The sequence below is a fragment of the Sarcophilus harrisii genome, chromosome 3 (genome assembly GCF_902635505.1).
Source record: "Sarcophilus harrisii chromosome 3, mSarHar1.11, whole genome shotgun sequence".
Lineage (NCBI taxonomy): Eukaryota > Metazoa > Chordata > Mammalia > Dasyuromorphia > Dasyuridae > Sarcophilus > Sarcophilus harrisii.
The window spans coordinates 488,059,628-488,203,127 of NC_045428.1; the positions used below are offsets into that span (position 1 = coordinate 488,059,628).

Genomic DNA, 143,500 nt, shown 5'->3' on the forward strand with positions numbered 1-143,500 from the left:
TTCAGAGAGGGCATTTACTCAAAAGGCATAGCAAAAAACAGAAGTAATAATAAAGCATTTTTTCTAATATGAGATACATACACCCCCACAAATACACCCAAAATCCAGGAAGATGGTGGAGCAGACATGAACTTACTTAAAATTCAGTGGTGGTGGAGGAAAAGTATACAAGTACACACATGTACATACAAGTACACACAAGTGTCACACATGACAAGGGCAATTCACTATTCCTCACTATCTTTTCTTTAGAGGGACATCACAAAGTTAACTTATAGGCCTGTTCTTCAATGGGGTTTTTTCCTACTGGGTGGGAAGCATTACTTCAGAGGGAAGAGTATCATGATCCTTTCAACTGGAATGCTTTAATGGTATTTTTTTCCCCCTATTTACATGTCAAGAAAATTTTTAGCATTCCAGATTTTTGAATCCCAAAATTTTCTTCCACCCTCCTTCTCTCTTCTAAAGATGGTAGACAATTTATTATCTATACATGTGCTATCATATAAAACCTATTTCCATATTGGTCAGAGTTGGGGTAGAAGAAACAGATCAAAAGGAAAAAAGATGAGAACGAATGAAGTCAATGGGAAAAAAAATGCTTTAATCTGCATTCAGAGTCCATCAGTTCTTTATCTGGATATGTACAGTATTTTCCTTAATGAGTCCTTTGTACTTGGATCATCGTGCTGCTGAGAAGAGCTGAAACATTCACAGGTTGATCATTATACAATGTTGCTGATACCGTGTATGTTTTCCTGGTTTTGCTCATTTTACTTTGCATCAGTTTGCACAAGTCTTTCCAGATGTTTCTGAAATCTGCCTGTTCATTTCTTATTGCCTAATAGCATTCTATTACATTCATATACCATAGCTTGTTCAGCTATTATTCAATTCAATATAATTCAATTCAATTATTCAGTTGAAGGGGATCCCTTCAACTTCCAATGTTTTGTTACCACAAAGGTGGCTTTTAATATTTTGGTACATGTAGGTCCTTTTCCCTTTCTTATGATGTCTTTGGAATACAGACCTAGTAGTGGTATTGCCTGGCCAAAGAATATGTCATTTTATTGCTCTTTAGGCATAGTTCCAAGTTACTCTCCAGAATGGTTGGAGCAGTTCACAACTTCATCAGCAATGCATTAATGTCCAGTTTTCCTACATCCTCTACAACATTGATCACTTTACTTTGTCCTAGTAGCCAATCTAATGTGTGAAGTGGCATCTGAGTTGTTTGTTTTAATTTGCATTTCTCTAATCAAAAGTGATTTAGTGCACTTCTTTATATGCCTATACACAGCTTTGACTTCATCTGAAAACTGCATGTTTATATCCTTTGATCATTATTTGAGGAATGACTTGTATTCCTATAAATTTACTCTGTTCTCTACATATTTGAGAAATGAGTTCTTTACCAGAGATACTTATTATAAAGATTTCCCAGAATTCTGCTTTTATCTCACTTGGTCATAAATTATTTCCCTCTGCATAGATCTAACAGGTAGTCTATTCCTTGTTCTAATTTGATGGTGTCACTGTTTATGTCTAAATTATGTACCTATTTTTATCTTATGGTATGAGATGCTGGTGATGAGCCTTTTTTCTAATGGCCAACTCTGTAATTCTCTAAGTTGAAGAACTTGAATTGTTTAAAGGTTATAGGAAAACTCCTTCACACCTTTTTTCTTTTTTTTTTTTTTTTGGTAGATGAAGAAAATGGAGAAGTTAACTGACTTGCTTCTTTTCATTCAGCTATTTGCCAAACTGAATGTTACTATATAATCCACAGCTATATAATTAAATAATATCTATAACTCTGGGGTATACAAGTATTAAAGTCTATCTTGATTGCCTCTCCATAACGATAATAATCTATGTTTTTCTAAAGTACAGCTCACCTGCCAGTGTTCAGGCTAACAAAACATCATTTACAGGATTGGTTTTATTCAACCAGACTTTGATTTACTAGAATTGCTGGGCAGGGAAGTCCTTTATCTTCTCAAACATTCCTCAGTGTGGCCTAATTCCTCACATCAAGTGCTAGCTTTTTTTTCACTTTTGGGGAACTCTTTTCTCTGTTCCCTGGATTACATTTCCTTATCTGTACTTAAAAAGAGTATCTCTGCTTCCTCTGCTGGGCCTCAAACTGACTCCACTTTCTGGGTGGGGTGCCTTTTTCAGGAAGAGTAAATCCATGGCTAGAGTAATCTTTGGGTCAAAAAGCCAATTTTAGGGAATTCTCTTTCTACTGGTACATATTACTCAATGCTCTGCTCATGGAGGAGGCAGGTTGAGTTGAAGAGAGCTGGAAAAAAAGATACATTCAGATTCTTCTCCCTTCCAGCTTTAAGAGAAAAGATACTACAATTCCAATCTTTTATCACTAGCGTAGAGAAGGAGGGGGAAGGGGAAAAACACTTCTTTCTAATCCTATGAGGCTTCTCACAAACTGCTGCTCCACAGACTTGATTACCTCTCACTCTGTAACTGCTAGGTGGCTTATATACAGGCCCAAAAGGCATGACTAATTCAATCTGTAATGCTTTTGTTGATTAAGAAAGACTTACACGAACTGATGCTGAGTGAAATGAGCAGGACCAGGAGATCATTATATACTTCAACAACAATACTATATGATGACCAGTTCTGATGGATCAGGCCCTCCTCAGCACCGAGATCAACCAAATCATTTCTAATGGAGCAGTAATGAACTGAACCAGCTACGCCCAGAGAAAGAACTCTGGGAGATGACTAAAAACCATTACATTGAATTCCCAATCCCTATAGTTATGCACACCTGCATTTTTGATTTCCTTCACAAGCTAATTGTACAATATTTCAGAGTCTGATTCTTTTTGTACAGCAAAATAACGTTTTGGTCATGTATACTTATTGTGTATCTAATTTATATTTTAATATATTTAACATCTACTGTTCATCCTGCCATCTAGGGGAGGGGGTGGGGGGGGCAAAAGGTGAAAAATTGGAACAAGAGGTTTGGCAATTGTTAATGCTGTAAAGTTACCCATGCATATAACCTGTAAATAAAAGGCTATTAAATTAAAAAGAAAAAGTTTTAATTGCATTTAAGTGGTAGGAAAACTTTTAATACTCCTTTATATCTGTAAAAGGATCATCACTATTGTTCCTTCAGGCTCCATATCCTATGACTCTCCTATGATAATTAGCAAGTCAAACCTAGCATGACACAGAATGGAAGCAATTATTCGGTGGTAGAAATCCTTTGGGTTACATAATAGTAACCTTAGGCAGGCAGGTGGAGTTACTGGTCTAAAGTAAGCGCTGACTATGCGTTGCGTAATTTTAGCAAGAGAATCCACATTCTCTCCCCACTGGCCCCAGGTCTCAGGCCAGGAACCTTGAAACTTTAATATTTGATAAGAGGCAGTTTGCCATTGTGGAAGATCACTGCCTTTTGACTTGAGTTCCGGATTTTACTATTCCACCAATAATTTTGGTGAAAAGTGCTTTTCTATCTCTGGCTCTGGGTCTGGTGAGTTACGCTAAGTTTACATGCCCAGGTGTAGTATAAACCCAAGTATGTTTAGTCCAGTCGGACTCCAGGGCCTTGTTTGGGATTTTTTTAGCGAGTACACTTCAGTGATTTGTAATTTCCTTTGAGTGGTTTGTGATCACTTTCGGAGAAAGCGATGCAAGCAGCGTGAAGCGACTTGCCCAGGATCCCACAGGTCTGGGATCTGAGACTGCGTCTGAAGTTAAGACTCTTCTTGAGCTGTCGGCGTGTAAGGCGCGGAATTAAATTCCCGGTTCTGCTCGCCACTCCCCGTGTAGCTCGGATAACCACATGCTCTGAGCCTCGGTTTTTGCATCGGTAAAACCCACAGGGCAATTTTAAGATTTCGTTCATTTCTAAATGTAAACCCTAAGTAAGGGTCAAGCGGGGCGCTCTGAAACTTTGCTAGGGATGCCCAGCACCACCCGCCCGCTCAGGGATTCCGTCCCGCAGGCTCCGCCGCAGAAAGGTGACCACGCGAATGCACTTCAGAGCCAGAATGTTTCCCCAGGGCGCCTGCGTAGGGGGAGTGGGCGAGAGTAAGCCAAGGGGCACCGGCCCCTTCCCCCTTCCTTCCCGGGTTCCGCTTCCCCCGCTCCTTCCGCTCCCCTTCCCCCTCCCCAATCCTTCCCCTCTCCCTCTTTTCTCCTCCCTCTCTCCTCTTTCCCGTCCCAGCTCCGGGGCCTCTTCATTGCTCGCTTCTTCCTCACGCGCCCCGCGCCCCGCCCCGCGCCCCGCCCCGCACTCGCCCTCTCTCCAACCCGAGCGAGAGGAACTGGGCGGGGCGAGTTGGAAGGGAATCCCGGCTGGGGCGGGACTTCCTCGCTCTTTTACGACGTTGTGCGACGGTACTTGGCGGCGCGGCTGACGGCTGTGCCGCACCGTGGTCGGGGAGGTCACTCAGGAGACGGCGGCAGCGGCTGCGGCGGCTCCCGGTCCCGGGTGCGGGCTGCTGTCGGTGGCACGATGTGGCGAGTGTGCGCGCGGCGGGCCCGGTGCGCGGCCCCGCGGACAGGCTTCATCAGTCCGGCCGCAGCCCCGAGGGAAGCCCCCAGCGGACCGGCCCCGGTCCCCGCCGCGATCCCGAGGCGTGCCCGTTCTTCCCACAGTGGGATTGGGGCGCTGCAGGGCTGGGGTCCTGGCTCCGGCTCGGCGGCCGCGCCGCGGGCTCGTTCGCTGCTGCTCCAGCTCCTGGGGACGCCGGGCCGACGGTGGTACAGTTTCCCTCCGCACCAGAAGGTGAGGCCGCCCCTCCCTGCGGTCCCAGTCCCCGGCCCCTGACCCGGGAGTTCGGGGCCTCCCAGCCGGGGCCGGCCGGCGGGAAGGGCTGACCCGGAGCGAGTTGCTCCCCTCCCCAGCCCATCCCCGTAGCTGCAGGCCGGGGGGGGGGAGGGGACTCAAGCGCCTCTGGGACTTCGCGTGAGTGACAGACTGGAAATGTCAACTGAAAGGTAGCATTCTTCTTGCCAGATCCACAGAGCCCAATGAGGCACTGACAGGGGCTAAAGGCCAGGAGCTGTAGCGTCTCACCGGGCTGCAGAATAGGGCCCCAGAGCCAGTGAGGGACCTATGCAGAGGTAAGGAGCCGTGCTACTCTTTTTTGAAAGCAGGTGTCTCTTTTCTTTCCAGGTTCCTTTGCCTTCTCTTTCCCCCACAATGCAGGCAGGCACCATTGCCCGCTGGGAGAAAAAAGAAGGTGAAAAGATCAATGAGGGTGACCTTATAGCAGAAGTAAGTAGTTTGGAGAGCTGCTAAACTTAAAACTGATTAAGGTGCTTCATAACTAACAATGCTAGTCTATCTTTAATTCTCTCTTTGGGTAGTAATCTGACGTATACTGCAATTCTGTAGGATGTTTTAGATACATTTCTCAATGCTGTAAATGACCAAGCTGAATTTTGTCTGAGAAACCTTTATTAGTTTCTGTGGTCTTTTTGCAAAGGTGGAAGCTTTATTTCCACTTTGCATTTTAGCTAGATTTAAGTTAATAAATGTCAGAGTGGCTGTAAGTATTTAAACACCCCATGTCTTCGGTTTAAAGGTTGAAACAGATAAAGCCACTGTTGGATTTGAGAGCTTAGAAGAGTGCTACCTGGCTAAGATAATTGTTCCAGAAGGTACCAGGGACGTCCCAATTGGAGCAATCATCTGTATCACAGTTGAAAAGTAAGTACGTGTTTGGTTGCATCTGTCTGAAAATTGCTGTCATGTAATATAGATATTGATGTGTTTGAATCTAGAATTGAGAGATGGTCTGAAGTTTCCTTTGCCTCCATGCCTTAAAACAAAAAGGTTTCTATGTGTGTTTTCCTTACCTTAGGGCAGAGGATGTGGATGCATTTAAAAACTATACACTGGATTCCACTGCAGCGGTCCCTCCCCCAACCTCCACAGCACCTCCCCCTGCTTCTGTGGCTTCACCTTCTGCCCAGGCTCCAGGGAGCTCATATCCTACTCATATGCAGGTAAAGCTTAACTATTGAACTTTCTCAAGAAACTGAAATATAGGGTATCTTTCTACATAGAGGAAACAATTGCCATTTAAGAATAAATACCAACCAAGAAAAGTTTAGGTCCCATGCCTGAAGGGTTCACTTTAAAGTTCAGATCCTCTTCTGTATACTCTTCATTGATTCTCTTAGTTCTTATTGCTCCTTCCCTTTGATTTACCTATTTGTGTGCATGTTCCTCAGTGAAATATAAGCAGCTTAAAGGCAAGGACTTTTTCTTTGTATTTCTGGTGTTTGCCACAGTCTCTTACACTTAGTGAGCATTTATTGTAGGAAAGAGTTTTATTACATCTGTGACCTTGGATAGCTCCTTTGACCTTTCTGAGTCTGGGTGTCTACCTGTATATCTAAGAGCTTAAAACTTCTTCATTCCATTACAACATTTAAGCCTATAATCAATATTTCTAGATACTTTTCTTTGTAAACCTATTATAATTTAAATACAGAGATGTTAGTCAAATTCCTTTTTTTTTTTTTTTTTTTTAGGATTATGATCCTAAATTTAAATGGGATGATTCCTATCATTTATTCTATATGGCTTTCTGCTACACAAAACAACAATATTGATAATTGATATTAAGTTAGAAAACTGACACCTAATAAAGGATTTTTTTATATGTGTAAGTAAGCATCTTATATATTTAGAAATAAAAGACATTAAATAGGGCCATCTTATAGTAGAGATATATTTTATAATTAAACCATAATTAGCAAGGTAAACATTGAGTTAGGACAGATTTGCTTGAAACAGATCTAGTATCTTATCTATTCTTGAAAGATTTATTCTTTTTGGAAATAAAAAATGAAAAATATCTAATAGTATCTCCCCTGAAATTTGGTTCATACCAGAATATCATTTATATGGCTTTATAATTTGCCACTTTGTGACACTTTGTAGAGGTTTCCAAAAGGAAACTGTTTCTTTTTTGGGGGAAGAATGGTTTTATAGTATCATACTCTTAAAATCGCTTTTCTATTCACAGTGAGATCATGTATTCATTTTTAAGTGTGTTTACCCTCATTGTGTTCCCTTGAATAAGGTTTAACTGAGCCCCTTCTTTTTGTTATTTTTTTCTTTATGTGCTATATTCAGACTATCTTAATCATCCATCCTAGATAATTCACAGATTTCAAAAAATTATTCCATTAATCTTAACTTAAGAATCAAATGATGACAAATTTTAGAAGGAAGATTGCTTTTGATCTGAGTCACCTAATTTGTTGTTGGGGTGATATATGAGTAAAAGCAAGCATCACGATGGTGATTGTAGAATTGTTGTGACTCTTTGAAAAACTTCTGGATAGCTTTTTAGAAAACTGCTACTAAGAGCTTGCTATAGAAAGTTTAAAAATTCTTGTTGAAAGTGCTTTGTGGCTCATTTCTTCGTTAGAGATCTTGGAAGGATAACCCTGAGTAATTGTGAAAAGATAAGACCAAAATTTTTTCATCTCTCAGCCAGAATACAGCAAAACCTCCTTTTCACAGACTAGATTGGAACTATGGGAATGTCATGAAAATAGAAATTGAGTTTATCAAAAGAAAATATTTTCATAGCCAAAACAGAAACATTATGTTTAAATTTTTGTGCTATTAATGCTGATTGTCCCAGGTTATGAGATAGCTTGAGGGAAATTTCAACAGATTTCTTAGTTGTCTGTTGCTTTGGTGAAAGACTGAAGGTTATTCATGAGCATCCAATTTGTTTGATAGGAAATTGAACTAATACACAACAAATTTTGCATGTAAAGTACAATCAAAATGTTAGGAAATTACTGAGATTAAGTTGCTTTATGATTTGGCCACTAGCAAGATTTAAAACTGGAATACTGTTGTGATTCTTATTCCAGAAAATTGGTGTTTCAGTTAATGTGGTATAAGAAACCCCAATATATAGATACTTGACAGAGTGTGTCTACCTGGTTCTTTATTTCTTGAGAGTTGCTAGTATACCCTTCTGGTGCAAAGCAATATCTTACTTGGGTACCTTTTTTGTCTGTTTTTTGTTTTGTAGGTCCTGCTACCTGCCCTCTCTCCCACCATGACTATGGGTACAGTTCAGAGGTGGGAGAAGAAGGTGGGTGAGAAATTGAGTGAAGGAGACTTGCTGGCTGAGATAGAAACTGACAAAGCCACAATAGGTGAGATTTTTTACCTTAGAAACTGACAGCAGCACATAGTTATATAGTAGAGTAGAAGAATGTTCTCCTACCCAGTTAAGGCTGGGTTAGTAGCATGACAATTTTCTAACTGGTAGTTTCTCTTGTGAGAACAGGTTTCATGATGAAAGTGATAAATAGTATTCTCATCCAGCAAAATGTCTGTTTAGAAACTGTATTTGGATTAGAATTTATTTCACAGTCCATGATTGTGACATCCTTTAGATATTTATGGGAAGAAGAGATAGATTCTAGATAGGAGGTATTCTCACAAACCAGAAGAGAAAAGGAAGTAAATCTCTTTTGGAGTTCATTTATAATTTGTTCATTTTCCTTTTTGGAGGCTGCATTTAATTTTTTTGTTCACTAGCCATTTTATGTTTTTTGTAAATATTCTCAAGTTGTCAATTTCATTGACATTGTTGGACAGAACAGTTTCTAATATTTCACTTGATGTGAATTTTCATTTCTCATATTATAACTTGCTTTTCTTTTTGATCAAATTACTAATATTTTAAAATAACTTTTTAATTTCATTTATTAATTGGAGTTTTGTTGGAATTTCTTATTTTTATTTATTTGTTTATTTAGTTTTGCTGGGGCAATTGGGGTTAAGTGACCCAGGGTCACATAGCTAGGAAGGTGTTAAGTGTCTGAGATCAGATTTGAACTCTGGTCCTCATGATTTCAGGGCTGGTGTTCTATCCACTGTGCCACCTAATTGAACCTTATTTTTATTTTTTGCTTTATTTTGTTACCTTTATTTGATTTTTCAAATTTTTATTTTGTTTTTTTGTTTTTTTTTTTTTTCCACTTAATTAGTTTTCTAGATTTTTATTTTTTTCTTTAGTTGCATGCCCAATTCATTTCTTTCTCTCTTTCTCTCTCTTTTGTTGATGAAAGTGCTTAGAGATTTAAGTTTTCCCCTAAGGACTGCTTTGGCTCCATCCCAAAAATTTTGGTATGTTGTCTCATTGTTATTATCTTTAAACTTATCCATTGTGTCTGTGATTTGTTCTTTGTACTGATTCTTTAGGATGACTTATGGAATAGGATTTTCATTACATTGTGGTCAGTAAGGGAATGTGTTTAGTATTTCTGCTTTTTTGCATTTATTTGTGAGTTTTTGTTAATTTTTTAATGCTGTAATATGTGGCCAATTTTTTTTTTTTTTTAATTATAGTAACTTTTTATTGACAGAATTCATGCCAGGGTAATTTTTTTTACAACATTATCCCTTGCACTCACTTCTGTTTCCGATTTTTCCCTCCCACCCTCCACCCCCTCCCCTAGATGGCAAGCAGTCCTATATATGTTGAATATGTCCTAGTATATCCTAGATACAATGTATGTGTGCAGATCCAAACAGTTTTCTTGTTGCACAGGGAGAATTGGATTCAGAAGGTAGAAGTAACCCGGGAAGAAAAACAAAAATGCAAACAGTTTACATTCATTTCCCAGTGTTTTTTTTTTCCTTTGGGTGTAGCTGCTTCTGTCCATCATTGATCAATTGAAACTGAATTAGGTCTCTTTGTCAAAGAAATCCACTTCCATCAGATTACATCTTCATACAGTATCGTTGTTGACGTATATAATGATCTCTTGGTTCTGCTCATTTCACTTAGCATCAGTTCATGTAATTCTCTCCAAGCTTCTCTGTATTCATCTTGCTGGTCATTTCTTACAGAACAATAATATTCCATAACATTCATATACCACAATTTACCCAACCATTCTCCAATTGATGGGCAGCCACTCAGTTTCCAGCGTCTAGCCACTACAAACAGGGCTGCCACAAACATTTTGGCACATACAGGTCCTTTTCCCTTCTTTAGTATCTCCTTGGGGTATAAGCCCAGTAGAAACACTGCTGGATCAAAGGGTATGCACAGTTTGATAACTTTTTGGGCATAATTCCAGATTGCTCTCCAGAATGGTTGGATTTGTTCACAGCTCCACCAACAATGTATCAGTGTCCCAGTTTTCCCACATCCCCTCCAACACTCATCATTATTTTTCCCTGTCATCTTAGCCAATCTGACAGGTGTGTAGTGGTATCTCAGAGTTGTCTTAATTTGCATTTCTCTGATTAATAATGATTTGGAACACTCTTTCATATGAGTGGTAATGATTTTAATTTCATCATCTGAAAATTGTCTGTTCATATCCTTTGACCATTTATCAATTGGAGAATGGCTTGGTTTCTTATAAATTAAAGTCAGCTCTCTATATATTTTGGAAATGAGGCCTTTATCAGAACCTTTAACTGTGAAGATGTTTTCCCAGTTTGTTGCTTCCCTTCTAATCTTGTTTACATTAGTTTTGTTTGTACAGAAGATTTTTAATTTGATGTAATCAAAATTTTCTATTTTGTGATCAATAATGATCTCTAGTTCGTCTTTAGTCACAAATTTCTTCCTCTTCCACAAGTCTGAGAGATAAACTATCCTATGTTCCTCCAATTTGTTTATAATCTCATTCTTTATGTCTAAATCATGGACCCATTTTGATCTTATCTTGGTATACAGTGTTAAGTGTGGGTCCATGTATGTGGCCAATTTTTTAAAGTGCCATGTTGTGCTGAGAAGTTAAGATTCCTGTTCTTAGTATTTGCCACAAAACTGTTGCCTCTAACTTTCACAAAATTCTATTCGGAACCTTAATTTCTTTCCTGGTTTTTGTTTTTTGTCTTGTTTTTGTTAAGAGTTATATAGGTGTAAATGGAATATATCGAGGTCCATCCCCTTGAACTATAGTTTTACTGTTACTTCCTATTTAATTTTCCTTTTGAGGATTTAGATGCTATGCCATTTGGTCCCTATATGGTACTTATTGATAGAATTACTTCTTTATCTATGGTGCCTTTAAGCATAATGTAGTTTCTTTGTTTTTATTTTTATCAATTATTTTTGCTGACATTTTATCTGAGATCTTGATTGTTATTCCTGTTTTTTGTCCTTTATTTGATACACGATTGTTATTTTAGCTCATTATTTTTACTATATGTATCTTTAAATGTGTTTCTTATGAACAACCATGTTGGGTTTGAACTTGGGTCCTCCTGACTTCAGGGCTGGTGCTCTATCCACTGTACCACCTAGCTTCTTGGATTTGCCTTCTAGTCCATTTTGCTTTCCACTTGTGTCTTATGGGTGATTTCATCCATAGGATTTATAGTTAATAATTGTTCATTGTGTATTTCTCTCTGTCATGTTGTCTTTTTTTTTTTTTTCCTCTGAATCCTGCACCCCCTCTCTTTTGCACTAGTAAGCTATATTTAATTCATTCTTCTGCTTCTTTGTCCCCTTTCTCTTACTCTGCTTAGTCCCTAGTCCTGGGTTCTTATCCTTTTTTCCTTTTAATCCCCTCTTCAAAATCTACCTTCTGAAATTAATTTGTTTATAACCAAAATCCTTCCCTTAGTTTGCTCTTTTAACTTTTCTCTTATTTCCCCTTCAAATTGATTCTTTGTATTTGCTTGTGTTTTCTACATTTTTTTCATTGACTAAGAACAAAATAAAGTTCTAGCACCAAAACCCACCTCTTCTCGTTTTCTACTTGGGTATTATGTGAGATTTTTCCAAACCCTTTTCTAGTGTATTTGAATTTCCCTTCATTTAAGATTCTTTAACTTTCTTTGGTGTTATTAGTTCTAAAAAATAAGTACTTGTCTTCTTATTAGAAAGCAAAAACTTTATTCTATAATTTGTAATAATTATACATTTTTTCATGAATTTTATTTTATTTTTGCTGAGGCAATTGGGGTTAAGTTGCTCAGGATCACACAGCTAGGAAGTGTTAAATGTCTGAGTCCAAATTTGAACTTGGATCTTCCTGATTTCAGGGCTGGTGCTCTATCCACTGTGCCACCTCGCTGCCCTCTTTTCATGACTCTTGATTCCTTAGATTGTATTTCAGTTTCTGTTTAGCTCTTTTCATCAGAGGTGCTTTTAAAAATCTTCTATTTCATTAAAGATTTATTTTTCTTTGTAGTATTATATTAAATTTTGCTGGCTGAGTTCTTGGTAGTAATGCTAAATCTTTTGGAAAATTGAACATCAAGTTCTGCTTCTTTATAATGGGTATTTGTAAAATCTTCTCTGATAATATGGTTCCTTGGCACTTGAACTTTTTTCTGGTTTCTCATAGTTTTTTTTTTTTTTTTTCTTTTTAACCTTGAAATTTAGGATGAAGCTTCTTGGGTATTTTATTTTGAATTTTTCTTTCATGGAATGTTTGGTGGATTCTTTTAATTTAACTGCGTTTTTTGGTTCTATTATATTTTTGAGCAGTAAGGCTCTTCTTTGGTCATGGCTTTCAAGTTTTCCAGTGATTCTTACATTTTTCTGGAATTGGGTGTGTGTCTGTCTGTCTGTCTGTCTTATCTGTGTCTATGCACACACACATGCACGTTTGTTTTTAAATTTCCTTATATTTTCCTCTTTTTCCCCTGATCTTTAGATCTTGTTTTAATATTACTTACTCATGGAGTCAACTTCTCTTTGGTCCATTATAGTTTTCAGGGAGTCTTTTTTTTTTTTTTAAATCCAACCTGCTGCTTTGTCAAGGGAGTCATTTACCATTGTTGTTCCTGGACAGAGTGTTTCAAGCTACAGATCTGTTTTGGTGACACTACCCTGGTGGTCTACCCTGGCCTGACCCTGGTTTTGCTCTCAGGGGGCCCCCAAATGACTTCTTATACAGTTCTGGGGTGGAAGAAGTCATTGATTCTCATTTCTATTTTGATTTATTGTTTATTATTCAGTGTGGTGTGAATGTCATAGGTTTGCTGGATATGTAGAACTTTACAGTCTGCCCCTGATTTAGGCAGGAAATGAAATACGTACTTTCTCAAATCTATAAAGATGGGTATTTGCATTTGATTCAAATCAGTTCTCACATAGAGAAATATAATTTGTCTATTTGCATTCATAGAGCACTATGAATTATCTAAATTGTCGATTTTGATTCTCTTGTGTTAACTGGTAGTCTTGTTTTATTTTTCCAAAGTGTAATGTCTAGACCTGTGCTAGTGCCATTGGGCTTACTCTTTGAAATTCAACAAAGGTTTATTAAGCATTAATGTTGCAATTTGGTATGTTTGTTCCTTGACACTTGTGCCATAGGACAATTTGTTACAGTTCTGAATGGAAGTTACTCCCAATCTATAGTTTTCTCTCAAGATAAAATTAAGCATTAGCCCTATCCCTTATCTTCACAAAACTATAAACTTAATTTTATTTACCCTATATGATTCACTGGATGTTTTTCTTTAGGATTAATCTGTCAGAAGTAACTGATAAAATATAAAGGGAATTATTTTCAGTTAAAATCTCTGTGCTTTGAATTTTCTAGAATAATGGAAACCTTTGTGTCACATTAATTTTTTTTTCCTTTTTATTAAAGGTTTTGAAGTACAAGAGGAAGGATACCTGGCAAAAATTCTTATCCCTGAAGGCACAAGAGATGTCCCTCTAGGAACTCCTCTTTGTATTATTGTAGAAAAGGAAGCAGATATTGCTGCATTTGCTGATTATAGACCAACCGAAGTAACTGATATAAAACCTCAAGCACCACCACCCACCCCAACCCCGGTAAGTATGACTCTAGAATTGAGGGAATGGGAGAGGGTAATATTCTTTGATACTTCCCAGGGTATGAATAGTTTGACCCTTATAGCTATGTTTCCTGCTCTTTCTTGGAACCTGCTGCTGAGACCAAAGCATACTGAAATGCCCCAAGTATTGGTGTGACATGTTGTCTTCCTGCTTTAGATATAGGAGCTCATGCTTTTGAAAGGTAAGGTTTCATTTCCCACTCTATTGGAATCATAGAATCAAAAGAATTAGAGGGGCTTTCGAGGCCAGCATTCTGATTTCCCAGGAAATAGATAAATCACCTCTCAGTAGTTTGAAAAGAAATATTCAGGTTCTTTTTGAAAACTTATAAGAATCAATTTTATTTTATGTTATGAAAGAGCACATTTTTAGACAGTTTTTTTATTTTTTCATATTGGGTTAAAATTTACTTTCTTGTAACTTTCACCTACTGGTTCTGATTCTTTAAAGTTACATGAAACAAGTCTCATCTAGTAAATAACTGAAAAGGTTATCCTAAGCTAAAGATTTAGTGTATCTTTAAGCTACCATGTCTATATTCTTATTTTACTCTGCTAGGTGTTGCTAAGGCATTATATAATTAAATCAATATAAGTTAGTACCAGCTGGGTTTTAGCCCAGTATCTTTTTGGAAAATATCAAACATGCAGATTCTCTTAACCTGGTTATAGAAAATACATCTTTTCTACATACATTTTGACTAGTATATTTACTACTTGAATTTTTTAAAAAAAACATTCAGGAAGTTTTAGGTGCTGCCTTTAAATCAAATTAGTAACTGTTCTTTGTACTTGTGTCTGGTGCTTATGAATTATAGCTGGGGATGACAAGAAAAATTTCTTTAAAAAACCCCAACACCCTTGCAAGTATTTGTAATATACTGGAATTCTTACCATTAGTATTATTTGATACAGTGTAGGTCACTACACTTAAAAATAAATAAATAAATGAATGAATGAATGAATAAATAAATAAATAGGTCATTTCAAAGCTTTCCAGGATCACAAAATTAAAGGTCATCAAGTTGTACTCCTTCCTTTTAGAGATAAAGTAATTGAAACCCAGAGAGGTTAACTGATTTAGCCTGCATCATGTAGCTGGTAATGGTAATTTGAATTCAGGTCTTACTGACTCCAGATCCAAGGCCCTACTCAAAATGTTATATTGCTTTTCTTGCTTGTAATATACCATTCCATGGCATAAACTCCTGTAAAAGCATTATGGTTGAGCTTTCTGTGCACTTTAGAATTATTCATGTACTTAAGTCTAAAAGCACTATTGTCTATCACCTGAGATGATTTTTAAAATAATCTCATGTGTCTTTACCAACAAAATTATATTTTAGACAATACTAGATCTTTCTTGTACATGAAAAAGTAGAAACTGACATACTTTGTGACTAGGCTTTGTGAAGATTAAGCAGATGTATAATCTCTCATAGAAATGTTAATCATCATAGAAAATGATGTGATTAAAACAGCCCCTGACTTAGAAGAAAATAACAGTTCTTGATCTTGGAAACTGACCTTACCAATGAGATACTAACTCTATTACTCCTTTTCTTTGTAAGATGGCTGCAGTTCCTCCAACTACCCCACCTGCAGCCACTGTACCTTCAGCCACCCGTCCAGCTGCTCCTCCTAGTACAAAAGGAAAAATATTTGTGAGTCCTCTTGCAAAGAAATTGGCAGCAGAGAGAGGAATTGATCTTGCACAAGTGAAAGGTAAATCTTTTTTTCTGAAAACTGGTTTTGTTAAATGTTTAATTTTATTTTGTTGCTTTTATAAACAAGTATATTCATTTCCCAGTATAACTCTTCCCTCACTTTTTTCTAAGGAACAACTTATAACAAAAAATAAAAAAGAGAAAAGGCAATTCAGCAAAACTAATCCATCACATCAGTCAAGAGCAACAGTATATGTAGGCTACATTCCACTTCAGTAGCCTTCTGTTCTTGTACTTTTTCCTCTCTCCTCATACGAAAAAGTCAAATTTTCATATTCTTCTAAGTAATCTTGATCATTAGTATTATATAGTATTCCTTTTTGAAGCTTTTTTGGTTTCCATTTACATTGTTGTATTCATCTTGCATTTTGTTTTCTTGTTTTTTTTATTTCAATTTATCTTAGCTCTTGTTTTCTTATATTCTTCATATTCATCATTTCTTATCCCATAATGATTTAGTTTTTATTTTTTTTATTTTTTGCTGAGGCAATTAGGGTTAAATGACTTGCCCAGGGACACATAGCTAGGAAGTGTTAAGTGTATGAGGCCATATTTGAACTCGGGTCCTCCTGACTTCAGGGATGGTGCTGTGTCCATTGTGCCACCTAGCTGCCCCCCAAAATGATAAACACATCGCAGTTTGTTCGGCTATTCTTCAATCAGTGAGCTGTAGTTTTTTTGTGTGGTTCATCTCCTTTAACCATTTGCCCAGTGGAGAAAGGTTTTGAAAGGAAATTTTAAAGGAATGTTTTATGATCATTTTTCTCCTTTAGGCTGACAGGATATGTGTCTGGTGCTGTGGGGAAGAGCAAACTCTTTTCTGCTTTTGCAGTAAATGACATGAGTGCTTACTATGTGCTAGGCACTGTGCTAAACACTTTAAAATTATCTCATTTGATCCTCACAACAACCCTGGGAAGTGGATATTATAGATGAAAAAAGTGAGGCAGATAGAAATTAAGTGATTTCATGTATAATCTATCTTGAATTGCTTACATTCTCATTGGGGTAGGGGAAGGAGGAAAGGAGAAAATCTGGAACTCAATTTTAAAAATCAATGTTAATTGTTTTTACATGTAACAGGAGAAAAATAGAATTCTAAAGAAAAAAAGGAAGTTAAGTGATTTGCTTGGGCTGAAACAGATAGTAAATGTCTGATGGCAGATTTGATCCTTTCTAATCCTTTCTGATTCTAGGACCAATACTCTGTCTACTGTATAATCTAGCTGCCGCTGTATGTTATGTTATGCCCATGTATGGGTTTCCTATACCCCAGACTCTTTATGCAAAATGCTGCATGTGGTTTACTTTCATATATTAAAAAATGGTAGTTGAACTCGTGCAATTCATGTTTCAGGACTTTGTCCATAGGGCAAGGAGAAATTTTTTTTTTTTTAAAGTTTACTTTTATTTTTTATTTTCTTTTTAACTTTTTTTTATTATTATTATTATAACATTTTATTGACAGTACCCATGCCAGGCTAATTTTTCACAATATTATCCCATGCACTCGCTTCTGTTCCGATTTTTCCCCTCTCCCTCCACCCCCTCCCCTAGATGGCAAACAGTCCTATATATTTTAAATATGTCGCAGTATATCCTAGATACAATATGTGTGCAGAACCAAACCGTTCTCTTGTTGCACAGGGAGAATTGGATTTAGAAGGTAGAAATAACCCAGGAAGAAAAACAAAAATGCAAACAGTTTACATTCATTTCCCAATGTTCTTTCTTTGGGTGTTGCTGCTTCTGTCCATGCTTGATCAGTTGAAACTGAGTTAGGTCTCTTTGTCAAAGAAATCCACTTCCATCAGAATACATCTTCATACAGTATCATTGTTAAAGTATATAATGATCTCCTGGTTCTGCTCATTTCACTTAGCATCAGTGCATGTCAAGTCTCTCCAAGGCTCTCTATATTCATCCTGCTGGTCATTTCTTACAGAACAATAATATTCCATAACATTCATATATCACAATTTACCCAACCATTCTCCAATTGATGGGTATCCATTCAGTTTCCAGTTTCCAGCCACTACAAACAGGGCTGCCACAAACATTTTGGCACATACAGGTTGCAAGGAGAAATTTTTATCAATGCTAGGTTCATTGGTGCAACAGTAATGACTACACTAGAAAACCAATCGCATTCTTTTTTTGTCTTCCAGGAACAGGTCCAGATGGCAGAATCACCAAGAAAGACATTGAGTCCTTTGTGCCTTCAAAGGCTGCTCCTGTGAGTTAAACTTGCTCCCTTTTGCTTCTTGTTCTCTGTGAGGATAATAGTTCTTTTGCAATAGTTTTTACTCTTATTTGGTTTGTATATTACATTCTGGACTGTTGTGTGAAATTGAAAGCAGAAATATTAAGATTTCCTCTGTTTCTGTTTAAATTTAATAGTGTACAGTTCCTATTTTACCCTTGATGTTCAAAGATGCATTACTGACAATATCAAAAATGTGTTTTGAGGTTTTTCAAGTATCAGCAATCCAGAATTTGCACCAGTACCTTTACATATTGTGTCTAATCCCAGTTGTTAAGAGAATAATTAGTCCTGGTTACTTGTTTAAATTTGGGACTTATAATAGCAAATTTAACTTCCTCATATTAGCGTTCTTGACCTTGACTTCACTAGGCCATTTTGGTGAGAGAATCATACTCATAAACCATCCAACAATACTGTACTTGTTAAGATTAATAATATTTTCTTTTAAAATTAATCATGCTGATCCTTATAAAACTAAATTTTTTCAGTCCAGTCCTTTAATCAATGTAGGGAATATCATAAGGATATCATTAAGGAAACTTCCTCTACATTTGCAGGTTAGCAACTATTCTGCCCTTGTGATTTTAGAGAATTGTCTGCTTCCTGTGAACTTTTACAACTTGTCTGTGATCATAGCCAGTCACAGGAATTTATTCTTTTTGACTCCCAGGCCCAGTTCACTATTCATTATATTATACTGCCTCACAAGTTGTGGAAAGAGATTGTATTTGCTCTTCTACTTAAGTAGAAAAGTCTTATTTTAAAGGGTGTTCATTTCCATGAAAATATTGGGGAGGTAATTATTCCAGTCTAAAAACTACCCAGTGGTATATTAGTGATTTATGGGAACTAATACTTAAATATGAATGCAAAATGCAGAAACAGATCATGCAAGTCCCTTCTGCCAATTAGAGATGTTTTGGAAATGACCATTCTTTTCTTTTTTTTTCTTTTTTTCTTTTTCTTTTTCTTTTTCTTTTTATTTAATAGCCTTTTATTTACAGGATATATACATGGGTAACTTTACAGCATTAACAATTGCCAAACCTCTTGTTCCAATTTTTTCACCTCTTACCCCCCCCCACCCCCTCCCCTAAATGGCAGGATGACCAGTAGATGTTAAATATATTAAAATATAACTTAGATACACAATAAGTATACATGACCAAAACATTATTTTGCTGTACAAAAAGAATCAGACTCTGAATTATTGTACAATTAGCTTGTGAAGGAAATCAAAAATGCAGGTATGCATAAATATAGGGATTGGGAATTCAATGTAATGGTTTTTAGTCATCTCCCAGAGTTCTTTTTCTGGGTATAGCTAGTTCAGTTCATTACTGCTCCATTAGAAATGATTTGGTTGATCTCGTTGCTGAGGATGGCCTGATCCATCAGAACTGAATGACCATTCTTTTCGAGAAATTTCAGTATGTCTAAATACCATCACTTGACAATATTGAGCTACCCATTAAGAGTCTTAGACTAAGTTATTCTAAGATCGATTCCTGGTTTTTAAAAGTTCGTTTATAATCTTTGTTCACAGGCTCCTCCTCCAACAGTTGCCATCCCCTCACCACCTCCAGCAGTGGCAGCAGTTCCTACTGGAGTTTTCACAGATATCCCAATTAGCAATATTCGTAGAGTAAGTATATGTGTTTCTAAAAATCTTGAAGCAGCTGTTGGGTTGACTGTTGTTAGTTGTAAACTGGTGACAAAGTGATTTCTTAATTGAGAGATGAGATGGCTGAGATGTTGAGGTACTTGGGATTAATTTGTTTTAATTAATGTGATAGGAAAAAATATTAAGATAAAATGCAAGATCCAAGTCCCTAATCTTGTCTACTTGTTTCATTGCTGATTGGTTTGACAGTTACTAATTGTAAGGATTTGGGGGTAGGATTGGGATAAGGGAATATGAAGGGAATGACAGGAGAGAGAAATGATGAAATCTTAAGAAATTAATTAAAAACCTTTTGTTTTAGGTTATTGCCCAGCGTTTAATGCAATCCAAACAAACAATACCTCATTATTATCTCTCTATTGATGTAAACATGGGTGAAGTTTTAGAAGTACGGAAAGAACTCAACATGGTAAGATGTTTGAAAATTCTTATCTGGGACTAATTTTTTCTTATGTTGTGTCTTCATTCTAGGTCTGTTGAATAGTAGCTATTACCACCAACTCCTGATTACTAATTAATTGTATCTTTTTTTTATTCTTCATTAAAATACTATGAGGAGGGGACCTGATTATGTATACTGGCACATTCATCTTAATAGTGTGGTACCCCAGTTTTGTATTTACTTCCCTAAAGTTTTTCCTAATGGGTGCTCAGCCTTGTGGAATAAATGTAAAACAGAATCTGTTTTTCAGGAGATTGCAATGGTAAAAAATAGGATAGAATATGTAACTGCAATGTAACAAGAATGCACAGATCCATTGTAGTTCAGTGCCAAATATTGTCCTTTAGTAGGAATTTGGGGAATCATTGGGAATAGTTGGAAAAGAAAGTGTGAGATTTAGCTTGATCCTTGAAGGATATTTAGAATTTGAGGGAACATTTCATTTTGGAAGAATGACTAAAGTAAAGGCCTTCCTGAAAAGAATCTTGATTTGGGGGAGAGGGAAATTGAACCTGGTCTCTTGTATTACCTCTGTCATTAATGTAGTTTTGGGTAGGTAATACCTCTTTGGGCCTTGAGGTTCCCCCTTCTCATTTATAAAATGAGACCATTGGACTAGATTTATTCTAAGTTTCATTGTGATTCTAACAATGAGATTTTATGGATATCAGAATGATCATAAATTGGCTAAGGAAGACTAGAATAGAATAGTAGGGAAAAACTAGTTGGGAGAAGCAAAGTGCATGTTCATAGAGTAATGTTGAAGAATAAGCTATTGCAGTAACACAAGAGATTTGAAGTAATAATAGTCTGAATGAAGTGGGCAATATTGGGAATGAAGAAAAAGAAATCTTTTGTGAAATTTGGTAGCTGGATATTTGAGGTAAAGAAAAGATGTTTAAAAATTGTACATTTATCTACTGAGTACTATTTATGTTCATTGTGTCCATTTTAGTATTTGTGCTGCTTTTCGGGGCTTTTCACTTTTCAAATTTCAATACTTTGTAGAAGTGGGTACTACTACTTAGTGGTTAGCAGCATGCTTTGAATTACTCAGTCTGATTTATGTAACATGAAAAATCCTACATCATGCTTATCAGTCAAATTGTTCCCTGTATTTTGTTTTAATCATACATCCAAGTGCTGCATAAAGTAGTACTTTATAACAATACACATTTATATAGTATTAATAGTTTACAAAGCATTTTTCTCACAACTGCCTATGAGGTAAGTGGTGTAAGTAAGCATTATTATTTCATCATATAGACAAGACAACTGAGGTTTAGAAAAACTAAATGTCTTGCTCAATTTGTCATGACTTATAAAAACTGGGAATTTGAAACCAGATCATTTAACTTCTTTTTTCTTTTTCACAATGCAGTTGCCTTTCCTTTATTTTTCCTCTAATCAAATGTTTATTGTTTTTGTGTAGCAGTTTTTTAAAGACTCTATAATGGAATTCATTCACCTCTAAATTTCATTTCACCACAAAAGCCAAGGAAATTGATTCAGAATTCTGAACTCATGTTTCCAAAGTTGTTTAAAAAAAAAAAAAAAGATGTAAAAAAAAATTTCTATGGGCCATCTATTAAGATTAAATTTTGCAACTTTTAAGATTGTACAGTTGAGGCTTTATGGAAAAAGGAAATGGTAATAGGTTGTCTTTTTCTCTTTAGACATTGGCAGGAAACAGTAAGATTTCTGTCAATGACTTCATCATTAAAGCTTCAGCTTTGGCCTGTTTGAAAGTACCTGAAGCTAATTCTTCTTGGATGGACACAGTTATAAGGCAGTAAGTATAATTTTATTGGGGTAAGCTATTAATTACCAAGTGCCTGATATGTCTATCATTGTGTAGTTGTTGTAGAGCCAAGGAAAAAACAGAAACAAATGTTGTTCTATGAAAAAAATTCTGGGGGTGAATTTATACATATGAAAGAATTCAAAACAAAGACTATATTTAGTTCAATGTTTAATTGTGTTATAAATTCTTGATGTTCAGAACAAGGAAAAAGTGATACATGCTTACATATAATGGATAAAGAGCTAGGTGTGGAGTCAGGAAGACAAGTTCAAATCTGGCCTTAGTTACTAGCTATACTGACCTATCAAATGGGAATAAATAATAGCACCTACCTCCAGCATTATTATGATCAAATAATGCTTGTAAAAAGTGCTTTCACATAGTGGTAGCTATATAAATGCTTGTTCCATTTCTTACCCTTCCCACACTTTGACATCAAAGTCAGAAAAATTTGATTTAAAACCATTTAATAAATTGGGCAAGCTATTTTGACCTGTTAGCTCATTTTTTAAGCAGTACCCATGTCGTACAAATGAGAGCATCATAATATAACCTCTGTTTTCTTTTCTTTACTTGCCCCACCTCTTACTAGGTGCCTGATAGGACAGAGGTCAAAAACCTTGTTTGACAAATAAGCACTGAATGATTACTGAAGATATTTCTCACGTTTGGTGCCACAGTCAAAAAGAAAAGACCAATATAGAATCTGTGGAATCTTTGTCTATCTTTACTTTTAACCAGTATACCAATATAGAATCTGTGGAATCTTTGTCTATCTTTACTTTTAACCAGTATGACTAAGCTGGAAAATCACAAGGTTAATGGTCATAGGAGATGTGGAAGACTGATTCAGATCCTGATATTTACTAGTTGTTTGACTTTGAGCATGTAACTTAACCACTTGGTGCCTTAGTTTCTTTGACTAAAACTGGGGATGATATTTACATTATCTATCTCACCAGGTTGTTTGCAGAAAATTTAAAATGCTAAATTAAAACTATGGACTCCTGAGAGGCTACAGCAGTTTATACATCAGCTCTATCTCCAACATAGTTTTCTGAACCAGGATTTGGGGCTAACTGGGAATTAGATATCAAGCTACAAATAACTCAGTTTTTTGTAGTAGGATGTTCCTTTGTAGGAAGTACTTTTAATCCAGCTTGATCTTTTCATCAATTTCATGCTCAATAATAGATAAGTCAATCATTATTAGTAGTGAAAAATAGCAACATTGTATATCACACACACACGTATTTGTATAATATTTAATTTTTCTAATTGTTTCCAGTAACAAAATCTTCAAAATAACTTTATTATTTTGTGTCATGAATCCCTTTGGCAGTCTGGTGAAGGTTGCTATTTTAAAATAACATTTTTAAGTATCTAAAACATAGGAATTACAAAGGAAACCACTTATTGATGTTTCCAAAACTTTAATTTCAAAAAAAAAAGTCAAAAAGTCCAAACTCCTTGGCCTGATCATTTGAGGTAGTTTGCTTTTCCAGATGAAAAGTCCCATACATGAACCCTTTGGCCAAATTGATTTTATTTTATATTTTGTGTTTCTTCAAATTTGTTTTGTCTCCTCTTTCAAACCTGAGAATCTTTATCCTTTGTAATAATTCTAGTTTGGACTGAAATTTTAGTTTGTGATAAGTTCTAGGTAGGTTAACACAAATTACACAGGGTGATAGAATTTGACGGTCAGAAGGGACTTCAGTGGCCATTTCATCTAGTCCATATATAAATGGGTTTCCCTCACTATGACATATTTAGCAATTCAGCCTCTGCCTCAAGGACTGGAATCCCACCATCTTTCAAGGACTATCCCAGTAAGTTTCAATCTCTCTCCTATGAATTCCTTCAGCATTTTAGTTATAAAACACTTCATATAAAAGGTGCTTGTGTCAGCTGTAATTAAGAATCCTTTTTTTAACTTTGTTCAAAAGAAATGCTTAATAACTTTGATCATTCAGGTAATATTAACTTCTTTTTTTTTTTCCAAACAGAAATCATGTTGTTGATGTTAGTGTTGCAGTCAGTACTCCTTCTGGACTCATCACACCCATTGTATTTAATGCACATATAAAAGGACTAGAATCCATTGCTAATGATGTAGTTTCTTTAGCAACCAAAGCACGAGAGGGTAAACTTCAGCCACATGAATTCCAGGTAAATAATTTATGTCGACTTTAAAAATAGTAAAACATTTTCTTGACTACCAATCCTGTCACTTGCTGTTAATGATAGACATACTGAAGAAAAAATGATATTCTGGATGTTGTAGGAAATTAAATAAACTTAACTCTTAAATTTGAGTCTGATTATGTTAAAATGGAGCATAAGGATTTTCTGATGTAACAAAAGATTAGGCTTTGTAAAAGTACTTGTTTATGCAATAATTTACATTTTGAGGGAATAAATCATTCTATTTTCTAATGTTAATTCTTTTTTTTCTCTTGTTAGGGTGGTACTTTTACCATCTCTAATTTAGGTATGTTTGGGATTAAGAATTTCTCTGCCATTATTAACCCACCTCAGGCATGTATTTTGGCAGTTGGTGCTTCAGAGAATAGGCTGGTTCCAGCAGATAATGAAAAAGGGTAAGTGTTATTTGGAGAAATGTAGTTGTAAAAGCATTAGACCATTTTTTAAGTTGCATTTTTATGGTCCAGATCTTGATATATTTATATATCCAAACAAGTAGAATTTGAAGGATGGAATTCATTTCTTTGGGGACAGAGTGTCTTTATCTTCTTCAGATGTAGCAAGTTGTTAAATTCCATATTGAAAAATCATATTCTTTCTTAGATGTTAAAGGACTATACTTGAGCTTTTTCTGATCTGTCTTTTCAAGCAGTGAATTCAGGGGAGGAAGGGTGCACAGTTAATAGCATTATTGCTTCTGGGGAAAGTTTTAACTTCTGGGTTACTTGTGGTTTGAAAATCCATTGACTGCTTTGAGAGTACTTAATTGTTTGTTTTTCTCGTAGATTTGATGTAGCCAGCATGATGTCTGTTACTCTCAGCTGTGATCATCGGGTAGTGGATGGAGCAGTTGGAGCTCAGTGGCTTGCTGAGTTCAAAAAATACCTTGAAAAGCCTATCACAATGTTGTTATAACTACCTTAAGCAATTTCTACTCTATCCCAGTCACATTGGTTATAAACAAAGATGGTTCCTTTTTAATTTTAAATTAGCCAATTATTTTTATTATCCATTTTGTATAGTTAAGTTATTTGTAATAGGCATTATTGAATTTCATGAACTTTAAATGCCAATTACAATTAGTCATTGTGCAAATTTTAAATAAAATTTAAATGCATTCAAATTCTGTGTGCTCCCAAGTCAAAAGGTACATGGCCTCCAACCCCTCAGTAGTTAGCATTTCCATTGGGAAATGCAGTAAAATAACATTTTTTTTGGGTAGTGGTGGGGAAGATGTTAAAATTCCAGTTTCTTTGGAATTTAAGTTTTATTTAGTTTTCTTTGCTACCCAATCCCTTGTCAATGTGGGGGAGTTAAAGCCTCATCAAAAATAGTCATAAAACAGTTAACTTTTTAAATTTGCTAAAAAAAAAAAAAATTGGACCATCTAGTTTTGACTAGTTTCCTTTTACATTTTTCTATTAAATTTTATGTAAACAGTTGTTTTCCATCTTGTAATGAAGACAACATGAAATGTGAGCAGACTTTGTAGAACTGAAGTAAAGGTCAGAATTTCACACTTGTACTTGACACTTGCATTCATCAGACTGTTACAGCTGTAGGAGTAGAAGCTTTTTATAGCAAAAGTAATTGATAATTTGTAAGTAAACTCTCAAATGGATTCCATAGTCATGCATCTTTGGAAAATTACACCGAATAATATTATGTACATATGTAAGATGCTGGTCACTTATGTTGGACATGTGCCAAAATCCATTCATTGTCATGTCCAATCTGAAAAAAATAAGAGGGAAAGGTAATAGTGAACCATTGGAAATGTTTTTTAAACGAAGGGTCATGTATTAATTGGTCAGTGATTTCACTAGAAAGAAAAAAATATTAAATGTTTTTAAAAGTTATTTTGTACTGTTTTGAGTTGTCTTACATAAAATAAGAATACACTAAAAGTCCTCTGTGAAGAAGTGTGTCTTATGGTGAGCAAGTAAATATTTTACTCCAATTGGTTATAGTTGCTTTATTTTGGAAGGGGGTTGGGGTCATGTACAGGATAATTGAAAATAATTGGAAATTAGACCAATTCCAGGCTTTCTGTTGAATCATTGTGTTTTAATAATTGTTTGGAATTGTTAATGACTTATTTAAAATAAATCTGACCAGTGCTTCCTTGTGTGTGTAATGTGTGAACCTAGCCCCAGGTACTTTGAGCCACAGAAGTTCACTTTTTCATTGTTTAACCTTTTTGTAAGTATCTGAGCAGACATGGGTACACATGTACAGCTGACACTCCATTTCATGATTTATCCTGCTGTACTGTTATGAAAATGTAATCCTAGAAACTAACCTGACCTTTCTGGTATAAGTGATTCTAGCTTGGAGGGAAAATTATATGGGAAGAAATAACTCATTACAAGGGACCACTGTCAGAATGAACCAGATTGGATGCAGGTTTGTTAAACTATTCTTCAAAGTTAATATTATTCTCTGTTGCTATTGCTTAAGGCTCTGTACTTCCCTTGCAAAATGAGCAAAAACCCAGAAGGTTGCATATTAATAAAAAATTACTTTATTCTTAAGTTATGGAAATTGATCTGGAATGTTTGATACAATCTATTTTCTTACTCCATACTGAAAAAAAGTAAAATTAGGGATAGTGTTCTTTATTTTAAATGAGTATTAAAGAATTAAAAGTAAATTATGCATTTTTAATGTGTCTGGTTTAATTTCTGGTATGTCCATATTCTGACATTAGCTTTAAACATTTCTGAAAGGTATAGAAATCTATAAACCTTGTTGTACAAAATTTTGAGTTCATTTTTTATATAACAGGAAGCTGCAGACAAACATTTTATTGAAAATAGATGGTGACACCTAGTGTCAAAATGATTATGGTTTCATTTTTAATTCTGAGACAAAAGAATGGAAGACAGTTCTGAAAAACTGAGTAAGGACTTTTTTCAGTGCGGGATGGCTATCATAAAAACTAAGCAGTATGTGAAAAGTAGTCACTTACCTGATAAGTTTCTAGAATTATGCCTTGCTGAATTTTAGTTAAATAAATTTACAAGAAATTTTTCCTTTAAAGGAAGTGTAATTACTACTTAATGTCCATCTTAAAATATTTCCTCGCAGTAGATGTGAGGGTCACTTAGCTTTAGTTTGAAGGGTAAGATTTTTCAAAATCAAATGAGGTGTTTCTTTTAAGAAAACAATACATAAATCTATGCTCCATTAGGGTATAGGCAGTTTTTTGCAAGCAATCTAAACAGGCCACATCTTTATTATCATAATTAAACTTAAAATGTAGAGAATACAAGATATTGTATTTATTTGCTTTTTTAAAACCATCACAAACGTGATTTTGTAAAACAGAACTACTACCCTAAATGCTCTTAACATCACAAGTTTGGATTGGGAAGGGATCTCGGAGGTCCCCTAACCTAGCTTTCATGAATTAATGAAAAAGCTTGAGAAGTGACCTGCCTGAAACATTGCCTAAGTAAGAACCTGCTTATGATTCTATTATCTCTAATGATTCCAGATTGATGCCTCTGGTTATTAATTTCAGGTTAAAAATTTATAAGTGGATGAATTTATATTAAAATAAAGCAGTGAATTGGATTGCCAAAGGGAAATTGCATAATTCCCTTAATACCTAAAGTCACTGAAACTAGAGTATCTTTTTAATAATTACTGTTTTTATTGTGTATTTTTTAGTCATAGAGTACCATATGATCCAAAGAATTAAATATAAATGTTGATAGCAAAGGAAAGGAATGTTAGGCTGAAACAAAAAATAAGTGATAACCTGGTGAATGTGGCAAAAATGAGGATAACTGAGAAACAACCTGAGTACTAAATTGATATCCATGTGTACCCAGAGAAAGCAAAGAAGACCCCTTCCCCCTTCTACCTCAACCCGTAGTGGGGTGTGCAGCCTCTGTGGCAGGGTTTCTTAAATCCGGAGTTTTAGAAACAATTATATCTTTATTTTAACTGACTTTTAATTGAAATGTATAATTTCTTTACATTACATATTTAAATACTACAATTACAAAAAAAAAACAAAAACATTTTGTAAGCTTTACTAAGAACCCCTACCATGTAGTAAATTTATATGATAAGAGTATTCATAAATATCGCACAGGATGGGCACTGTTGGAAACATCCATATCATCAATTGCAGATTTATTTTTGAGTACTAATGTAAGGCATTTTATTTAGAAAAATATAATGAATATGTCAAAAAGACCCAGTACATACATAGTGATATATTAATAGGCACAGATTAATAACAAATTGTACTTAAAAGTACTATAAAAATGTAGAATAAGGGTGTAAGCTAAATTGTATAATTAGGCAAAGTTTCAAAAAGATGAGTTTCGAGCACTTTGGAGAAGAATGAAGAAAGAAGGGCATTATGTATTTTAAGAACAGAATGTATAAATAACATTTCAAAGTAAGCTTATTCTATTAGCTTATTGATTCAAGATGAAATATACATTTAATCACCAAGAATTATCATTTTTAATTCTATGAGCTCTAGATGAGAATGTAAAATATGGCTAGCACAATTGAAATTCATTGATTTGCTTTTAAATGCTACTTAGATTATTTCTTTCATAATGATAATCTAAATTATTAGCACATGAACCATTATAAGATCCTTGAAGAGAACTAAAAATAATAGTGACCTATTACTATCCCAGTTGGTGTTTTTTAAGTGTTAAATATCTGAACATTTTTTTTTTCTATTCAGTAAATGTTTTTCCTTTAGCTAAGTTACTTAGTCTTGATCCAGAAGTGTTGGTTTTAGTCAAACTCTTCATTGTAGTTCTTCTGTAACGGGATTTTCCCCCTTCCACTTTGAGTACGTCAAGGAATCATATAGATGTAGAACTTTACAATTTTATATTCTAGTTCTAAATCATTATTCAAGGTGCTGTAGATACAGAAGCGAAGTTGAAATCATCCCTACCCTAGTGGAGATTACATTTTTTGAAGGGAAACTATCAACGTAGAAAGAGTATTTGGGAACAAATACAAAAATCAATACAAGGTCTTTTTTGGAGGAAGAGCACTCATATCTGTAGGGATCAGCAAAACTTGCTGTAGAAGATGGTGCTTGAGCTGAGTATTCAAAGAAAAGATCATTTATGTATATTCCGGCTACTTGACAAAGTTACAACTGTTAATCTTAGCAGTGTTCTACCTATAAAAAATGGTTAATGTTGAATTCATTGAACAGTGTTTTAATTCATTAGTGTTTAAACACTAGGGGTAGAGGAGAAAAAGATGGGCTGAGATTTAAGAGAATTTAACCAAAATAATTACCATATCATGTGATCACACTCTCACTCCTATTGACCGGGGTCCCTTCTCGCTAAAATATTAGGGCAGAACTTGTAAACAGGCTTTTACTCCTAGTACAACAAGAACTATCCTCACTGTGTTTGCCCTTTTTCTGCCCCACAACTAAATTGGCTTAAGGTATATGATACCTTAAAAGAGTAAATCTTCCACTAAAGTAATAAGTAACTTTAAAACATTCATTATATCTTCTCAACTATTTGTGATTGTTATCAGTATCAAAGGAAAGATGCTGTAGTTTCAGAGGTTTTAGTTATCTAAGATAAGGGGAAGGCCATTTGTGGTAAAAGGGATAACGGAATTTTTTAAAGATCTGATGAGATGCAAATTCTATAACAACTTCAGAAATCTGAAATTGATATTTGACATTAATATCTTCTTACCTATGATGCCTTCATAGGAGCTCACTCAGTATAGAATAATGAAAGTCTAACATCCATGTTGCACTTTTACTGCAGTACTGGCATGGTGATGATTAATGTAGCTTTCTCTGTGATAAATTTTGCTATAGTTGTCTCAGTGTCAATTGATTCTGGAAGATCTACCTGTAATCGGTACTTTTCAGAGACTTCAAGCACTAAATCATCCTATGAAAGAATCACATCAATTGGACAAATTTGTTTTTGCAATCTAGAAATAAAATCTATTTCTGGTTTCATATGGTTATGTCTTTATCTTACCTTTGAAACACTGAGGTCACAGTCACAGACAGAACTAAGACCAGGAAGATCAACTTGCATCTCAATTCTCAGTGATCTCCCATTCTGATCCTTCACAACTGTCAGTTTATAATTTGGAGTTTTCAGCTCAGCTTGGAGCTCACTACTGGAAATTTCCTCAATTAGACACCCTTGTTTGCTTGGAATATGGTCCTTTGGCAGTAAGAGTTGTGGAATGTCATCTTGGTTATTCACACTATAGTTTCTCAACTGCTCAAGCTTTAATTCTTGATGCAAAAAAGGGATATATGTCAGATTATAATAATTAAAATGCAATAAAGCACTATAAATAGTACTGAATATAGGTTGCATATCAACATTGTTATGTTTCTTTTTGCTTTGTTCAACATTTCCCAATTACAATTTAATCTGGTTGGAGAAGTGCTGCCTGCAGCTTTGTATTAGATACTACAGGGTTACATTATAATGTTTTAGAAATAAGATTGGTCTGATTTTCACTTCTCTATTTGCACACATTAATTTTAACTAAAATTTTCCTTACCTTTCTTCATTTTCTCACTTAAATTTGTTGGGTCAGTTTGGATCCCCATCAAATTCTTTTTCATTCTTTGGAGGCTTCCTTTATTCTTGGTTTTTGTAATATGGTAGGAGTGGTTAAGAGTAAATTGATATCTATCCTCAATGCATTTCATTGTCAGTTGAATCAGTTGATCCATTTCCATTTCATCCTCTTTTGCTGTCTTGAGAACATTAGGGTTGTAGGCAACATCAATGACTGTGTATGATTCTAGACAGTTCAAACAGTGTTGTATTAACAAAAAGTTTTTTTCTGTAATAGTACTGTCAATATCAAAGTAATGCTACTGTTAATAATGTTAACCCAAAAGCCTAGATTAAGCTAAGGCACTCCAAAAGTATAATTTCCATTATAGTCTTACTGTACAAAAATAATTCCTATTGGAATTTCTTGTTTATAAGAGTAACTGCCAGAGTATTTAAGAAAATTAGATTAACATCTTACATATGTTCAGTTAACACTGAAGATTAACTCTCCAATATGTTTATTAGAAATATAAAAATTTTACCTTAAATATACTTTTGCTGCTAAAATTTATTGGGTGGTAATTGACTGCTGAGAAAAATAATAAAAAGCCTAGTTTTGATGTTCTATATACCTGATGTCTCAGATACATCTTCTGGATGGCCAACACTCAAAGATACAGGTTCTGCTTTTGACTGGGGTGCTGGGATTCTTGTCCACTGACATAAATTGATGAATAGTACTTTTTCTTCTGGTTTCTATAAAAGAAAACTTTTTTTTTTTTTTTACTCATCATTCTGCACATAACCGAAGCGGCTTCTGGCCACTAGCATTTTATCAAACACTTTTTAAGTGTTTCTCACACTGTCTTGTACTTGGGGCTAATTCTGTATAATTGATTTACATAATGTGCCCTTGTAATTCAAGGGAAAGAGAACCATTTGAATTGGTCTAATAGCTTGAGTATGATCAACTGAAAGAAAATTCACTTTTCTCTTACTACAAATATGGCATGGAGGATCTCTAAACTAGGTCAAAATATTCACTCTACTAAACTGGGTAAGAGAAAATTTTAGAAGAAAGCATTATTCTGTTCTTTAGAGGAGGATCCTTTTTCTTTTAATTTCTGTAATCTGTGTGCAGAAAAATATGAGAACTTCAGAATGTAATCAAGAAAAATCAATAGCTAGAGGAAGGCTGAGTCAGTGGATGGTTATGAATATAAAAACGGCATAGAAACAACTCCAGCAGATAACACATCAAAACTGGCATGCTGCAAGAGAATGCTAGCTTTTGTGTAAGTTGGTGTAGTGGAAAGAGGAGTAGACTTGAATTCATTAAGACTGGGTTTAACAACTTAGCGGGATGATTTCAGAAAGGCCTGGAGAGACTTACATGATCTGATGCTAAATGAAATGAGTAGAACCAAAGAGAATACTGTAGCAACAACAAAATTATGTAAGAATGAACTGTGATGGATTGTGGCTCTTTTCAACAATGAGATAATTCAAGCCAATCAATTCCAGTAGATCTGATGGAGAGAGCTGTCTGCATCTAGAAAGAGGACTGTGGGTAGGGAATGTGGATCACAACAGAGTATTTTTCACCTTTTTTTTGTTATTACTTGCAGGCTTTTTTTCCTTGTTTTTTCCCTTTTTGATGATTTTTCTTGTACAGCATGATAAATATAGAAATATTTAGAAAAATTGCCCATGTTAAATCTTATATTCGATTGCTTGCTATCTAGGGGAGGCAGATGAAGGGGAGGAAGCAAAATTTTGGAACACAAGGCTTTGCAAGGATGAATATTGAAAACTGTCTTTGCATATATTTTGAAAATAAAAAGCTATTATTAAAAATAAAAAAAGATTGGGCTCAAACCCTGTCTCTGAATCTTAAGTGCTGTATGTGGGAAAGCTATCTAGTCCCTCTGAGCTTTAATTTCCTTATCTGCAAGTAAGATGGGGATAGTAGGGATATGGTTAACTTATATTAGACTTGTGGAAATGTTCAAACAGACTGAATATTGAACAAGTACTTGTATATACTTCAGGCAAAAATTAGATTAGATGACTTTTTAATGTTCCTTCCAACTCTAGTATTCTGGAATTCTGTGATTCGACATACTATTCCAAATGATGATAAGGTATCTATCTGTTTTTTTCCTGTATGTACAAAACAAGCCTATTTATGATTCTCCTTAATTTATTTCCTAGACATCTAATGGAGTTTGACTTGGATAAAAGGAACCTAGGTGGAGAAAATCCCACGAATATACCTGCTTTTTCCTATTCAATTAGCTGGGAAATTCCTGATGAGTACCATTTTTGGCACTGACATTCAGTTTCTTATTCTGGATCTATAGTTCCTTCTAGTAGAAATAGAGGCTCTGAGACACAAAATCATTTAATTTGAAATCTTCCCATCCTCAGGCTCCCTTTTTACTAACCAAGATCTTAGTCTGAAGACAGATTTGTGGCTCTGGGACAGCACAGTATTTCTCCCCTTCTTCCAGCTGCTGCTGAATGAACTTCTCATAACGTTTGGGGTCACTTTCAGCCAGGTCATCCAGGAGATTCCAGAGTTGAGTCACTTGGGTAAGCAAATTTTTTGGTGATGATTCCATGACCTGCAAGCAAGTATGTGGAAAGACATACCTTCCCTGAGGAAAGGTTATTTGGGAGACACTAAGGTGTTTATATGGCATATGGAAGCTTTTAAAATGGTCTCCTTTCCATTTTAAAACGGCATACTATATACAACACTAGCTGAGGGCCTTAAACTGTCTAACATTTCATTTCCTTGCTACGGAGGTTAAAAAAAAGTGCATTTATAGCAACGTTCGTTGTGATTCCCCCTTCTCAGTCCCCTCTCCGCTTCCCACAGCGCCAGTCTTTCCCACTCCAGTCCCATCGGTGACTGTCATCTGATTCCAAGGAGGAGCAAGTCCAGCAGCCATCTTCTTTGGGTCTGGGGAATGAGCACGGCAAGAGCTGACCGCTAGGCGGAGCCCGCATTCTCGCCCCCCCCCCCCCCCCCCCCCCCCCCCCCCGCACCTCCCTAAGCCCCCTCTCTGTGGGGATCTCTTCTAGTCCGGAGGCTCCCCACTCACGAAGCCCAAGGTCGGGAGGACGCTTGCTCCCCAGCCTCTTTGCGCCCGCCCCAGTAGCGTCAGAACTGTCTTTTCTGCCCTGCCTCAGTTTCTCTACGCACTCCCCACCCCTCTTCTCCCTTATTACTCCCTCTATTGTCTCCTCAAGGGAAAGAGGAAAAGAAGGGGATTTAGAGCTCCTGGCCCACTCACGGCCTCGACCAACTTCCGAGAGACCAGCTCGATCAGACGGATTCGCTGATCCTTCTGCTCGCTCCCCAGCTGCCGTGGTTGCCACGGCAACCAGCCGCGGTGCGACGCCTAACTGCGTCCGGGGAACGTCTCCGCATCTCTGCGCTCCTCGCACCCGGTTCCGAGTCCAACTTCGGCCCACACTTGCTTGGGAGGCTCTCCGGGCCGCTCCGGCCTTGTTCCTCTGCGCCAGCCACTGTCATATTGATACTCCTCGAGAGATACTTCCTCGCTCTGAGCGCCGGGAGAGTCCCGCGAAATCTCGTGTGAAGGGTGGGGGTGGTGAAGGGTACAGGACTTCCGAAGGGGAAGAGTTTCTCAGTGCACTAGGGAAGTACTTCCTACTTCCGGCCAGCACTGGAAGGTGGTCCTAGACTCTTCCCTCCCCTGCCTGCCCCGGGACTTCGGAGCTCACGGTATGGGGACGAGTGTGGGCGCTGGGCTGCGGAGCCCGAGTCTCGGTCTCTGAGTCGCCGAGTCCCAGCCGCTTTCCTACGGAGGGATCTCAAAGCATCCTACGGAATTCGGCGGCATTTGGGGGAAAGGAAGGGGTCGGAGCCTCGGTGGGGGAGGGACCCCGTGGGTGGATGGTGACCCTTTCCCTCCGCCCCCAAGGTCGCCGAGGGTGGGGCGAGGAGCCCTAGGACGCCCACCCTCGCCTGGAGAGTTGGGCCAGAGCCCCGGCTACTCGGTGGAGAGCCTACCCCTCGGCGCGCCCGAAGCCTCCCGATCCCGTCCCCATTGTGCAGACGCATAAACTGAGGGCCAGCGAAGGGAAGTTATTGCAGTCTTAGGTAGGGTCGTAAATAGCGGGATTGGGATTTGAACCAGGCCCAGAACTCCTGATGCGGAGCTCGCCTGGATGCCGCTTCTGACCTCGGGCACCTGATTTCACGTGTCCTGGGAAAGTTTGTAGGACCGTGATTCTGCGCCTCCCCCAAATAGGTGGGTGCTTTCTCGGGGAGTTGGAGGAAGTGAGGAGCGGTGTGCAGTTGTGGAATCGTAGCCTCAAGGCCTTACTATCCTTGTAAACGTGAACTAGAACAGTGGACCCCGGCTGATAGGGTTAAAGGATGTCAGGTGTTGCAGTTGCTTTTGACGGTCAGAGTGTTTGCCCTGGAGGGACCGATAGCAAGTAAGCCGGATGGGATTCTGGTCGTGGCTTTGGCATTGATTTATTTACTTTGGGCAAGTAATTAGAATTCTAGGATCCAGGTTCTTGAGTTGTCAAATAGGGTCGCGGATCTGCCCCATTTCTCATGGATTCAGTTTGTCAGAGCTAAAAAAAAAACTTTAAAAATTAAATCGTCATCTTCATCTGCAAAATGAAAGGCTTGGATTAGACTAAAAGTTTCCTCTGAATTCTAAATTCTGTGATCTTAACTTGAATCTAATCCAACTCCTGTATCTTGTAGATGAGGAAACTGAAGTCCAGAAAAGAAAAATTACTTACCCTCTAAAGAGTAGTTGTGAGACTACAATGAAATGATGGGCCTAACATTCGAAAAACATGCATGTGTAATTTGTTATAGGAGATGTTATTCTTATGATTTCTATATATTTCAGGTTGAATAATGTCTCGAATCCCTCTGGGGAAAGTCCTTCTGAGAAATGTTATTCGGCACACAGATGCTCACAATAAGGTAGGAGGACAGTGTTGCTGTGTCTGGGAGGTCTTTAATCTCTGTGTTTTGGTTTAGTGTGGAATTCTTAGATTCATCATATATTGTTTTATAATTTAGAAGAATGTTAAAAGAAGTTAGATAAGCAACATTAGGGGAATATGACTGTGACTAGCCAGGAACCCCAGAATAGGTGTAAATCTGGCCTCATGCCAGCCTTGGTCCCCTTAGGGGTTAAGCCTTCTTTTCCAAAGAAACTGCTTTAACCATGATACTCAGGCATGTTTTTAAGTATTTCCTCCTCTCTTTTCCCTCACCAAAGCTTTCATTATCAGGAGCCCACCATTGGGGAAGGCAGGAGCATGCTCTCTCTGATACCAGAGCTTTCTTTCTCCCTTCTCCATCACTAGATGTGGATAGAGAGCACTATCTTCTCAGCCCTCTATATAGCCCTCAGATCTGCTATTAGGATTATATTCAGAACCAGAACATTAGACACTAGGCCTAACCTGGAATCATGTGCATGCTCTATATTTAGGGTATTTTCTGGATTTGTATCAGTTTCTGATATGTCAGGATAAGGCAAAGAAACTGATGCTGTTTGTCAAGTATAGTCAGTCCCCTTTGGACCCTATCACCAGGTATTTATCAACCCAGTCTCCTTAGTGGATTAGACCTTTGCTTCTGTGACTTTTTGAGAGAGTAAAGCCTAGGGTTGTCTTCCATGATCAAAGGACCATAGTGGAAAGGAGCAACTCATCATTTGTGTTTCTCCCACCCTCTGTCTAGGATATCTCCCTAATAGCTGTAATTTCTGCCAAGTTTTTTTCCTCCACTCATTTGAATCTCATCGCTATCTAACTCAGTCTGGTCCTTCCTCAGTTCCTATCCTTCTTTGTCTTCTCTTTCATACAATTATTAGCCAACTTCCCTTCATTCTAGACTTCTCTTTTCACTTACTTCCTTCTCAAGGTCTGATGCTCCTTCTCCTCCGCCCCTTCATACACCAGGGTAGGAGAAAGATGGACACACTCTTTGTTCTTTGTGACACTTTTGTCTTTCTGTCATTGTCTTTTGGTAGGTTCTCCTTTCAGGGTCATTTCCTCTGGTCAAATCACAGGATATAATGAGAGATAGCAGCATTGTACAATAGAAGGAATACTGGATTTGTAGTTGTAAAGGGTGAATTCAAAGCCTTATTGCTACATTTCCCATCTTACTCTGGGCAATCACTTCACTTTTGTTCCTTAGTCTCCTCATTTGTAAAATGATGGGGTGGGGCTCAGTAGCCTCTTGAAATTCATGCCAGCCCCAAAGTTATGATCTGATGAACTCTAATAGAGTCCTAATCAAGATCTCTTCCTACTTTAAAGGATCAGGAACTCTGAAGATGTTTTAGATCTTCATTGCAGTTATCTGCTGGTCTCCAGTTATTCTCTCCCATTTTTTAGGTTGTCACTCCATCGTGCCTAGTTATGTGACTCTGGACAAGTAACTTTGCCTCTGGGCCGCAGCTTACTCATCTGTAAAATGAGGAGCTTGGATTTCATTTAAAGTCCCTTCCAGCTTTAAATATGTCATCATATACTTCATTCACTATAAGTTCATTATTTGGCTCAAAGTCTAGTTCTCTACATTAACCTCTGCCCTCATATCAAACATCATGACCTTTTACTTTAGTGGTTTCCTCTCTTCTTATGACCTATATATTTCACCTTGAAATGGTTAAAGCTTTTGTCATCATCTATAAATATACAATGTTTGTGATCCTCCACTCTCAATTTTCACTCCAGTTTAACAGTCTGTTCTTCCATTTCTGTTCCTACTTCATTCCTCCCTGATTTCTTAGTCCATCACTCTTCTGTCACAGTTTTGACCTGTAGTTAACTATACACTATCCTCTCCCCTTGAATCTTTTGATTTTTTTTGGTCTGATTGCTGTTCCCATTTTGTCAGACCATATGCTTTTCCTCATCTTCTGCTGAACATTGTGAGACTGATAATTTCTGGGAGGCTCTTAATCCTGAGACAGGATACTTTTATCCCTTCCGGATTAACACTCTATTTCATATCATCTTTGAAGCTTCCTACAACACTCCTCCTTTTTTCTATGGAGAGAGTATCTTACCTCTTGCTTAGAAAATTAAGGGAACTAAGAAAATTAAAGCCATTCATTGAAAATTTCCTTTTGTCTTTTCCACATTGCAAAATTTGACAGTTATCATTCTCTTTCTTCTTTGTTGTTTTTTGTCCTTCATTCTCAAAAAGGACCATGATATCCGGGAGGGGATGCCATGAATGGAGTTAAGTGAGGGAGGCCTGGTCAAGGTTACCTGGTTCCCAGAGCCTTCTGGGTCCAGTGGCCAGATATAGATCAGGATGGCTGGAGATAGTCCTGAAAGCAGTGGTAGACTTTTTTAAGCCAAGGTTTTTAACAGGTCTCAGTTTGACTGAGGTTGCACCCATTCAGTTATCATTTTCATCATCATATTCATTCTTCCTCCTCCCCGCCCTTTTCTCTGCAGTTTTTTTTGGGGGGAGACTGCCTCCAGCAGCCATTTTTATTTTCTAGAAGCAATATAACATAGGGATAAAGTGCAGGACTTGTAGCCATAACTCCTTGTGTTCAAATCTTACATCTGACACCAGCTCTAAAGCTTGTTAGGTGTGTGATCCTGGTAGTCATCTCACCTCTGTGTCTCAGGCAATACACTTCTTCAAGGTTGAAGGGTCTCATCAGACCTGTGGTCTTTGTAGTTGATCAGATGTACTGAAAGTAAATCAAGACTGTACATGATAGTGTAATACACTGTAATTGTGGTGTTTTTTTTGGTAAATTTGTCTTCATTAGAGATCTTTTATAATATGTTTGTTCCCTTATAACACTTATAATGTCATTTTTATTTGCTTTTTTGGATCATTTTCAGATTCAGGAGGAGACAGATATGTGGAAGATAAGAGAACTGGAGAAACAAATGGAAGATGCTTATCGGGGGTCACAAAGGAGAATATTACCCAGGAGCTCGAGGTGGATTTACAGCTTCAAGAACTAAAATAATGCTAAAGAAGGTTTTCAAAATCACCCACTTGTGTTTAAAAACAACTTAGTTTCTTCAGGCTAGTGGGCATAATTCCATAATCATTTCTTTTTAGTCATTGAACAGTTTGCATATTTTGAATCCAGAGAATGCATTGATTTAGTGACTTTAGCTCTGATTTCATTCACTTGCATTCATGTATATTACCAAAAGTTGAAAATTCCTCCATAAAAATGGGCAGGGTCTTAGGGTTCTGCAGTCTTCATTTTTACCTTTGTATCTTTAGTTGGCTCTTTCATAACATCTTGTAATTGTCTGTTATGGGTCTTGCCCAATTTTTCATCTGCTTCATCTATTCTTGAATACATAATCTCATCCCTACTCAGCTATTTAAGTATGATTGGGTAGAATTGTAGGAGTACAAGAGCCCACCAGTCCTTAAATGTTTGGCTGTGTGGGAATGGTCATTGATCTCACAGATTACCAAATGCCCACTTAACTAAAAATATGTGCAGGAAATCCATACTAGCAGGCTTTTAAAAATATAAAAAACATAATTTCTTTGATTTGTTTATGCATTAAAAGGGATTTTATTTTAATTTGGAAGTCTACTACTTTTTTTCTTAAAATTTTTTTAAATTCGGTTGCTCAATTTAAAATGGCATTTCTAGTAACATAAAATAGTATGCTTTTTTTATATGTAGACACTATGTTGATATGGATCACTAGCGAAAGAGATCTGTATTCTGATTGATTCTAGGGAAGATTAGGTGAAATTGGCAGTAGTCTAGAAGTGATCTAATTGCTTGTTTCTGGGTTCTCCTATGCATTAGGATAGAGTAGAGCAAATAATATATTATTTCCACTATACAGTTGAAGAATAACCCAGAGATAAAAAGAGATGCAGCCTTTTGTAGAGATGTTCTCAACAAACGAAGGCTTCTCTTTGCTTGTTTTGTAAACCTTGTATCATGTTCTAGAGAAGCTGTAGAGATTATTATTTTTTAAATATTTTTTTATCATAGCTTTTTATTTATAGCTTTAACATAAGCATGAGTAATTTTTCAACAGTGACCTTTGGAAAACCTGCTGTTCCAAATTTCCCCCTCCCTCACACTACCTCCTCTATTTGGCAGGTATTCCAAAACATGTTAAAATATACGTTAAATCCAATATATGTATACATATCCTACAGTTATCTTGCTGCACAAGAAAAATCAGATCTAGAAAGAAAAAACCTGAGAAGGAAAACAAAAATGCAAGCAAACAAACAACAGAAGAAAGCATGAGAATGCTATGTTGTGTTCCACATTCAGTTCCCACAGTCTTCTCCTTGGATATAGATGGTTCTCTTCATTGCTGAACAATCAGGACTGGTCTCAATCATGTACAGATTATTTCTAAAGCTAAATGTGAATCTGCTTTCTGTCCTAGCCGAATGCGAAGTGATGGTTTTGACGAAGAAAGCCATCGAGTCTACTGGAGGACAAAGCAAGAAATTCCTGGGACATTTGAAGATGATTTACTTAGGACTCGATCCTGGAATAGAAAGCTATATAATTATGAGGCCAACATGCCAGACAGGTTTGTGACCAAAATACTATTTTAGTGATTTTGCTTTTAAAATTCCATTGTACTAGTGTAGGTGTCAGATCTGTATGTCAGCTAGGTCATCCTTACATTTGAGAGGAGGAAATTTCAGGCCATAAAGGTGATAGGACTTGTTAGATGTCATACTCATTAAATGCAAGAGGTGGGGCCCAAATGCAGTTCTTTTGATTCCAATCTAATATTACTTTTACTTCATCATACAGAATTCTATTTTGGAAAATATCCTTGTATTTTAGCAGCTTGCTGAATAGTAATTTCAGGGTTGTGTCCCTGAGTTGGTGCTATCAAAGACCAATAACTGCTATCAAAGAGTCATTTAATGTTCTTCAATGATTCAAGGATTGGTAAATTTTCATACGAACAAAAAGAACCCACTATCTGTAAATCTTTGCCTCAAATAAATAAATAAATGCTTAGGAGAGTAGAAGAAAAGCTCACTAGATTGGGAATTAGGAGACCTAAATTTAAATCTTGACTTTATCACTACCTTGGTAAAAGATTTTGAATAAGTTCTTCACCAGTTCTAGGCTTTTTATATTTTCATTTGTAAAATAGATGTTGGACTATATATCTCTTAAATCCTCCAATCTCTGTAATCTGTGATTCCATGAATTAGCATTCTCACATTTTCTTTTCTTTTTTTCCCTTTCAGTCCTAGTGTTCTAATATTTAATTTCTAAACATCTAGGACATTTCTCTGTCATTTTACAGATGGGGTCACAGTGGATATAAAGAACTGTATCCCGAGGAATTTGACACAGATAGGTGAGTTCTGTTGGTTTACTAAGAAAAAAAAGAAAAGTCCATCTATTTTGAGTTGCTAAGCTGTGTTTTTTTTGTTTTTTGAATAAAGGATATGTGAAATCATTTGCCTTTGTCCACATGATCAGAGACACTTGTGACTACTTCAGTAGGGGAAGGCAGTGTGTTACTGGCTACTGCTTTTTGGTGTTTCCAAATGGCTCTGCAATTATTTTGACTTATTCCTTGTAATTCCAGTGAAATAGGGTAGTTATTTTTACCCTTATTTTAGAGGTAAGAAAACTAAAGACCCAAAGGGGAAATAAATCACTTTGTCACTTAGCAACCCCTTTGGCAAGTTGGAAATGAACCCCAAGCCTTAGGCTCAATTCCTTGCTTAGGCTTTTAACCAATGCTATTTCTCAAGTCCAAATGCAAAATATTAAAGCTTAAGTAAAATGCTGTTTCTGTCACATTTATCTTTTTTTCCTTCTATTCACAGTGATCAGCAAGATGCTATTAATGGAAGAAACACACCTCCCCAGGAAAAGTCATCTACTCATGAGTCTCATAAACGTAAGAAGTCCAAGAAATCCCACAAAAAAAAACAAAAAAAACGGTCACACAAAAAACAAAAGAAAAGCAAAAAGGAAGCCACGGATAGAGCTGCAGATTCCTCAAGTGAATGCTCAGGAGAAACTCAAGTTTCCAGTGCTAGGAAAGGAAAACAGTCGCATAAGCGAAAGAAAAAGTCAAGGAAAAAGGCCCCTAAGAAACCTGCTTCTTTCTCAGAGTCAGAAAGTGATTCTTCTCATCCAGATGATTCAGCATCCAGTAGTTCTGAGGAAAGTGAGGAAAAAGACGCCAAGAAAACCAAAAGGAAAAAGGATCAGAAAGTTCACATCACCCCAACAAAAAGGAAGAGTGAGGTACAAGAGAGGACCAGCAAACGTAAGAACTGGAAGGTGGCCCCAGATGAAAAGACGGATGAGAGCTCTGAGGAGGACTAAATGGAGGGATGCTTCACTCTCCATGTTTCCCAGGTGACCCCTTGGACTTGACAGATGTGGCAGGGACCCTCTCGTTAGAACAAGTAGCCCACGTGGGTGGGAGCTGCTTTGTGCCATCCAAATCCTAACCAATGGATTTTCTCCTATTTGAGCCTGTTAAAACTTGATCCCCTTTTATTGATAATGGGGAAGCTGTTAGTTTTTGTAATGAAGGTTTCTTGAAGAGATTATTTTTTGCAATTAGCCACACTCAGTCTCATGCACACTATTCCCCAAATCAGAGGAAAGAGAAGCCAGTAATCTGGGAGCTCCCACTAAAGTGCTCAGTTTGGGGGAAGCAGGTTAGGTCCAAGAGGACAGTGTGGAAAGATGACTTTGCTTTGTTGACTAGCCCCAAGTGCAGATGGTATGACCTCAAAGAATTCAACAAGGAAATTGTGGGGCCTTAAATGTTTAATCACTTCAAATAATCTTCCTCTGACCTTCCTACAACAGGTGTTATACCATACCTGGCTCTTCATTCTCAGCCTTGGTGCCTTTGATCCTTAGATATGTATATCTAGACCCCAGTTTGGTTTTAATATCGAATTTTTAGTCCTATTCTGGCTGGCCCAGTGTACTTGAGGAAATGGGCACAGGAACAAGCCTTTTTCCTTTGCAATAAAAACTACAGGCAGCTGTCACCAGAAAAGAGTGGGGCTTTCTTGGTACATTTCCCAACTAGGTAGGGCCCATAAACCTGTTTTCTTTATAGCCCCCCCACCCTAAGCCTGAATAAGGCAGTAAAAGTCTCAGCTGTACTGTTACATTTTGCCTGATTTTAATTTTTATGTGAAGTTCTTTTGGCTATGTAAGATGGTCCTAGTTTGAATGGGGTCAAAATAGGATCTAACCATGCTGTCCAGTTGCGTGCCCTGAACAGGATTCAGGACACTGATATCATTTAAATAGTCTTGTCTTTCCTTCTTTTTGTCTCCAAGTCTGTAAATGAATTCCAGATTTCACCTTTAACTAGAAAGTCAGGTCAGCTCCAAAATAATGTAGGTCTCTCAGGGACGTATTTGCCTCTTCCCAGCCCTCCAGGGGACTCAAAATATCTTGATACCATCCCTTTCTTCTTCTCTCAGTAAAGAAAGTTGGGCTATTTCATTTTGTTCAATTGGGACCTAGAGGTGTTTCAAATAAGGTTTTCTTGGGGGTACAGTTAGAAGCAGGGGTGATGTGGACTATCCTTTCTGTTTCCCAAATTCTGTGATTTAATTGATATAGCTAAACTTTGACCCACTTAGAAGAGAACAGATATTTGACTTATGGTGTTGTGTAGCTGTTATTGAGTCTGAGAACTAAAAACTAAGCCTAACCTGGCTCTACCATTATTGATTATATTTGTGAGGTCCTAAACAAGTCATTTAGCCTCTTGTGCCTCATTTTCCTCATTCCTAAAGTGGGAATAACCCTGACCTTATAGGGAATATTATAGACAACAGAGGAAAAAATAATGGGAGATACCTTACGATAATAGAATATAATTTTCCCACATAACACCTAAAATTCCTTTAGGTATGAATTATTTCTAAAAACCTTTAAAAAATATTTTACAGCCTACAGAATTAACCTGCAAATATATCTTTGAGCAAAGGCCTTCCGTCCACTGGCTAATCAGTAGGTGCTACCTTTTTTGGACATCTATATGACTTAACTCTTCTGGCTCCAGTTTATGTACTCTTTGCCAACTCACTAAATGCCAGTTTTTAATCAGGAAATTTTTTTGAAGGGAAGGCCTATTACTTGGCAGAGATTTTAGAGGTAGGAAATTCTAAAATGGCAATCCCTTAACAGTATTTTCTGTGATTCTTTAGGAAACGGATCCTAACTGGTATTGTCTTTTGGTCATTTTTTTCAACATTGCTTTTTGCACCAACCTTATTCTAGGTATTTGATAAGTTAGGAAAGTCTCTAGAAGTTTGTACTGTCCCATGAGCCAAGAGTCTTTTCTCTTACTTGCAGCTTTCTTTTCTAGTTAATGTGTTCTTCTGCAGCTTGGTTTTTATTTTTGGTCACATTTATTTGTATGTGAGCATACAGGAGTAAAGGGGCTGCCTTTGCTCTCTACTGCCTTCTAAACTCCAAATTTTCCTTTTCTAAGCCTTACTGGCTTCTAAAGTTCTTCCAGTTCCTGAGGAAAAGGCTCAGGGTGGCTTTTAAATCCACTGTCTCCCATTTGCACTACCAGCATTGGAACCCTGTTTTTTTTCCTTTGATAAGTGTTTTGGGATTTTCAGACAGTCAGGGATCTCTAAACCCTGAGGTAGGATTAAAAAAAAAAATAATAAAGTAATTAAGACCAAGGTTGGGGGGGGAGGGGGGGTCATATTTATCAAATAAATGATGTAATGCAATCTGGAATTCCAAAATTCCAAATAAAGCGATTTCACTTTTTGAACATTTCATTCTTTTAAAATAAATACTACAGGTTTAGCCACAGATCCCAAGTTGATCTGTTCATGATTTCTTTACAGTTTCATACACTTCTCCTATGGTATATAAACTGTTCAGTTACAGATCTTTTTGTTTTTCCATTCATTTCCCCCAGTTAGAGTAGAGATAAGGGTTAGCCTACTGGCTTCCTTTCTGTACAAGTTGAGCAAATCGGCTTGTGATGGTGAGAGTGGTATCAATGAATCGGTCCACACAGCTAGCCAGGCAATTTTCAGTTCTGGAATCTAGACGACTTCCTGGTTTTTCAACACATTTATCCCAGCACAAATCCATGAAATGGTGTACCTGAGGAAGAAAGTTATTATTAAGAAGTGTAGGGGAGTAAGCAGTACTTCTCTTACCTCTCTTCTGGTTTTCCCTTTTCCTGTCATTTGCTCAGATTTAAGTCATCTTTGAGACTTTCCTTTGCCTTTATTTCCTACCAATTTTTCAAAATGTCTCTCAGACTCATACTTGTATTTTCACGGCTATTCACCTTGCTCAGATCCTTGTTATTTGATGCTTAAAACTGCTGAGACAGTTTTCTGTCTCCCCATATATTTTGTACACTGTTGCTACATCATTCTATTTAAAATCTTGTTTCGCGTCACTTGTTTTCCAAGTATCTCTAAGAGCAATCGTCTACTGGAATATAGATCCAGCACCTGGAAACGCAAGCTTTGCCACTTACTACTGTGTGACCTTGGGCAGCCACAACGTCTCTGGACCTTTGGTCCATAAGACCGGGGGAGGGACGCGAGGAGTCGGTAATTTTAAATCCTAAATCTGCGGACCTAAACCCAAATTCTCTTTCTACTGATCCAGCCCACATCCACAATTAACAGCTCATAAATAGCAGATCCGCTGCACACCCTGTTGACTCTCCCCACTATCAGTCACACCTCAATTTAGTCCCAGCTAACAGACTCCGCCCCCACTTCAGGCCTGCTACACCGCCCCCACAGTTTAACGCCGCTCTCGGGGCGGGCTGCAGCACGAGCGCTCCCCTTGATTCTCCCCAAACAGAACTCTTTCCTCCGTTTTAAATTACCTCACCTTCATGGGGGTGTATAAGACACGCTTTCCGACTTCAAACGTGAAAATTAGTTTAACTAACGTGTGACCTTGGGAAGACATTAACCTCGGGCCCCATTGAGAGGGGGATGGGGTTGGATTGTATTGGATCCCTTCCAAAACGCCAACCCCCTGCGAACCCTCCCTTTCCTCTCACCCGGAGAGGCCCTGGGCGCCTGCTTCGGCCTCGCCCATGCCAGCGCCGAGGGCCCCGCTGGGATGATGCAGCAGCAGCAGCAGCAGCCGCCGCCTCGGGGTAGGCCGGTCACTAGCGTTTGCACCTGCCCGCAACCCGAGCCCTCCTTCATTACCCAGCCCTAAGTCTCGGTACCTGTGCAGTGAACTGCGCCTTCTGCTGTTCTGCCGCCACCAGACGCTGTAATTCGGCCTCGTCGGCCTCGGCCAATTCCGCCATGTCCGACCCGCCGGTGAGAGTCCCACTTCCTTACCAACCAGGGTACGCCGACTCCGGTTTCCGGCTCATACGGGTTCTCCTCCCCGACTCCCTCGTCCTTTTTCTTCCAGGTTCCGGTTGCGTTGGGCTTTTGGATCCGCAACGCAGGAAACGGTCTTAAGCACTTCCGGGTCACTGAGTAACCTTGACCGCTTCGGATAGACATGGCGCTGGCGGCGGCTGCAGCCTTAGGACGCCTGAGCCTCAGTTGCGCCCGGAGCAGAGGTGAGGGTAGCGGCCGACGGAGGGCTCCGGTGGCGGAGTTTTCCGCGGTGGGAGGGGTCAGCGCTCTAGCGGTTTCTGGGGATCCCGGTCCCAAGGTTTCTTTTCGCCCCTCAGTGCAACTTGGACGGTGACCCCTGGAGAAGCCGGAGCCGCCGCTGGGTCCCTCTCCTGCCCCCGGCGCGGGCTGGTCCCGGACTCTCCCCTGGGGTTGTGCCGGGCCCCGCACCACGGCCTCCCCTTCCCCCGTGCTGACCGTCTGCCTTTCTCCCCAGCTCTGCTCCTGGGCCCCCGCTCGCTCAGACCCGCCTTCGTCTCGGCCTCTCTGCCGGACCGGCCTGCGCCCGGAGGACGGCGCGTCCACCTGTCTGCCAGCCGCTGCTGTACGTCCTGCCCCCGGCCCTCCTCCGTTACCCCAGCCCAGACCGGCCCTCCGCTCCGCCCCACGCGCCCGCTAGTTGAGCCCCTTTAGTTAGAAACGAGGAAACCGAGGCGCAGCCATTCGGGCTGCCTTGTGTGCCAGTGGCTTGGGAACTTTGGGAGAGAGCCACAGGTTTTCGCATTCCCCTCGTCTTGCCGCTATCATTTTGCCTCCTCTAGTGTCAACCGAGGGAAATGTCCGATTCTGAGAAATTCAACATTGGAGACTTTGTTTTTCGGAGAAGAGTCATCCTTTAATATTTAGGTGATACAAAGGGCTCAAAATAGATCATTTAATAATGCAAAACAGGTCACTTAAAACTTTTTTGCATGCATTGTGTGCCTTAATTTAGGTTGATAATCAAAATCACTTGGCAGTCACTAATAAGTAATTTTTTTTTTATTTTACGTAATTGCCACATTGATAATTGAATTTTTCATTTTATCATCTCTGAAGGAAAGATTTAGCGTCTTGTTTTTGCAGTTCAGGACAACAAATCGGCAAACATTAAGTGGCTGCTAAGTGCAGGGGATAGGCAAAGAACAAATCCTGCTCTCAAGGAGCCCGCAACAGACATTCGTTCACAGGCGAGCTATATACAGAATAAGTGGAAGATACTAGCAGTAGAGTCCAGGTTTCAGATTGTAAAGTTGAAAGGGACTTTAGTCTAATGACCACATTTTGCCAATGGAGAAATTGAAGGAGGGCTGGGGTGTTAACTTGTCCAAGCCCACAGAATGTGTCAGAGCTAGGAGTTGAGATCCTTTTATTTCAAATCCAGAGCTGCTTCTTTCTAAGACCTTTAGGCGCCTGTCTCTTAAGATCAGTGTATTATTAAATCTGGATTTTTTTGAATTCCTCAGAAACTACAGAAGACTAGATGTAGTATAGGAGAAAAGGTGTTTGAACGAAAAGATCTATCCGAATTTGAGTCGTGGCTTACTACTTTTTAGCTGTACAACAACTAAGCATATCATGTAGCTTCTTAAATCCTTAGTTTCCTCAGGCATGTCATATCCTTCCATGGATTCCCAATGTAGGCAGGTCACCTAACCTTGAATCCAATTTCCTAATTTGAAATAGATACAATATGTCCTTGTATTTGAGGATTATACTGTTAATTGTGAAGTACTGTATGAACGGATGAGTTGTTTTTAGTTTTTTTTCTTCCAAATAGAAGTGTGGATCTGATATTGAGTCTTGAGGATATAAAGCAGACCACGGAGTCTGCAAAGTGGTATGTAGACTTTACTGTTCTCTTGGAGCTGGTTGGTTTTGAAAGAAAATTTTCTACATGGCTTTTCAGATGGAATTTCTTTTCCACTGCAGAAGTTTTACATAAATAGAGAAAAGAGGCTTTTAAAATGAGCTTGCCAAATAATCATTTCCATTTCCAATGTCTCCAACGGTTGCTTATTGTTTAGTGATCATTTCATACTTTGCAAATACACAGATTTGTCTTTCCCCCAGAAGTGGGAATCTATTTTTCTGTAAGGAAATGAAAGAACCAGAAGTCATTTTTCTAGGCTCCCCATTCTTATGTTCTTTGTTAAATCTTTTATGCATTTTGTTAGCTTCACAAATTGAGACTTTGTGCACAAATATTTACATATTCAGGTTGAAAATGTGTCCTAAATTCCTTCCCTCATGTCACTTGGTTCTGTCATGTCACTTTTAGCCAACTCTAAGGCTGCATCTCTGCACTGGACTAGTGAGAGAGCTGTCAGTGTCTTGCTACTGGGGCTGCTCCCAACTGCCTATCTGTTCCCAAGCTCCGCAGTGGACTACTCACTGGCTGCAGTCCTCACCCTCCATAGTCACTGGTAAGCAGCATATTACTTCTTTACTATGTCTTCCCAGAGCTGATGTATTTCAAAGACTGATTCCTCACTCACAGAAATGTTTTAGCTATTTATCCCAGTAAAGTGGAATTACAAAAGTTAGAATTGGGCAATTCTTTTGCTTATGTGCTGTCCTTCCCTTTTTCTCCTCTCTCTCCCTTAAGAGAGGTAGTAGAATTGTTCCTTTGATGACAAAAAGGAGAGAAATTCAGAGGCTATTGAGTCAGTTGTAGAAATAGGGTTGCCATATCACTTCCTTCCTTTGTCATTGGTAACTTAAGTTCTCACTTCCTTCTGCTTTCAAGTTTTACTTTTTCTGTTTGGATTTTGAAAACTGTGGCCTTTTAAGTTGACAATTGAGATGATCGCATATTTTAAAATCAGCCCGAGTCAGGAATTCAGGTTAAGGGAAAATCTTCAATCTTTATTCTCAGTAGAGGTGAAGAAGGATCGGAGATGAAGGAAGATCCGAGGTGAAGGGGGGATCGCGATAGCAATGTGTACAACTGCATCAAGAAGCCAGCCAGCAGTCTCTCTCCACCTCTCTTCCTGCCCCTCTGCCTCCACCCACTAAAATCGTCATTTCCTATACAACATATCAGGACTTGCTAATAGAGTACAGTCCAATTACTATTTAGCCTCACGGGCTTGGGAACTCGGTGCATCAAATGGAGCTTCAGCCCATTACAGAGAATAATTGCCCTGAATCTCATTTCTAACACACCATGGCAGACTCATCTAATCTCGTTCTGCCTCATCTATAAAATCAGAATAACAGTTTGTTTTGTCAGGCTTAACTGAGAAGTGTTTAAAGTGTGTGATATTTGTCAGTTTTCATTTTACTTTAAAACATTACAATTATGTTAATTAGGAAAGACATTTAAATTAATATGAAGTTAGCTATAAAATGTTTAAAGAAATGCAACTTCATTACTTTGAAATATGGAGGGTAATTAGAATATAGCCATCAGAGGATTGGGATTTGCTGTAATTATTGGATAGAAATGAATTACACATAAAATTTATTTGTAAACAGGTGCTTTTAAAGTGCTTAAATTAATACCACATGGGGGAATTTTAAGTTTTTCTCTCCTGCTGTTTTGTTCTACCTTTAATAGATATTTATTTATTTAGTATAAAATAGTGACATTTTAAATCTAATCTTCCTACTTCTCCCCTTCACTCACATGCTCTTCTATTACTCCCTAGGTGCTGGTATCTTGACTAGTTTGAAGGTTTTCCAGGAGAATTAACAGTTCTATACTTCTGTTTTGAGTTAGAGGGATAAGAAGGGATTGAGAAGTAGGAAGATTAGGTTTAAAATATGAGTAGTAGAATAGGAAGAAGTGAGTATTGTTCATTTATTTTTTCTTCTCTGCATTAACCAGTTGTGAATGGCTGATGATGCAGACTATAATGTTGGGGCTGAGAATCTTTAAATTTAGAATTCTTTTATACTGTAATCGTTTGTAATAATAGCATTCCTTTGTTAAGAATTCTTCAGTTACTCCCTGTTGCCAAATAAAGTTCAGATTCCTTAGCCAGGAATATAGATATAGAAAGCACACAATATGGTGTTGCTCTTTTTCCTGTTTGTACCCCAGCCAAACAAGATAACTCACTGTCCTCTGTATATGTACTGCTTACCATGACTTTGCATTATTCCTTATACTTTGTATGGCTTTCTCTGCTTGTTAAGATTCTGCCCATACATGCATTTATTTACTAAAAATTTTCTTGACTTCTTATTTAGTAATGTTTTGCCTAATCGAGATTTCCTTTGACATTTTGTTTGTACCTCTTAGATATTTTCATGTATTATAACTATATTTATATGTATTATATACCTTTCTTAAATAGTGAGGACAGGAAAATATTCTTGAATCCAGACTGCTACAGTATTCTGCTCACAAAAAAAGGTGCTTAATATATACTGATTGAATAGTTTGCATTTCCTGTCCTCTTCATGAAAGAATCTGTTAACTGAAATGATTGTTAGAAATGCTATTGATACCAGCTGTTTTAACTATTTTAACTATTGTTTTAACTATTTGCTAACTATGTAACTAAATGCCAAACTATTGATTGGCATTTTAAAATATGTTAAAAGATAATTATGATTCTAGTGATTTATTCAACCCTTTTGTTTCATAATTGAGGAAATTGACCCTTGAGAAGTTAAATAATTCCTTTAATTTACAATTTTGTATTTTGGTAAGAAATTCCTTTGATTTAGAAAAGACTCTCCTAATGGCATCGAAATAAAAGTGTAAAAATTAGGAGGAAGCAGATTTTTATTTATTTATTTATTTATTTTTTTGTCTAGACTTGTGATTTCGCTGGTGTATGTACTGCTTGGGCAGCAATTCCTACTGCTTGAGCAGATCTACACCTGCTGTGTAATTGCAAGTCTCAAAGAATGGATTGTTACTGAGAGGTTTGAGGGTCTGCCAAAGATCATATAACCAACATGTGCAAGAGATGAACTTAAACTATTGTACTACCTGGGAGACTGCTATTTATCTGATATACCTTGCAGCTTTTCAGTGATCAATTAAAATTATTCAGGATAAACAGTTCTCAAAATGTTAAGGGAAATATGGAAGGGGAGAATATGTAGATAAATGCTAGTATTTGTCAGAGTAGGCCCTTAATATTAATATTTGTTGATTAAATGTTCATTTACATCCTGATTTATTCCTTTACGTTGTTGTCCTTTTTTTTTTTTTTTTTTAATACAACCATTAATGAATAAATGACAACCAATCAAATGCTATTTGGATTATCATAAATTCAAAACTATTGGATTTAGTTAGCTTTGCTGTGTTTCCAAATGTCAGCCAATAGGAAGAGAATAAATATGGAACCAATAATATTTTGATAAATACCTCAGTTAATATCTATCTATTATACTTTGTAGAAATTTGACTCTTGTTTATTTGTATTTTACTCCAAAGAAAGAAGTTTGGTGGGTTGGTGCACAGATCTTTTAGCACGTTACCTAAGGGTGCACACTCTAGTATAAGCTAATGCCTAAAATAATCTGAGTTATTTTAATGATTTTTACATGGACCCTTTTGAGCTTTTTTTGTATGTGATATACTTTACTAATCCAAGTAGATTGATAGCTGTCAGGACTTGTCTTTTTTTCTCCAGTACAAGACTCCCTGCGGATTATTCTCCTGAGAGTTCGATTTCAGTTAGAACTTCTTGCTTCCTTTTTTTAAAAGTTATGACCTTTCCTACTATGAATTGAGTTTTAAAATTTTTTTTCAAAACATGAAAAGAATATTATCTTCTAATTTTAGAGATTACCATATACAAAAGTTTCTGAAGAGATAAAAAAGATTAATGTTAGGAGCTGAGGAAGATAATAAAAACACTGCATTTGATACTTGACTAGTTCTTGTTAATAGTGAGGTCAGTATGCAAATATCCTTTTAATGTTACTTGTCATTTTTAGCTTGTACTATAAGAGAATTTTGTTTTTCTCTTTAGGGGTCTTGGACAGATTATTACTGACTATGTTCATGGAGACAAGATGGTGAAAGGAGCCAATGCAGGTCTCTTGATGCTCTCAGCCGTGACCTTTGCAGGACTCTGCTATTTCAACTATCATGATGTTGGCATCTGCAAAGCTGTTGCCATGCTGTGGAGCCTCTGACCTCCCTGGGAAAAGAAACGATAGAACACCCATTGCCTCTGCTCTGTCACATTAACCAATGAAAATTCGAGGAAAGTAGCAATGAAGTCAACTGATGAGACCTCCCCTGTTCTTCAGTGAGGCTTAGGTATTTCAACAATTGATCTCTATGAGGAATATAATCCAAGAAGGATTAGATTAAAAAAATTGTGAGATTGGCTTGTGATCCAAGTTCTGATGAGTCACTAAGTTGTCTCAGGATCTCACTAGATTTATATCTTGCTTAATCCTTGTAAGCTGCCACATTTCAATTAAATGCTCTCTTAAGAATTCAGTTATTCATCATTCTATTGTGACTAGATCTGTTCAGCAGCCTTGTCCCTCTTATAATATTTCTTGTTCTTGGGAATCTTGGGCAAAAGAAGACTTTTTGTTAATTCATACAATAAAAAATTTGCTAGAAAGAAAACCACGTGTTTTATTTTGAGAACTTTTCATCTCTTTTCACTGTTCAGATATGTTCACTCTTGCATGACTTAAAAGAAAGGCTTAAAGCTTGCATAACAGCTATATGGTGCAATGGATAGAGCACCAATCCTGAAATTGGGAGGACTCGAGTTCAAATCTAGTCTCAGACACTTAACACTTCCTAGTTGTGTGACCCTGGGCAAGTCACTTAACCTCAATTGCCTCAGCAAAAAAAAAGAAAGTTTACAATTAGGAAAGTACTGTTGGCTTATGTTTTTTTAATCTCATTAATTTTATTAGTACTAGTGTTTCCCCATTTCCCAAAATACAGATTAGTTTTCCATAAAAAGCAGAGACTTGACTGGCCCCTACTTCTCTTGATAGAGCTTCCTTGTTACTTGATATGTTCCTTGTGACATAAATATTAGTCACACGGAGTCAGGGCTTTTCCAATTTGGTGTATTTATGATCATGCAAGTCACTGTATCGTGCCATGCTGACTAGGTTATTACCTAGTCTTGAGGGACTTGAGTGCCACTAATTCTTTTTTGCATATTCTTGCTGTATTAGGATAAATTAAACCTTTTGTTAACTGTTTAATGACTTTCACATCTCCATAACTAACTTGAGTAAAGTGCTGGTGTTAAATCCTCCCTTAACACCAATTTACAAGTGTTAAGGGAAGGTAGAGTAGATTGTATGAGCTGGAAGCAGCTGAGTGTCTGGAGCCCAGATTGAGGAGAAAAGAATTTTTTAAGAAAAGATTGGCCAAGTGTAATGTTTGGATTTAAGAATAAAATTGTTGAGGTATTGGTCCAAACATTCTGGGAAGCAATTTGGAATTGGGCCAAAAAAGTGACTAAAATGTTTACTGAGGTTCTATTAGGTATATACCCCCAAGGAAGTCAATCGGTAAAGGGGAAATCCCCATATACACTGCAGTATTTTGTAATAGCAAATAATAGGAACCAAAGTAATCATTTTGGATAGCAAAACAAATTGCACAATGTGAATGTTATGGTGTGTGAAGGTAATCAGACACTGGGAATTTGACCTCTACTCTCCAGAGAGAATGTAAACTACCTTGAGTAAATGTAAACAAAAGAAGCTTTAAGTATCCCAAGGGATGACTTGCATGTGACTTGGTTTCATCCTTGGCACTATGCTTTCTGTGTTCTATTTCTGTATAGTACCTACCCTGCTCTAAGGATGGATGTGGGAATTCATCATTTGCTTCAAATTTGCCTCTTGCTGCCAAGGACTTTGCCTCTTAAATCTCTCCCCCTATCTCCTCCTTCCCTTTACCCTTCCCCAGCTAACCCTAATAAAGCCTATTAATAACTAAACTGGAATGGACCCCTCTTTCTTGAGCATCTCCTTATTCTCTGAGGTTATCCCATTCTGTAGTTGGCATGATTGGGGCAGAACAGATTCCGTTTCCCTACTAATGGAATGTAAGAAACAACAAATATGAATACAGCTTTACAAAGTAATAATAACCAGTAAAGTGTCATATAAAATAAAACCACTAAAATAATTAGCTTTTTATTACCAATAAAACCCAGTAGAAATAAAAATTATATTCAAAATATATATAACAAAATAACTATATAAAATATCTGGGAGTCTGGTTATTATGAATTGCTGCTCCACACAGGATTTTATGAATACAGTTGCAAAACACTGTAGAAAAAGACAAATAATTGGAAGGATTAATGACTTATGGTTGGGCTGCCAAAATAACAAAAATGACAATATTTAGATTAATGTACATATTCACTGTTATACATTGGTGAAAGAAACCAGTATAGGCTTCTTGGTACTCTCAACTATGACTACCAATCAAAAGTACCAAAGGGTTCCTTTATAGAAAAAACAGGATTCAGTGAAAAAAAATCTAAAAATAAATAATGTTAAAAAAAATTGAGAAAGAGGGATTTCTACCATCTTGGATTACTAGTGAATAAACAACTGTTTGGTATTTTTAAAGATATAACTTATCAATGAAACAGACTTGATACTTAAGACTTAAATGAATAGAATAGCAGTATGATAAACTCAAGGGCACCAACTACTGGGGTAAGTTACTTTAAAATTATATTATAAAGCAGTGGTCATCAAAACCATTTGTTATTGGTTAAAAAATAGAGTAGTGAATTGGTGGAATAGATTAGGTTCATAGGACAAAATAGTCCTATAGTTTTTGACATCCAAAGATCCCAGCTTTTGGGATAAGAGCTCACTATTTAAAATTTTTTTTTTATTATAATAACTTTTGATTGACAACCCATGCCAGGATAATTTTTTACAACATTATCCCTTGCACCCTTCTGTTCTGATTTTTCCCCTCTCCCTCCACCACCTACCCCAGATGGCAAGCAGTCCTATATATGTTGAATATGTCGCAGTATATTCTAGATACAATATATGTGTGCAGAACCAAACAGTTCTCTTGTTGCACAGGAAGAATTGGATTCAGAAGGTAAAAATAACCTAGGAAGAAAAACAAAAATGCAAACAGTTTACATTCATTTCCCAGGGTTCTTTCTTTGGGTGTAGCTGCTTCTGTCTATCATTGATCAATTGAAACTGAGCTAGATCTTCTCTTTGTCGAAGAAATCCACTTTCATCAGAATACATCCTCATACAGTATCGTTGTTGAAGTATGTAATGATCTCCTGGTTCTGCTCATTTCACTCAGCATCAGTTCATGTAAGTCTCTCCAAGCCTCTCTGTATTCATCCTGCTGGTCATTTCTTACAGAACAATAATATTCATAATATTCATATACCACAATTTACCCAACCATTCTCCAATAATGGGCATCCATTCATTTTCCAGCTTCTAGCCACTACAAACAGGGCTGCCACAAACATTTTAGTACATACAGGTCCCTTTCCCTTCTTTAGTATCTCCTTGGGGTATAAGCCCAGTAGTAACACTGCTGGGTCAAAGGGTATGCACAGTTTGATAACTTTTTGGGCATAATTCCAGATTGCTCTCCAGAATGGTTGGATTCTGTGGGGAGCCGGCACTAATCTACAGGCCATAAGGTGATAAGGCTACATTTCAAAAGACTGCCCTAACCTTGAATAGGAAACTCCTAATCACATCATGGAGTTTCCTACATGACCAAGGACTGCCCTAACCTTGAATAGGCAGATATCTAGGCATCTCCTAATCACATCCTAGAGCTTCCTACAACCAGAGACACCTGAGCAGCTCATCCTTGTCCAGGGGCCATGCTAATCTTCTCTGTATTGTAAAAATATGGAACACTTCACGAATTTGCATGTCATCCTTGCTCAGGGGCCACTGAAGTTTTTTCATCCTACCACCTCATTTTAAATATATCTAAAAGTCTCAATCCCATTTGGATATCAATAAAGACAAAGCCACTCTGGCAAATTCCCATGCCACTGGAAAGAAAGGCAGACTCATGAATCTTATACCTAAATAAAGGACATGAGTGAAGGACAGGAGAAGAAAGGGAAGTTCCTAGGCAAAAATTATTCTAACAAGGACCTCAAAACAGTATTAATCTTCTCATTGCCATAAGCTAAACTGACTGACACACACTTGTGTCTGACTTTTTAAAGTGAGCGTTGTTTGACTGCTTAGAATGACAAGCAAGGTTTCTAAAATCCTTAATTATGAAGGAATTATTTTTCTTCTTACCACTTGTATACTGAAGTGTGGGTCCCCAAAGACCTCATAATTTGACATGAGTGGCTGTTCTTGCTCATAAAAATGCATCATTCTTTTTGGAAGCATGATACTGATAAATTCTTCTCTTGGATTAACATAAGCAATGATAATTGCTTCTCTCTTTGTGAATGAGACAATTAACAGAAACTTTTACAAAATTTCAGTTATATGAGTTCAATAGACAAGAAAGGAATCAATCACTTTCAGGCTTTCATTGGATATGTTAACACACCAAATGGACTAAAAATAATTTTTAAACTCATGCTCCAGGGGCCTATGCTAGCAGAATTAATTCATCTGAAATTGGTGAGCCATTTACTCTCTGTGTTAGAATAAAATTCTCAGGTGTCTCTGGTTGTAGGAAGCTCTATGATGTGACTAGGAGATTCCTATTCAAGGTTAGGGCAGTCTTTTGGAATGTGGCCTTATCACCTTATGGCCTGTAGATTAGTGCCGGCTCCCCAGGAGATACGAAGAACTCACTATTTGACAAAATCTACTGAGAAAATTAAAAATTAGTATGGCAGAAACTAGGCATTGACCTACACCTATCCTATACCAAGATAAGGAAGTGATTTAGACATAAAGAGTGATATAAACAAATTAGAAGAATAAAGGATAGCTTACCCAGATCTGTGGAAAAGAAAGGAATTTGCGGCCAAAGGAGAATTGTAGTACATAATATCAAAATTATCCATTTTGTATTCAATAAAGTTAAAAAGTTTTTGTAAAAACAAAATGAATGCAGACAAGATTAGAAGGGAAGCAGTAAACTGGGAAAAGTTTTACAATCAAGGGTTCTGATAAAGGCCTCATTTCTAAAATATATCGAGAATTGAATTAAATTTATAAGAATTCAAGCCATTTTCCAACTGATAAATCGTCAAAGGATATAAACAATTTTCAGATGAAGAAATTGAAACCATTTTTAGTCATGAAAAACTGCTCCAAATCACTATTGATTAGAGAAATGCAAATGAAAGCAACTCTGAGGTACCACTACTCACCTGTCAGATTGGCTAAGATGACAGGAAAAAATATTGACGAATGTTGGAGGGGATGTGGGAAAACTGGGACACTGACACATTGTTGGGGGATCTGTGAAATGATCCAACCATTCTGGAGAGCAATTTGGAACTATGCCCAAAGGACCATCAAACTGTGCATATCCTTTGATCCAGCAGTATTTCTACTGGGCTTATATCCCAAAGAGATCTGAAAGGAGGGAAAGGGACCCACATGTGCAAAAGTGTTTGTGGCAGCCTTTCTTGTAGTGGCAAGAAACTGGAAACTGAGTGGATGCCCATCAGTTGGAGAATGCCTGAATAAGTTATGGTATAGGAATGTAATGGGAATATTACTGTTCTTTTAAGAAATGATGAGCAGGATGGTTTCAGAGAAGCCTGGAGAGACTTTCATGAACTGATCCTAAATGAAGCAAGCAGAATCAGGAGATCATTGTACATGGTAACAAGACTATATGATGATCAATTCTGATAGACATGGCTATCTTCAATAGTGAGATGATTCAGGCCAGTTCCAATGATTTTATGATGAAGAGAGCCATCTATACCCAAAGAGAGGACTATGGGAACTGAATGTGGACTACAACATAGCATTTTCATCTTTTTTGTTGTTTGCATGTATTTCGTATTCTTTCTCATTTTTTTTTTCTTTTTGATCTGATTTTTCTTGTGCAGCACCATAATTATGGATGTAGAATGTACATATATTTAACACATATTGAATTAGTTGCAGTCTAGGGGGAGGAGGTGGGGGTAAGGGAAGAAAAAAATTTGGACATAAGGTTTAGCAAGGGCAAATGTTGAAAATTATCCATACATGTGGAGGTTTTTCTTGGAGGCAGCCTTATTGAAATAAATAATTACTCCAAAAATCGCAGCCAGCTGGTAAAAATGCAAACGTTTATTTCTCCTTCCAAATTAGCCCGGTTAGTTGAGGCCTATCTCTCTGCCTGGCTCCAAGAGATCTTGCAGCTTTGTCCTTGGCTTCTGCCTCTGCTTTCTTCAGCCTCCAGCCAGCTCCGACTCGTGGCTTCTCAATCTCCAGTCTGTGCCAAGCTTCAAGAGCTCCCTCTATTTATGTGATCTCCCAAAGGTTAACTCCACCTTCTGGAGGGAGAGGGATTCTGGGTTATCTCCCAGAGTGCTCTCTGGTCCTGAGATAGATGTGAATTCAGACTAAGCCCTACATGTGTGAACTCCATTGAGTTCTTAGAGCTCTCTAAAGGTGTGAACACAAGCATTGTTTCCATCAGTATTAGCAACTTATCACCTTGTAAGGATTCACTCTAAGGTGTGAACCAATAAGCACTGTATCAATTCTATTGAGTTAACACCAGGATTCTGACATCATCCTTGAGTTTTCACCTTGTTTCAAGTTGAGTTGACACTAGGATTCCAACACATACATATATTTTGAAAATAAAAAGCTTTAATTAAAAAAAATTAGAGTTGAGCAAATGGAAGTTAATGACTATGGGAAATCAAAATACAATAAAGCAAAACCCCGCAAAATGAAAAAATAGAAAAAAATGTGAAATATCTCATTGGAAAAACGACTGTCTTGGAAAATAGCTCCAGGAAAGATAAAATTTAAAATTATTGGTCTGTTTAAAACTCATGATTAAAAAATAAGAGCCTAGACATAATCTTTCAAGAAATTATCAAAGAAAAGTAAAATTGGCTAAATGGAAAAGGTACAAAGCTAAGTAATGAAAACAATTCCTTAAAAATTATAACTGGGCAAATGGAAGCTAATGCCCCTATGAAAAATCAAGAATCAGTCAAACAAAACCAAAAAAAAAAAAAAAAAAAAAGGAAAAAATAGAAGAAAATGTAAAATACTTCACTGGAAAAACAAATGACTTGGAAAATCGATCCAGAAAGGAGATAATTTAAGAAATGTTGGACTACCTGAAGACCATGATTTAAAAAAAAAGTGTGGAGAGCATCTTTCAAGAAATTTTTAAGCAAAACTATCCTGTTATCCTAGAATTAGAGGGTAAAGCAGTCATTAAAAGAATCCACTGATCACTCCCTGAAAGAGATCCCAAAATGAAATTCCAAGGAGTATTGTAACCAAATCCTAGAATTAACAGGCCAAGGAGAAAATACTACAAGTAGCCAGAAAGAAACAGTTCAAATATCAAGAAGTCACAGTTAGGATTATATAGGATTTAACAACTTATAAAGGATCATAGGGCTTAAGATATAATATTCTGGAATGCAAAAGATCTACCAAGAATTGACTATCCAGCAAAAATGACAATCTTTTAGGGGAAAAGATGGCTATTCAATGAAATAGGGGACTTGCAAAGTTTCCTGATGAAAAGATCAGAGCTGAACATAAAATTTGATCCTCAAATACAAAACTCAAAAGAAACTAAAAAAGTAAACAAGAAAAAAAGAAATAATACATTATTCAATAAGATTAAACTTTTTCATCCCTATACAGGAAGAAATACTTCTAACTCTTTAGGACTATATCTCTATTAGGACAGTTAAAAGGAGTATACGTAGATAAGAGTGTGGGATATGATGACTTTGATGTGACAACATAAGAAAAATCACAGGTAAATAAAAAGATTGTACTGGGAGAAGAAGAAAGGAGGAGGCAAAATAAGATAAATTAATTGAAGAGGCACAAAAGACCTATTAGAGTAAAAGAAGGGAGGGAATGATCATTGTTTGAACCTTTCTTATCAGATTCAAAAAGGAAATAACATATACACTTATGTGGACATAGAAATTTATCTTGCTTTTTAGGGAAGTAGGGAAGAGGAAAGAAAAGCGGGGGGTGTTGAGAGAAAGGAGGGCAAATTGAGAGAGGTGGTGGTTAGAAGTAAAACAATGTTGAAAGAAAGAGGAAAAGAAAGAAAAGTAATAAAAGGGAAAGCGAGAAGAGATAGAATGAAAGAAAATAGTAATCATCATTGGATGAACTCTCACATAAAATGGAAGCAGATAGCAGAGTGAATTAATAACTAAAATCCTACAATATGCTATTTACAAGAAATACATTTGAAGCATAGAGATACACACAGAGTAAAGACTGAAGCAGAATATATTATGCTTTATCTGAAGCAGAAAAAGCAGGAGTAGCAATCTTGATTTCAGACAAAGCAAAAGCAAAAATAGATTTAATTTAAAAAGATAAGGAAATTACAACTTGTTAAAAGGTATTATGGAGAATGATTTAATATCAATACTAAATATACATGCACCAAGTAGTATAGCATCCAAATTCTTAGAAGAGAAGTTAAGTAAGTTAAAAGAAGAAATAGCAAAATTATGCTAGTGGAGATCTTAACCTCCCCCTCAGAACTAGATAAATTAATTACAAAATAAAAAGTTAAGAAGGTGAATAGAACTTTAGAAAAGTTAAGTATGATAGATCTATGGCGAAAACTAAAAGGGGATAGAAAGGAATATAGTTTTTTTTTGTTTTTTGTTTTTTGTTTTTCTGAGTAGTACATGGCACCTACATAAAAACTGGCCATGTATTAAATGGACATGAAAAATCTCAATCAAATGCAGAAAAGCAGAAATACTAAATTCATTCTTTCCAATTGTTATGCAATAAAAAATATGTGAAATAAAGGACTCTGGAAAGATATTTTAAAGACTAATTGAAAACTAAATAATCTAATCCTAAAAAATGAGTGGGTCAACTGATAATTTCATCAAAGAGAACAACAATAATGAGGCAACATACTAGAATTTATGGAATGCAGCCTAAACAATACTTAGAAGAAATTTTATTTTGGAATGCTTACAATGAACAAACCATAGAAGGAGGAGATCAGGGGCAGCTAGGTGGTGCAGTGGATAGAGCATCAGCCCTGAAGTCAGGAGAACCTGAGTTCAAATCTGGCCTCAGACACTTAAAACTTCCTAGCTATGAGATCCTGGGCAAGTCACTTAACCTTAATTGCCTAGCAAAAGAGAAGAAAAGAAAAGGAGGGAAAAAAAGGAAAAAGGAGATCAATGAATTGGGCATGCAACTAAGAAAGCTAGAAAAAGAACAAACTTAAAACTTCCAGTTAAATATCAAATTAGAAATTCTGAAAATTTGAATGAAAAGGAAAGTAAAAAAAAACTATTGGACTAATAAAACTAAGAGCTAATTTTATGGGGGTGGGGGGAGGTGGGAAACAATCCAGTAAAATAAATAAAACTTTGGTTAATTTGATTAGAAAAAAAGAAGAAAACCAAATTAGCAGTATCAAAAGTGAAAAGGGTGAATTCACCACCAATGAAAGGGAAATTAAAGCAATCATTAGAAGTTATTTTGCCCAATATGCCAATAAATCTGACAATCTAAGTGAAATGGGTGATTATTTACAAAAATATAAATTGCCCAGATTAAAAAAAAGAGCAAATGGGGTTAAATGTTTTATTTCCTTTTCTGTTAATGAACTCTCTAAGAAAAAAAATTCCAGGGTCAGATGGATTTATAAGTGAGTTTTTCCAAACATTTAAAGAACAATTAATTTCAATACTACCCAAACTATTTGGAAAAATAGGTGGAATCCTACAAAATTTCTTTTTATGACACAAATGTTCATAGCAGGGTACTCAAAACAGAGAAAGAAAATTATAGACCAATTTCCTTAATGAATAGTAATGCAAAAAAAAATTAAATAAAATATTAGCAAAGATATTACAGCAATTTATCACTAGAATAATACACTATTATCAGGAATGCAGGACTGGTTCAATAGTAGGAAAACTATCAGTATAATTGACCATATCAATAACAAAACTACAGAAATCATATGATTATCTCAATGGATTCAAAAGCTTTTGAAAAAATACAGCACCCATTCAAGCATAGGAATAAATGGAATTTTCCTTAAAATGAAAAGCAGTATCTAAAACCATTACCAAGCAAGTAATGGAGATAAACTAGAAGCATTTCCAATAAGAGCAAAAATGAAGGATGCCCATTTTCACTATTGTTATTCAATATTGTATTGGAAATGTTAGCTTTAGCATTTAAGAGAAGAAAAAGAAATGGAAGGAATTAAAATAGGCAACAAGAAAACACAACTATCACTCTTTGCAGATGATATGATGGTATACTTAGAGAACCAACTAAAAAACTATTTGGAGCATTAACAACTTTAACAAAGTTGCAGGATACACAATAAATCCACTTGAATCACTGGCATTTCTCAAAATGGATAATTTTGATTATATTAAATTAAGAAGTTTTTGCACAAACAAAACTGATGCAGCTAAGATTAGAAGGGAAGCAGAAAACTGGGAAACACTTTTTTTATAGCCATTGTTTCTGATAAAGACCTCATTATTTTTATAAAAATGTCATTCCCCAATTGGATATCCCCAAAGAATATGAACACATTTTCTTTTTTTCTTTCTCTCTCTCTATTTTTTTTTTTTTTTTTTGCTGAGGCAATTGGGGTTAAGTGACTTGCTCAGGGTCACACAATAGGACGTGTTAAGTGTCTGAGGCCAAATTTGAATTCTAGGTCTTCCTGACTTCAGGGCTGGTGCTCTATCCACTGCGCCACCTAGTTTTCCCCAAATATGAACAATTTTAAAATGAAGAAATTAAAGTCATTTATAGTCAAAAGACTCTAAATCATTATTGATTAGAGAAATGCAAATTAAGACAACTGTGAGGTACTATTTCATGCCTATCAGATTGACTAAGACGACAGAAAAAGATAATGACAAATATTGAGAGGGATGTGGGAAAACTGGGTCACTAAAACATTGTTGGTGGAGTTGGGAAATGATCCAACCATTTTGGAGAGCAATTTGGAACTATGCCCAAAGGGCTATAATACTTTTTGATCCAGCAGTGTCACAACTAGGCCTGTGTCTTAAAGAAATCATAAAAGAGGGAATAGGACTCACGTGTGCAAAAATGTCCGTAGCACCTCTTTTTGTAATGGCAAGGAATTGGAAATTGAGTGGATGCCCATCAGTTGGAGAATTGCTAAATAAGTTGTGGTATATGAATGTAATAAAAACTACCTTAAGTCCCTGTAATCAAAGCTATGGTTTTTCCAGTAGCAATGTCTGGCTGTGAGAGTTGGATTACAAGTAAAGCTGACTGCCATAGAATCAACAGTTTCAAATTGTGGTGCTGGAGAAGAATTTTGAATGTCCCCTGAACAGTATGCTTCAATCTGCATTCATACTCCATAGTTTTTCTCTGGATGTGGTCTGCATTTTCTTTCACAAGTCCTTTAGAATTATCTTGGCTCATTGCATTGCTGAGAAGAGCTAAGCCTACCAGCTGATCATTACACTGTGCTGTTGCCTCACAATATTATCCTCATTCTGCTTGCTTCAATCAGCATCAGTTCATTCAAATCTTTCCAGATTTTTCTGAAATCCACCTCCTCATCACTTCTTACAGGACAACACTTTTCCATTACATTTATATACCACAACTTGTTCAGCCATTCCCCTAGTTGATGGACATCCCCTCAATTTCCAATTCTTTGCCACCACAAAAAAAGTCCTTTTCCTCTTTTTTTATATAACACTTTAAACTAGTTTAGACATTTTCTTCTCATTAATGGCTTCTTAATTCTTTTTCACTTTCTGCCAGCTGAGTGCTATCGTCTACTTATCTAAGTTTGTTGCTGTTTCTTCTGGCAAACTTAATGCCAGCTTTTGATTCACCCATACCCGCATTTCACATTATGTCTATGATTTGCTGTTTCACCCAATCATTCTTTAGTATGAGATTATTTAGTTTCCAATTATTTTTTGGTCTATTTTCCCCTGGCTTTTTGTTGAATATAATTTTCATTGCATCGTGGTCTGAAAAGGATGCATTTACTATTTCTGCCTTACTGCATTTGAGTTTGAGGTTTTTATGTCCTAATATATGGTCAATTTTGGTTCCATGAACTGCTGAGAAGAAAGTGTACTCCTTTCTGTCTCCATTTAGTTTTCTCCAGAGATCTATCATATCTAACTTTTCTAGTATTCTATTTACCTCTTTGACTTCTTTTTTATTTATTTTGTGGTTTGATTTATCTAATTCTGAGAGTGCAAGGTTGAGATCTCCCACTATTATAGTTTTGCTGTCTATTTCTTCTTGCAGATCTCTTAATTTCTCTTTTAAGAATTTAGATGCTACACCACTTGGTGCATATATGTTTAATATTGATATTGCTTCATTATCTATGCTACCCTTTAGCAAGTACCCTTCCTTATCTCTTTTAATTAGATCAATTTTTGCTTTTGCTTGATCTGAGATCAGGATGGCTAGCCCTGCTTTTTTGACTTCACCTGAAGCATAATAGATTTTGCTCCAACCTTTTACCTTTATTTTGCATGTATCTCCCTGCTTCAGGTATGTTTCCTGTAAACAACATATTGTAGGGTTCTGGCTTTTAATGCATTCTGCTAAACGCTTCCTCTTTATGGGGGAGTTTATCCCGTTCACATTTATGGTTAAAATTATCAATTCTGTATTACTTACCATCTTGTTAACCCCTGTTTATGCTTTTCTCCCTTCTTTCCCCCTTACTCCCCTTCCCAGTATTAAACTTGTGAGCACCACTTGCTTCTCACAGCCCTCCATTTTTAGTATCCCTCCTCCCCACCTTAGAGTTCCTCCCCCTATCTTACTCCTTTCCCTTACAATTTCAGTATTCCCTTCTGCTTAGCTTATTCCTTCCCTTTTCACTTTTCCCTTCCCACTTTTCAGTGAGTTGGGAGAAGTTTCACCATAAATCGAATATATCTAAATTTTTTCTCTTTAAGCCAATTCTGATGGCATCAGACTTCTTTTCCAATCTAAATTCAATCAGTTGTTCCATGTTTGGTTCTAACTATTGTTTCTTGGCCCACATACACTTCCTCAGGAGACAAGTACTATAATCTGGTCCTCTCCTCTCAACTGCGAGTCCATTATTTTGCTCACTCTGCAGCTAGGTGGCGCAATGGGCAGGGTACCAGATTTGAACACCAGAAAAACTGAGCCCAGCTTGAGGCTTCCTCCCCTGACTGTAGTCAGGTCACTGAAACCTTTCTGACTTAGACTTATTATCTGTGAAATAGAGATAATCATCGCACCTACTTTGCAGGCTTTTGTGAGGTTAAAATGAAAGAAGACTCACAAAGTCCTTTGTAAGCCTTAAAGAGCTGTGTACAATGCTAGCTATTATTAATAAATACTAGTATCCAGATTTTACTCTGAGTTCTTAAGGACACAATTTTTGTCGCTAATTGAAGCTTCAAGCATTTGAGCCTTAGTGCTACTTGTTTGCAGCCCAGCCAGCATCTGTCTGACCCAGAAGGTTAGGGCAGGGAATTTCCTTCAAAGTCCAGCGTCAACAACAAAGTACACAATACTAGTTCATAGCATCCATATGATTGTTTTTTACATTTTCCTTAAAAAAAAAAAAAAAAAAAAGGTGCACCAGTGCTCTTTGTTTCATAGGTTGTACAAAGACAGGGGTGGAGATGGGGTGACATCCTGGGTACCTCACAGGTGTCCTCTCAGTGTCAGGAGAAATTGAGGAAGGCCTCCCCTATATGGCTAACATATGGGAGATCATGGACAGGGAGGGGGCAGTAAGCTATATGGTTGGAGGAAACATTCACCTTGATGGGCTCGTGGGATGCTTGAGTCTATGAGTGGTAGTGTTCTTGGCTGCCCCTTGGGATCTGGGGTCACTTCATCCTGCTGCTCTGCATACCTTATATGCAGATTAGAATAAGATCCAAATCTTTGTTTTTTACCTCTTCATACATAGATAACCCTGGGAGGTGACAGATCCCTCTTTCCTTAACCCTCTAAGAATGAAGTTCTACTGAACTGGTTCTCATGATAAACAGTAATAACTTCCAGTCCTAGCCCCAGCCCCAGCTCCAATCTTCATCATATGCACAAATGGAAGTTTTCAAATACTTATACAATGTGATTTGAGAATTCCCTCTCACAAATCATATCTCTAAGTAAACCTCCATTCCTTTTTACCTAACACACTCTTGCACAAATTTGTTTTTTAAATGGTCTTTGTTACCAAACTTGAGTATTTACAAAGTATTTACATATATACAAAGTATTTACATATATTTATATGTAATATAAATATATAAATAAATAAATAATATATATTTATATAAATATTATATAAATAAATAATATATATTTATATATTTATAAGTATTTACATATATACAAAGAATAGAAAAAAAGATGGTGTATGGAACACTGACATATTGGGTTTTTGAAGAATATTGAAAATTCAACATAATTGTAACACAAGTGTCCTGGTTCTTTGTGTCTGAACTTTCTTCTCTGTATTTTTTAAAAAATGTTTCATTGATATTCTTTTCTTTTCTTTTTTTTATCTATACTATTATCACTATGTACCCCTCCCTCCAGAAGCCTTTCCTACTCTTGTGGAAAAGTAAAAGTACGGGGATGGTTTCCAGAAGGCTTACTTGTCTCACAGAAATTATTTCCCTTATATCTTAAGATGACATCAAGTTTTGAAATGTGAAAGTGTTCTACAAATTTAAGGAATTATTTGACTGTAAGACCATTAGGGTATAAAAGTTTGACATGATGGATATAAGGAAAGAAGGAAACAAGCATTTTAAAAAATTGCTTTTCCAAATACATGCAAAGATCTTTTTCATCATTCATCTTTGCAAAACCTTGTGTTTCAACTTTTCCCCAACCCAAAACAGCAAACAATCTGATATAGATTAAATATATATAATTCTTCTAATCATATTTCTATATTCATCATGCAAGAAATCAGAAAAATCAGATTAAAAGGGAAAAATGACAAAGAAATAAAAAACAAATAAGAAAAACAACAAAAAGGTGAAAATACTATGCTTTGATTCACATTCAGTCTACATAGTTCTCTGTCTGGATGCAGATGACATGTTCCATCATATCTATTGTAACTGTCTCATTGTTGAAAAGAGCCAAGTCCATTACAATGAGACAAGCATTTATTAAGAGCCTACTATGTGCCAGGCACTGTGTTAAGCATTTTACAAATACTATCTCATTTGATCCTCATAACAATCTTGGGAGGTAGGTTCTTTTATTATCTCCATTTTATAGTTGAGGAAATTGAGATGCAGAGATTAAGTGACTTGTCCAGTGTCACAGAGCTAGAAACTGTCTGAATACAAATTTGAACTCAGGTCTTTCTTATTCAAGGCCCAGTGTTCTATTCACTGTATGACTGCCTAAAGAGCAGTCTCTGAAGCCAGGAAGATCTGAGTTTAAACGTCATCTTTTTCACTTGCTGGCTGTGTGAATCTGAATAAGTTACATCATACATCAATGCCCCCAAACAACCTTCTTAAGCTTGTAAGATAGCAACACAGGTGAAGATCTACATTTATAGAGGAAATACCTTGGGAGTATCCCAGTGAAATCACAGATGAATGAAATCTCTCTCCCCCAACATTCACAAAAAACATTGTTAAAAATTATGTCTTACTATAAGTTAACTTATCATTTTATCTATTTGTAATCGACACCCTGGAAAATAGAGCCCTGACGGGATAAAACAGAGCGAATAATTTTTTTTTGGCAGCTTTTTTTTCTCTTCTTCCTTCTGAACTACAATCTTACATCATTACATTAGACATCTTGAAGTGGATGTCCCATGGTCATCTCAAACTTGACTTATCCAAAACAGAATTCTCCATCTTCCCTCCCCAAACCCATTCTTCTTCCAAATTTCCTTGTTTCGGTCAAGTGCATCTTTCTTGGTGAACTCTATCACCTACATTTGTGAACTTCATGTCGTTCTTAACTCTTCATTCAGTTTCCCCACCTGAGGCACAGGGCAGTGCCAGAGTCACTCATCTGGTAAGCAGCTGTAGAATCCCAATCTGAGTCTTCTAATTCAAATTCAGGGCTTTATATACTTCTTTAGGCTGCCTCCTCACACACAACACTGTCTCCCATCTCATGGCTTTGTCTTTGTCCAGCATGTCTAGGGGGAACTTTCTCCTCATCTCCGATTCTTAGAATTCCTAATTAGTTTCCAAGCTCAGTTCACACCTTGCACGAAGCCTAGCTTTATCTTTCTCCCCCAAGAGCATACTTCTTCCCCACCAATATTGTCTTATAACTGTTTATTTTGTCTCCATATGTCTAATACACATACACATTTATAGATATATCTGTATATGTTTATGTATGTGTGTGCAATATACATATGTTTTCCCATGTAAGCTCCTGGAAGACGGACATTATTTCATTTTTTTTTCCCTTTGTATCTCCAGTGCTTAATCTAATGCCTGGTACATAATAGGTCCCTAATGAATATTTGTTGATTGATAAGAAAAGTATGGCCATAGCTGTGATGGTGAGAAACATTACAGCATTGTAGCCTGAAGGAAAATAAGACTGCTATAGTCGGAATTTGTTTATACTGTTTCCTATCCCACTACCATCTTTACCTATAAAAATCCCTACTTCCAAAATGCACCTCAAATGCCATCGCCATCATGACATCTTGAGTTCTCCAGATGGAGAGGATCTTTCTTCAGACCTTAAACAGCATTTTTTTGTAAATAATATTTTATTTTTTCCCATTATGTGTAAAGATACTTTTCAACATTTATCTTTTTAAAAATTTATTTAAACTTATTGATTTATTTAGATTTGTAGAATAAAACAAGCATTTCCATAAAATAGTTCAATAAAAAAGATGATTGCAGATGAAACCACAGACTCAGTATGTGCAACTTGTTGTTCCTTTGAAATATATTACAGTTATCTTGTAAACTTCCCTTCCTCCTCTTTTTTCTTTCTTCCCTCCCCCTCATCTCAGAGATAGCAATTGTTAGTCATAAATAGATCATATATGTACATATAGAATATAGATTTATTCTATGTATATCTATTTATCAGTTCTTTCTCTGGATGCAGATAACATCTTTTTTCATATGTCCTTTATAGTTAATTTGAGTATTTATAATAGTCAAAATGAATTATTTGCTCCAATTCATTCTTTTTTGTGGTATTTTTTATAGTATATTTAATAATATTTTATTTTTTTCCAATTACATGTAAGAATAGTTTTAGATTTTGTAAGATTTTAATTTCCAGATTTTTCTTTTTGTTTCCCTTTCCTCCCCTCTTCCCAAGATATTAATCAATCTGATATATATATATATATATGCATATATATATATCTCACAAATATGTGAGATTTTTGTGAGATTTTGAATTCCAAATTTCCTTCCTTTTCCCTTTCCTCCTTCTCTAAGACATCAAGCAATCTGATTTAGGTTGTACATATAAAATTATGGAAAAACATTTCCACATTAGTCATATTGTGAAAGAAGAAACAGAATAGAAGGGAAAAGCCTCAAAAAACAAAAAACAAAAAAATAATGAGCCTTGATTTGCATTCAGACTTCATAGTTTTACTCTGAATGTGAGTAGCATTTTCTTTCATGAATCTTTTGGAATTGTCTTGGATCATTGAATTGCTGAGAAGAGCAAAGTCAGTCCTAGTTGATCATGGCACAGAGTTACTCTTACTGGGTACAATGCTCTTCCCGTTCTGCTCACTTCACTCAACATTAAATAGCACATCATACTCCTATTTTGCAAGCGAGAGGGACACAAGTGCGACAACAAAGGAAGCTGGTAGTCTAGTGATGATGGGGAAGCAAAGGCCTGGTTAGGCTGGCTCCCCAAACTCCTAAGTCAGCAGTTTGTGGTTACATTGTGTAAGAGCAGACCTCAGTAACCCCAGGTCATCACTGGCCTTTGCTTCCCAATTCTAAATGCTATATAAATGTCTTCTATTTATTATTGCTATCATTATGACAGCTGATTATCATGACCAATGTCCAAAGTGATCCTATTAAATAAAAAAACCCTAAAATCCATTCATTATTCTCTGCATAGGATAGGGAAATAGAAAAACTATTTTACAAAAATTTCAGTAAACAGTTAAAATTGATTATTTTTTTGAACATTCAAGAGAACAACTTCTAGGCAATTGGAAATTTAATTCTTTAAAATATATCATTCATATCCTTGTTTCATATGTTTTGAATTCGAAGGGACCTTCAAAGCTACCCAGTTCAACCTAATCATTACAGAAGAGGAAACTGAGACCCAAAGAGTTAAGTGACACACTCAAGTCAAAAGACACTAAAAGGCAGAGGGAAGACTGAACGTAGATCCTTTGACTTTAAATCCATTGCTCAATCCATTCCCTGTGTGGCTCCTGGGGACAAAAAGCCAAAGGAAATATTTCAATATGAAAAGCCAACAGGTCTATGGGGGAAGTATGATGTTCAGGGAGACTCAGACTGCTTGCATATGGGTCCCTCAGAAAAGACTTCCCAGGATCAAGGACTTTGTAGATTTGTCTCCCTATGAAACTACAGCTCCTACCTGTATGTTTACTAGTCAGCTGGAAGACACCATTACCTTAAAGCAGAAGATCTCGATGGAATTGGGTGGAAAGAAAAGTAGCAACACACCTAGGGCCCACTTTTCCACCAATACATTGACTGGCCCTCTGTACTGTAATCTCTCAAGAGGTTTGGGGTGAGCAAGATAAAACAAATAAAACAAATGAACCCATTCGCTATAAGAAAACGTACACCTCCTTGAAAACCTGTACCCCATCACCTCTCTTTGAAAAGGGGGAAGCACGTTTCACTATCAGTCCTCTGAAGTCATACTTAGTTGCTCCATTAAAGAGTTCTGAAATTTTTCATAGTTGTTTTCCTATACATGATTGTGGTGACCATATAAATCATTCTTAATTCATTCTGCATCACTTCATATAACAAGTGTTTCTTTGAATTCTTTGCAACTGTTGTTATTTTATGACATAACACATCATTACATTTATTTACCATCATTTGTTTAATCATTCCCCATTTGGTGAAAACTCACTTTTTGGTTCTTTGCTTTGACAAAAAGTACATTTAGAAAGGTTTTTTTTTTTTTTTTTGTTTTTGTTTTTGGCATATTTGGGACCTTTCCTTCTGTTTCTGACAGCCTTCAGATATATGCCTAAAAGCAATAATAGCATTCCTGAGTCAGAGTACATATAGTTTAATAAATTTTTAGTAGAATTTGTTAGTACAAAATGCTTCAGGGACCTGAGATTTGTTCGCTGAGAAACTATTTATAAATTATAGTGTTGGACAGTTGCTGGAGACTCAAAGAGAAGTGACTTGCTTATGGTCACACAGAAGTGTCACAGGCAGAATTTCAACTCAGCCCTTTTTGACCTCAAGTCCAGGATTTTATCCATTAAACCACATTATCTTTTAGTACAATATAAATGATAGAAAAAAGAAATATATTTTTCTTATAAAACAATGCTTTATTAATCTATTAAAGAAGACAGGTGTCTAGATATGCAACCTGTTCCTATTCTACCTGTAAATTCCACATCACTCAGATATGAAATTAGGCTCAATAATGTTGATATGGGGGCAGCTACATGGTGCAGTACCAGTCCTGAAGTCAGGAGAACCTGAGTTCAAATCTGGTCTCAGACATTTAACACTTCCTAATTGTGTGAACCTGGGCAAGTCACTTAACTGGCCCAATTGGCTCAGCAAAAAAAAAATTAATAATAATGTTAGTATCTTTTGACAACAAAGATCATAGAATAGAGAAGTAGATCAGCAAGAACCATGAAACATATTTGACACATTCAACAGCTGAATCAATTGTAAATTGCTTGGGATGGATGGTTTTCCCCTAAAGAGGATGGGGTGGGGGGGAGGATGTGAAACCTTGATTATTGCCTAATTTTATCTGTCAGCAGCAAGTGCTAGATGAGACATTGCTGCTTCGGTAAAACTATAAGGGCCTGCTTTGGCTACCTTATGCATGAAACTGTGGTCAATTAATTTTTTACTGAAGGATATCTTCATTGAGTTCTTAAAATGGTTTCAGACAGTTTTATGTAATTTGGTGTATATTTCCAACTGAAGACAAAAAACTAGATTAGTTTTTGTTTTTTTTTTAAGTTCCAAACATGTTTTGAATGTAATCTCTGAGCATTATAAGACAAGGAATTCTACCAATTTAAGAGAGCCCAATGTTACAATAATAAGGATCAGGAGTTAGAATTTATTAGGGAAAAAAAGGAGAGCTAGTTATCATTGATCTTAGACAAAGTCAAACTTAAAGATTCAATTAAGAGAGAAATTGACATTATATGTCAGTCATATTAATATTGTTTTAGATGCATGTCTGTACGTGTAATGTGTATGTATGTAGGTATGTCTGTAGGTGTATGTGTGGGTGTACATGCAGGCATGTATATATATATATATATGAATATAAACACATGTATATATGTATACAGTTAAGAACAGATATATTTATATATGTAGATATTGTACAACTAGTAACCTTCTTCTTTGTTTCAAAATTTTTGCTGCTGTGAAAAATAAGGCTGTAAATGTTTCATTATACAATAATACAAACAATGTATGATATGTGGGGTATACATATGTGCAAGCATGTAAGTGTGTATATATACATATACATATGCCCTCCTTCCCTTTGGATATAAGCCCAAGAATGACCTCTCTGTAACCAATAGTCTCTCTTCTCTCTCTGGCGGGTCCTTCTGTTCTCAGACCACCTTGTCTCCTGGATTCTCCTGAGAGGGAAGAGAGATTAGGGCACTTCTGGACAGGTAGCCTTTTCCCCTCTGAACTAGTTGCTCAATCCATTTCCTATGTGGCTCCTGGGGACAAGAAACCAAAGGAAATATTTCAATATGAAAAGCCAACAGGTCTTTGGTCCACCTAATTCATGGAAAAGAGCCGAGAGCAGTCAGTGCTTTTTGTCCCCACTCAGTGGGAGCTTAGACATTGGGAAAGTTAACCCAGCAGTGGAGAAGAAGCAATACAGTGATGATTTACAACAAATTTGGAATGTGAAGAATCTAGGTCGGTAAATTGGATTTCAGTTCCTGGCCAAATTTTAGAATGTTTTATTAAAGGAAGTGAACTTGTAGGAAAGGAAATTATGATGACAAAGCACCAATTCAGTATTCAAAGAATAGGTCATCTAAGACAATAGTCTTTTTTTTTTGGACAATTCTGACCATATTGTTTTCAGCCATGTTTGACTCTTTGTTGACCCCATTTGGGGTTTTCCTGGCTGAGATACTGGCCATTTCCTTCTCTAATCCACTTTACTGAGAAGGACACTGACGCGTAGTTAGTGTTTGAGGCCAGGTTTGAACTCAAATCCTTCTAACATCAGGCTTGGCCCTCTAATTCTCCGTCACTTACGTGTCCTACTAAATAGACTCCTGTGCTTCTCTGTTACCTCCAGGACCAATTCTGCAATTCTGCTTTTGACTTAAAATCTTTCATAATCTGGCCCCCTCCCACCTTTCCAGTCTTTTTTCATTACGCTCCTCTCCATGTACCCTACCTTCCAACAAAACCGGCTTCCTTGCTGTTCCCAGAAGGTTTCACCTGTGGATTGTATAGCTTTTCACTAACTGCCCCCAAGCCTGGAATATTTTCCCTTTTCGTTTTTGTCTGTGGCTTCCTTTAAGTCTCAGTCAAGTTCCCCCTTCCACAAGAAGTCTTTTTGATCTCCCTCAGAGACACTCCCTTCCCTTCAGAAATCATCTCTGGTGTGTACAGAGTTGTTTGTATGTTCTTTGAATGTGAGCTCTCTGAGGGGAGGGACCGCATTTTTGCCTTTCTTTGTGTCCCCAATCCGGGGCTTTGCTCATAGTAAGTATTTAATAACTTTATTATTATTGATTTGGCTTGACAGGTTTAAGCATTTGATGGATTGGAGAAATGTGGTAGATAGAATTTACAAAGATTTTATTTAAACATTTGATAAAATCTCTCACCCTGTTCTTGTAGAATAAATGAATAGGTATAGGATAGATTATATATATGCAGGGGTCCTCAAACTACAGTCTGCGGCCCAGATGCAGCAGCTGAGGACAATTACCCCCCACACCCAGGGCTATGAAGTTTCTTTATTTAAAGGCCCACAAAACAAAGACTTTGTTTTTACTATAGTCCAGCCCTCCAACAGTCTGAGGGACAGTGAACTGGCCCCCTATTTAAAAAGTTTGAGGACCCCTGGATTGTATCAACCAACCAAATGAACAAGTATTTATTAAGCACCTATTATGTGCCAGGATGATGCTGGGTGTTAGAGACATAAACACAAAGAAGGGAATTCTCCCTTCTTGAAATGAGATTGTTTTATAATGGATAAATAAGAAATATGTGTATAAAATTATTTAGAGCATAAATATATGTTAACACATACATACACAAAGTAGATAAATACAAAGTGTTCTGGGAGGGACAGCACTAACAGCTGGGGAATCAGGAAAGACTTTTGGTAGAATTTGGTTCTTATTTCATCCTTTAAAAAATTTATTTAAAACTTAAATAGAAAAAAAAAAACATAATAGAAAAAGAAAAAACCCCATTGTCATGTATATAGCAGAACATAAGATTTCAAAATATCTCACTATAAATTTTCATTTCATGAAAGTATATATAATAGAACACATTGTATTCAGAACTGTATACTTTTTCTTTGCTTCCTGTAAATTTTCTTTCTTCTTCTTTTTTTTTTTTTTGTTATGCACTTTTTACTTTATTCTTCCCTTCCACTTTCTACCTCTTACCCCTTATCTTCTCTAAACAGGCTAATATTAAACATGAATATATTTATGTTTGTATATGTGTGTGGGTATGTATACATACATATATTTGCATTATTTCTTATTTCCTATCCCAGTTAACTCTTCTACTTCTTTTAACTAGCTTGCCTTTTTATTACTTAATCTTCTCTCTCCTCCTTCCTCTCCAAGGATCCATCCTACCCTCTCTCACCACTCTTTCCTTCCTTCTTTGTCCCTTTCCCATTATTCTGCATACCTTATATCACTCCCATTAATTCAAATATTCTTTTATACCCTCTATACTTTATTCTATTCCCTCCCCCTCTTACTTCTTTATAAATTTTGGAGGGTGTTATGTACATATATACATACATATACATGTATATGTATATATATAGTTCCCTTTTTAACTCATTCTAATATGAATAGGATTTCAGAACCCCAAGCTCTCTTGTCCCCTCTAATTCCTCTGTCTGTTATTGTTGTTGCACCTCATTTGTATAGCATAATTACTGTTTTTACATTTTCCTACATAGTTTTGCTTTTTAGAATTGCATCATGCTCAGCTCTACCCCAATCTTTTTCACCAGCACCTGAGTTTCTTGGCTGGGAAAATCCCTGGTCACAGTCATCAGGGCTGGAATGGGAACTGTCCCAGGCAAGGTGTACATTCCCTCCTATATGAGATTCCCTTTCCCCCTAAGGGATTTATATAGGCTGAGAACAAAGAAGGCACTACAGTAAGTATGTAACTCTTAAGACAAAGCAGCTTTCCAGGTGCAGGGTGCTTCATCTTGAGGGACCTTCCAAGGAGAATATTTGTTTATTCCTTTAGGATAACTGCATTTACTCAGACAATTAGCCAGATTTCCAAGGCAAACACAGGTCACCAAAAAAGAAAATTTATTAATCAATGCACAGGGAGGGTTGCCTTCCCTTCCTATGCTTCCTGGCATTCCATTAGATAATTGCAAGCATGTTCTCATGTTCTTAGTAAAAAGTTATACATGGGAAATGGCTGAGACTCACTAGGATTCCTTATATCTATTACTAATGATAATCTTAGACATATGGTTTACATTTTCACATACAAAAAATATAAACAGTTTGTCCTTATTGAGACTCTTGAAATCAGTCTTTCATGTTGGCTTTTATATGTCAAATTTTCTTTTGAGTTCACATGTGTTTGTACATATATGGTATATATGCAAATATAGAATTGTTTGCAACAAAATTCTGAAAATCTGACAGCTATCAAATGTCCATTTCTTTTTTCATTCAATATTATAGTTAATTTTGCTGGATATAATATTTTTGGCTACAACCACAGTTCTATTGTCAACCTATATTATAGCATAATTATATTCCAGGACCTATTGTCTTTTATCGGAGCCACTTGATAGGTCTTGTATGATTGTAATTGTAGCTCCAGCATATTTGAATTTAAAAAAAAATTTTGGTTGTTGTTATTACTTATAAAATTTTCTCTTTGATCTGGGAATTTCAAAATTTAGCAATAACGTTCTTGTGTGTTTTCCTGGTGCATCTCTTTCAGTTGGTGGTTGGTGGATTTTTTTTTTTTCCTATTTCCACTTTCCCCTCTTGTTTTATCACTACAGGACAATTTTCTTTTCTTTTCTTTTTTCCCCTCATAATAATAGCTTTTTATTTTTCAAAATACAGGCAAAGACAGTTTTCACCATTCACCTTTAAAAACCTTGTTTTCCAAATTTTTCTCCTTCCCTCTCTCCTCTCCCCTCCCTTAGACACCAAGTAATACAAGATAGATTAGGTATGTGCAATTCTTCCAAACATATTTCCACATTTATCATGCTGCACAAGAAAAATCAGATCAAAAGGGGAAAAAACTGAGAAAGAAAAAAGCAAGCAAGAAGCTACAACAACAACAACAAAGGTGAAAATACTGTGCTATGATCTACATTCGATTTCCATAGTTCTCTCTCTGGTTGTGGGTGGCTCTTTCCATCACAAGTCTATTAGAATTGCTTTGAATCACCTCATTATTAAAAAGAGCCAAGATTTTCATAGTTGATCATCTCATAATCTTGCTGCTGCTGTGTATAACATTCTTTTAGTTCTACTCACTTTACTTAACCTCAGTTCATATGAGTTTTTCTGAATTGACCTGCTCATCATTTCTTGTAGAACAATAATATTCAATAACATTCATATACCATCATTTATTCAGCCATTCTCCACCTGATGGGCATCCACTGTTTCCAGTTCCTCGCCATTATGAAAAGGGCTGCTATAAACATTTTTGCACATGTGTATTTTTTCTCCTTTTTTATGATGTCTTTGGGATATAGACCCAGAGTAGTGCTGCGGGATAAGGCTGTACAATTTTATAACCCTTTGGGAATAGCTTCCAACTGCTCTCACAATGGCTGGATCCTTTCACAACTCCACCAACTATGTATTAATGCAGGACAATTTTCTTTAATTATCTCTTATATTATTGTATCAAGCCATTTTTTTTGGGGGGGGGGACATAGCTTTCAGGTAGCCCAATTATTCTTATGTTTTCTCTTCTTGAAATGTTCTCCATATCTGTTGTTTGTCTTATGATATATCTTACATTCTCTTGTACTGTTTTCATTCTTTATATTTTGTTTTGTTATTTCTTGGTCTCTTATACTTTACTGGTTTACCCTTGCCCAATCCTAATTTCAAAGAGCATTTTCTTTCTTAATATTTTGGATTTCCTTTTTTAGTTGATTGATTTTCTTTCCATAATCTTCTTGTTTTTCCTGGATTTCTGTTATTTTTAAAAAGTTTTTCCTCAGCCTAATTTGATTTTTGAAGTCATTTTTGAGTTTTTTATAAATTCTTTTTGGTCAGGTAACCATTTAACATTACTCTTTGAATTAGGAAAGACTTTTTTTTTAATTTTTATTTTTTACTTCAGTATCTTCCTCTGTTAAGGAATCCATGTTTTCCCTATTCCCATAATAATTTTCTATAGTTGGGTTCTTTCAACTTTGTCTACTTATTAATTTATTTTTTAAAAATAAGAGTTTGTCAGTGTAATCACCTCTGGTCCTAGGGTAGGGGGTGGGAGGAATTTTGCCTCTGGCTTCAGGTCTTTCTTCACTTCTCCCCTCTGGCCTGAAACCCCAAACCAAGCACTCCACCCTTCTAGAAGTGGTTGCTGTTCCAGCTTCCCTGCCCCATTGCTTCCGCATTCACCAGACCTCAGCTGGTTCCTTTTGCACAGGGCCATGTGTCAGCAGCACCAATGGGCCTGATGTTCCAGATCAACAGAGGTTCCCTGGGTCTTCCTGGATTCACACCCCAGACTTCCCACACAGTCTGGGAAGTGAAAGTTCCTGTTTCTGGGGCTGAGGCTACCTTCCAACCCAGGCATCTAGGGCCTGCTTCTGAGGAGCTAGCCTGGGGGTGTTTACATTGTACAGTCAAATCTCAGTCCTTTCAGGCAGGTAGTCCCAGGAGGACTACTGTTCTGGTCCTACTCACTATGTTTTGCATCAGTCTAGAAATCTCCCTCAGGAATAATCTTATTTTGTTTTGGGGGAAAATCTGGAGAGCTTGGAATTTTCTGTCTTACAAGATCCCAGAATCTTCTCACTTAAATTTCAGTCTTAAAGGAAGTGAAGAAGACCCTTTTGTCTCTTTGAGGCTGGGGGACAGAAGGGAGACGTGAAGAGGCAAGAAGGCTAGAGATGGAGAATCACATGGAAAGCTCAGAAAAAAGGTCAGTTTGACTGCCTTGTAGAGTATGAAAAGGAAAATAATGTCCAACAAAGCTGGAAAGATAGGGTCTCAGACTGCGTAGGACTTTAAAAACTAGAGAGGCAACAGGAAGTCACTAGAGTTGGAGCCACATGGATCTGCTCTTAATGAAAATTGCTTTTGGCAGCAGTATATGGGAGGAACAGGAGTGGGAAACATTTGATGCAGGCAGACAATTAGAAAGATTTTGCAATAGTGTAGGCAGGAGGTGATGAGATCCTTTCCTGAGGTGGTAACTGTATGAACGGAAAGAAAAGATTGTATTCAAGGAATGTTGTGAAGGTAGAAACAGCAAGCTTTGACATCTGATGGGATAGGTGGGGCAAAGGAGAATGAGGAGTCCAGTTTAATACTGAGATTACACTCCTGAAGTCTTGGAGGGATGGTAGTGCCTTTGATAGAAATAGGAATATTTGAAGAAAGTGAAGGTTTAAGGGGAAGGATAATGAAATTAATTTCAGACATTATGAGCCTAAAACATCTCTGAGACATCTGGCTGGAAATGTCCAAAAGACAATTGGTGATCTGACCCTGAAACTTAGGGAGGAGACTGGGGCTGAATATATATGTATCTGGTTTCCCAGAAACTTCTGCACAAAGGTGATAATTAAACCGAGGTCAGCTGAAGTTACTGAGAGAATATAAAGGGAACAGGGAGAAAACAGGACAAAACCCTAGAGAACACATTATGATCCAGCAAAGAGGACTGAGGAATGGCCAAGCAACTAAGAGGCGATGCCAGAGAAAATAATGTCAGGAAACTCAGAAAGGAGAGAGTGTCTAGGAGGACAGTGTGGTAACAGGGTCAGAAGCAGCAGACAGATTGAACAGTATTAAAACAGAGAAAAGATCATCAGATTCAGTAATCAAGGGTCACTGGCAACTCTGGAATAGTTTTAATTAAGTGATAATGTCAAAAATCAGATTACAAAAAAAAGTTAAAGAGTCAGTAAAAAAAGAGATTTGAACTGAGGTTCTCTTGACTCTAAGGCCGGTGTTCTATCCATTGCATCATTAATCTGCTTTGTAAACATTTTTTTCCCAAGGAGTTTGACTGAAAAAGTGAGGAGAAATATAGGGCAATATCCTAATAGTATGGTAGAGTTTGTTTTTTTAAGTGATGGTGTTGAGGTCTAGATTTGGGGTACTTAAATGAAATTAGGGTTTAGTTAAGGTCTAGTGGCAGGTTTGGGGTACAGGAAGTCAAGCAGAGCTTCCCTGCAACCCCCTTGGATTCGGCACAAGGATACAGCGGTAAATGAGGTCTAGTAACGGCACGAGTCCCCAATAAAAGCATTTATTAGCCCGAGAGCTAGATTGATAAAAGAGGTTTATTATTGGGTTTAGAAGTAGGAGATAGGTGAAGGTAGAGATAAGGAAGGCACTGGACAGAGGGTCCAGTGGACAGAAGGTCCTCACATGGCTAGCATGTTTGGAATCTCTGCCAAGAGGGGTTCCCAGCATGGCCCTTTTATAATAGGCGACTTAGCTAGAGGGGCTTTTGGGTGTAGCCCCAAAGTTGGCTCAGATCCGGATGGGGCTGGGACAGGTCCGGATCTTCTATTGGAATTCAAAGGGACCAGAATTTGTGAGTCAAAGGATAATTTACATTATCCTTTGGGTAGGGGGTGGGGTGGAAATCTGGGAAGGGGGTGGAACTGGGAGGGGGTGGAAATCTAGAAAGGAATCTTTCCCACATCAATGGGAGATATTTGGGCATGTTGGAAACAGTAACAAAAGAATGATTTTGTAGGGGAGAAGTTGGAGATAAAGTTATAAAGGCCATGATTATGAAATCTGTGACATACAATTAGAAGGGATAACTAACAAATTGGGGAACAGAGTGAGGATTTAGAAAGAGCTTGAAAAATTAGAGTAATCCATTAGTTTGTGAGTTCCTTGAAGTCAGGTATGATCTTTTTGTATCCTTAGAGTTTAGCAAAGTGTTTGTTACATAATCGACAATTAATTTTGCTTAATTGATAACATGAAATTGGGTGAAAAAAATCAAGATGAGAGAAACAGAGAGGAGATGTTTTGGGAAAAGTCTCAGGGGTTTTTAGTAGACTGCAAGATTAAAATGAATTTGTAATGTGATATGGCAGCTGCAAAAGCTATGTTTCCATTGAGAAGCATATTTAGGATGAGGGAAGTGACAAGTCCTCTATCCTGTACTCTGGTTGGACCATTTCTGGACTGCTTCCTTTTATGCTTTTCTTATACAAACAACATTTATCTCAATCTCTAGAAAATTAAATGATTTACTTTGTTTTAAATAATATTTTCATTTACCCCTTTAATTATATGTAAAATAATTTTAAACAATCTTTTAAAAAAATTTCAGTTCTAAATTCTTTCCCTTCCTTTCTCCTCTCCCCTAAACAGAGAGCAATTTGATATAGGGTATGTATATGCAATGTGATTCATAAAGAAAAGAAGCAAAATATATTTTCTTTTATCTAGATGATCAGTTTTGGGTCCCACATTTTAGGAAGAATAAGCTGGAGATTTTCTAGAGGGCCAGCTAGATAGTTGAAGACCTTAGATAATGCCTTGTGAGGGTTAATTGAAAGAAAGAGGAATCTTTAGCCTGGAGAAGAGAAGATTTAAGAGGAAATGATTGCTATCTTTAAACAGGAAGGGATTAGATAAGGTTTTGGCTGCAGCAGACTAAACTAGGAAAACAAAAGGGAAGTGCAAAGAAGCAAATTTAATATTGTTGAAAAGAAAAACTCTTTAACTCCCACAAAAATAGAGCGGACCACCTCAAGAGATAATGGTCAGAGGTCTTCAAACATAGGCTGTATGACCAGTTGGGTATATTATACAGGGTGTTATTGTTTATAGTTTAGACTTTATGACTTCATAGGTTTTTAAATTACCTGATTCTATTATTTTACCACATTCTCTGGTATTACTGGTGGGGTCAACATCATGGTGAGAGAAACAGGAATATATTCAAACATAAGAGAATTGTGGAATCTTTGGGTGACTTGTTTTGTAGTTTTCTCCACTGAGATATGAGGGACCACAAAACTCCACTCTTAGGAGTCTATTCAGACTAGTCTTCAACTCATTTATAGAATTTTAGGGTTGGAATGGTCATCTGGTTTAAGCCAAATTTCTAAAAGAATTCTCATACAAGTTCCACTTGGAAATCTCTAGTGAGGAGATCCTTCCCTATCTCTAGAAGTAGCACCTTGCACTTGTGGATGGTTTTGATAGTTTGGGAGGTTCTTTTGGACTCAAGTCTGAATCTGCCTTGCTTCTATTTATGTTTCTAGGTTCTGTCTTCTAGGGCTTTATAGAACAAGTCTACTCCTTTCAAAAGATGGCCCTTCTATCAATACTAGCTCCTCTGAGTTTTCTCTTATTGAGTCTAAACTTCCCCAGTTCTACCTGATCTTATCTGACACAGACTCAAGGTCCATCCCTGTCAGGTAGCTAGTGGTATAGGAGACAGAGAACTGGGTTTGGGTCAGAAGGATTGAGTTCAAATCCAGGCTCAGACATGTACTAATTGCATGACTCTAGCCAATGTCTTGCCTCAATTTCCACAACTATAAAATGGGGATCTTAATAGCACCTATTTCACCTTGTAGGAATCAAATGAGATATGTCTTAATGCAGTGACTGGTACATAATAAGATCTTAATAAATGCTAGTTTTTCTTTCTATATTGCCCTTCTCTAGTTGATTTCCAATGTCTTCCCAAATGATGATTTGAATGCCCAGAATTGAATCCAATTCTGAAATACCATTTGACCAGAGTAGGTAGGGTAGAGAAGAAAGATTAAGCTTGATAAAACTTCTCTGCAGTTTGTAAAAAATCACTGACTTTCTAATTACTTATCCCTTTTTAGTAATTCAATCTAGAATTTTTTTCCAGGAATCTAAATTAAGCTCACTAGTTTATAGTTTTCATTTTATTTCCTTCTTTTTTTTTGAGAAGTGAATCAACATTTCTACTTCAGTCCTCCGTTGCCTCTTTTATTTTTCACATTCTCTCAGGTATCAATGATTATGTTTCAATAATCACATGAGCCAGTTCATTCAGTACAAGATTAAACCAGATAACCTGAATCTATTAGGGACGGCTATGTGCACTCTTAGGATTTCCTTATTTATATGCAGATATTAACTCCCTATAATGGTTGTGTTCTTCTTGGCAGAGAAAATAGACTAGAATTTAGAAGCTCTGCTTTCTTTGGTGTCTGTTATCATTGTCCTCTTTGCCCCACACAGCAGTCTTGTCTTTTCTTTGCTTCTCCGAATTTTCCCCAAGATAGTTTTAAATGCAACAAAGAACCCAACTCTTTTGTTGATCTTTTTCTTATCAGTCAACTTATCTGAGTATTAGCACTCATGAGACATTTTTTTTTTTTTTTTATAGCAGCGTGGTATATTTTGGCAATCTTTTTTTCTTCTCTGCCCTAGCTTCCATCTACCTTTTTATCTTTGTCAAATCTAAATTGCTTGGTGAATTCTTTGTGAAAATGCCAATTTTCCCCCCTCCTCCTCAGAATTCTTTTCCTTTGTATCTGCAGAATTTCATTCTTATTAAGTTTCCTATCCTCATGAGCTGGTTTTCTTTATAGAATTTTAGTCTATATATCTTATTTACTTGTTGCTGTGCTATGGAATCTTACCTATCTTTTCTCTGAACTTAGTGAAATTCATCCTCCTCAAATCTAGGATGTACATAAGACATCCCTGTCTTTCCCCTCTTCTCTTACACACTAACAAAGATCACTTCTCCCCCAAAGTTCCCACCATTTCTGCCTCAGAAACCAGTTCCCTTTTTTAAGTGAGAATCAGAAGCAGGAAGAAATTTCCCCTTGTTGGTTCCTCTCCCAGAAGTTCCCTTCCATTCCCCAACTTAACCAACTTTTCATGAAATATGCATTATGTGCAAGATTGTGGGGGTTAAACAAGAATAAAGAGCATAAGGTCTCAATCCTTGGGGAGGCTGCAATCTAGTAGGGGAATAGGACACATATGTAAATACTGATGATGTATTAAAAATGGGTAAGAGAAACACAAAGTATTTTTTACATCTGAGAAAGAAAAAACTGACTGAATAGGTTATAGAAGGATTAGTGGAGGCAACGGTGTTCAAACTCAGCCATAAAGAACAGGCAGAATTTCACAAGGTAGATGTGGGGAAGAGGGTGAGAACAATAGAGAATGATGTCAGTAAAAGTGCAGAAACAGGAGATGTGTTGGGGACATTCAGGAATATGATTTAACCAGAGCAAAGAGCATATGGCATGTAGTGGGTATTTAATAAATGTTTGCTGGATTATGTAGGGGAATCAAGTGAGGTGAAGCTGTGAAAGCAAGATGAGGTCTGGTGGAGGATGGGCAGGTTAAGGAGTGTATTGGCAAGGGGTGCTAAGGCAGAGGAACATAGCCAGGGCCTCATCACAGGAGTGAATTTCAGTCACCCCTGAATTAAGCGAGACAAGGTTTTAGATTAGGTTGGAGCTTCATTCAGTGCTGCTGTACTCCTGTCAAGCTGGTTTTTCAGAAGATTCATGGTAAACTTAGGGTGTGGGAGAAAGAACGGTCTAGTGAGGGTCAGTAAAGCTGGAAGCCGATTAGCTAATGTGATCTGCATTTTTGTTTTGATTCATTTCATCCTTTTTGGGGGGTGTTTGTGTGACTCTGGCTGCCACCAGAAGGTCTCACAGTATGTTGTCCACCTTATCCTTTTCCTGCCAGGGTGTGCCGAGAGCATATGCTGCTTCAGGACCAACCCCTATCTGTCTCTTGTACATGTCCTGTGCATTCTTACTACTGAACATACAGTGGCAATGATGATAAGTCTGCAAGATCCGACTTAATGTCAAAGCAGCTAGCATTTATATAGCTCTTTAAGGTTTGTGTATGTTATCTTGTTTGATCTTCACAATCTTGTAAGGTGGATGCTGATATTATCCCCACTTATTGATAAGAAAACTCATTAATAAATGAGGAGGTTCATTGATTGTAATGTTCTATCCCACCTTACATTCAATCTTTGTTATTGAAGAGTGCCAAACAATGAGAATTTTTCTTGAGAAGTGAATGGGGATTCCTTTAAATATTTGGGGAAAGGGAATAACATTCTATCTATTCATACCATAGATTAATTTGAAAGTGGTATGAAAACAGTATTGAATGGGGAGTGGAGACAAATGGACCACATAGGAGGCTACCACAAGAATGGTAGATAAGGACAAGCCAGACTAAGGTGGTAGTAGTAGTGGCAAAATAGAGGCGGCAGTTTCAAGAAATGCTAGAGGCAAAACTGATTTTGTGTTATTGTATCTGACTTTTTTGTGACCTCATTTGCAGTTTATTTTGCAAAGATAACAGATGGGCTTGCCATTTCCTTTTTTAGCTCATTTTACAGCTGGGGAACCCCACGCAAACAGGATGAACTGACTTGCCCTGGGTCACATAGCTATTAAGTGTCTGAGACTGGATTTGAACTCAAGTCTTCCTGACTCTGGGCCTGGCATTTTATCCACTGTGCTATTTAGCTGACTCCAAATTGATAGGTTATGACAGCTGATCGGATGTGGAAAGTGAGAGAGGGAAGAACTAAAGAGAACACCAAATACTCAAATACTGGTGACTAAGTATACGACAGGGTAACCAGCATAAATAGGGAAGTCAGAAAGGAGCTTTGGGCAAAAATCATGATTTTAGAAAAGGTTGATTTGAAGTGCGAGTGGGAAATCCAGAGGCTCAGTCATAGTTGATGTGGGTTTGGAGTCATGTAGGATAGACAGGACCAAAGATTCCCCAGGATGCATTTCTAAAGTTTAGAAAAGCCCCTGAAGCCTACTTTTATGGCCACTGGCAGCAGAAGCATATCCTGATTTGATAGTGACTCCTTTTTGAGCGTGGACAAGTAGTTAGTTCTTGATAAACTCCATGGGATCACTTGGCCACAGCCATGACAATTTTGAGCTGTTTTCAGGAGCCTTGAATATCAGTTTGGTTAGCTTGGACTGTATTCTGTGAAAATGGAGCACCTCTGGTGATATCTGGTTAGGAGTGTGATGAATTAAGAATAGTATATTTTAAGAAGGTTAATCTGATGGAAACAACAGGAGGGATTGGGTAGAGGAGAGATACAGAGACACCAGTTATGTTCGTATTGTCATAATCTTGATATAGGGGTGTGATGGAGCCAGCGTGAACCAGTTTACAAGATCTAATTGTTAAAATTTCTGGGTGAACATTTATACCTTGGAAATCTGCAAATGCTACAAATCAGGGCTTGCTTTGTTTTGTTGTTTATTGACTTAAAAAAGTAATGGATGAAATGTTAATAATATTAAACTTAAGTATTATACATACTTCCCCCCCCCCCCCCCCCCCGCCAGAGGGCTAGTTGCTAAACATTTGCCAACAAATTTTATCTAAACATGAGATAATGAAGGCATGGACCAATATGTGGGAATGGGGATAGAAAAGGGAATAAATAATATAGGCATTGTTATAAGGGAGAAAATTGTTAGAACTTGGTGACTCTATGAGTCACCAATGAAGCAGACAGAGGCCTTACACATAATGATCAAATAATAAATCTTTTTTGAATAAATGAAGGTCAAAGATGACATCAGGGTAGTGAGTCTATGGATCCAGAAGACTAGGTAAAGGAGATATCAGGCAAAGTGCTCTGAGAATATTTGAGAAGGGAGAAATAACTATAGTTGCAGGAGACTATCCACATAGGCACTTGAAATGGACCAAGATGGAAGAATAGGCAAATTTAACAAAGTGGAGCTTAGGGAAGAGTGCATTTTAGACATGACAGATGCTTTATTTACTTATGATGCATATGCATACAGATAAGAAATGGCATGTCATGAAACAATGATTCTGTTTGCTTGAAACATAGTTTGTGAGGAGGTAAGAATAGGAAACCGAACCCAGAAAGGCTAATTGAATTGCCCTTGCCCAAAGTCACACTGGGAATGTGACTAGTAGTGATGCAATAGGTGTATATGCCTTTATTTTGTTTATATCATTGTTTTCATTATACTGGGTTTTTATTTCCTGATTTTATCAATTTAATTACGTAGATGAATTTTTTTTTCAATTCTCAAGCCATTACATACATACATTTTTTCTCCAAGAAATTTTTCCCAAGTGGTTTTATTTATTATTTTTTTTCTAGATTGAAACTGAACAAAAATGAACACTAAACATCTTTAACTCATCCACTCCTTCACAACCTTCTTTTAAAACAAGTTTAAAATAGCCTCGTTCCTTCTTACAAGCCAGAAAGTATCCTCGGTACAATGAAGACTCAAATTGCATCTTATTGTGCCCTATAACCTTCTTTTGGTAGAATATATAATCACTTCTTGCAGCTGCAATATAATTTGGAACAGCACCTTCCTATGGAGAAAAAAAAAAGTTATCCCTTAACTAGGCTCCAGATAGTTTGAGTGTGTACAACTTATGTATAAGCACCATACTGATTTAGAGTTAAGAAAGGGTATCTACTATAGAGAAAAACTATTTCTGTTCACAAAAAGTACTTTTTTTAAGATACTCTCTCTCACCAATTTATTCTTCATAGAGCTGCCAAATTGATATTCTTTGAGCACAGGTTTGACCATGTCACTGTCTTCCTCAAAAAATTCCATTGACTTTCTTTTCCTCTAATATAAAATGCAAACTTCTCTGGTGTTTAAGATCCGTCACAACGTAGGTTCAGTCTTTCTTTCTAGACTTATTTCACATTGATCTTTTTCATATACTCTCTGCTCTAGCCAAACTGGCCAATTTGTAATTCCCTATTTGTGACATTTTATCTTATGTCTCCATCCTGTTGCACATGATTTTTCTTTTTCTTTTGGGAAATACTCCCTCCTAATCTCCATAGAATTTTTGATTTTTTTTTTTCCTGAGGCAATTGGGGTTAAGTGACTTGCCCAGGGTCACACAGCCAGGAAGTGTTAAATGTCTGAGGTCAAATTTGAACTCGGGTCCTCCTGACTTCAGGGCTGGTGCTATATCCACTGCAGCCCAGCTGCCCCTATTTCTGACTTCTTTCAAAGCTCATCTCACTCTCCCACACCCTCATGAGTTGCTTGTACTTTGTATCTTGTTATTTATATCCAGGATTTAGTTAACATTTCATTTTTCCTGTACACATGTGTGTTGTTTCCTCATTAGAATTTAAACTCTGAGGCGTGGGACTTGTTTATGTTTGTCTTTGTATCTGTAGCACTTAGTGGGATCCTAGACGATAACTGCTTCTTCTTAACTGCAAGCCTTATTTGCTAGTCTACATCCTTTCTTTCCTCACAATGGGAATACCTTTCAGTCTCCAAGTCTACCTTGATTTATGCCTAGGACATTCTCAAACCTAGCTAAATTTGCATCTCCTCTGATACCCAGATATCTGTTCAGGAGGAGAGAGAATTCCAGCAAGCGTGACAGAGGCTTGGGTTAAGCTCTGTGTCTTGCAGACTACAATGCCAATCCCTTTCAGCAGCAGTTCAGGTGACCATGAAGGTATCTCTTTTCCTTGCCTTTCCCCCCTCCATATGCCATCTTTATGATCCAGCATCTTAGCCAGAAGCAGATATATTTGCCAGTGCAGAGAAAGTACAAGAAACATGTTTCATTAACTGTCCTTTTATACAAAAGTCCTGGGAAGTTTGGGAAGGCATATTCTTAAGATAAGTCTATAACTACAAGTAACTGTTGCTTAGCTAGGGAAGAAGAGAAATAGGGTGGGTATTTTAAAAATATATGGTTAGGCTGAATTCCTAGAAACATTATATGTTTCTGTTTATGGCAGATTTTCCTTAATATTAAAATTAATAAATACATGCCAACTAAAATCTAGGAAGGTTGATAAGAAGTAAGGTTGGGAGTAATAAGATAGTTTGGAGGCTTATGTGGTATTGTAGATAATTCATAAAATAAACTATTCCTGTAGGAAAATAGTCAGAAGTGTGCTGGTAAATATTCAATAACCAGAGGAAAAACGCATATACTACAAATTTTAAAATAGTCTGCATTGTAAAATTTTCTCCATTACTGTATTGTCTAGATATCAGTAAAACAATAAACAAATCCCATCTTGTAGCATTTGCTGATTTCTAAGATGTTAAATACTTGCACTGAAAATTTAACAAGTAGTTCTCAAGAACTGGTTTAAACTAGCTCCAGTGCAAACCTGGAGATAATTAAGAATTGACTGTATAAAGAATAGGATTCCTTCCTGGAAGAGCCATATTCCAGCCTTAGCATAACATGGTAGCTCACTGTATGCTTTATACATTATTCAGTAGTACTGTATACTTTATATCTTGTACAATAGAGATATCAACATATACCAGGCTGCATTGAAGTCCACAAAACTCCTGAGTACTTTCTGAATCAAATTAAAATGTAATTGGGAAATATTTAAAACAATATGTAAATATATTATAAAACATAATGTTAATATATGATTTTCTAAGTCAATATGCAAACCCTAGAGATCTTTATGTATGGGTTGGTGGTCCCATTTTTTTCTGACTTGGACATCACTAATATACAGTATTATTGGATGCAACCACAAACAGTGCACTGGTTAGGCTTAGGAGTTCATGGGATTTAGATCTGGAAAGCGATCTTAAAGCTCATCTTGTCTGGCTTCTCATTTTACAGAAAAGGAAACTGAGGCCCTCCTAAAATCAAATGATTAACTCAAGATCCCACAAGGAGTAAGTAGCAGGGTTGGGAATCAAATTCAGGCTTACTGACTCAAAATTCAGTTTTTTTCTCCATACAACATTAAATCACCCAAGTGTGCTGGAGCCAGCTCTAACCAACTGCCAATTGTGAAATTTTCAATGTATTTACTCAGAAATCAGCAAACTGTACAAAGCAGGGCTTAATTTATTGTTCTGTGGATTGTCTAGATTTTAAAAAGTAATGGAGAAAATGTTAATAATGCATATTAAACTTAAATGCATGTGTATACATTCTACCTTCCACTCCCCATTTGTTAAACATTTACCCCTTTGTATTGCTCTATAAATATTGCTTGAGCTCAGCAAGAGCAGTAGAAGGTCCAGAAAATGAAGTCATCACTAGACTGAAGGCCTTATGACTGTAGACTAAATATAATAGAAACAACAATATTAATAATCTCATTTAAGCCTCATGACACCCTTGTTCTCTACTATTACTCTCTCTGCCTCCTGTTATTCTTTACTTGGTATTAGGTTAGGATTCTTGAACATTTTTGTTCATTATTTCTCATAATTTTCCATCAATAAAACAAGCATAAGAGGTCCAGTCTTACCTTAAATTGAACTTCTTTATTTTGGCAGGATAGACTATAAATCTGGTTTTTATTCTTCACCAAGATGGCTACTGCCAAAGCGGTGGGTACAGTCTCTTTATAAGCTTGAATTATGAATGTAGTTTGGGATGCATTTGCTGAGGACAAGTATTTATATATAAATTAGAATCCTATTTAGGAAAAAAATGTTTTTAATCAAATACTTAAGGGAAATTTCTACAGAGACCCTTTTCCAATCTTATATTATGTTTCAGCAACCAGTATGTAGTTAGTCAGAGATACAGAATGTATTTTGCAATACACCTGCAATAATTTTTGAGAAAGATTTGTCCCCAACTTGAAGAATATGACTGTAGCCTTCAGGTAGGCCATGGTTTCATTTCCAAACTCAGAGTTACTCTGCAAGTCTCAGTGTTACTTAGTACTGGAGCTCTGAGGGACAAACTGTTGCATAGGTTGGGAACAGTCACTGTATCCATCAGCTCTTTCTGAAATTCCCAGATGAATGGAAAAATTAGGATTCTTACTTCAGTTTATGAGGAAAATTAGGTTCTAGTTAAAAGTAAAATTATCTGAAATGTTGCTGGACTTTGATTTTATTTTGTAGCCACGTAAAAAAATATGATGGGAAAGGAATAAGTTCTACTATTCAGGTAAAATCTCATTGCAATGAATAGCATTATAAAGAAAGGTTCAGCATGCTAAAAACAATCTAATAAGAGCAATTTTTGTTCTAGCTATTCTAGTTTTGTTACTAGCTAAACTCTATAATAGGTAAGATAAGGAATGACCTGAGCATACTACATTTTGACATGAAGATTCAATACTTTGCTCAATTCAATAAAACTGGACAACAACCAAAAATTGAATTTCTGGAGAAGTTTGTCGCTAATACATGTAACTTATTTTCCATTGTTTTTGGTGAAGGTGTCAGTCTAAGAAAACTTAAATAATGAAATAGAGCAGGAAGAACCAAGGCTTTGATGTTAGTAATAATAATTTTTTAAAAAGGTACCTTGAATCTCATGATCAGTCATGGACTCCAACACCGCTATGTCCATCCCACTTTTTTTCATGACAACTCGATTGTCCACGTTTCTTAAGATTGCATGTTTTGGTTCTTCCAACTTATGGAAATCATCTGATTCCAAGTAATCTACAACATGCATTGAATACCCATCATAGAAATGTGAGTTTCTTATTGAAAAATTAACATCCTCTTATAGTAATCATCAGTGATGATGTCACTTATTGCTTTTAATTGCTCTAAACAAGAGACCTAAATATAGAAAGAAGTTCCGTCTTTAAGAAATGCCAAAGGCAACTACAGAAATATAAGAGAGGAGAACATTTTCCCATAGACTGTGATTCTCTTTGGCATCCGGTGTAGAGAGTGTGTGTGTCTAAAGCACAGAGGGCCACTGCTTCTGTAATGGAGGTGATAAGGAGTATTCCAAACTGCTGGTTGGGGCACCGCTTGTGGAACTGGGCATGTATCCTGGCTTCTTTCTATGAGGGTCTGTCTCCTTGCTGAGAGGAGTTCAAGAAAGAGGAACCAAAAGAAAACAAAAGAGCTTTTTTCCTTGTTATACACTACAGAGTGGACGGTTCGTCTGATTCAGTGGCCAGTTGTCTTTGTTGCAGCCAGCATCACTGGTGATCACTCACTCTAGAGCAAGCGAACAGCACACCTTTCACAGAAAGAGGTCAGAACTCTTGCCTCGAGCCAGGAAGGGCAACTTAGTGCCAGAAGTTGGGGAATTTTCTGTTCACACTCTTAAATTACTTTTAGAAAAAGGAGTCTGCTCCATCAGTTGGGGAATGGCTGAATAAGTTACGGTACATGAATTTATGGAATATTATTGTTCTATAACATTCAGCAGGATGATTTTAGAAAGGCCTGGAGAGATTTACATGAACTGATGCAAAGGGGAATGAGTAGGAATTAGAGGACATTGTACACAGTAACAATAGGATTATGTGATCATCAACAGTGATGGACGTGGTTCTTTTCAACACTGAGGTGATTTCATGGCAATTTCAATAGTCTTGTGATGGAGAGAGCCATCTACAAGCAGAGAGAAGACTATGGAGACTGAATGTGGATCACAACATAGTATTTTCACCTTTTTTGTTGTTGCATGCTTTTTTTTCTTTTTGATCTGATTTTTCTTGTGCAGCATGATAAATGTAGAAATATGTTTAGAAGAATTGCACGTTTAACCTATACTGCATTACTTGTCTAGGGGAGGAGAATGGGGGGAAGGAAGAGAGAAAAATTTGGAACACAAGGTTTTGCAAGGGTGAATGTTGAAAACTATCTGTATATATTTTGAAAATAAAATGCTGATAGTTCTATCTTTTTCACTTTATGGGAAAAATACTGCACTTATACAGACTACACCCATTTCAGAAAGAATATTGGTTTTCCAAACCAAATCTGAACAACGTCAAGTCCATCTCTTTCCATGCCGAGCATGTTGATAAAGATGGTAATGTGGGTAAGCATTCTCAAAGAACTCCCTGTAGATATGATCCAAAGCAGAGAAACAATCATACGTTACCATCATCTTCAGCTTAAGGAAAAAAAAAGAGAGAAAAAAAAATGTCATTACATTTGCTTCAAAGGAAAAATTTTTCTACTTTCACCTACTTTACTTAATCTGTTCATTCCAAATTTACTTATTCTGTTTACTCCTTTATTTCTTTCCTCATTCTCAGTTGCCACTGGGAAATGTAGATAATCAAAAATATTATACCAAATAAGGTATTTTATACTAGCATCTTAGAAAATGGAAATGTAAAAATTTAGAAATAGATTTTGTAAGTTCAAAACCTCAGATTTCTCACAGTCAAATGGAAATGTCCTTAAAATAATTATGCTTACTCTTAAGGTAAAGATATTTTACTAGGTACATGGAATTAAAAGCTTCCCATAGAGTCTGCAATAAAAATGTTGGGTTTTTTTTTACAACTTATAAGAACATCTATTCACTTACACATGTAGTCCTTCCTTTGCTGAAATTACTGAAAATTTAAAACTTGAGGGATTCATGCTATATGCTACAATTTTGCTTTAAGGAACAATGCTCTGCACACTTACTAAATTTGGCATTCTATAGTCTATTAATTCACCCAGCTTAGATGTTCCCATCTCTAAAAAGCCTTTCCCAAATTTCCCTTCATCTTTCACCAACCTACTGGAAATGATCTCTCTCACCTTGAGCTCCACTAGTATTTTGTAACTTTCTTACTGTCCAGATGAAAAAATTTAACTTTAATTACTTGTGCACCTATCTTATCTCTTCTTTTGGGTTATAAACTCTTTAATGGAAGTAATTGTATTTTTACCTTTGTATCTCCCTTAGCACCTGGAGAGTGCATTTCACATAGTACTTAGTAAATGTTTATTGAATGGAACTTGACAGCATATATACTTATACTGTATATTTTAGAGGGAATCTAAAGATCCAGCTGTTTTTTATTTAACAAAGTAAACATTTTCAAATATTAGAGTGGAAGTTAAAGAGGAGACGGGATTTACTCAGTGAGATACCTCACAGTAACTTTTTTGGATAAGCACATGGTGAACCTAATGCAGATTTACCTTTGAAGTAAAGTGAACCATCTCGAAACTCTATATCCACAAGGTTGAAAACATTGTCATCCATATCACAGTACATTTCACCAGCCATCTTTCTACCTACTGGAAATATAGAACAGATTATTGAGAGACAATTTCAGTGTCTGTACATTTTGTAGGACCTCCCTATCAGAAGACAAAAAATATGTTAAAGAGCATACTAGCTGAGGCCATGAGCAGGTGATCAAGTTCCTTAACTTCCTTTGTTAGTTAATAAACTAAACTAACATTGTTATTGGTTAGCAGTTTGTGAGAGAGGGAAGAGCATTTTAAGAGAAATCAGGAAGAACTGAGAAAATTGAGAGAAAAGAAAAAAAACTAAGCAAAAACCCTAAAAACAATGGGGTCCCCATGAAAAAAGGTCATAAAGATTTTTTGTTTTTATTTTAACTCAGAGAAGGGAGAAAGAACTAATAGCTTCTGTCAGTGATTTTTTTTTTATGGTCCAGAATCACATTTTCATAGGCCTAGGGAATTCATAATGTGAATCCTACAGCCCATTCCGATCAGACCTTATAGTCTTTGAGAGTCAGCACTGATGGCTTAAGGGATGTGCTTAGAATAACACAGGCCTTGTGTCAGATATGGGTCTTGAATCCAGGTCTTTCTGGCTTTCAAGCTAATAAATTTCTCCATTATGAAAAAGTGGTGGAAAATCTTGTTAACACCTCAAAGCTCAAAGATCTGGCCTGTGGTTCTTTCTGGAAGAAATCACAGGCAGAAGAGTAGAAGGAAGGGTTAGAAATAACTCTCAATCAAAGGATATTTACAAACTATTTTTACATGATGAAATCAAAGCCATCTATATAATCATGTGAAAAAATGCCCCAAATCACTATTGATTATAGAAATGTAAATTAAAACAACTCTGAAATACCACCTCACACCTCTTAGATTTGCTAAGATAACAGGAAAAGATAATGATAAATGTTGGAGGGGAAGTGGGAAAACTGAAACACTGATGCCTTTGTTAGTGGCATTGTGAAGTGATCCAGCCATTCTGGAGAGCAATTTGGAACTATGTCCAAAGGGCTATCAAACTGGGCACACCCTTTGACCCAGCAGTGCTGGATCTGTATTCCAAGGAAATCATAAAGATTGGAAAAGGATTCATATGCACCAAAATGTTTGTATCAATTTTTCTGTGGTGGCAAAGTATTGGAAAATGAATGGAAGCTCACCAATTGAGGAATGGCTGAATAAGTAATGGTATAAAAATAATGGAATATTATTGCTCTATAAAAATTTAGAAAGATTTACATGAACTGATGTTTAGCGAAATAAGCAGAACCAATAATACATCGTACACTGTAACAGCAAGATTGTGTGATAATCAATTATGAAAGACTTGGTTCTTCTCAGTGGTTCAATGATCCAAGGCAATCCCAATAAAATTTGGGTAGAAAACCCCATCTGCATCCAGAAAGAGATGTATGGAGATTGAATTTATAAATCAACACATTGCTATGTTCTCTTGTTTTTTTTCTGTTTTTTTTTCCTCTTGTTGTGGTTTTTCTTTTTTGTTCTCACTTTTCTCTCCCAACATGATTCATAAAGAAATGTGTATTAAATAGTTAATGTACACATATACCAGCAAAAAAAAAAACAATAATAATAATAAACAAACACATAAATAAATAGCTCTTTAAACAAAGAAGGGGTGGTATCAGACTTGATCTCTTGCCACTCTTTGGTGTTAGCTGGATTGAGAAATGTGATAAAACAGCTAATTAATTTGCCATATATCTAATAGTGTTAAATTGCTACACCAAACCATCTCTTTGTTTCATGATTAGTTTCTAGCCTAAATAGGCTAGTTGGAATTTTGTAAGAGAAAAGCGATGGTTTCCAGAAGCCTATTTAATTTGTAGCTGATGGCTCACCAATAGTGAGTCACTCTTATCCCATTAAGAATTTGTTGTATTGTGCTTCAAAGTAGATTGTCACTGAAAGGTTAAGTCCATTGCTCTAGAGGGACACTGACATGCTAAATTGGATGCTACTTAGTAAATATGGATAACTAGCTGCTATCTAACTTTGATTTCCTCGAATTAGAAAATTTAGCAGATTACAAAGATGCAACATGAACACAGATACCCTCCATGATAGGTCTTGTGCATCAGAAGCAATAGAAATTCCTGTAGAGCCAGAAAAGCAAGCTGTGCGTCACAAGGAGTGGTCCCTGTGCTAAGAAAATAGGATAAAGTGAGAAGAGCACCCCTCTGGAATTTTCCTCACAGAATTAGTGTGACAGAAAAAAGAGTACCAAGTTTAGATTGGAAGGATGGGGATTCAAATCCTTGTCCCTGGACAAATTAATTAGCCTCAGTTTCCTCAGCTAGATGAGACTTAAACTTGTTGACCTCTAAGGTTTCATCTAGCTCCAAATATATGATTATCTAAGTTAACTTTTAAACCAAGGTATAATACTTTATATTTATCTGTGTTAAATTTGTAAACTATGTTGTATAACTGGAAAATTGCCTTAATATGGTGTGTGTGTGTGCATATATAGAAACATAGATATATTTTTCCATGTTTTTTTGAGTGGGAAAATAGGCAGCAGTATGCTGGGGAAAGTCTAACAGGCTCTGGGAGGGAAACATGTATTCTTGACACAATTATAATTTACATTATAAATATTTTCTCCATCACTTTCTTATGTTTAGACAATCAACAAAACAATACATCAAGTCCTGGTTTGTAATTTGTAGATTCTGAGGTCTAAATGCTCACAATGAAAGTTTAACAATCACTAACCGTAAGACTGGCTTCAACACAGAAAGTTCTTAGATACTGACCTAGAAAGTGAGAAAGACCACCCAAATTTCACTCAGGTCCTTCTGGTCATGGGTGAGTCTCTGACACAAGTGTAATTTGACCATATGGTTCAATATAGCCCAAGTGTCTCATTTTCTAACTCAGAAGAGGGATTCAATTTGTGCTGAGGATATGACTCATTTCGTATTGTGAAAATTTATACATTCCTAAAGGATTAGATCTAAAGGAATTTGGAAACAACAGAATTAACTCCCTCAAGAGAAGAACTCTTTCACTTTTTACTTTTTATATGTGGCATAAGGCCCATCAGCACATTGTAGATTCAAATGTAATTGTTGTTGTTGACATACTTTAAAGAAATAAGATTTTTGGTAAATTAGAACACTAATAAAAACTTAGAACCCACAGCACTTATATAAAATTTTATTTTGTTTGTATATTAATGTTTATCTTTACTATTGGATTTATGCCCATAATACTACTGAATGTCTCAAAAGGCTAATTGAATTTTTTGCTGAAACTAAATTTTTTTTACCTTATATGGAAATCAATCATAATTATTATCATAATTTACATTTATATAGACCATCAATATTTACAAAGCATCTTCCCTACAACAACTTTTTGAGGTAATATAAACATTATTATCCAATTTGCAGATAAAGAAAATGAAGATCAAAAATGTGACTTGCCAATCATCACATAGCTAGTAGATATTTGAGCCAGGATCTGAACCCAAGTTTCTTGACTACAAGTCTGGTATTTACTCTTGCATTTACAACCATAGAGACAGAATCTAATCCTTTCCTTTTAAGCTACAAATTAGATTTTATTAGCACTATTTAAACCTTTCCTGGAAGGGGTTGGGGAGAGGCTGTGTGGAAAAGGAATGAGTTTGGTTTGGGACATAGAGTTTGACCTGTATATGAGACCTATGAGACCTCTAGGTGACAGATAGATAGCTATATCATCCTGAATTCAAGTTTGGCCTCAGATACTGTGTGACCCTGGGCAAGTCACTTCACTCTATTTGCTTCAGTTTCCTCATTTATAAAATGAGCTAGAAAAGGAAATGGCCGACCACTGCAGTATTTTTGCCAAGAACACCCCAAGTGGGAACAAAAAGTTACTGAAAAATAACTGAACATATCTATGAGACATCAAGTTTGAGATGGTCATTGGGGAGATCATATAGTTACTTGTGCTATAGGAAAGATTTAGTTAGTTGAGTGGATAGATTGGAGTGGAGAAAGGCCTAACGACCCAAATAGGAGATTATTGGGATAGCCCAGGTTAGAAGCAATGGCAGCCTGACCTAGAACGGTGATGGTAATATGGAACCAAACCTTGAATCAGTCCGCTGTCAGAACTTTAATCTCATCCTGTTCCCTAGGTCTTACACAGAAGTAGGCCAAATTCCTCAGACTGTCTTGTTAGCATATCTGAAAAGCATCCCACTGCTCTTCTCACTGTGTGCTTAATCATAGTTGATTCAGCCCGTGATTTGTTTCATGTAATAAATGGCATCTTTTGTGGCTGTGATAAAGGTCTCATGAGTTCTTCACAATTTGAACCACTCTTCCTCATGGGTATTTCATTTATACTTTTTTTTTTTTTTTTTTTAACTATATGGTGGAGTGAAGGGTTTGCACATAAGAGATATTGTGAAGGGAATGCACAGAAGAGATATTGTGGGGAAAGAAACAAGATTTAGCTAAACCTAAATCTCAAAAATAGTTGATATTATCCTTTATACAGGATATAAAGGATATATCCTTTGTTCCAGTTTCTGAGGAAGAGGTGGTCCTTTGATTCACCAATTCTAATTCCTCAGGTAGTATCCTTGATCTCATTCCCTCTCATCTTCTTTGGCAGATTACTCTACCATTGTCTCTCTCCTTCTTTGGGATCTTCAATGCTTCCTTTTTATTGCCTCAGTCACAGCTACCTACAAACATTCCCACTTCTGTCCTTATAAAACTCAATCTTGCCATCTCTTGTAGTTATCTCCCAATCACCTTCTTCTTGTGTATTACCAAACTTGTAGAATAAAATTGTCTTTTCTCATTGTTTCTTCTCTTAAATACTTTCTAACCTTGCATTCTAGCTCCCACTTTAGTTGACATTGTCCTCTCCCAAATGAACATTGATTTCTTTTTTTTCCCCACAAAATCTTTCTTAACCTCTTTGCAGCACTTGCCACTGTTAACCACCCTATCTTCTTCACATGGATGTGCTCTCCTTTCTGTATTGATTCTATTCCTCCAATAGCTCTTTCTCTTTATTCACATTGTCACCCATCCCAATTCAAGTCCTCATCATCTCATGTCTGGACCATTGCAATAATCTCTTAATTGATCTTGATTCATCTCTCCAACATCTCACCCATCCTATGCACAATCATCAAAATGATATTACTAAAACCAAAGGTCTGGATATAATTCTAATAATAATAAATTCTAGTAGTTTTTACACATAGAATCAAATACAAAGTCAACTTCATATTTAAAGTCCTTACTACTTTTCCAGGCATATTCTACATGTGCATTACTCCCTGCTTTCTTTCTCTCGACTTTCTGCTGTTCGTGGCCAATTCATTTCCAGTCTCAATGCCTTTGCTATTCTTCTCTGCTCCCTCACCCCCAAGTTTAAAAACCACTCCCTACTTCTGTTTGGCTTTCAGCATTTCAAACTCCTTCAAATGACAGATCAAATGCCAGCTGCTTTGTGAAATCTTTTGTAATCATGTGTGCTTCTGTCTTCCGGACCACCTGAAATTACCTTGCATTGATTAAGTATACACCTGTATGTGCTCCTTGTGGGAAGAGACTTACATCAAAGAAAATGGTTAAGAAAGGCTTTTTAAGTGAAAGAATTTACAGGTTTGTATTCCAGGAAAGAGCTAAGTCAAAGATGACTCCTAGGTTAGGAATTGATTTTAGCATATCTCTAGAGAGTATAGTAAAAAATTATTTCTTAATATACACTATTCCACAATCCCAAAATATCTTTCTTAACGATAATTGAAATTCTATTCTTCTGGATTAACCATTGCCCTATTATGTCCATTTTAAATATAAAGGTTACTACTATTTGGGATAACAAATAAATAAACTGTCTCCCACAAGTTTGTCTCCTACACATTGTCTCAAATACATTAAAACAATACTTTAGTAAAATTAATTTGTCAGATATTTTTTAGAAAGGGCATATGGAAAACTGAAAAAAAGAAGGGCATTAAGATTGGAACTACTCAGAGCAAATCTCACCTGTTACAATTTTGCTTAACGTTTTTTAACTTTTTGTCAGTTTATTCACCACTCAATACCTAAAGTTAGGCAGAAAAATCGTGTCTGCTAGTATCTTCCTGGCCCCAAATTGACTTGATCACATTTAACAAAGATAACTTATTACTCAACTATTTATTATGTGCAAAACATAGACCAGATGTTGGGTGAAATTCCTCTGACCGCATTTCTGAACTTTAAGTTCTAGCAACTGCTCAGCAAGTGTTGCTTTTTTGGGAAAGCCTTCAACTTATTTAAAAATCTAACCATCATCTTTGTTACCTGAACAACGGCAATAGCCCCCTAACTCCTCTGGTCTCCTCAAGGCTTCCACAACAATTCTCTGAGAGAAACAAGTGCTACATTGTTCCCAAGGGCGAGAGAGTGTGGTGACAGCTGGATCACCGAGGCACTGCCTGCAGCAGCACAGAACTCAGCACCCGGCCCCGATTCTAGGCTCCCACCCCTGCAGCAAGAGTTGGAGTTCATTGTCAGAGACATCAGGGAGGGGGATGAGAGACGCGCGGGCTGAGGGATAAACACCTCTGTTGGGAATACAAGGCTTTAGCCAGTTTTGGTATAAAACTGATTTTTTGTGCTTATTCTTCTAATGACTCTAATGATTACAGAAATGGCATCCTGCTTCTTAAAGGCTGAAAATTCGGTTGTTGGCTGTCAGGAAACCTCTAAGGATTTCAACGGGGGTTTCCTTGTAAAATAATGAAAGACAGACCCAGCCCAAGAATCTGCTTTATAATAACTCTGTGCATCGGAAGCTTGAACTTTTCTTTTTCTCAGTAAAACCTTATAGTTCCTACTACCTACTATAGGTTACTATAATAAATGCACTTCTTTATTAGGGCCACCGGTGAAATAGATCCAGCGTCCGCCCTCTTTCACACAAGCCCCCTTACCTGTACACACACACACTACATACACATATACAGATACACTTTGCTTTCTGCAGTCACAGAATCAGCATTTCTAGGGAGGTCCAAGGTGGGGGCAGGTCAGCAAGGGTGAGAGGGGAACCCAGCGAGGAAGCAGGGGCCCGCAACCCGTGCCAGGTTCGCGCCCAGGGGCTCCAGCCCAGAAGATTGTTCCGGGCGCCGACAGGTGCGGTCGCCCACAGGTGAGCGCCCACAGGTGAGCTCCCCCAGCTCCCTCCCAGCTTTCCAGTCTCCATCCGCCCCCCCGCAAACCCTGGCGAGAGGAGCCGTTCCTACCTTCCGCCAGACAGGTCGGCACTCAAGCAACTAGCGAGACTTTCCCCAGCATTTCGGAATTGGAGGGCGGGGAGGAAAAAGAAGGGGGAGGAGAAAACAGTGTTAAGGAAATGACTTGAACCTTTCCTAACCTCCTCCATCCGTCCGGTCCTTTCTCGAGACAGTTGATTAGGAGTAAACTCCGAGACGGTTATTATCCTTCTAAGAGTCTGGGGAATTTCTCCTTACGCAGAACCGTGATTTTAAAGGCATCTTGGGCAAGAAATTTCTCTCCTTTAAGTCTCACAGTTTTAGAAATTCATCTGTACTCAGTTCGTAATTAACTAGCAAATTTGTTCATTCATTCACAAGGATTTAAAAATAAATAGATACAAAGCTCTCTTTTGTTTAGTGGATTTTCCACTATTTGGGGGGGAGGGAAGGGAGGATATTCTACTGTCAGCCATATAGTGAGTGGGACTAAAATAAACGTTAACGCTCCTTAGGAACGCCAGAGGAGAAAAAGTGCGGCTGTCTGCTTTGCAGTCAGTAACATAAGTGCATATATACCATGAAGGATAGATAGCACTCCCCCAGATCTATAATGACATGAGGGAGGAGGGAAAGGAAGAGGAGGATGCAAAGGAGTGAGGAAGAAGATAAGGGAGCGATCCATGAGTGGTGGGAAGTTAAATAGCAAGGCAAGTTAAGGAGCAGAAATAGGAAAGAGATGTGCATATATACTTCGACATAGATCAGGAGTCAAATTTGTTAGAAAAAAAAGTACTAGTAGTCATTGATTTTAGACACAGTCAAGCTTGAAGATTCAATTAAGAGAAATTTACATTATATATCAGCCATACTAATACTGTTTTTAGTTGCACGTTTACATAGGGGTGTGTTTGAGTGTATGTAGATATGTATGCGTGTTCTTTATGTGTTTATACAGATATATGTATATGAATGTGAGTCTGTGCATGGGTATGAATGTATATGTATATATATGTGTGTGTGTGTATCTGAATGTGTGTGTATGTATTTCTATTAAATATACCTGTGTTTAACTGTAGTCTGCTTGGGGAAGGTGAAGGAGATGAAAGGGAAAAAATTAAATTAAGAAAGTGTACAGTAGACAACAAAAGAACAATCTTTTTTTTAAAGTTTTTTTTAAAGCTTTTTATTTTCAAAATATATGCAGCAATAATTTGACAACACTAACCCTGGCATAGCGTTGTGTTTCAGATTTTCTCTTCTTTCCCCCACTCCTTCCCCTAGTTGGCAAGCAATTCAATATATGTTAATCATGTTAAAATATGTTAAATCCAATATATATAAACATATTTATACAATTCTCTTGCTGCACAAGGGGAATCAAATCAAAAAGGAAAGTAAATGAGAAAGAAAACAAAATGCAAGAGAATAACAACAAAAAGAGTGAGAACATTATGTTGTGATCTGCATTCAGTTCCCATAGTCCTCTCTCTGGGTATAGATGGCTCTCTTCATCACAAGATCATTGGAACTGGTATTAATCATCTTATTATTAGAAAGAGTCATGTTCATCAGAATTGATCCTCTCATAGTATTCTTGTTGCCTTGTACAATGATCTCCTGGTTCTGCTCATTTCCTTCAGCATCAATTCATGTAGGTCTCTCCGGGCCTTTCTGAAATCATCCTGTGGGTCATTTCTTACAGAACAATAATATTCCATAATATTCATTTACCATAACTTATTCAGCTATTCTTCAGTTGATGGACATCTACTCTGATTCCAGTTTCTGACCACTACACAAAGGGCTGCCACAAACATTCATGCACATACAGGCCCCTTTCCCTCCTTTAAACTCTCTTTGGGATATAAGCCCAGTAGCAACACTGCTGGATCAAAGGGTATGCACAGTTTGATAACTTTTTGAGCATAGTTCCAGATTGGTCTCCAGAATGGTTGGATTCATTCACAGTTCCACCAACAATGTATCAGTGTCCCAGTTTTCCCACATCCCTTCCAACATTCATCATCATCTTTTCCTGTAATCTTAGCCAATCTGAGAGATGTGTAGTGATATCTCAGGTTGTCTTAATTTGCATTTCTCTGATCAATAGTGATTTAAAGCACCTTTTCATATGCCTAGAAGTGGTTTTAATTTCATCTGAAAACTGTTCATATCCTTTGACTATCAATTGGAGAGTGGTTTGGATTCTTATAAATTAGTGTCAGTTCTCTATATATTTTAGAAATGAGGCCTTTATCAGAACCTTTGAATGTAAAAATGTTTTCCCAGTTTTTTACTTCCCTTCTGATCTTGTCTGTATTAGTTTTCTCTGTATAAAAACTTTTTAACTTAATATAATCACAATTGTCTATTTAGTGTTCAATTATGAGTTCCAGTTTGTCTTTGGGCACAAATTCCTTTCTTCTTCACAGATCTGAGAAGTAAACTATTTTATGTTCCTCTAATTTGCTTATATCACTCTTTATGGCAAAATCATAAACCCATTTAGATCTTATCTTGGTATGTGGTATTTCCAATTTTCCCAGCAGTTTTTGTCAAATAGTGAGTTCTTATCCCCAAAGCTGGGATCTTTGGGTTTGTTAAACACTGGATTGCTATTATTGCCAATTTTGTCCTGTGATCCTAACCTATTCCATTGATTGACTACTCTGTTTCTTAGCCAGTTCCAAATGATTTTGATGACTGATACTTTATAATATAGTTTTAGATCTGGCACATTTAAGCCACCTTCATTAGCATTTTTTTCATTAATTCCCTTGAAATTCTTGAGTTACAAAAGAACAATCTACAAGGAAGTAAAAAAAGATGGACAATCATGAATATAATTTCTTTTACTAAAATATATTCTTTCTTGAACTGGAAATTCATTGTTATATTTTGAATCCTCACTGACTTTCTGCTGGAGCTGTTTTGCTTTATTTTGTTTTGTTTCGTTTTTCGTAAATTTACTCTTTAGTTTCTGTGGAGTACAGGCTAGTTCCTTGGAAGGCCTTGGGGTCAGCCAGAGTCAGGATAAATTAAAGTCCTTAGTCTTTAGGGGGAGAAGTGAAGAAAACAGACAAACTGCCATGAGGTTTGCCAATGATGTATCCTGGATTCTTGAGTCCAAAGTCATCAACTTCTCACCTCCTCATCCTGCTGCCAAGTGACTCCTCCCCTCTCTGCCTTCCAATTCTTGCCTCTGATTATCTTAACACCAAACATTGAGCAAGCATCAACAGTGAGAAGAGACATTTATCCAAACATATGCTAATAGAGTCATTGGCTCATATCAAATAGGCAATTAGCCTTAAGTGCTTGATTGTTTGATTCAAGTATACCTTTTCAGAGTTTTCGACCCTCTACAATTTTCTATTAAAAATAAATAAAAAAAACTTTAAAAAAATTTAAAAAAGAATATAAGTACTTCTTAAGATGACTCATATAGAAATATGTAAAAAACAAATGTACATATATAAACAACAACAAAAAAATTATATAATGAGGCAGCTAGTGTATAGAGCATCAACCCTGGAGTCAGGAGGACCCGAGTTCAAATCCAGCCTCAGACACTTAATACTTCCTAGCTGTGTGACTTAACAAGTCACTTAATCTCAATTGCCTTGCCAAAAAGAACATAAATACTCAAGATTTCCTTTTTCTTTGGAAGTACTAATTTTCCTTTTTAAAAAACTTTTCTGTTGCTCTCCAATGTCATTTCACTAACTGTCTTTTAGATATCTAAAACTGGATGTCCACTAGACATCTTAAACTCAACATGTCTATTATGGAACTTATTTTTCCCCTTAAACCCTTCTTGCCTCTAAATAGTGAAGGATAAGAACAAGCATTTAAGGCAACTAGGTAACACAGTGGTTAGAATGCTGGGTCTGGAATTAGGAAGACTCATCTTCCTGAGTTCAAATTTGACCTCAGATACTTGCTTGTGTGTGACCCTGGGCAAGTCACTTAACTCGGTTTCCTCAATGAGAAGGCTATGGCAAACCATTCTATTATTTCTGCCAAGAAAATCCCAAATAGGGTCACAAAGAAGCAAACATGGTTGAATGATAACAAATAAGCATAATCCTCACAATAACTCTAGGAGGAGGCTATTATTATCCCCATTTTACAATTGAAGAAACTAAGGCACATAGGGCTTAAGTGACTTGCCCAGCATTACTCAGCAGCACTTAACTGCTGATTTGAACTCAATCTTCCTGATTCCAGGCCCAGTATGCTATCCACAGTATCACCTAAATAGAGCTGGACTCAACCTCTCAATTCCCTTCCAGATTGACTCTTCCTATCTGAGGCTGGATTGGATCCATGCTACTACTTAGGAGGATGAGGAGGTAATACATTCCAGACAAGGGAGCCCCCAAAGGGGTGGGGATCAGATACAAGAGAAACAGCAAACAGGTAGGTCACTTTGCTGAGAATGGAGACTTTCTGAAGGGAAACCATATGAACTGTGATTGATAAGTGGGCACCATGGTGCAGAAGGCTTTCAATACCAGACTGAAAATTGCAAATTTTATCCTAGGGAACAGAGGAAAGAGGGAAGGGTTGTGATAAAAGCAGATCTATAGTTGAGGATTGTCAGTTTGATGATTGTAGAAAGGATGGATGGAGAAAGGATAGGAGAGAGAGTAGAAGGCTATTGAAACATGTTAGATGAGAGGTGTCTGTGTGAGAGGTGAGTGTGACAGTCTGATGAATGTGAGAGGTGGTGGAGCGAGAATCAATCTTAGAGGATCATATTTAGCCTTTGGGACTCAGTTTCTTCGTCTATTAAATAAGGGTTGGATGAAATTTCTTTCCTTTGAGTTCGCTTCCAACTCTGAATCTATGATCTTATGATTTGTGTCCATGTTTCCAGTGCTAGTCAACTTAAGACTATTACTGCATATTATAGCTGTCAATTATATACAAAGATGAATATATATATATAGCTTTATGAGGCTTCATTCAAATCAAATAAAGTTGGAGGTATTTGTAATATTTTATGCTCTTAAAATGGAAAGAATCGTGCTAGTTAAATGGGCCAAGGAGCACCTTTGAGGTGTGTTAATGACATTAGTATTAGGAGATCATAGCATCTAGAGATGATTTTGATCTAATGCCTTCATTTAACTGATGAGAAAACGGAGGAAAAATGACTACTTACTTGAGATCACAAAAGTAATAAGATAATATTGCTATTTTTTTTTTTGTGGTTTTAAAAAATTTTACTTGAATTAAGACATAAGCTTGAGACATCTTATCATGCTAATAGTAGGACAGAATCTTTAAAAAATAAAAACCTGATTTGGGGCCAATGATAAAAATTAAAGATATGCTCACTATAAAACACTTTTGTGGACAGCTGCCTAGTAGATAGAATGATTATACTAACAGGAAATGAGAATATGCTCACTGGTAGATAGAATGATTATACTAACAGGAAATCAGAATATGCTCACTGAGCTTAAGGAAGGCAAGTTGGGGGGTGGGGTGGGGAAAGGCATCTTGAAGAACCAGTTCAAGTTCATACTAAATTGCAACTTGAAAAATTAATAGAAGAATGATAATTGTAGATGATAAAGAAGTTTATCTAGTCTACAAATTACTCTTTCTACAATGAGGCATCTGTGCCATCCTGAACAAAAAGCAATGGAAAGACTGTGCTAGAACTCTCACAGTGAAAAATAGCTTATTTCAAAATAAACTGTGATGTGACAGACTTTGACAAAAGTAACTACAATCTCTAAATAAAATCTAGGTGGTTTGAATAACCAAGGGGAAACAGGGATGTAGAACAGAGACTGGATCTATGATTTCATTGATACATGGACCACCAAGTAAAAACATTAGCACTGTCAGTTCAGGTTAGCATTTAATGTCCATGAGAACTGCCTGCTGAACTGAGAAGTTCAATGACTTTCCTGTAGTCATATACCCAACAGGTGTCAGAAGAGGGCATGAATCTAAGTTTTCCTGCATTTGAGACCAAACTACCCATTATATCACACTGACTCTCATGGGAAAGAAGAGGAAAATAAATGAGAATGAATTCTTTTTCTGGAGAAACTTGTTATTTAGTTAGAGGCGACCTACCCACATGGAATGATTTGGAAATAGTAGACAACAAGGTATTCAGGAGTGTTAAATAACGTAGCAGAAAATACAACTATAAAGGTGGAGAGGATACAAAGAAATGATCAGAAACTTGGATTTACCCTGGTTCTGTGAATGTATTTTTTGTTTCTTAAACATTGCTTAAAGGAAAATTTTTCTTTGTTCTATTTGGCTTGTCAAGTTGTATCTTTTTCAGAAGTGGAAAAGCCAATTAGTTCTTAAGCAACAGGTGAGATTATAATTCAATTCAACAAATATATTTTTTAAGCATCTATTATATGCTATCGACTATTTAAGTCAGGGATTTTGAACCTTGGATCTGTCAGTCAATTACTATTTAGTAAGTACCAGGTGGTATGGTAAGAATTTTTACACTTATCATCCCATTTGAGAGCAGCTAAGTGGCTCAGCAGATAGAATGCTGGCCCTGGAGTCAGGAGGACTCGTTTTCTTGAGTTCAAATCCAGTCTCGGACACTTACTAGCTGTGTGACTCTGGTCAAGTCACTTAAATGTTTGCCTCAGTTTCCTCATCTGTAAAATGAGCTGGAGAAGGAAATGGCAAATCACTCCAGCATCTTTGCCAAAAAAAAACCCCTCCAAAATGATCCTGACAATCCTGGGAGGTAAGTGCTATTATTATCTTCATTTTTTAGATTAGAAAACTGAGTCAAATAGAGATTAAATTACTTGCCCAAGGTAACACTATGAGGAAGTATCTGAGGCACAATTTGAATTCAGGTCTTCAGTCTCCAGCAGTGCACCACACCCCCACACTACTGGCATGGGGAGGCTGGAGGCTGGGGGAGGCTGGAGAAAAACATTCCTAGGTGAGTAACAGAGTATCCCTTGTTTTAGGACCTGCAAGGAGACCAGTCACCAGATCCCAAAGAATGTGGAAGAGCAGTAAGTATAAGAATTATGGAAAGGTGGGACAGGACTTGGTTATAAAAGCTTTTGCGTATAAAAAAAGGATTTATTTTCTGAGCCTGGTGATAGGGAGCTAGGGGAGTTTGTGGAGTGAGGGTGACTTGACAGACCTCAGACTTTTGTTTTAGAAGATTGCTTTGACAGCTGAATAATGGCTGTTATTCTAGGTTCTCAAAGAGGACCAAAGTGACATCACTTATTAGAGTTAAGTCACAGTGTGTCCAACTGTGGTTGGCCAGGCCGATATGAGCTTGGGATGCTCTACCACACATTGGGCACAACTAGTTTGTGAGAACATTTGGAGTGGGTTCTCTAACTGCACATCTTGTACTGCTTTTGAGCTGCTTCAATTCTGCTCGATCAAAGAGCACAGCGCCTTCTCTGATAATGACATAGTGGGTGGTCCTGTGCCAGTGTCTCCAGGTCATGCAATCAGTTTTCAAGTTCTTCAGAGACCGTGAAAGTGTCCTTGTGTCCCTTCTTTTGGCCCCCTTGAGATATGAGCTCTCTCCTAGTGTGAGTTCTCGGTAAAAAATCTTTTAGACAAGCATCCATTTGGCATTTGGACAGCGTGTGGCCAATCCTCTGGAGCTGTGCTCTCTGCAGCAGAGTTGGAATGCTTAACAGTTTAGTTCAAGATAGGACTTCAGGGTCTGGTACTTGATCCTGCCAGGGATCCTCAGAATCTTCCTAAAATCATTCAAATGGTAGCAGTTCAGCTTCCTGGAATGGTGCTGATACACGTCCAGATTTCCCAGGTCAGCACATCACTACTGTGGACCTTCAGGTGGGCAGTCAGTCTTTTCTCCCAAGCTTTCCTTCCGTGACTACAAAATGTCTCTGCAGCCTTCATGCCAGAGCTACTAGTCTTCCTCGAGCACACCCTGTCCCCCACAGATGAATGGCCGATAAACTGGAGTGCCTGAGAGACTTGTAACAGATAGATCACCACAGGCCATTGTAATAGTCAGCCTGAGGGCTAAGACCCTGTACCAGGGGTGTCCATGTGTCAGAGGAGAGAAGGTGCCAATGAAAGATGTTGTGAAGGTGAAAACAGATTAGCCAGGGAATGGCAGAGAGGGAAGGGTCAGAGACAAGTTCTAGACAGTCAGATCGAGTGACTGTAGGATGCTCTCACCTTGACCATAACAGATAGGAAAGTTCGAGGGAGAAAGATAATGAGTTCAAGTCTGGACAAGTTGAATTTAAGATGTTTATGGGATGTTTAGCTCCAAATACCCAATAATAGCTGGAGATCTGAGTCAGATGCAAAAGAAGTAATAATTGAATCCCGCTGATGAGAAAACAAAGTGAAATAGGAGCCCTGGAGGCCTCCACTTTGTGTGATATGGATGAAGATCCAGCAAAAGACTCAGAGAAGGAAATAGGTAGGAGGAGAACTCCAGGAGAGACTAATGTCTTGAAACATGATATCAAGGAAAAAAGGGTAATATACCATGTCAAAGGCTGCTGAGAAGTCAAGAAGCATGAGGATTGAAAAAAGGTCTTAAAATTTGTAAAATATTATTATTAGATGCAGTTTCAGTTGAATGATGAGGTTGGAAGCCAGATTGCAAAGAATTAAGAAGAGAGAGGAAAAGAAGAGTATTTGGATGGCCTTCTCAAGTTAGCATCTAAAAAAGGAGGACAGACTCAGGAAAATCATGGGGATAGATCAAGTGAAGATTTTTCAAGGCTAAGGGACATTTGAGCATACTTTCAGGCAATAAAGGAAGCAGCCAGTAGGGTCTATGAACTTTTTTTAAAAATTTGAAATTCAATGTAATTGATTTCTTTTTTAATACATGTTTTTTTTTTTTTATAAGTTTTAAATAATTTTTTACTTATTTAAAAGCATAATTCTGAGCAGTGCATAGGCTTCACCAGACTGCTTAAAGAAGTCTATACACATAAAAGGTTAAGAACTGCTCTTGGGCAAATTTCAGAAAAATCTGGAAAGACTTATTCATACTGATGCTGAGAGAAATGGGCAGAACTAGGAGAATACTGTACACAGTAACAGCAACATTATGTGATGATCAACTTTGATAGACTTAGCTCTTCTCAGCAATAAAATGATGCAAAATAATTCTAAAGGACTCGTGATGGAAAATGTTGATCACATCCAGAGAAAGAACCATGGAGTCCGGATGCAGATTGAAACATACTATTTTTACTTTTTTTTTCTTTCTTAAGGTTTTTCCTTTTTGTTCAACATGACTAATTCGTATATGTATTACTTGTATCAGATTGCTTGCTGTCTTGGGAAGGGAGGAGAATGGAGGGAGGGAGAAAATTTGGAGCTCAAAAATCTTACAAAGTTGCATATTGAAAACAATTTTTACATGTGATTGAAAAAAATAATTACTATTAAATAAAAAATATGTGAATTTTTTTTAAAAAAAGAATTGCTCTTGATTTCTTAAACTTTACTGGAATATCTTTTGCATAATTTTTCTTGAACATGTATCCCATTCTTTAATTATTTAGATGCCTTAATGTGGCAGCCAGTGACACCAAGTCCTTAAATTTTATGTCAATGGAGTGCAAATTCTAGGAGTTCCTATTAAGATGGAAAGATTTTGAATATGGGACACTGACAGATTGGCTCTGTCATTTAAGGAGCAATCCTAGCTAAGTTCTTAGAGGCTTAACTTCCAAGGGTTGGTATATATATATCCAAGTAACCCATTAAGATTATTATGATGTAACCATGTAATTCATCAGTTTTTTAAATTATTGAAATAATATGTTATCTTCATCCATCTTTCCTTGTATATTTACTTGCAACATGTGAAATTGGTAAAGAGTCTTCTTGTTTCCAGAGAAAAATAAGAACTATGAGATTGGAGGAAAGAGGGTAGATTGGAGAGAGAGAATGGAGGCAGAATCAATTCTGGATAAACCATTTACCCTCAGATTTCTTATCTATTAAATGAGGAGATGCAATTCTAAAATAAAGTACTTGAGAGTTAGAGGCATGTTTAAGAATACTTAAAGAATATGTTAATCCTTAAAATATGTAGTTACTTTCAAAATATAATAAAAAGTAAAGATGAGAATGATCTTTACAGATTTTTGAATTATTCATTCATTTGATTATTCCTTTAGCAATCATTTATATGTATCTAAATGATTACAAGAGGCAAAGTGGGGTAGTAGATAGAAGCATCTTGGGAGTCAAAAAGGTCTCAGATTCAAGTCTTGTGTCATATCTGCTGTGGGACTCTGACAAATTATTTAATGTCTCAGTGCCTCAGACTACTCACTAAGATTTTCTCTAAAAGAAGAAGGTTGGACAAAGTGGTCATCTGAGATCCCTTCTTTTTCAAGCTTTATGATCCTAAGGAGCAGAACAAATTGCAGAGATTCCTTAGGAGAAGCAGCTTTACACAGAAATACATTCACCAATGAAATCACAGATAGGACAATATCAATGAATGATTATGTCATTGTAAATTTCCACTAGCTATATGGGGTGTGCAGGGAAGACCGGCCCTTCTGGTGTGAGGGTTGACTTTTTCAGGACTACTAGTCCACTTTTGGTGTCTGCCTTTCATTCTGCTCTCACCTGTGGCTCCTGTAGCACAGGAAGCAGCCACAACTGGTAAAACTGTTCCTGCAGATGGGCTAGATTGGGTTGAAGGTAATCAATACTTTTCTTTTTTTATTATTATTATAGCTTTTTATTGACAGAACATATGCATGGGTAATTTTTCAACATTGCCCTTACAATCACTTCTGTTACAACTTTTCCCTTCCATCCCTCCACCCTTTCCCCTAGATGGCAGGCAATCTTATACATATTAAGGATGTTAAAAAATATCCTAAATACAATATATGTGTACATATTTATACAATTCTCTTGTTGTACAAGAAAAATAGAAAGTTAAAAATAACCTGGGAAGAAAAACAAAAATGCAAACAGTCCACACTCATTTCTTAGTGTTCTTTCTCTGGGTGTAGCTAGTTTTGTTTATCACTGATCAATTGGAACTGAATTGGATCCTCTCATTGCTGGAGATGGCCACTTCCATCAGAATTGATCTTTATATAGTATTGTTGTTGTAGTGTATAATGATCTCCTGGTTCTGTTCATTTCACCTAGCATCAGTTCATGTAAGTCTCTCCAAGCCTCTCTGTATTCATCCTGCTGGTCATTTCTTACAGAACAATATTCCATAACATTCATATACCACAATTTATTCAGCCATTCTCCAATTGATGGGCATCCACTCAGTTTCCAGTTTCTAGCCACTACACAAAGGGCTGCCACAAACATTTTTGCACATGTGGGTTCCTTTCCCTTCTTTTTTCTTTTTTTTTAAAATTTTAATAGCTTTTTATTTACAAGTTATATGTATGGGTAATTTTACAGCATTGACAACTGCCAAACTTTTTGTTCCAATTTTTCCCTTCCTTCCCCCCCTCCCCTAGATGGCAGGATGACCAATCCATGCTAAATATATTAAAGTATAAATTAAATACAAAATAAGTATACACGTCCAAACTGTTATTTTGCTGTACAAAGAGAATCGGACTCTGAAATATTGTACAATTAGCCAGTGAAGGAAATCAAAATTGCAGGGGGACAAAAATAGAGGGATTGGGAATTCTATGTAGTGAGTCATCTCCCAGAGTTCTTTCTCTGGGCGTAGCTGGTTCAGTTCATTACTGCTCTATTGGAACTGATTTGGTTCATCTCATTGCTGAAGATGGTCAAGTCCATCAGAATTGATCATCATACAGTATTGTTGAAGTATATAATGATCTCCTGGTCCTGCTCATTTCACTCAGCATCAGTTCTTGTAAGTCTCTCCAGGCCTTTCTGAAATTATCCTGTTGGTCATTTCTTACAGAACAGTATATATTCCATAATATTCATATACCACAATTTATTCAGCCATTCTCCAACTGATGGGCATCCATTCAGTTTCCAGTTTCTAGCCACTACAAAGAGGGCTGCCACAAACATTCTTGCATATACAGGTCCCTTTCCCTTCTTTATAATCTCTTTGGGATATAATCCCAGTAGTAACACTGCTGGATCAAAGGGTGTGCACAGTTTGATAACTTTTTGGGCATAATTGCAGACTACTCTCCAGAATGGTTGGATTCGTTCACAACTCCACCAACAATGCATCAGTGTCCCAGTTTTCCTGCATCCCCTCCAACATTCTGCATTATCTTTCCCTGTCATCTTAGCCAGTCTGGCAGATGTGCAGCGGTATCTGAGTTATCTTATTTTGCGCAATCACTACTTTTCAAACCCATTGCTGAATTAGGAGGGAGGCTGCGTGAATGAAGGAGAATGGTTGGGTGAGAATAATTCTCCCAGCCACCCTGAAGGGGGCTGTGCTTCGCAGTGCTCGGAGCTTTCCGGAAGTGGGTGAAACTGATTGCATCCTACATCCTCCGCATCATCTTCACCTTTGCTTTGCCACCGGACTTTGATGACTCCGGAAGAGAAAGTGAGTCCGGCCACTTTGGGCAACTCAGTCTTACTTAAACCCAACTCCAGGTGCGAGTCAACACGTCAATCATCATCAGTGGTCCTCTTCCAATTATCGCGCGGTGTCAGGCAGGCAGGTGGGTGTGGACGAGGATGGAGGGCTGGACCTGGAGTCGGGAAGAGGAGTGCGAATCCGACTTGAGACACTAGTTGTGCGAGCCTGGACAGGCCACTTCACCCTCTTCTGTAAAATGAAGAGAAGGAAATGCCGAGGAAACCCCAAATGGGGTCACCAACGGCCGGATTCGGCTAAAACGACTCAACAACAAAAAGTCCCATAATTTATCACCCTTCACTCGGGTCCCCAAGTCTCACAAACGTCCCCTCGCCGGATGTTAGGTAGGGAGTGCGGAGCCGCCCTCTCTGAGCACGCCCCTCTGCCAGCGCTTACCTGCGCGCGGCACGCGGGGCCACGCCCCCTCTAGCCCCGCCCCTCTGGCCACGCCCCGTCTGGCCCCGCCCCGCCGCGTGCCGGGGCGCGTGGCCCGCGCTGGAGCTGAGGAGAGGACGAGCTCAGGCCGAGACGGGAGCCCGAGGGTAAGAGGAGGAGGAGGAGGTGGGAAGAGGGGAGGGAGGATGGCGTCGGAGACCCTCGTTCGCGTGAGGCCTGCAGAGCTGTGTCCTAAAGGCCATCCTCGGGGGAGGGGGAGGGGGAGAAAGAGGCGGGAAGGAAGCGCTGAGGTTTGTGGGGGTTTGAGGTGTGCTGTCCTCCTAGGCCTCAGCTGCCCACCCAGGACGGAGAAAGGGCCGGGCGGGCTGGGGGCGAGTGAGGAAAGGGAGGGCGGGGGGGGGGGGGGGGGAGGGGGGGGGGGGGGGGGGGGGGGGGGGGGGGGGGGGGGGGGGGGGGGGGGGGGGGGGGGGGGGGGGGGGGGGGGGGGGGGGGGGGGGGGGGGGGGGGGGGGGGGGGGGGGGGGGGGGAAATGGGACAACCCGACGCCTAGTAATGAAGGGCTAAAAGTTGCGGACACAAAAGAACACATTACCGGAAGGGAGACGGAAGGGGGAAGAGCTCCGGAGACTAAAGAGGGAAAGGCAGACGGTGGCTAGAGAGCCTCCAGACTAGGCCGGCCATTTACAAGTGAGGAAACCGAGGGCCGCTCACCTGCCGGCACGCCCGTGGCAGCAGAGTAACTGGAGAAGAGGAACTTGGCGTTGAACCGGCTTATTCAAGCTCAGCCGGGGCCCTTTTCCTTTAGAAACCGTTTCTGGTTCTTTGCTTCCCAGTCAGCGCCATCGAGTGAGCCCCTAAAACAAGGTGAAAACCCGCCCCAGGCTCTCAAGGAGAAGTAAAGGAGTTCTCGGACCACGCGCAAAGATGGCTGTGGACAGGGCTTTTCCTCCAGGGCAGCCTGAAGTTGTACCAACTTTGGGATCTGCCTCACTCTTAAAAAAAAAGTTGTGTCTGTAGTTCTGATTGAAGTGTTTTCATCTCTAGAGGATACGGGACTATAGAGTTAGACTTGGAAAAACTTCATAAAAAATCTCAGCCCCTCTCTCTCTCTCTTTTTTTTTTTTTTTCAATCGTCAGAAGTGGGATTTGAACCCAGATCTTCCAGAGACCATTTCTTGCTTCAGGGTTTTTTTTTTTTTTTTTAAATTTAATAGCCTTTTATTTACAGGATATATGCATGGGTAACTACAGCATTGACAATTGCCAAACCTCTTGTTCCAATTTTTCCCCTCCTTCTCCCCACCCCCTCCCCCAGATGGCAGGATGACCAGTAGATGTTAAATATATTAAAATATAAATTAGATACACAATAAGTATACATGACCAAAACGTTATTTTGCTGTACAAAAAGAATCAGACTCTGAATATTGTACAATTAGCTTGTGAAGGAAATCAAAAATGCAGGTGTGCATAAATATAGGGATTGGGAATTCAATGTAATGGTTTTTAGTCATCTCCCAGAGTTCTTTCTCTGGGCGTAGCTGGTTCAGTTGTAAAGCTCTTAGTGACCTCTGGAACTCTGTGGGATTTTCTTGGCAAAGATAACTGGAGCAGTTTACTATTTTTTTTTTTTTTTTCTCCAGTGGCTACAGAAGTTCTAACTTGCCCAAGATCTTACAAAGTTATAGGTCTCTGAGACTGGATTTGCAGAGAACTGTGACTTCAAGCACAGTTCTCTATTGAACCACCTAGCTGATGCCAGAGCTTTATGAATTTCCTTGTATGCTTCATAGTTACTGTTTTTTGATACTGTGAGGGATAGAAAATCCTATCCAAAAATGACTATTCAGAGACCTCTCAGAAGTAAAAAGCAGAAAAGTTGTTTATTTAATTAATTCTCATGAGAATGAGCAATTCCACTGCGAGGAGGGAAAGAGAGAGAGCTCATGGTAGAAGGCTAAAGAAGGGGATAAGGTATACAGTTTTTATAGGGTTTAGATACAAAGGATTACATCATGAGTTGGAGAACATTAAGAGATCAGTACCTCCCTTCCCCCCTTAAAAGGATGTTATTCTTGCCAAAAACATGAGATTCCTAGTTCTGGGAGGAACCATACATCAGGCAACTAATTGTCCAGATGTTGGTAACTTGAACAGTGATAAATGTCATCATTCGAGGTTAAATACATATGTCTAAAATCTAAGTATATATTGGCTACCACTCAACATACTCACGCAGGTCACAGAGACCTAGAGAAACTAAAAATACAGAAGAGGAAGTTAAATGTCCTTGGAAGTTCAGCTGCTGGAAGTTCTTCACCTTATCTTTACTACATACAGCTGCTGGAAGTTCTTCAACTACACACACACACAATACCATAATATTGTATTATAATTAATAAACTGGGTGAATTTGGAACTTTTTTTTTTTTTTTTTTTGCCACTCTAAGTCTAGCAACTATGAGTAGTTTCTTTTCCTGTTTTTTATGGCAGTTACCTTTCCACTGCACCATTTTGCCTACCCAAGAAGGGGAAGGGAGAGTAAATATGGGAAATGGAAAAAGACAGACTGTTAGAGAAAGAAAAGTAAGCCCCAACTTTTTGGGGCCTAGACTCAGTGACTTAATGTTTCCTGACACCAAATACCACTGTTATTCTGAGGGCATGGCTGTGTTGTAAATAAATTTCCAGGAGAAATAAATTGACACCTTTGTGTGGAGAAGAAACTTCAAAATTGCAGGAGATAATTCATCTTTAATAAAAAAAAATAAAGCTCCTTGAAAGTAGTTGTGGAAATAGAATTCAATGAGGAGGTAAGGAGACTTATTTTTTAATTTTAGCTGTGTCAAAAATTTAACTAGCTTTGTGGCCTTGACTGGCTCATTTAACTTTAGTTTTTTTTTTTTTTTTTTTTAATCGAGGAGTTTGGAGTAGAAAATCATCTCTAAGTTTATTTCATTTTTAAGATTCTTTGATTCTCAGAAGATGAGATTTGTACGAGCCACTCTTGAAACAAGACAAAAATGATTTTTTTAAACATTAGTATTGTGATATCAAATTCCTTATAACATGTTTTGGTACCTAATGTGCCTAGTCCTTTGTTATAGCTTTTAAAAAATATACAGTTTAAAAATATTTCTATTTTCAGATTTTTTTTAGTAAGGACCTTAATATATCAGTGATCTAAGCTTTAGTATAATTTGCACCTAAATTAGGCATTATTTTTGACTTTACAGAAATTGTGTATGAGATACTATGGCAAGTCAACTAGTGAAATCTGCAGAGAATAAAAGTTGTAAGCGCCCAAGAGAAATGGAGGTGAGTACAGTTAATCATATGATTTTTTTTTTTTTTTTAGGAATACCATTTTTCTCTTTCTCTCTCTCTCTCTCTCTCTCTCTCTCTCTCTCTCTCTCTCTCTTTCTTTGATCCATTGAATTTTTTTTTTTTTTTTGGTTCTGAGGCAATCAGGGTTAAATGACTTGCCTACCTTCACACAGCTAGAAGTATTAAGTGTCTGAGGCCAGATTTGAGCTCAAGTCTTCCTGACTTCAGGCTGGTGCGCTATCCACTGCACCACCTAGCTGCCCCCATTGAAATATTTTATTTGTTATATTGAAAAGATTTATCTTTGTGTTTACAAGATGTACTGTTAGTATGTCATGCTCTAACTTGTTCTTTCATAAATTAATAACCCAGATAGTGTGTGATCATACAGTTTCAGGGGTTAGGAATTCAAGAGACTCTTGGCTTCATTCTTCAATGAAATGACTTTATGAACCTCAACAAGTGATCTAATCTTTTTAGGTCTTAAATGTCTTACCTATAAAATGAAAGGGTTAGACTAGATAATATTTAAGGTCTCATACTTTTGAATCTTTGATTTTTATAAGTATGAGAAATCTCAGTATTTCTCAGAAACACTCTGAAATTTCTGTCTTTCTGTCTTTGTTTTCATCTCTGTATCGCTCTGTCTCTCTGTGTTTGTGTCTTGTCTCTGTGTTTTTGTCTGCCTGGCTGTCTCTCTCCCTCTCTGTCTCTGTTTGACTTTCTGTCCTTCTCTCAGTCATTAATACTGCTGTTCTCCTATTGTCCAAGTTTAAAGTCTTGAATTCTTCTTAATGTCACATTCTTCATTGCTTTCTCAAACCCATAAACTTTCTTATTCTTTAAATTATTGTTCGGATATGTCTCTCTTCTTTTCCACTTTACTCTTACTTTTGAAATACGGAATCATGTATAACCAGGCCTTACTTTCTTCAGCAGCTTCCTAATTCTTCTATCATCCAGTATACATCTGGCTTAAAAAATTTATTGACATTATAGTGTGTGAATTCATTTTTTTTTTTAAGATTGCTGTAAATTTTTTTAATTAAATTTTTAAATTTTCAAAACATTGCACAGATAATTTTTCAACATTAATCCTTGCAAAACCTTGAGGAGCACCATTTTTCACATTTTATTTACTTAGATTTCTTCCTATAAATAAATTTAAATTGATATCTAGATTTTGATAACTTTACATTAAAAAACTGAGCACCCCAAGCATTATATTTTATTGGTTAGAGAGCTGGACTTAAAAGTCAAGAAGACCTTGTTCAAACCCTGCTCCAAACACTAATTATGTTACCCTGGCAAACCACTTAACCACATCCCTTGAGCCATGGTGTTGTCTTCAGTAAAATGAGAGTGTTGAACCTTGTCCTTGAAGACCTCTTGATTCTGAATTTATGATTTCCCAAACACTAATTTCTTATGTAAATTTTATTGTTTTCTAAGGACTAATATAATCCAAACAATTTAGTTCTTTAGTAGAGCAGTGATCTCATCTTTGTGGGAACTCCTCAAACATATTACTCATGTGTATACTGTACAATTCTTATCCATGCTGTCATTCATAGAAGATCAAACCACTTTGATCTTTTAATATAAGTATCAATGCCACATTCATACTGCAGAGTCTAATGCCTCTCACTCTTACAGCATTACTTGCCCACATCCCTTTTCACTTACATTTAGTGTGATATCCCTTTTGTCATTTCTTTTGCAAATAGTTGTTGGTCATTTGATGTAGCCTACTTAAACCCAAAATATGTGCTTTCATTGTCCTTTATATTATTGTCTGTAGTTTTTATTGTAATATTCCACATTTCACAGTTGTACACCATTATGGGAAAATAATGGGAAAAAGTTGGCTTTCAGTGTCAAGTTGCAAATTACTTACTGAATTACACTTACAAATTACATTGAAAGTACCACTGACTTTAGCAAAGACAATCCAACCTTCATTCTTCCACTTATTCAATTCCGGGGTTACCTTATAATCTGTTTGTAATATCTGTCCCAGATTTGTACTGATGGACACAGATAAGGGACTACCCAAACAACCACATCTTAGTTTCAGTCATAGGCTTTCCTCATTTACTTTTCTTGGAATTGTTAGGTTGAACATTTTTAAGTGATTACAGATTTAATCTATTAAGCCCTGCAGTATTCTGGGGTTTGATGTATTCAACAATTTCATCTGCAAACAAACATCTAGACAAAGAATAGAGTCAGTATCTGAAGGCCTTTTAGGATTTGAGCTGTGGGACATTAATTCATCCAAGTAATAATTTTAAAATATGTTGAAAATAATAATCCACATGGTTTTTGAGGAACGTTTTTGGGGAATGTTTTGCCATTGTAAAAATTGTAAGATATATATTACAATAAGTCTCTTCAAGTATAGTAGGTTTATAAATGACTATTGGTATTGCAATGCTGTGGAACTAACCATAGATTTTATCAGGTATATTTGTTTTCAAGTAAAAGTATTGTAAAGCTATTAACACCAGATACCCAAACCTTAAATACAAATAGAGTTTTAATCTTCCTGTTATTTAAAGTTTTCCATGATTGTAAATTAGGGAATTTTCAAGTTACTAGAATAAAGGGATTAAATTAAGGTCTGTTCCAGTTCCTTTGAACCTAATAGAGTGGTATTGTATTGCAGAAAAAAATTTGTTATCCTCAGTTATTTTTTCATAGTTTGTTTTATATGTACAGATGGTAGTTCTAGGAATCTTACTGTCTCTCTATTTTCTTTATTTCTTTTAATAGAATGAAACTTTAATGAGTCCACAATTGCCTTCCCTTCCAAAATCAGATTCTACTTTTTCTGAAAGTGCTATGCCATCATTTTATAAAGCTGAAGTTCTGGAGAAAGTTTTAAATGGTGATGTATTAAATACATGTATTTCTCAAAAATAGAATGAAAGAGCAATTTATTTTATGTACAAAGGTGTAATTTCAAAACTTTGCCTGTTTAATTAGCAGATATGAACAAGGAGATTAATCTACTGTTGACTAAATATGCACAGATTTTAAGGCAAGTACATTTAATATATAAATTCATAGATTGGAAAAGCCTTTGTCTAAGAATGCATGTTGATTTAATAACTAAGTTTAAGCTTTATTTTGAAAAGTTAATAGAAATAACTGGTACATTGACTGGGGAATTTATTTTTATTATAAGGATTTGGAGGCCTTAGGTCTACTATACCTTTTCTTTGTGGGAAGTTAATGATGTTCAGAGACTATATGTTTTTTAGGACATTATTGGATTGTGGACAATGTAAATAAAGTGCCTATTGGAAGGAGACAAATCCTTTTCAACTAATGAATTGACATCAATACTCTTTTTAGTTAGTGATCCACACTGTGGGTTTGACTTGTGGGAACAACGGGATGAAAAACAAAATATAGTGGTAAAAAGAGCTTTAATTGAATGAATTTTAGCTTGGTTTCCAGCATGAGGAGGTGGAGAATCTCACAAAAATCCTGCTAAATGGCTACCATAGCGGAACTTTGCAGCATCATTGCAACGATAGAGACACATTTTAGGGACTAGGTCTAAACTAAACATGGCTTTTTCTCAAACCACGTGCTAATCTGTTTTATCCTTTCTGTACCCTTCAATACTGGAGGTTACCTCTGTCTTCCTGGACTGTCATTTCTTTCTGGGTTTTCAAGATGTAAATCTATCTATCTTACTGTTCCTTTTCAAATTCTTTTCCTGGTTCATCATTCATGTCACTTCTTAGAGCATATCTCCCAATGCTGAGCCCCTTTTTCCTTTATATAATTTCTTGTTTGTAGACTTCATTAGCTCCCATGGATTAAGTTGTAATCTCTACACAGATGACTCTTAAATATATCCAGTACTAGGTATTCTCTTGAACTGTAGTCTTGCTTTGTCAACTGCCTATTGAACATCTTGAGTGATGCCCAGTTGGCATTTTAAGCTCATGACCCAAATAGATTTCCCCCCAAATCCCTAAATCTTCTAAACTTTCCAGTTTATTGTTAAGATTGCCACTGTCTTTCCGGTAACCCAGGATCACAATTTTAGTGTCATCCTTGATTCCTCACTCTCACCTTACATACCCAGTTAAGTTGCTGAACCTTCCTGTTTCTATATCCAAATCTACCTTGCATATGTCCTTCTCTCTATTCATATAGCCCCTACCTTAGTCCAGGCCCTCATCACCTCTTGCTTGTATTATTTTAATAGCCTCCTAATTGGACTTTTTTACCTCATTCATTTCTCTACATAATCCATTTTCCTTATACCTGCCAAAGTGATTTTCCTAAATTGTAGGTCTGTAGTAGACCTTGTATTTTCTCTAGTCAGTAAATGTCAATGGCTTCTTACTTCTAACTTCATTTGCTTGCTTTTTTTGGGAAGGGAGGGGGTTTAGACATTGAGGATATATATATATATATATTTTTTTTTCATTATTTGGGTATGACACCCAAGTGTGTGCACTGACCTTGTTTTCTCTGTTTTTTATTGTTTAGTGCCAATTAAATTTTTTTAAAAAATGCATATATTCTTTGAAAACTCACATGTTAGATTACATATCAGAGATTTTCAGCTAAGCTGGAATTGTGGATGGTGGCTTGAACTAAAGGAGGTACTATTATTTAAAATACTACCAATTTGTAATTAGTTATGTATGTGAATTCAGATTGAGTAACCTTTGGACTATCCTTCATTTGGTGCCATTGTTAGCTGTTCTACTTAATTGGATTGAATCTTTGATTCATGAAATTATAGCGCTTTAGCACGTCAGAGGTCATCAGATCAGACCCCATATTTTATTCTTGAGCAACCAAAGTTCAGAGATTTAGTAACTTGCTCAAAGTCACATAATAAGTGGTGGAAACTGGAATTTTGATCCATCTTGACCTAGTTTAGTGCTAAATAGAATTATTTTTGGTTTTCTTATATGTAGGTACTTCTATTTTTTTATTTTTTATTTAATAGCTTTTTATTTACAGGTTATATGCATGGGTAACTTTACAGCATTAACAATTGCCAAACCTCTTGTTCCAATTTTTCACCTCTTACCTCCCACCCCCTCCCCCAGATGGCAGGATAACCAGTAGATGTTAAATATATTAAAATATAAATTAGATACACAATAAGTATACATGACCAAACCGTTATTTTGCTGTATATGTAGGTACTTCTAAAAACAATACTTTTTAATTGTTTTAGATATTATAGAAATCTTTAAAAATGTATTCAGAAAAATTCAAGAGTATTTTAATAATCTGGTATCAAATACAAGGGTAGTCATATAAACTATCAAATAACATGTCTATTTGTTTATGTGAATGTGTAAAACAAATATTAATATTACAGTTATAAATTTAGAGTATATCCTTATTAAAGTGTCAAAAAAACAAAGTAACTTTTATGGAATTGTCTTTATCACAGAAAGATATTTGAAAGAAATGTGTAAGCAACATATTAAATAAAAAACATCCATCAAAATTGATTATGATTGGGTTTTATAATATTTTAATTTTAGGTTTGTTTTCCTTAATAGTGAGAGAGCAGCAGTGGATGCTTCTTACATTGAAGAGTTTGATGCAATCTTCAAAGAAGCCAGTACTTTAGAAAATCTTCTAAAACAAAAAAGAGAAAGTCTGAGGCAAAGATTCACAATGATTGCAAATACTCTGCAAAGCTAAAATGAAATATATATGCAAAATAACATGAAATACTAAGCTCTTTGTACACCATATCTGTTGTATATTTAAAATGTTAATATGTGCTTTGAAAAGATAATATCCATCCCCTAAAATTAGTTATAGTTATAGAAAATGTATATAATTCATTTATAAAAGGCAATATTCAAGAGTTTTTGTTGGATTTGATAGAGCTTTTAAGCTAGATATCACTTTCAAATATTTGGTTTTTATCTTGAAGTGTTAATAACTGACATATTGATAAAAATGTAAAATTTTGTTAGCCTAATCACATGTGGGTAATTTTCTGTTTGTCTTAAAACTTCTATCATTTTAAAGAGGACTTCTCAGGATAAATGAACACAAACCAGCTTGAAAGTGAATCTGATAATATTTCATCATATTTGTGTAATTCTTTCAACTTGTATCATTTTTTTCACAGTTTTCTTGGGACAGTTTTAAAGATGTGTTTTATGGTTTATTTTCTTGTTACTGCTTTATTAGAAAGTTGATCCAAAGTACACATTAAAATTGAGTTCCATATGTTATTTAGGAACACTCTTTGCTTTCATTAGTAGTTAGTGTATATGACTTAGCAAAGATGCTTTTAAATTCGTGTGTTTTACTGAAATAATTCTCATAAAATCATAATCTTCCATAAAGATAGAATGAATATTAGAGGTCATCTACTACATATGGTTCTCTCTGGAATTCCTGACATATGCTTGATTATTTGATTTCTTCTTGAAAAGTGAATATAATACTTCTGAGAAAATTCATTCTATTTTTGCACAGATCTTATGCATTCTTCTATCCTGAAAAGAGTACTGGCTTAAGTTCTGGTTCTGGCACAAGCTGTGTGATCTTTGGCACATCACTTGGGATTTGAAACCAATTTTTTCTGTCTGCTGTGCTATGTTGCTTCTTGACTAAACAACAACAAAAAAGAAATCTTTTTTTTTTTTTTTAAACATATCACTACATATGTGATATAATTGTGTGGAAGAACCAATATCAGCTAATTAGATCTATTTATTCTCAATGCCAGAAATGTTGGGTTTGCAGGAATTTTAGAAAAAGTATGGTATTATTTGGAGTTATTTGGACCTTTGTCTCTTCTGCTAGAATCTGGAACTATTTGTTAAGAAGAAGGGCAGGAAGTTAAAACTCCATCATTATTGGAGAGCCTTTTTAATACTCTAACTAATTATGCTCTGACTTTTAGTGAGAGGCCCAAACCCTTTACCCTTGATAGCTTACTGACTCTACCAACTTTTGGGGCACTTATATTAACTACATGTGACTTTTGGGCATTAAAATGAGAGCATAATTTTGATATAATGAATAGAAAATGACTCTTAGATTGTCTTGTGTTTGGAGTTTGTGCAATATTCTTGTAGATTTTCAGAGGTTTATGAACTTTTTTTCAGGAGTTGTAACACTCAGACAGTGATAATTAATTATCCTTGTTTATTCCATATACTGTGGGCAAAATACTGTAATTCTGGTGCCCTAGTGTTGTACTTGATTGACTGGTTAGCTTTTAATCTAAAGGTGTCAGAAGTAATTATGAGGCAGTTAGAGTTGTACTTTCATACAAGATTTATTTTAAGAAAACACATTTGCAAAAGATAATCACATTACCTGGGCTCCATACTCTGTGACTCTTTCAGTACACATTTCTATTACTTTCTTCATATGGTACTGTTCTGCTCTTATCAGTATACTTTTTCAAAAGAAATAAATGTGATGGTCACTTAGGATATGAATTATGTCAGAATGGGATTCTCGACTTACAGAGGGATTTTGGCAGGGGTTGCAGCAATCTTGTCCATGAGGTTATTAGCCCTGGTGTATGTCTCAGAGGACTTGATATGCCAGTAATCCAGAATGATAGCATATGAGGTTTTGAATAGGTCTCTGTGAACCTGCTGTTAGGCTGTAGGAAAAAACTTACAGGCAAGAATGAAGGTTCCTATACCGTTAGACACTGATTGCTTTAAGCATGCCTTTGTAGAATGCAGATGACTGAGTTTGTATGTTGGCATTTTAAAAATCTGTTGCTGGTAGATCAGATCTAATAGACCTAGTTGAAGCTGAATGATGACAGAATTTAATTCATAGGGTAGGTGTCTAATGCTTTAGGTGAATGAATTGATGATCTTGAGGACCTCAGCTTTTTGATTTTGATATTCTGGAAAGTAGAAAATGGTGCAGTTGAATGTATTAAAATAATGCCTGAGAGGTTAAGCATTATTTTTACTGATAATGTTCTGGAGGTACAGCAACATTTTTATGATTGAAATGCATGATAATGGATTGTATGATTTTTAAGAATTCCTTGCCATAGGTGAAGCCTTTTCTGTAAATAACCCTTCTCAGGTTCCTTCCTGATTAACTCTTTTCATCACTCAGATCTGCTTCTCTCAGTTTGTGGGAGAGATTCATCAAGAACAAGAATGTTGCAGGGAGGGCTGAGTGGTCTTTTGAGACTTCAGTCTACATGGTGACATTATTCACTATTTTTTCAGGGGCAGGTAGAATAAGATAGAGGTTGAAGTAAACTGGATCTTGAGATCCATTGCACCTTTATCTCTAGTATTTCAACAGGTTATTAAGAGATGCAAAGTGGGAATATTTCACAAAATTGAGGAACTATTTATTAAAGGATTTTTACTGATGTAGTGTTTCTCATACTATAGTATTGTCTCTTACACGGATTCTTGGATATTCTCACTTACCTTATTATTTACTCACTAAATCTCCATTGTTTCATTTTTTGCCTTTTATCTGCAGCATCTGAATAGGAAGGAAGGAAACAAGCATTTATAAAGTGCTTATCATGTGTCACTTAAGTGTTAAACTGGGGATATAAATACAAGAAAAAGAAAATTCCTTACCTTAATGAGCTTGCATTCCAACAGAGGGAGAAAGCACACAAAGGGAACTGAAAAGGCAGGGAGATGGAAGAGTAGAGAGATGAAGGGGATGGGATATTTTTGAAGTTTGGAAGCAAGTACCCAGCCCAGGAAGGGAATAGGACTGGGCTGTGGTTTGGACCCCTTAGAAAGTAGATGCTCCAGAAAGAATTCACCAATAGAAGGGGAACCGATTTTGTGGAGGGAGATTATAGGTTGAGAAGACTGCAGGGGTAGTTGGGTGTTCTAGGAAGATGAGACCTCAGGCATTAAGGAAAGTTTCAGCAGGGGACAATGGCAGAAACAAGTTTTTGAAGTCTGGAAGTAAAGAGCCAGGCCCAGGAGGGCAGTGAAAGCTGACTTGGGCCAAGTACTATGCAAAACACTTTTTTTTTAATGAATGTATCATTTGATCTTCACAGCAACCCTGTATTATTATCCCACTTTTATAGTTGAGGAAGCTGAGGCAAATAGTGGTTAAGAGACTTGCCCAGCATCATACATCTAGTAAATGTCTGAGACTGGATTTGAATTCAGGCCTTTCTGACTCCAGGTCCAGAGGTGTACAGCTGTACCACTTAATTGCTATGTACATTGTAAGCATTTGTTAAATGCTAATTGATGTACTGATTTAAGGGTGCATTTCTGGGCACTACAATTGCTAAGGATCTGATTTTAATAATAGTTTGCTGGAGATAATGCTCAGTCTTTGTTTTCAGGTAAAGATACTTGTCTTGAAGCTGATCACAAAAAGATTGGTTATCCAGTATTGATTTTTTTTTTGGCCACAAAATATGATGAAGACTGTCTTTTTACATGTGAGAGAGATTTGCATAGTGATGAAATAATTGATTTTAAAAATAATCCATTCAAGAAATATTTATTATCTTCTCTTTGTAGGACACTGTATCAAGGACTATGAGTGATACAAAGAAATAGAAGACATTGCCTCTGTTCTCAAAGTTTATAAGCTAGCAAGGAAAGAAGAAATGTGAAATGATTAGCCACAGATCATAAAATGATAGATACCTCCTAACTTATTACTAACTAGAAATCCAATCTCTGTAGATCAGTATTAAAGTCCTTATATAATTAGCACCTGACTTGTCTCCTTAGGTTTATCATCTGTAACTCCTATTACTAATCATAAAGTTTATGTATAAGTGCCAAATAAAGTATAGGCAATATGAGCTACAAGATTTTAAAGAAAGTAATCAATTTGGACTGGGCAGTCAGGATGGATAAAAGTTGGAATAGGATAAAAATTAGGCCTTGAAAGAATGAAATTTTAAAGAAAGAATGAAATTTTAAAAGGCATAGAGTAGGGGAATAGCAGTCCCCTAGGAATGAAGGAAATAAACATATATTGACATACTGAAGAATAAGAGTGTTTCAGGAAAAAGTGGATAGAGTAGGTTAGCTGGAGTTTTAAGGATCAGGTGAAGATCTGTGTTGGGCTCTGAGTGTGAAATGTCTTGAATACCAAATTAAGGAGTCTGAATTTTCTTTTCTAGGTAGAAGAAATTTTTGAGCAGAGGAATGACATGATATAAATTTGATAAAATTCTATGAATAGAAATAAAATCAGGACTAGACTGATTTAGGAAACGTGAGGTCATTTTTAGACATGCTGAATTAGAGATGGTAATGGAAAAGTGAAGTAGAAAAGTCTAGCAGGCAGTTGGAAATGTGGGCCTGAAATTGAGAGCGATCAGATTCAGAGATTTACATTTAGGAATTATCTATATAGAACTCCAGTCAACATGACTTTGTCAAGTGCCTTTTATGTTCCAGGCCACTGCTAAGCAGAGATGCAAAGAAAGGCAAAAACAATCTCTCCTCCTAAGGCTTTTTGAGGGGGACTGTCTAGAGAATGAAAAGCTATTTACTAGGTGCTTAGTCTTGGGAAGAAGCACACATGATACAGTGGAAAAAGAATTGGTTCTGTAGTCAGAGAACTTGGGTAGGAATCTTATCATTGATACTTACTACCTAATCTCTTCCATCCCTAGTGTTGCTCAAAGCAAGAAAAAATAGATTTAACAGGACTGAAGCAGCAGAAAAGCCACGTGTGCTGGCTTTAAGTCATTTCAGTGAGGAGAGGGCACTAGTTTCCAGAAACATAGAATAAGCTTCCTTCTTCACCTGGGCATAGACAGCCAAAGTGAAGAACTAGATGAGTTAGAGGCTTTTGTACGTAGGCTCAGAAGGCAGTTTGAAAATCCTCGATTCACTGTTGGGTAACTGCTAAAGATTTACTGCATAGCTCACCAGACATTCACAAACTCCCAGGACTGAGCCCTATTAGCCAGTTCTTTTTCCATTCCTCTTCCCCCCAAATGCTATAATTTTATCCCATCAACAGCTCTGAAAGGTAGGTGCTGTGATTATATCTATATTATAGATGAGGAAACAGGCAAACTAAGATTAAGTGATTTCCCTAGGGTTGATCATCTAAGTATTTGAATCAACTTTTTCTAAATCTGAATATCATTTTATTCAGTATTTCACCTAGGTAGCAGCTGTATGTGCACTAGGGTGAGGTGATTTACATTTTGAAATCATTTGTTCTTTTTAAGAAGCTCAGAGATAATTTATCTCAGCACTTAGCAAGAATAAGTAGTTAAAACACTCAGTAGGTCTAAATGGCTTGGACTCTAGGGGAATTCCTTTACAAGTAAGTTCCTGGGGAATTACTAGTAATGCCTCCTCCTAGGTAGCAGTCTCCCCATCAAAGGCCTCTGGGTGTTTCAGGATTTTTTTAAACAGGAATTTGTGACGTAGGGTCTCCCATTTTACACAAATTTATCTTATATAAATAAATTTATTTATTACTTCTATTCTTTTTATATATTAACTTATTTTTCTTGGGTTCCTTCAAGACTCAATTCAGATCCCATCTTCTGAGAGAAAAGAGACTCTCTTACTTTCTATCTACTACTTACTATCTGTATCTTATATGTACATGTTATTTATTCCCCTTATTAGAATATATAGTTCTCCAGGGCAGGAACTGCCATTCTTTTTATCACCAGTACTTAACTTAGTGCTTTATTTATTTATTTTTTGAACTGGCACTTACTAAATGCCCTGTGCTAAATTTGATTCTTACAACAATCGTGGGAAGTAGGTACCATAATTATCTCCATTTTATAGTTAAAGAAATTGAGAGAGAGAGAGGTTAAGTGTTCTGCCCAAGGTCATACAACTAGTAAAGGTCTGAAGCCTGATTTCCTGCATCAGTTAGTGCCTGATACATAGTAAGACATGATAAATGTTGATTGACTTAGTGACTTGAGGATATATTTTCTGTACCTTGTCCTGGGCACCAAAATTGTTAAGGCTTCCATTTTAATAGCAGGCTTCTGGAAACAATGCTTTGAATTTTTTTTTTTAATCAAATGAAGATATTTGTTCAGTTTTATAGCTTGATATTTTCCTCTTGTCTGTGTCTCTTTCTATTTGTTTGATCCATGATAACTTTTTCAAAAGTGCTAATTGATTTTTGAAGTTATTTGTTGCAAATTATTTATTTTGTTGTTGTTCTTGAATGTTATTTGTTGACTCACTTGACAGTGAAAAGTGAACAACTGTTTTTAATCAAGTTCAATACAGACTAGTTTGATGATAATCTTAGAGGAAAGGCTAGTATAAGGAAGACTGAGGGAAAAGTTTGCAGAAGTTGAAATTTTAACTAAGCCTTCTAGAAAACCAAGAAACAGAGACAAAATATTTTACTAATGAAATACAATTATAAAATTTTCTTTTATAAAAGAAATATTTACCTGATTCTTAATATTTCCAGAACATTCTAGTAATGATATAAGCTAATACATTTTTAATTTCTAATCTGGGTTTTGGGGGTTGGATGGTATCCCTTCCAGAATAGAATGATGAGGCTTCTTGAGCAGAGAAGCATCACAGTTTGAATATCTTAGCTCAGACAAGGGCCAGATGCCAGGTGAGTCATCACATCAGGGTGATAACATTAGTTATGATTCAGAATGACAGAGAAGAATTAGAGGGAGGCAGCATTAGGAGGGCATAAAATACAACCCTTTCCCTATTCAGCTCTCATAAAATGATGTAAAAAGGTTCAGTAAACAGTGGCTTTGGTGACTGTATTGAAGCAAATTTCAGCTTCAGGTCCTTTGATTCCAAAATGACAATCTCCAAAAAAATTGATATAACACATAAACAATTGGCAATTTAAGCCAACATCATTTATTAAATGTATTATTAAATACATGCCAGGCATTGTGCTAAGCTCTGGGGATACTAAGAAAGGGAAAAACCTGCCCTTGCTTTCAAGGAGCTCATAGTTTGATGGGGAAGACACATGTAAATAATGTTAGGAACAGACTGCAGAGAGCCCCGTAGGAGGAAATTTGACCTAACTAGTCTGTTCTGAAGGACTTTCCAGGGTCAGTTATGGCACGGAATAAAAAGATGATCTGGAGCTCTCTGTTAGAGCAAGGTTTGGTTATCAGACCAAAATTTCTTCTGGATCAAAATTTAAAATCTACATATGTGACCAAAGATGTAATATACCCAAGGAAAGCCCAATAAAATTCATTTCTAGGCTTCTGAATATGGCAAAAAGTCACTTAAAATGAGAGACAGAAAAAAGCATCCTCTTTCTCTTTTGTCAAGTGAGATAGTATAGAAAGTTTAGATCAGATGAATGATTTCATTGTATAAGTATCTTGAAGTCAAAAGTTCACTTCTACTGCATGTCGTCACATTCTCTGCAAGTTGCAGTATTTCTTAAAATTTTTTTAAATTTAAAAATAAGTTCAGAATTTTTATTTAAGAATTAAATTTTTTCTGCCGGTTTGTAAAAGTTATGAAGGTTGTAAAACATTTAGTGTTAAAATGTTTAACTAAATATTAATTTTTAAATTATTTTCATTTCCCCCAATTACATGTTACAACATTTTTGGTTATACATGTACATTCATTTTTTGGTGTACTTCCATATGAATTGTGGTGGGAGAAAAAAATCAGAACAAAAGGGAAAAATCACAAGAAAAAAAATTGGTGAAAGTGGCATATGTTGATTTACATTCAGTTTCCATAGTTCTCTCTTTGGATGTGTGTAGCGGGCCGCAACTCAAAAAGGTGTATTTTAATCAAGGACACTAGAGAACATTATAAGATATAAAGTGGATAATTTTGATTACATTAAATTTACAAGGTTTTGCACAAACAAAACCAATACATCCAAGATTAGAAGGGAAACAAATCTGGGGGGAGGGAGGGATTTTACAGCCAATGTTTCTGATAAAGGCTTCATTTCTAAATATATAAAAAATTGACTCATTTATAAGAAGAAAAGCCATTCCTCAATTGAGAAATGGTCAAAGGATATGAACAATTTTCTGATGAAGAGATTAAAATCTATAGTCATATAAAAAATGCTCCAAATCAGTATTGATTAGAGAAATGGAAATTAAAACAACTCTGAGGGAGTACCTCATATTAGATTGGTTAAGATGTGTACTTTAATCAAGTGTTTATGGATAGGTAGAGCCAATATGATAAAAATAACAGTTCTGTTTAAACTTAAACTTAGCTTCTCATTCAATGTCATTCCAACTAAATTACCAAAAATTATTTTATTGAGCTCCCAAAAAATAGTAACAATTCATTTGGAAAAACAAAAGGTTTAAGAATACCAAAGAAGTTAAGGAAAAAATGTAGAGATTTAGCAATATATTGTAAGATAATTCTCAAAACTTATCTGATACTAAGGAAATAAAAAGGTGGATCAATAGAACAGAAACAGCAGAAAACAATTTTAGTAACCTGTTTGACAAACATAATACTTTAAACTTTTGGAATAAGAATTCACTATTTAGTAAAAAATGTTGGGAAAACAGTGCAGAAATTGGACATAGACAAATATCTTAATCATTTACCAAGATAAGGTCAAAATGGATATGTACTATAAATAAAGAAGAAAATTAGAACATATCTTTATCACTATCTGTATTAAACGGTGGCCTACTAATGTGGGGTGGGGAAGGAGGGAGGGAGACAGTTTAGAACTTAAAATGTAACAATTACATTTAAATTTTAAAAAACTGAGGTACGTCATAGTGGCTGGGGCATTGATTGGCAGATTAGGTGATATGCCCAGGGTTCCCAAAGTCAGTATATTTTAGAGGTGAGACTTGTACCAATCTTTCCTGACTCAAGACCGTGTCACACAGTCACAGGAAATATCAGACAGAATAGATCAATAGAAATGGCCAGTAATTTGTAAGAGATCATGCTCAAAAAGGGATCTAGCAATAAAATGTGGGTAGAAAGAAGAATCCAAAGAATGAGTAATTAAATATGCTTAGAGATCCTAAAGCAAGGAAACATATTTAACTCTACAGGTGTGAATGAGACTTGGTGTAGGATGGGACCCCTGATGAGAGTGTACCTCATTCAGTTGGAATAGAATAGATTTTTATCTATAGTATATATAATAGGGACAATTTTACTTACCAAGTTTTACCCCTGTGAGGAAATCCAAGGATGTGGGTAAGAGTGAAACACTGTAAAATTCAATGACGGGCATAAAATACCAGTTGTTGGGAATTCCCCTTTTGTATACAGATTGGACAAGATTGCCCAACTCCTAAATTCTATCATTCCATAAGACACACAAGCAGCACACCATGATGACATATTACAGACCACTTAGACAGGAGGACAAGATGGATGAGGAATTTAGGAAGAATCATAAACCTAATTTCCTCATGATGAGGTAATGGTGGTTCTCTAGCCATTTCCAACACTTTAACAAAAAGAGAGTTCTGTTAAATTCTTGACCTGTTAAAATGACTTTTTATTTAAAAGATGGAGGAAGTGAAAATGGGAACTGCTACTTTGGATTTCACTAACAAGGAAAAATGGTTGCCGAAGTGGAAATGATGGCAATTTCAGAGGGTAGTAACTGCTGTCTCTTAGAATTTGTAATGCTGGAAAAAGTTGTGCATCAGCTGAAATTTCACCCTTGCAAAATCTTGTGTTCCATATTTTTCTCTCTCTTTCCCCCCCTCTCCTTCCTCTAGACAGCAAGCAATCCAATATAGGTTAAACATGTTATGTCCTAGATTTTGGGAGCATGATATCAAAGGGTTCAAAGAAAAGATGAGAATTCTGTGGGATAAAATCATGTAGGAAAGTCAGCCAAAAGGAATGGGAAACTTTCAAGAGTGAGGAATTTATAACACAAATGCAAACTATTCTGATGAGAAATAAAAAGGAGAAGCCAGCTAAAGACTGACCTGTGTGAGCCATCCTAGACAAGAAAGAGGATAAAGAATTCAAAGTAAACTTTGAACCATAGGATTAAAACTAAAGAAGGAGGGAGGCTATCATAGGGCTAATAGTCTGGGAAGGGAGGAAGGGGTGGAAGGACTAAGGGGCATAGTGAATAAGAATAGGCTTAAGGGGAGTGGGGCAAAAGGACTTGAAAAATATAGGAAGGTCATTCTGTGTGACCTCCTTGGTCAGAGAGGAATTTTGGCCTTGTGGAACCTAGAGATGGAACAGTTGTGGGTGCAGGTCAGTTTAAGGGTATCTTATACGATGAGTTGTTATAAAATCAGGAGGATTTTAGGAGTCTAGGGATCTGAATCTAGAAATTGCCCTAAGGTAAACAGGAGACCCATCCTGGAAGACCAAGATGGCTTCAGACCCAGAATTCCCCAATGACTGCTTCCCATGTTGTGGGGAGCCATGGATGCTAAGACTATTTCTTCCCTTTTCCTTATTGACTATGAAAGCGGAACATGGGACTGAGCTTTATTGAAAGGTCACTTGCTTGGTGGAAGACTGGAAATGGGGAGAGTGGACATTTTTACATTTTTCATGAAATTTGAAATGACCAAGCGTCAGAACACTGTCTTTTTAAAATTCCAATTTCATTCAATAATTATATTCTAGACTACAATGCAAATGTGTGTTTTCCTTTTGGGTCATTTATTTTGGGAAAGAATAAAATGCTAGGTGATTCAAGGAATGGAACCCTGGACTTGGGATCAGGAAAAGCTTCATTTACATTTGGACTTAGACACTATGACTCTGGACAAGTCACTTAACCTTTGTTTTTCTCAATTTCCTCATTGTAAAATGGAGATAATAGCAGTTCTTATCTCTTAGGATTGTTGCAAGGATCAAATAATACTTATAAAGTGCTTAGCAGTGCCTGGTGCACAATAAAGACCATATAACTGTGCTATTATCATTATCAGTGTCTGGCATATAGTAGGTGCTTAATAAATGCTTGTTTAAAAAAAAGGATCAGTGAGAAATAGAGGCTAATTCTGATAGACCAATGAGACGTTCGTATGATGATGATTTCACTTTTTAAACCCCAGATTGTGCAATTAGAAGCAAGCCAAGGCAGTAGAGAGAGGCAGGGGTTCAGATGCTCAGCCACTTGTGTCTCCTCTTCCCAGGCTCACACTGGGGACAGGTAACAGAAAGTTTCCCATACTTGGCCACATTAGCAATCCCCCTTTCACTTGGTGATACCTAATACCTTCCATATCATGATCCTTAAAAAAAAGTCATTTCTGTGAATATAATATAGGATGCCACTGTTTTTATTGTCTTTATGAGTTTCTAGTTGCCATTTTTCATTGGGATGGGAAAATCCCAGAGGAGTAAATTCTCTACCAATGCCTATTTGTAATTTTGTAATTTGTAATTTATATTGCCTAATGTGCAATCTAGAGTCTTAAAGAATATCTAAAGCGTTGTGGTTGTGTGACTGAGCAAGCCAATGAAAAAGGGACCTTCCAGCTCTCTTGTCCTTCCTCCCTATCTACCATCCATGAGTAATTTGTTGTTCAGTTGTATCTGACTCATCATGACCCCACTTGGGGTTTTCTTGGCAAAGATCTGGATTGATTTGCCATTTCTTTCTCCAGCTCATTTAACAGATGAGGAAACTGAGGCAAACAGGGTTAAATGACTTGTCCAGGGTCACACAGCTACTTAGGACAGATTTAAACTCGGGAAAATGAGTCCTTCTGGTTCAGCATTCTATACATTGAGACACCTAGTTGCCCTGTCATGCATAATAGACGTTTAGTAAATGTTTGTTGGATTGAATTGAATTGAATTTTGGTGCCTTCTATCCTATACCTAGAAGTTAAAAATTAGCCCATTTTCCTTATCTGTATTTTCAGGCTACATTGGGAAAACTTTATTTATCTCTGTCTGGAGAAAATAGATCCAGGGTCCACAGATGAAAACTCATGTTGGAGAGCTGAAAACCCATATTTTGAAGCACTCCTTATTGTCTCCTCTGACATACATAACACTTCATTTCTACCATACTTTTTACTCACAGATGTATCATGTTGTTCCTGGGTCATTCTGTGGATACATTTATATGGTCTTATCAACTCTGCTGTAAGTTTCCAGGAATTCCAGGAAAAGATTGTTGTTTTCAATTTATTTCATATTTCTTTCTCCCCCACCCCTCAGGAAATTTCCCCATTCACTCACTGGTTACTCAACTTGGCTTTTACTTTTGAAGGACTAGTCAGATGATAATTTTATTTGAAAGGAACTATTTCATATCACATGGTTTTCAGTAAACTATTCCAATATGTCTGCCAAGAAAACTCCAAATGGGGTCACGAAGAGTTGGACACAACTGAAAAATAACTGAATACATTTTTAATCAAGGGCTCTAGCAGTTTATCAAGTGTTCTTTGTAAGGTCTGATTGTCCTCCTTACTAAGCTTGATTTGTTTGTTTTTTTACATTCCTTTTTTTTTTTAAAAATTGACTTTCAAATTTTTGGAATTATCCAGCTTCTCTCTTATCCATTGAGAAGGCAAGCAATATGATAGCAATTATATATGTAGAATCATATAAAATATTTCCATATCAAACTGATTTTTAAAGAAAGATTGCAAAATGTAATTGAATTACAAAGTTCAGCGTCTAAACTTGTAAGGAAATAGACCCAAATAATCGTTCAGTGTTAGTGTTTGAATGGATTTTTGGAGTTGATCATACAAATATTTTTGTTTATTGATATTCTTATTATCTAAAAGTCAATTAACAACAAAATGAACAAAGTAGAAAAAGCTTAGATTGTAACCTGGTGAAATCAAAAAGTGGAAGAAAAGAATGATATTTTTATCCTACCTACAGGAAAATTGAATAACAATATATATGAGCTTCTAAGGATAAGAAACTCTTAAGTTAGAATTAATTATAGTAGTTGTCTAACGGTAATTATAGTAAAAGGAAATAGGAAAAGAGAAAGTGAGAGTAACATTGAATATTAGGATGTGATGAAATCTAAACACTCATGATAGGGAAGCATGGCAAAGAGCATTTGGGTAAAGAACAACAGAGGTAGGAATAATGAAGATGATGATGATAACTAGCATTTATTTAACATTTTAAGGTTTATAAGTACTTGATCTCATTGAGCCTCAGTACAATCCTGTGAGTAAGTTAGATAGGTAATATTCACTTCATTTTATAGATGAGGAAACTTAGACTCATTTAAGTTAAATGACTTGGCCAGAGTCATCTAATAGTAACTAAAAATTAAGATTTGAACTTGCATCTAATTCTCAATGCACAGTTTGCCTTGCAAACTACTGAATGAATTTATAGATATGACGCCAGAGTTGTCAGTGTTCTAAGTAATCACAAGGAAACTGAGAAGTATTTTAGAAGTGAAAATATGCAGTTTCCTAAACTTTCAACAGAGACATTGTTTCATCATCAATTTCCTTCTTCCAATTTTGTGTTTGTTTTGTAGATTCATAAAAATCTAGGTTAATGAAATTGGCATCAATTGCTGACAAAATTCTAGGACAGATTTTTTTCCCTTATTTTCTCCATTTATTTAGATTATACATGCACATTCATTTTTTTTTTACATATTTCCATATAAGTCATGTTGGGAGAGAAGAATCAGAACAAAAGGGAAAGCTCACGAGAAAAAAAAAAAAGGTAAAAATCTGCATTCAGTTTCCATAGTTCTCTCTCTCTATATGGATGGCATTTTTCATTCAAAGTTTATTGGAATTCCCTTGGATCACTGAATTGCTAAGCAAAGCCCTGTCTATAGGACAGACTTTTAAAAAGATGATTTGTGGGCACTTAAAAGGAAAGCAGTGATTCTTATGAGGCCAGATTTGAACATCAAGAACTGTCAGTTATGATAAGACTGATTTCAATTTCTTTCTTTGGACATCATAAGACTGCTAGATCAGAGAAATAACTGTAAACATAGCATCCTTAGACTTTAGCTAGCTATTGGATAAAATTACTCAAAATATTTGTGTGGTTAGAATCAGATGGAGAGATGTAGGCTGAATTATTTTTTAATTGGGTGGATTCAGAAGTGGTTGAATGACTACTTGACATCAGCCTAGAGAGAGAGATTTACATTTACCCCTGTGCAACAGAATTCTTGCCTGTTCAACATTTTTTTTTCAGTGTTTTGTATTAAGTCACACAAGGCTTGCTTAATAAATTTACAGGTGACACAAAGCTGGGATTTCCAGTGCATCAATTTGTCAGGATTTAATATGTTCTTCAATGGACTAGAATGAAGGTCTGAATATAATAGATTATAATTCAAGCTCCAAAGCCATTGTTATGGAATGCTCTTTTTATGCTCTTTTCACTGGTGGAAGGAAATAAATGACCGTTTCTGCACAAGGAGCAGAGTGGAATTGGTGAGAGCAAGACAGAAGAGAGATCCTGAGTTTTTCAGTCTTCAGCTTTGATGGAGATATTGCTAACTTCTTCAGGTTATTGAAGCAAGAGAAAGATTCTAAGAAGAAAGTGAGAGAGGCCTCTCAGTCTGTATCATGTCTTTCTTCAGCTTACTATATTAGAGATGTAGGTAAGATTTAGGACTCTGTCTTGTTCTGAGATAATTTGTAGAGTGACAATATTGTAAAGGAAAAATAACTTTGAAAAACTTGAGAGCTCTGATCAATTCAATGACAAATCAAGGTGCCAGAGGACAGAAGATGAAGCTCTGGACACATCTTGACAGAAAAGTGATAGACTCAAAATGCATTATGAGATATACATTTTTGGACATAGTAAGGAAATTTGATTTGCTTGACTATCCCTACTTGTTATGAAGTTTTTCCCCTGTTTTTTTTTTTTTCCCCCTCTCAGTGGACAGAGAGGTGAGTGTGAAATATGAGAAGGAAAAAAAAATCAGAAGTGTTTGGTAGACTATTAGTGCCAAACTCAAATAGAAACAGATCCTTATCTTTGGCATATTGTATGAGAATAAACATAAATTAACATTATGTTTAGTGTATTTTTGTTTATTTTGTTAAACATTCTCCAATGACATTTTAATCTGATTTCTTAGTACTCTAGAATTTTATTGAGGGATGCCTTTGGAAGACAATGCTTGACTTTCTCAAGCTTATGTGTTCTAAAGTGTACTGGTTCTTCCCTTTTAAGGTTTCTGCCATTTATTTATATTTTGGCAACTGGTTCCTTATTAATGGTCATAATCCTGTGCAGAATTTTTTCCTCCAACTTAAAAAAAATTAATCATTAAGGTAAATAAAAATTACTTGCGACTCTGCTTTTTCACAGAGAAAGTTCTAGTAGGAGCTATCTGGATTGTTTAAATCCTGTTACCAACATATGTCGTTACATTGTCTTTGGTTTTTTTTAAATTTTATTTTTAAATTTTTATTTTTTTAATTAAAGTTTTTTATTTACATTTCAACATTGACTCTTGTAAAACCTTGTATTCCAAATTTTCTCTTCCTTTTCTCCATCCCCTCCCTTAGATGGCCGGTAATTCAATACATGTTAAATATGTTAAAATATATGTTAAATCCAATATATGTATACATATTTATACAGTTATCTTGTGGCACAAGAAAAATCACATCAAAAAGAAAAAAGCCAAGAAAGAAAACAAAATTCAAGCAAACCACAACAAAAAGAGTGAAAATGCTGTGTTGTGAACTATACTGAATTCCCACGGTCCTCTCTCTGGGTGTAGATGGCTCTCTTCAGAATTGATCATGGTATAGTCTTGTTGTTGCCATGTACAGTGATTTCCTGGTTCTGCTCATTTCACTCAGCATTCCTGTAAGTCTCCCTGAGCCTTTCTGAAATCCTCCTGCTGGTCATTTCTTACAGAACAATAATATTCCATAATATTCATATACCACAATTTATTCAGCCATTCTCCCACTGATGGGCATCCACTCAGTTTCCAGTTTCTTGCCACTACATACAGGGCTGCCACACTTTTGCCCATGTGTCACACTATCTTTGGGATCCCTCTCTCTGTAACTTATCATTTCTTTCCTTCTAACTTGGTGACTGTATTCCTTTTCTATCACAGTAACACTTATGAATATAACCTGAGTCCCAGAGCGACCTGGTTATAGGACTTTCTTCTCATTGCTGGAGATGAATGCCTTATGCCTGGGTGTGAGAGTGAGAGAGTTAGGCTCACTTTCTTTGTGTTTGGGAGTCTCTTTAGGTCTCTTCAGTTTCTTTGAATTTTAGGCAACTTTGCATTTTAGCTTCTAGACAGAAGCTGGGCAATGCCAGTTTTAGGAGATACAGAATTCTGCAGTAGAAACAATACTGGAATTGTAATCAGAATTGTGTTCTCGTTCTGATATTTATTAGCTCTGTGAGCATGTTCCTTAACCTTACTATTTCAATTTACATATAATTGAAATTGTATTACATACAATTGAAATTAAATTAGTCATTTCTAGTACTAGTACTTAGTGCCACGCATAAAAGTCTAAATATATTTTCCTTTATATTATTACCCAATTTTCCTAGAAAAATTGATTTATATAATTTCTTTTTACTTCCAATTTTTCAACATTTTTATTTAAAGTGTTTAGTTCCAAATGCTAGTCCTCCATCATTCTCTTCCCCCATTCCTGAGATGCTAAACAATCAGATATGTTATACATATGTAATTATGTAAAATACATAATTTCTTTTTGATTAAAGACATTTTTATTAGATTTATTTACTTAATATTTTCCCACAGTTACATTTAAAACAATTTTTTTACATTTTTAAAAAAAGTTTGAGTTCTAGGTTCTCTTATCCTCACACATAATTAAGAAACAACATGGGAAGTTATGTGAAACATTTCCATAAAAGTTATGTTGTAAAAGAAAACATCGCGCACTCTAATGAAAATAAAAACCCTCAATGTAAATAAAGTTAGAGAGAGAGGGATGGGGGAATTCTTGGGGATGGATAGAATTTTTCGTCATAATCTTGCAGAATAGTCCTACATCATTGTCTTGCTGAGAATAGCAAAGTCATTTACTTATCACTGATTACTTATAATATTTTATATATTATATAATTGATATACTTATTATAACAGATTACTTGTAATCTCAGAACATTGCTATTACTTTGTATACAGTACATCCATAAAACAACAATATTCCATCACAAACATATACCACATTTTCTTGAGCCATACCCCAATTGATGGGCATCTACTCAATTTCTGATTTTTCTTTTGCCCTGAGAAGAGAGCTGGTATGAATCTTTTTTTGTACTTATAGGTCATTTTCCCTTTTTTAAAAAAAATCTCTTTTGGTATTCATGCCTAGTAGTGGTGTTGTTAGGTCAAAGGATGTACGTGGATTTATAGTCTTTTGGGCACAGATCATATCTTTTGATCATTTATCAATTGGAATATGGCTTAAAGACATTTTTAATTGACATTTATTGGTTAAGGACCTCCAACTTGTCTTTAGAGTCTTTTTTTGGACCTAAATCTCTATTATTCTATGAACCAAATTTCTCACAGTCATGGGTTGTGAACATTGTAAGTCTGTCATTGTCTTCATCTGTTTCAACATACTTCAAAATGAGTAAATCCATCATATTTTCTCTTTCACATGCCAGATAATATTGTGGGTATAATAAAGACTTAAAATGCCTTTTGTCCTTATAGCCAAAGAGACTCACTACACAGAATAAGATATCTTTTTCATCAACAATGGTATCTGGAGCAGCTTCTTCCTAGAGAAGTAAAGAGAAAACATCCAAGATGATGTTAAGTGAGTCCATAGAAGGACTTAGTTTCTTACATAGTCATCACAATGGGCCAAAGAGTAACTCTAGAACAAGTGTCATTTACTATTCAAGAGTCTGTGAATAGATTACTAGAGTCTGTCTACCTGAATGAGAAAAAATTGCATCTTTATGTTAATATAATTGGTTTCTTTTGCAAACCTATGTATTTTATTTTATGCATTTAAATCCATTATTCTGAGAAAGGGTCCATAGGATTCATTAGACTGCCAAAGGGGTCCATGGTACTAAAGAGGTTAAGAATCCCTGGGGTTTTCTCTAGAGGAAAAAAGCCTTCACATATGTGAGTGCTGTTATAGCCTTGCATGATTCCATCTGCTTGCAAAGTCTCCTGGGCATTCTTGTTCCTGATTATGTTTCTAGGACTGTTCAACCTCCCCTCTCCCACCTGGATGACACTTATCTGGTCCCAGGCAGACAATAGTCCCTTCATATAAGGATCCTTTCTTGGCAGGGGTCAGAGGAACATCCAGATAGCCCCTCAGTGCTCCCCAGCCTCCAGTCTTCATGATCTTGCTGCTCCCTGAATGGGAGGTTGCCTCAGTCAAACTGAAACCTGTTGAACACCTTAGCTTAAAGGCCAAGTCTCCTACTGCATCCAGGACCATCTCCAGTCATCCTAATCTATATCTGGACCCAGGTGGTTCTTGAGGACCAAGTGAGGCAGATGACTTTGCCCAGCCCTCCCTCACTTAACTCCCATTTACTTGCATGTCACAGCGTCACCTCCCTAATGTCATGGCCTCTTTGAGAACGAAGGACAAACAACAAGAGACCTAGTTATCTTAGGTTATGCGAATCACTGGGAAATTCTGTGGCAACCTACTATGTCCCAGTGCTTGGAGACAATAATCAGCTTATAACCAAAGGGCTTCCTGCCCCATGTGGTGGAATATAAATCTTGGCCCTAATCCTTTGGTTCTGACTTTTGTTATAATGTTGGGCAATTTTCTTCTTCAGTCTTTGGTTCTTCATCAATAAGATGAGGAAGTTAGGCTGGGGCTGTCTTGCTCTTTTATGTGCGTGCTTTTATCTTCACAGACTTTCCCTTATATTCTAGACCAGGGATTGTTACCTTTAAAGTGCCATGGCAGTCTACTGCTAAAGTCCATGAATCCCTTTTCAGAATGTTTTTTTTTTTAATGCATAAAATAAAAGGGCTGGGGAAGAAATATTTTCCTGGACCACCCATATAATAGTCGTCTTTCCTTTCTTGTTATTAGAGAATAGTGTCTTAGAAACTGAATAGGATCAAAAGAATGGGGCAGCTGGTCTACAAGGAACTTATTTTTGGATGATGACATGATTTTATGTGATAAAACTGAAGGGAAGAGGATAGTTGCTCTGCCATCTATGTGCAAAGGTTTTTATAAGATAAAAAAACCATTTTTTTTGTGTGGCTTCTTGAAATCAAGTGACAAGAACCCAGAAATATATACAATCAATCCATTCCCTTGTATTGCAGAGGCATTATTTATCCCTGCATTGTTCCAAAAAATCTCCCTTTAGCTGTACTTTTTGAGTGGCACAGCAATTCACAGTGTGGTATAAGTTTCAAGTGATTGGACCAGTCAGGAGACTGGTGGGACCTTAGATAAGTCTCTAAACTGTTAACTTTTGAATTCTTAAATCACAGAGAAGCAGTGTGATGCCGAGTGATGAATATGGGTCCAAGTCTTGTCTGTGATACTTCAGAATTATCTGAGCCTCTTTTATAAAATGGAGATAATCCCTCTTAGGTAGCAAAATGGTGCAGTGGATAAAGTTCCAGAAGAGTCAGGAAGATGTGTTTGGATCCAGTCTCAGACATTTAATAACTCTGTTATTCTAGGCAAGTTATTTAACTTTTTCCTTAGTTTCCTTAACTGTAAAATGGGGGCAATAATAGCAATTACTTCCCAGGATTGTTGTGAGGATCAAATGAGATATTTGTAAAGTACTTAGTGTAGTCCCTCGTACACACTAGGCATTTAATAAACACTTTTTTCCTTCTAGCCTCATAGGTTTGTTCACAAATGAAATAATGTATTTTAAGCCCTTACAAAACCTTATAGTGCTATTATAAAAATCAGCTTTTATTATTCTTATGTCATTTGTAAATGGGGAATTGTTCAAGGGCATTTTTAAGTTCCTTTTTTACTTTAAAAGTCTGTGTCTGTTTTCTTATACCAATGGGAAAACCAAATAAGATAATAGGAAATGCCTTTTAACTCCCAGACCTATATAGATATTATATCAGCTGTTATTATTCTTGTTCCTTTCAAGCTCGACTTTGATAGTCATCTCATCTCGATTTCCCCGATTCAAAAGCTTGAGAGGGAAAGGAAAGAGAACCACATAATAGGATTTGCCACAGCTTTTCAGCACCTGGACCTGGTGCTGCTGTGGCTGCTAATCTAAAAGAGGAGGCCCTTCAAAAGTCTCCTATGGGTGTTCTGTTGGTGTTCATGTCATTCTTCTGTGGCCCATTTAGTTTGCTAATTATCCCTAACTTAGGCTAATGTGTAAATGAGTCCCCAAATAAAAATTAATAGTAAGAAGCAAGATTCATTCCTGAAACTACTACTGCATAGTATTATCTCCCTAAAATAGTCCAGCAACTTTGAGTACATGTACCCTGTGATGAATATGTTGGCCATTCAACAACA

At 36.7% G+C, this 143,500-nt stretch overlaps 7 protein-coding genes across 15 annotated transcripts; 4 read left to right on the forward strand and 3 right to left on the reverse strand.

Moving 5' to 3' along the window:
- Nucleotides 1-4,369: 4,369 nt before the first annotated feature.
- Nucleotides 4,370-26,077, forward strand: DLAT (dihydrolipoamide S-acetyltransferase). The gene is made up of 14 exons (XM_031961178.1): nt 4,370-4,777; nt 5,168-5,269; nt 5,580-5,704; nt 5,859-6,003; nt 8,061-8,187; nt 13,612-13,799; nt 15,394-15,547; nt 17,718-17,785; nt 19,362-19,460; nt 19,801-19,908; nt 21,618-21,733; nt 23,755-23,917; nt 24,212-24,348; nt 24,739-26,077. Exons 1-14 carry the CDS (start codon nt 4,505-4,507, stop codon nt 24,866-24,868), a joined length of 1,935 nt encoding a protein of 644 aa, XP_031817038.1. The 5' UTR covers nt 4,370-4,504; the 3' UTR covers nt 24,869-26,077.
- On the reverse strand, nt 25,375-34,069 carry PIH1D2 (PIH1 domain containing 2). 3 transcript variants are annotated; one of them, XM_031961179.1, is made up of 7 exons: nt 33,807-34,068; nt 32,952-33,131; nt 31,137-31,260; nt 30,503-30,748; nt 29,962-30,227; nt 29,665-29,868; nt 25,375-25,687 (listed from the first exon to the last, which is right to left on the reverse strand). In XM_031961179.1, exons 2-6 carry the CDS (start codon nt 33,126-33,128, stop codon nt 29,731-29,733), a joined length of 951 nt encoding a protein of 316 aa, XP_031817039.1. In that variant the 5' UTR covers nt 33,129-33,131; nt 33,807-34,068; the 3' UTR covers nt 25,375-25,687; nt 29,665-29,730. The 3 variants fall into 3 exon arrangements, with proteins under 3 accessions (XP_031817039.1, XP_031817041.1, XP_031817040.1); XM_031961180.1 differs by lacking the exon at nt 25,375-25,687 and adding an exon at nt 28,141-29,041 and having other exon boundaries at nt 33,807-34,069; XM_031961181.1 differs by lacking the exon at nt 29,665-29,868 and having other exon boundaries at nt 33,807-34,067.
- Nucleotides 34,070-34,142: 73 nt separating this feature from the next.
- NKAPD1 (NKAP domain containing 1) lies at nt 34,143-42,303 on the forward strand. 2 transcript variants are annotated; one of them, XM_031961182.1, is made up of 6 exons: nt 34,143-34,261; nt 35,412-35,488; nt 38,395-38,495; nt 39,940-40,089; nt 40,828-40,881; nt 41,360-42,303. In XM_031961182.1, the coding sequence occupies exons 2-6, from the start codon at nt 35,420-35,422 to the stop codon at nt 41,865-41,867; spliced, it is 882 nt and encodes a 293-aa protein (XP_031817042.1). In that variant the 5' UTR covers nt 34,143-34,261; nt 35,412-35,419; the 3' UTR covers nt 41,868-42,303. The 2 variants fall into 2 exon arrangements, with proteins under 2 accessions (XP_031817042.1, XP_003764271.1); XM_003764223.4 differs by lacking the exon at nt 34,143-34,261 and adding an exon at nt 34,270-34,790.
- Nucleotides 42,304-42,685: 382 nt separating this feature from the next.
- TIMM8B (translocase of inner mitochondrial membrane 8 homolog B) lies at nt 42,686-45,959 on the reverse strand. Its single transcript, XM_003764222.4, has 2 exons — nt 45,751-45,959; nt 42,686-44,651 (listed from the first exon to the last, which is right to left on the reverse strand). The coding sequence occupies exons 1-2, from the start codon at nt 45,832-45,834 to the stop codon at nt 44,484-44,486; spliced, it is 252 nt and encodes an 83-aa protein (XP_003764270.1). The 5' UTR covers nt 45,835-45,959; the 3' UTR covers nt 42,686-44,483.
- A 47-nt stretch (nt 45,960-46,006) lies between these two features.
- Nucleotides 46,007-52,469, forward strand: SDHD (succinate dehydrogenase complex subunit D). Its single transcript, XM_003764221.4, has 4 exons — nt 46,007-46,098; nt 46,371-46,478; nt 48,195-48,339; nt 51,856-52,469. Exons 1-4 carry the CDS (start codon nt 46,038-46,040, stop codon nt 52,019-52,021), a joined length of 480 nt encoding a protein of 159 aa, XP_003764269.1. The 5' UTR covers nt 46,007-46,037; the 3' UTR covers nt 52,022-52,469.
- A 33,952-nt stretch (nt 52,470-86,421) lies between these two features.
- IL18 (interleukin 18) lies at nt 86,422-100,986 on the reverse strand. The gene is made up of 6 exons (XM_012545022.3): nt 100,872-100,986; nt 93,542-93,640; nt 92,499-92,510; nt 90,950-91,090; nt 89,935-90,071; nt 86,422-87,023 (listed from the first exon to the last, which is right to left on the reverse strand). The coding sequence occupies exons 2-6, from the start codon at nt 93,627-93,629 to the stop codon at nt 86,796-86,798; spliced, it is 606 nt and encodes a 201-aa protein (XP_012400476.1). The 5' UTR covers nt 93,630-93,640; nt 100,872-100,986; the 3' UTR covers nt 86,422-86,795.
- On the forward strand, nt 100,539-123,365 carry TEX12 (testis expressed 12). 6 transcript variants are annotated; one of them, XM_031961184.1, is made up of 7 exons: nt 100,539-100,885; nt 105,140-105,266; nt 107,822-107,869; nt 117,033-117,114; nt 119,899-120,013; nt 120,115-120,166; nt 122,676-123,365. In XM_031961184.1, the coding sequence occupies exons 4-7, from the start codon at nt 117,052-117,054 to the stop codon at nt 122,818-122,820; spliced, it is 375 nt and encodes a 124-aa protein (XP_031817044.1). In that variant the 5' UTR covers nt 100,539-100,885; nt 105,140-105,266; nt 107,822-107,869; nt 117,033-117,051; the 3' UTR covers nt 122,821-123,365. The 6 variants fall into 6 exon arrangements, with proteins under 6 accessions (XP_031817044.1, XP_031817045.1, XP_031817046.1 ...); XM_031961185.1 differs by having other exon boundaries at nt 100,539-100,791; XM_031961186.1 differs by lacking the exons at nt 100,539-100,885; nt 105,140-105,266; nt 107,822-107,869 and adding an exon at nt 113,850-113,942.
- Nucleotides 123,366-143,500: the final 20,135 nt, after the last annotated feature.

What these genes read in the sequence shown, in the direction of transcription:
- DLAT (XM_031961178.1), top strand. Translation starts at nt 4,505, where the DNA reads ATGTGGCGAGTGTGCGCGCGGCGGGCCCGGTGCGCGGCCCCGCGGACA. An exon ending in AGGGTGACCTTATAGCAGAA is followed by an intron (nt 5,270 to 5,579) that starts GTAAGTAGTTTG and finishes TTCGGTTTAAAG; the next exon opens with GTTGAAACAGATAAAGCCAC. An exon ending in AACTGACAAAGCCACAATAG is followed by an intron (nt 8,188 to 13,611) that starts GTGAGATTTTTT and finishes TTTTTATTAAAG; the next exon opens with GTTTTGAAGTACAAGAGGAA.
- PIH1D2 (XM_031961179.1), bottom strand. Translation starts at nt 33,128, where the DNA reads ATGGAATCATCACCAAAAAATTTGCTTACCCAAGTGACTCAACTCTGG. An exon ending in GTCTTCAGACTAAGATCTTG is followed by an intron (nt 31,261 to 32,951) that starts GTTAGTAAAAAG and finishes TTTCTTTTATAG; the next exon opens with AAACCAGAAGAAAAAGTACT. An exon ending in AAGTGAGAAAATGAAGAAAG is followed by an intron (nt 30,228 to 30,502) that starts GTAAGGAAAATT and finishes TTTTGCATCAAG; the next exon opens with AATTAAAGCTTGAGCAGTTG.
- NKAPD1 (XM_031961182.1), top strand. Translation starts at nt 35,420, where the DNA reads ATGTCTCGAATCCCTCTGGGGAAAGTCCTTCTGAGAAATGTTATTCGG. An exon ending in ACACAGATGCTCACAATAAG is followed by an intron (nt 35,489 to 38,394) that starts GTAGGAGGACAG and finishes GATCATTTTCAG; the next exon opens with ATTCAGGAGGAGACAGATAT. An exon ending in GAGGCCAACATGCCAGACAG is followed by an intron (nt 40,090 to 40,827) that starts GTTTGTGACCAA and finishes GTCATTTTACAG; the next exon opens with ATGGGGTCACAGTGGATATA.
- TIMM8B (XM_003764222.4), bottom strand. Translation starts at nt 45,834, where the DNA reads ATGGCGGAATTGGCCGAGGCCGACGAGGCCGAATTACAGCGTCTGGTG. An exon ending in AGGCGCAGTTCACTGCACAG is followed by an intron (nt 44,652 to 45,750) that starts GTACCGAGACTT and finishes TTTCTTCCTCAG; the next exon opens with GTACACCATTTCATGGATTT.
- SDHD (XM_003764221.4), top strand. Translation starts at nt 46,038, where the DNA reads ATGGCGCTGGCGGCGGCTGCAGCCTTAGGACGCCTGAGCCTCAGTTGC. An exon ending in CAGTTGCGCCCGGAGCAGAG is followed by an intron (nt 46,099 to 46,370) that starts GTGAGGGTAGCG and finishes CTTTCTCCCCAG; the next exon opens with CTCTGCTCCTGGGCCCCCGC. An exon ending in CCTGTCTGCCAGCCGCTGCT is followed by an intron (nt 46,479 to 48,194) that starts GTACGTCCTGCC and finishes TGTCACTTTTAG; the next exon opens with CCAACTCTAAGGCTGCATCT.
- IL18 (XM_012545022.3), bottom strand. Translation starts at nt 93,629, where the DNA reads ATGGCTGGTGAAATGTACTGTGATATGGATGACAATGTTTTCAACCTT. An exon ending in GACTGATCATGAGATTCAAG is followed by an intron (nt 90,072 to 90,949) that starts GTACCTTTTTAA and finishes ACTTGTCCTCAG; the next exon opens with CAAATGCATCCCAAACTACA. An exon ending in ATAAAGAAGTTCAATTTAAG is followed by an intron (nt 87,024 to 89,934) that starts GTAAGACTGGAC and finishes TTTTCTCCATAG; the next exon opens with GAAGGTGCTGTTCCAAATTA.
- TEX12 (XM_031961184.1), top strand. Translation starts at nt 117,052, where the DNA reads ATGGCAAGTCAACTAGTGAAATCTGCAGAGAATAAAAGTTGTAAGCGC. An exon ending in AGCGCCCAAGAGAAATGGAG is followed by an intron (nt 117,115 to 119,898) that starts GTGAGTACAGTT and finishes TTCTTTTAATAG; the next exon opens with AATGAAACTTTAATGAGTCC. An exon ending in TCTGGAGAAAGTTTTAAATG is followed by an intron (nt 120,014 to 120,114) that starts GTGATGTATTAA and finishes TTTAATTAGCAG; the next exon opens with ATATGAACAAGGAGATTAAT.